We start from the raw sequence: 144,179 nt of genomic DNA, 5'->3' as shown, positions 1-144,179 counted from the left end.
GTAAGAAACAAGTGAAAGGGAAAGTGTCAACAAATTTTTAATAAAATTTAAAAGACAAATGCACAGAATTGCAGTAGGTGTATTAAGTCCACGTGGAATTTAAAGTGACTTTTGTGGTTTATAATCCTTTTAAGATTCAATCTGGAAAATTGCTCTGGAACAATGAAAACATGAAATCAAATCATAAAGCAGACTAACGGATAAAGACTATAGCACAAATGGACATATTTTATCCTGTCTGTTCACGATGAGAGCATATTTCTATTTCTTTTATGAGCACAAAGAAGGGCCTACATTAATTTGCCTCACAATAGTCATGACTTCTCTTGCAATATCCTAAGTAATTTTAAAGCTCTAATCTGATCATATTTTTTTTAATGTTCACAGTTGCTTACTGGTTCAATTCATGTATATATACCAAAAAAAAAAAAGTCAAAACCACAGAGGTACTGATGGTCATACAGCCATGGATGTCACAAAGCAGCTGCTTCGAGGATTAGATCTTAAGTGCAGTTTTTAGCACATTTGCATTTTACTTTAAAATGATCATGTTTGTATGTGAATATTGCTGATAATCAGTGTCTGCCAGGCACAGACTAGATAGACAAGATCAGAAACCACATCTTCTCACTGAGGTTTATTCCCTCACTATCTCTGTGCAACTTTTCAGAGCACATTGAAATTCTCTGCTGCAGTCGCCATGTGACTGGGTTTTAATGTACGGCTGCATGTCCCAAGGGCAGAGCAAATTATGCTCCCTGAACCCTTTATCTGTAGGCAGCAATACAACAGGGCAATGTAAAATAGAAGACAGATTTATTTAGACATAAACAATGTAAAAAATATTATTCGATACAAGAAACATAAAATCCAATATCCCAATAAATCTAGCTGGCAAGCCTTACCTTATTGCTAAATGATTGCACAAAAGAACAAACTTTCTTTAATGTTTCCAGGTTGACAAATGCAATATGTTCTGTCTACAGCCTCCTAACTTTGTCAGGAGCTATAAAGTCCTTCCCTCTTGGGTGCCAATATTTCCGAGGAGGTTTACAGGATTTCAGAATCTACCCTGTTGCAGCTTTTGGAAGGCCCTGGCCTTGTATTTATCCCCTGATATTTATGGAAAACAGTGGGCACTACTGGAGTGTAATGTTATAGAGTTGCTTCTGTTTTGTCTTAAAATTATAATCAGTTATAAACATGATCTGGGCCAGCACATCTCAGACCTTAATGTGCTTATATATCACCTGAGAATCTTGTTAGAACGCAGACTCTGAGTCAGTTGTTCTGGGTGAGACCTGGGAGTCTTTATTTTGAACAAGAGGTAGCCAGTGCTGCCTATCTCTGGGCATATCTGGTGTTGCAAGAATCTAGATGACCCCATTTCCAAAGGAGAAAAACCTGACCCAAACTGGACTTAGAAGCTTAAGTTTGCACAGATCCTTAGGACTGTTGTGCCGGAAGGTCTATGACCCGCTTCCTGTGTGCGGGCCTGGGTCGGGCCTAGGGGCACCGGTGAGGGTGCACGGCGCCGTCCTTTCCCTTGGCGCTGGCGGCGTGTAGGGAGCCTGGGCCGGAAGGGGAGGGCTGGCGGAGCTCGCTGCGGGGGCCGGAAGTCCACTTCCTCAGCCCAGCCCGCCGTCCTGCCAAGCCCTGCAGACGCCTGCGTTTCTTCTGGTTCTCTCATGTGCTACCTACCTCCTCCCGACATTCCACGTTCCCCAGACTTCATTGTTCAGTTCAGTTCAGTCCAGTCATTCGGTCGTGTCCTACCCTTTGCGACCCCATGGACCGCAGCACGCCAGGCCTCCCTGTCCATCACCAACTCCTGGAGTTCACCCAGACTCATGTGCATCGAGTCAGTGATGGGCTTTATTGTAAATCTCTGCATTCCAGAGCCCTAGTCAGGAATGACTCACTGTTCCCTGCTGATGGACGCAAGTATTATCCTGTAGGTGAGGTGGAGCCCTGGAAAGTTTCTAGCAGGGAAACGGCCCTGGAAGAGCTAGAGTTTGGTCTGAGCTGTTGACTATCTCATCAGCAGCGCCTAGGGCAGTGTCCGGCATAAGACTTCAGTAAGCGTTGCTGAATGAAGGAACGAATGCATGAATGACGGTTTGCATTTTGGGCTGGCTTACTACTTGAAGGGCCAAGAGTGGCTTAGGGGATGTGAGAGTTGGGGAGGATGGCTGACCACTCACCTGTTCCGAGTCCCTACACTAAGCCCTGAGGCTGACCTCATTGTTTCCTTTTATGAAATCCTTCCCATAATCAGCGAGCGATAAGTACAAACTGGTTTCTGTCTGGGTTTGAACCCAGAGCGCTCTCACCCCAGCGCCTTTGTATTCAGCCCGCTGCTCTTTCAGAAGACGTTATACATGTGTTGCCTGTAACTGTGCGATGCAGAGCAAGTGCGTTTCCAATGAAACTATAAAATGGCAACAGAAAATGGGGCAAAATGATTAAATTCTCAGGAGGCTTAGGAGCCGATCAGATCTGGTTTCAAATTTGCTTCTTTCACTTAATCGTGAACTTGGGCAAATTAGTTACCCTCTCTGTGTCTGATTTCGCTTCCATAAATGGCAGTAACAAGGCCTGCTCCGCAGAACTCTGTAAGACAAACGTAATACAACGGAGGAAGGGTGTAGCAGGTTATTTAACACATCCACAGCGCTCAGAACACGGAAATTCTATTATTTACCTTTATTGTTGTTAACAAATGTGCTTACATTTTACTTGGAAAGATACAGACTGAATAATTAAGGACAATTCTTTTTAATTAGGATGTTGTGAATAAGCTAGAAATTTCTCAGAATAAAATGCCGGATGGTTTATTGCTGATGACTTAATTATAATCTTGCCTAAGGACCATGGCCTGAAAATGCTTTCTAGCCACACAATTCTATTTTTTCCATGTTTTCTCAGCTAAATAAAGAGGTCAGTCATAGTATTGACCTACTTCATAAGTTTTTTGAAGAATGTCAAACTTGAGTGTCTTAAATAGTTTGAAAAATGCAAGTAACATATACATTCTTAATTATCTTTTCTTCTGAGGTCCAATCCAAAACTACTTTGGTAAGCCACTGACTAAACAGTCTTTCTCTATCAGGCACTTGTCAATTGGAAGAACGGAAATGCCCCCAAGTAGTGTTGGAATATATTTTGGTGAGTTTCCATGGCAACGTATAGACTGCTTTAGTATGCCTTAACTCCATAAGACTCAGTTCTGTTACAGTCAAGATAATCAATCACAGTATTAGACCACCTTGAAGTATAAGTCAAGCCAATTTCCATTTTTATTGAGTATATCATACTTTAATAATTTCTCTTCATAGTACACCTTTCACCTTATGTGAAAACACAAATAACTTGCTTCATCTTCAACTGCCATCTCACCACTTATGCACAACCACATCTCATGGATAAATATTGCTTAAACATTTCTTTTTCTTGGAAATATTTCCTTGATGACACTTGCCAGGACAAAATTTTGGAATTCTGTTAAGTTCCTCAGTGTATTTTTATGCAAGACCAAATGAAAACCTGGCTTTAGTATTAGAACTCTTGCAAGAAAAGTGGATGATCTTTTGATGAGAGTTGCATAATATTTTCTTTGAACACAATTTTCTGTTAACCTGATTGATAATTTCTACTCAGAAATCTAGTTACAGAGAGAGATATCGAGGACAATGAAGTCATTAACATATTAACAATGCACTTTCCTGGCTGAGAGGAAGGTGCAATTAAGTTGTTCGGATTAATCTCATGACAAAAAGGAAGGCTGTTCAGAGTAATGGGGGCCTGCGGGCTGAGGCCTCAAGTAGAAAAGAACAATTATGTTCAAACCACTGTTTAACTTCCAGGAAAATCTTTCCATCGTTCAGTGAATCATGTCTTTAGGGTACCTGTCAGTTGCGTATCTGCCCACCTTGGACAAATACTAAAGTCCTGTGGGCAACTTTAAACATATTTGCCTGTAGTTTGTATACCAGCTTTTACTCCTTCCCTCTCCCCTGAAAGCTCATAAATAATAGTTGAGGGATTTTTCTCCTCTTATCCTTCTTTAAGAAAAAGACCTGCTAATTTTGAGAACTGTGATAATTTTCCTGATATTTATATAACAAGATGAAAAAAATATTTGTCAGACTCCCAAAACTCCCTGGGAGTGTGGGGTTAGCATATGTAAACTATTATATATAGAATGGATACACAGCAAGGTCCCTACTGTACAGGAAACTGTGTTCAATACCCTGTGATAAACCATAACGGAAAGAGTATGAAAAAAGAATATATATTTATATGCATAACGGAGGCACTTTGCTCCACGGCAGAACTTAATGTTGTAAATTAACTATGTTGCTGTTGTTGCTTGGTTGCTAAGTTGTGCCTGACTCCCTGCACCCCATGAGCCCGCCAGGCTCCTCCGTCCATGGGATTTCCAGGCAAGATTACTGGAGCCGGTTGCCACTTCCTGCTCCAGGGGATCTTCCTGACCCAGGGATCAAACTCGCATCTCCTGCTTGACAGGTGGATTCTTTACCACTGAACCATCAGGGAAGCCTGTAAATTAACTATACTTCAGTGAAAAAAAAAAAAAAAGTTGACAGAATTCCAGAGAAAATGCTTTTGCCAGGCATCTGAGTGAGGCAAGAGAGTAGAGACTGCTTTGGTATCGCCCAGGTTCCTTCGGTTGGAGTCTTACTGACTTACTAGTGACTTAAGTAGAAAGGGAGTCAATGGGGAGCTGAGAGAATGCGGGGGAAACGCATTAGAAAGGAAAGGAAGGAGAGCCCCTCACGGGCGATTTCTCGGGTTTGCAGCTCCAGAGGAGGCGCTCCAGCCGCCTGAGACACCGGAGGAGGGTGGCTGAAGGGCCGGCCGAGCTCTGAGGCTCTCCGCCCAGGGCCCCCAGGGCGCCATGATGGACGGCTGGCCTGAACTGGCCTGCAGTGGGTGCGGGAAGGGAGACAGAGGCACTATTACTACAAGAGAGGGCCACGGAGAATAAGGAGTCAGAACGGGCGTGGAGGACTCTAGAGCTAGTCCCGGGCTCCATGCAGGAGGGAGTGTGTCCCGGAAGGAAGGCGGGCTTTGGGAGTGAGAGCTAGAGGAGAATCTCAGAAAAAGCTGACCAAGCAGGGCGGGGGCTGTGCAGGGCGTGGGATGGCCCCAGCTGTGAGTATGGTTCTCTCCTCAGGGCCCACGGGTCTTCAGGAAACCCCCCCGAATCATCACATACTGGGTGGGTTTGCAGAAGTCAGAAAGAAGTGGCTCTGTGACGGTTTGGTGCAGCAAGCAGAGTATAAACATCCAACGAGGATTCCGAAGGGAAATTCAGAGGATTCCTAGAGAGATACAGTTGGGACTGTGTGGATTCTGCGAATATGGTGATAAGGCGTTAGGTGAGTTACAATTGCCTTCCAGTAACAAGGAGAAAGACCCTGAATTTGGGGAGAGTTTAGGTGATTATGTTTCTTTCCTTGTAATTGTTTCCAGGTAGGAAGAGGTCCAGAGTGATCCAAGTGAGTCCCGATCCAGAACCAATATCCAGGGACTCAGGGCCTAAACAGTGTTCACACAGTAACAGTCGTATTAACATCAAGGACACGTCTGAACGAATGTAAGCAGGATCTGACGTTAGGATGGGGTCTCCTGGGGTTCACTCTGGTAGTAGATGGGTGTTGTGTGTTTGTTACTGACGTGGGTCCTTGGATCCTTTAATCTGTATAAACTGATGAGGAATCAGGCGAGGCTTTACTGGGACTCGTGCTGTAACACGAGGGAGCAAACACACGGGGTCTCCCTTGCCCCTCCCCGGGGAAGGCCGCCGGGTCCCCGAATGGGCTGACGGCGGGAGAACGGCAGGGCCGCCCTCTTGGCGGTGCTGTGTGCAGGGGTCTACCCTGCTTTCTGGCATTCTGTGTCTTATTTTAGTGTCTCACAGTTTCTTTTTATTCTGTTGCTCACGTAGGCATTTGTTTAGGTAGGAGTGCTCCAGTGAAGGGTCCCAGCTCCCAGCTCCCAGCCTGTCTCGTGTCCAAACCGCTACCTTTGTGAACACAAGTTTTGGGGACCCTTCTACGCACCTCCTGTCCAGCCGTCGCCGCCACGCCCCTCCATCCTCACTTAGAAGGGCGGTGGTGGCCCTGAGTTATTACACCCTAAACAGGAGTCTGCCTGGCCCCACTGTATTTGTATGGAGTATATGCACTTTCCTCTGGGCAGAACTTGGGAGACTCGACAAAGCACCCACTGCGGGGGCTACCTGCTTTTCCAGTGGGCACTTGATGAATCACGAGCAGGGGCTACTGAAGGAACCTCTTGGCTCTAGTCTTCTGGAAACCATAGGAGATAACTTTCCACCTTGGCAGGTTTTGGACACTAAGATCCAACTCTTGGACTGTAGATGCTTCTCTGTTTGCGTTACTTCATTATACCAAAGCATTCTGCTAACAGTGTGTTAAGGCATGTCTCTTTAAAGTTAATTAAATTAGAGTATATTCTGAAATCCCCTTGTGATTCCCTCAATTAAATGGATGTCACAAAAATAAATGAAAATTCCTGGTCTGGGGCATTCACTTGCATGAACCAAACAAATGAGTCAAGTCTCTTTGTAGTTCTAATATTCTAATAAATTTGTGTCAATATTTAGCTTCTATTTTATTTGAGGTATATTAGTCTTGGCATTTAGAAAATGAATGTTGAATAGTTATATTGGTTATACGGGATGAAGAGAAAAGCATGCTGACAATGATAAGATCTTTTGAGACTTGTAAACACTATTTTAGTGACCTAAAAATAGATTTCAGAACTTAAAAAAAAGGTTTTCATTCAGCCATGAAACACCTATCAGTGTTTACCTAGGCACAAGTTTTTCCAGAGCTAAGAGCCATTAAATGATGCCTGATTATAACAAATGGTTCTCTAAGTTTAAACAAATAGTCTTTTCAGAGCAGTCAACCATATCTCTATGTGAGACCTGAAGCTGTGTGTAACAGCTGTTTCATATTCTTAAAAGCACCGAAACCTGCAGGACACCATGTGCCCATATAATACACCGTCTCTCTACGGAGCTGCGGCCTGCCAAGGGAGAGCACTAGTCACTGCGTGTCTGAAAGCCCGGGTGACTTGTTCATAGAGGCAGCAAGGTTTGCACAAGGACGGGCTCTGGCTCTTATTCCACGTAGCCACCAGATTCTCAGCCTAGCTCGGAGGAAAAGTCCTGGTCCCGTGCTGGACCAGTTTACGTGCTGCAGCTGACAAACTAACAACCTGGCGCTCCTTCAAATCTGTGTTTCTTTTCTCATACTTTGAATATTGTCTTGGGGTACAGCTGACGAACAAAGGAAGCCACAGTTCCAGGAGAACAGTGAAGGGACAGCCATCCATGTATCCACTCTCCCCCAGACTCCTCTCTCATCCGGGCTACCACAAACACTGAGCAGAGTTCCATGTCCCGTACAGCAGGCCCTTGCTGGTTATCCACCTTAAATACAGCAGCGTGTCCTCTCCACCCCCACAGCCCTAACTACCCCTCCCCCACCCTCCCCCGGAAGCCTTGGCTCGCCGCCTAAGGCTGTGAGCCTGTCTCTGCCCCGCGAGTAGGTTCACGTGTACCGTTTCTCTCTAGACTCCGCACATACGGGGCGTCGTGCAACATTCCTCCTTCTCTGTCTGACCCACCTCGCTCAGCGTGATTCTCTCTAGTCCATCCACATTGGCGCACATGGCATCTTTCATTCTCTTTAATGGCCGTGTGATATCCCACTGTATATACTTACCACGTGTTCTTTATTCATTCCTGTGTCAACGGACATCTAGGTTGCCTCGTCGTCTTGACTACTGTACACAGCGCTGCACTGAATATTGGCCATGTGTCCTTTCAGATCATGTTTTCTCTAGATACAAGCCTAGGAGTGGGACTTCAGGGTCGTATGGTACCTGTTTTTTGTGTTTTAAGGAACCTCCATACTGTTCTCCATAGTGGCTGCACCAAGCTACATTCCCAGCAACAGAGTAGGAGGCCTCCCTTATTTCCACACCCTCTCCAGCATTTATTGTTTGCGGATTTTTTGATGATAGCCATTCTGGCTGGTATGAGATGACATCTCATTGTAGTTTTGATCAAATCTGTATTTCTTACATATCATTTTCCTCTTTGTTTGAAGATTACTGGGGGAAAGGTGGACAAGGTTGGGCTGGGGGCAGACTCAGCTCTTCCTCAGTCTCCCTAGGCAATTCAATCCCTGCCCAAACTTACACACCCAACTCTGCAAAAGGACACCTATCTTGTATTAAAGTCAACTTTGCACCATCTGCTGTTACTCAGGCATTCTCTTGGATATAGCCTTGAAGCTAAAACAGGTAGAACCCAATAAGACATGAAGAGAAAACAGTGTTTTTTTTCCCCTCAAGTTCCCTTAAACCCTTTGTATGCATTAGTTCTTTCCCTATCAGTGGATGAAATCTTGGCTTTTATGTTCGCTTGAAGACAATGTTTTAAAAGTTCTCCAGGAACTTCTAGTCAAAGCACAATATCAGTAATTAAAATGTTTATTCCAGTATAGTAGTCAAAGCTGAAAACTTCAATCAAATGGAAAGCTTCTCTTCCTCTGTATATTGGGCTCCTTCCAGCTGAATGCCGATGGTGGTAAAATGCATGCCTGATCAGTCTCTTTATTCTCTGACTTATTCTTATTTTAAAGCTTTCCAATTCAGTCAGCCTGGCTCTGACTTCTGCTCTGGGGGTGGGGTTAGACAAAAACACGAGGCGGTAGCGAAGGTCTGTGCTGCTGCTGTTCTGATAAGATGTTGTGTGGTCTCTGGGCTTCCTTCATGCTCAGAGCTGACTTTTCCCCTGCTGGGTGCTTCTGAATGCTTTTCTGATATTTACATACTGAAAATATCCAACTGCCTATTCATTTAATTTGGGGATGAGTCTCTTCCTACTTGCATCTCATGATTCCTGGTCATTTTCACATAGTTAATCTCCACTCTTGGGACTCTCATCCATCCTCCAAGCTGTCTTTTTAGGCAAAATCCAAGAAGTTCCCAAAGCAGCCTTCTTATATGTGTCATACCAAGGCACACTTGGGTAAGCTTCGCTTCAGCACCCTGACGGCCTGTTCTTCACGTGGGCCGCATGGGCAAGGCTTGATCACAGTCTTATCCAAGTTTTGGCTGAATGCCCTGTGGTTCCCAGAAAAAGGGGAGATAAACAGTCATGTGAAGACCCGTCCAACTCATTTCTTCATCTGCCTTCCTATCTTGTGAGAAACTTCCATGAGACTGTTTCTCATCCTGATTTCAGCCAAGCCTGGTGCTTTCTACCCACTTCTCTTCTCCCTCCTTCAATTCAGCTGCTCAGTCATGTCTGACTCTTCGCAGCATGCCAGGCCTCCCTGTCCATCACCAACTCCCGGAGCTTGCTCAAACTCATATCCATCAAGTCAGTGATGCCATCCAACATAGCATCCTCTGTCATCTCCTTCTTCTCCTGCCTTCAACCTTTCCCAGCATCAAGGTCTTTTCAAATGAGTCAGTTCTTTGCATCAGATGGCCAAAGTATTGGAGTTTCAGCTTCCACATTAGTCCTTCCAATGAATATTTAGGATTAATTTCCTTTAGGATGGGCTGGTTGGATCTCCTTGCAGTCCAAGGGACTCTCAAGAGTCTTCTCCAACACCACAGTTCAAAAGCATCAATTCTTCAGCACTCAGCTTTCTTTATAGTCCAACTCTCTTATCCATAGATGACTAATGGAAAAACCATAGCCTTGACTAGACAGACCTTTGCCGCAAAGTAATGTCTCTGCTTTTTAATATGCTGTGTAGGTTCATCATAGCTTTTCTTCCAAGGAGTAAGTGTCTTTTAATTTCATGGCTGCAGTCACCATCTGCAGTGATTTTGGAGCCCAAGAGAATAAGGTCTCTCACTGTTTCCATTGTTTCCCCATCGATTTGATATGAAGTCATGGAACCAGATGCCATGATCTTAGTTTTTGAATGTTGAGTTTTAAGCCAGCCTTTTCACTCTCCTGTGTTAGTCCATAACACTGATTGGCTATGGTTCAGCGTTGGCTCCTTAGCATTAGACGCCACTACCTACACCACCCTTCTTGTTTGGTATCATCTCCCACCTGTCCTGCGGGAGAGAGGAATGGAGAACCGACACCATGGTGGCCCTGACTTTGCTGTGCAATCAGAATCTATATACCTGAGTCCACTGGGGCTCACTGTCACATTACCAGCCAAATCTTCAGAAGTGTGGAAGCCAATCTAGCAGTTTCCATGGTTACCCTAGGGCTCCTGCCCACCTGCCACTACCCGGAGACTGCTTAACTGCTGGACAGTAACAAGCCAGCCACACTCTCTCATCTTTATACTTTTCCAGTCTCTGTTCCTGGCAAACCTCAGGATATAAGTTAAACTTTTAAGTAGTTTTCCTGAAGTTCTTTCTTGAGGTAGAGGAGCGGTGCAGCCCAGCATGACTGAATACGAGGCCCTAGGGCTCCAACGACTCTCCCACCACAGCAGCCCTTCCCCAGCATCTTCACCAGACTTGCTCATATCCCCACATGCGTGCCTGTCTGCAACACTGGTCGGCCTTCTTTACACCCAGGCTTAGTGCTTTATTTTGGACACAGCTTGAAACCTGCAGCCTGTTGCTTTAGTCTCAGTTTTTGAAGCATCAGTTTAAACGAAGACAGAAAGACTTCTGAGCAAAGTCTTTGGCATTGACATCAACCCTCCATAGCATATTCAAATTATTCCTTGTAATAACCAAATAACCTTCCTGAAAGAAATTTTGCTTAAATGCAAAATCATGTTTGCCCATTTTGTTGCATTATTGCTAATGATTTACCACCCTTTACAGATTTCAACTCTTAGATAATATCCTAACTGGCCACCGCTTAATCTGGCTCTGGCATCAGCCATTGGAAAGGTTAAATTCTAGGATCCATGTTCTGTTCTAGGCCACCACACAGGCAGATTAATTTAGAGAGTGTTGAATGTCTGCTGTTCACTTTGCAGTTGCTTGTGAAGGCAAGGGTTAACTTCTAAGCACATTAATCTCAATCACAAAGTTGTTGAATTTATAACCCTCTTGCTTGCCATAATTAAATAACTGCAGAACCCGAAAATACACAAGCTTTTTAAGAGCTCGAAGCCCTGGGAGCTTTCATATACCTTATTTGTCTCTAGTTAAATGTAGCTACAGCAAAGCCTCTGAGGTATGACCGTCTCTGGGGAAAAAGTCGTGAAATAGCTACTTTGATTTCAGCACCTCTAGGATCCCCTTTTGTTGCCTTCTCTCCCCTCAGGAGCCCCTGACGTTCTTTTTCTTAATTGAGGTATAATTGACGTATAACATTATATTACTTTTAGGTGTACCACATAATGATTATTTATATATACATACACACACACACACACACACACACATATATATACACATAGCTAAAACCACCACAGTGTCTCGTTACTGTCCATCACCATACAGTTATAAAAACTATTTTTTCTCTTGTGATGAGGACATTTAAGATTCGCTGTCTGAGCAACTTGAAAGTAAGGCGGTGCAGTGTAATGACTGCAGTCGCCGTGCTGTGTGCTGCGTCCTCAGGACCTTTGCTTTATCATCCGTTTACACGTCCTGCCCCCCTCACCCTCTTCTCCTGCCCGCTAACATCTTCAGTCCCCTGGCAACCGCCGTTCTGTTTTCTGTGTCTGTGCATTTTGTTTTGATTGTAAATTTGTTTTGTTTCTTAGATTCTGCACATGAATGAAATTATACGGTATTTGCCTTTCTCTGTCTGACTTATTTCACTTAGCATGATACCCTCAGGGTACACCCGTGTTGTCGCAAATGGCAAGATTTCATTCTCCGTTTGTAGATGAGCAATATTCCGCTGTGTGTGTGCACACCACGTCTTATCCATGCATTCATCCGGCAGTTGACACTTGAATTGTTTCTGTATCTTGACTTTCATAAATAATCTACAATGAACATGGAGGTGCACATATCTTTTTAGATTAGCATTTTCGTTTTCTTTGGATAAATATCCAGAAGTAGGAAATGCTGGATCATATGGTAGTTCTAGTTTTAATTTTTTGAGGAAACTTCATACTGTTTTCCATAGTAGCTGCAGCGATTTGCATTCCTATCAACTCTGCACGAGAGTTCCCTTTTCTCCACCTCCTCTACAACACTTTCATGTGTTTCCTTTTTGGTAATCGCCATCCTGACAGGGGTGAGGTGGTATTTCATTGTGGTTTTGATTTGCATTTCCCCGATGATTAGTGATGTTGAGCATCTTTTCATGTGCCAATTAGCCATTTGTGCCTAACACTCATGTAGTTTCGCTAAAACATACCCTCTAAGGGCTGAGCCATGGCTCAGAGCCACACAGTCTCCCCGCTTCCCACTAAGACTCACTCCTGTCTTGTTCTGACAGGTGCCCGCCTTGAGTTGATAAAGAGGGTCCTGGCCTTCTGTACTTACTTTCCTCACTTCTCCTACCAAGTGGGAAATTCTTGCTTCTCCATATATATTCTTTTGGACTTTTATAAGAATACAGGGAAAGAGGGCAGGGAGTGGGACAGGCAAAAGATGGTAATAGCTCATAATAACATTGTAATGCTCACTCCCCATGTATTCAAAGAAATTAGACCCCAATGGCAAAATTTTCAAACATTGCAAGAGAATGCAAGAAGCGCAACCTAAAGCTATGAATCTTCATATTAAGACAAGAAATGTATATTTATGCCAAGTTCTGTTTCTGCTTAAGGCTTTGCTGGAAAGCTCTTTGAGATCTTTTAACTTATTAATATTTATTTATACTATTATTCTTATAATAAGATCGACACTAACTGCTGAGCACCTCTGAATTACCAGGTGCTATACTTGGTATTTAACAAAAATTAGCCTCTGTAAACTGATAGTTGGTTTCTAGTGTATTCTCTCCTTCTTCAATAGTAATGAAGTTTCAGACAAGCACAGACACCACCTTGAGAATATTTCTCAGCCTACCTTAAGCAAGGTAGGTGGCCATGAAACTAAGTTCTTTTTTTATAAGAATGTGAGCAGTGCAATGTGGAATTTCTGCATCACTTAAATAAAATATTCTTATCCTTTGTTGTCTCACTCTTGCCCTTTTCCTGCTGGATGACATACAGATGTGTCCATAAATGAGCTTGGCCACACATATGGAACAAGAACCCAGGGAATGCAGAAGCAGCACAATGAAAATTATCTGGGCTCCTGACTCTCTGTGTTGGACAGAAATATCTAGTTATTTTGGACCAACTAGACTTTTAACAGAGATAGAAACAAACTCATCTTGTTTGAACTCCTATAATTTTTATCACACTCTTAAGCATGTTAGCCTAAGCATAATTCTGCTTAAACATATTAATTCCCATATATCTGTATCATTATTTCTATTCTACAATAAGGAAATTAAAATTAAGAGGTTAAGAAAAAGTATGAGTATAAAAGTACACAATCAGTTCAGTTCAGTCACTCAGTCGTGTCCGACTCTTTGCGACCCCATGAACTGCATCACGCCAGGCCTCCCTGCCCATCACCACCTCCTGGAGTCCATCCATGTCCATTGAGTTGGTGATGCCATCTAACCACCTCATCCTCTGTCGCCCCTTCTCCTCCTACCCTCAATCTTTTCCAGCATCAGGGTCTTTTCCAATGAGTCAGCTCTTCGCATCATGTGGCCAAAGTATTAGAGTTTCACCTTCAACATCAGTCCTTCCAATGAACACCCAGGGCTGATCTCCTTTAGGATGGACTGGTTGGATCTCCTTGCAGTCCAAGGGACTCTCAAGAGTCTTTTCCAACACCACAGTTCAAAAGCATCAATTCTTCAGCGCTCAGCTTTCTTTATAGTTCAACTCTCACATCCATACATGACCACTGGAAAAACCATAGCCTTGACTAGACAGACCTTTGTTGACAAAGAAACGTCTCTGCTTTTTAATATGCTGTCTAGGTTGGTCATAACTTTCCTTCCAAGGAGTAAGCGTCTTTTAATTTCATGGCTGCAATCACCATCTTCAGTGATTTTAGAGCCCAGAAAAATAAAGTCAGCCTCTGTTTCCACTGTTTCCCCATCTATTTCCCATGAAGTGATGGGACTGAATGCCATGATCTTAGTTTTCTGAACGTTGAGCTTTAAGCCAACTTTTTCACTGTCCTCTTTCACCTTCATCAAGAGGCTCTTTAGTTCTTCTTCAGTTTCTGCCATAAGGATGGTGTCATCTGCATATCTGAGATTATTATATTTCTCCCAGCAATCTTGATTCCAGCCTGTGCTTCCTCCAGCCCAGTGTTTCTCATGATGTACTCTGCATATAAGTTAAATAAGGGTGACAATATACAGCCTTGACATACTCCTTTTCCTATTTGGAACCAGTCATTGTTCCATGTCCAGTTCTAGCTGTTCCTTCCTGACCTGCATACAGGTTTCTCAAGAGGCAGGTCAGGTGGTCTGGTATTCCCATGTCTTTCAGAATTTTCCACAGTTTATTGTGATCCACACAGTCAAAGGCTTTGGCATAGGCAATAAAGCAGAAATAGATGTTTTTCTGGAACTCTCTTGCTTTTTCCATGATCCAGCGGATGTTGGCAATTTGATCTCTGGTTCCTCTGCCTTTTCTAAAACCAGCTTGAACATCTGGAAGTTCACGGTTCACCTATTGCTGAAACCTGGCTTGGAGAATTTTGAGCATTACTTTACTAGCGTGTGAGATGAGTGCAATTGTGCGGTAGTTTGAGCATTCTTTGGCATTGCCTTTCTTTGGGATTGGAATGAAAACTGACCTTTTCCAGTCCTGTGGCCACTGCTGAGTTTTCCAAATTTGCTGGCATATTGAGCACAGCACTTTCACAGCATCATCCTTCAGGATTTGAAATAGCTCAACTGGAATTCCATCACCTCCACTAGCTTTGCTTGTAGTAATGCTTCCTAAGGCCCACTTGACTTCACATTCCAGGATGAGTGATCACACCACCGTGATTATCTGGGTCATGAAGATCTTTTGTACAGTTCTGCATATTCTTGCCACCTATTCTTAATGTCTTCTGCTTCTGTTAGGTCCATACCATTTCTGTCCTTTATTGTGCCTATCTGCGCAAGAAATGTTCCCTTGGTATCTGTAATTTTCTTGAAGAGATCTCTAGTCTTTCCCATTCTGTTGTTTTTCTCTATTTCTTTGCATTGATCATTGAGGAAGGCTTTCTTATGTCTCCTTGCTATTCTTTGGAACTCTGCATTCAACTGGGTATATCTTTCTTTTTCTCCTTTGCTTTTCACTTCTTTTCACAGCTATTTGTAAGACCTCCTCAGACAGCCATTTTGCTTTTTTTGCATTTCTTTTTCTTGAGGATGGTCTTGCTCACTGTCTCCTGTACAATATCACAAACCTCTGTCCATAGTTCTTCAGGCAGTCTATCAGATCTAGTCCCTTAAATCTATTTCTCACTTCCACTGTATAATCATAAGCAATTTGATTTAGGTTGTACCTGAATGGTCTAGTGGTTTTCCCTACCTGTTTTTTAGTTTTTTTTTCCCCCAACCAATTACATTAGAAAAGTCTTTAAATACATATTGGGAAACTACCAAGTTCATGGTTTAGAGTAAAGATTTTCAAAGTGTTATTTGTTACATAAAGCCTTGAATTTTTGTCATTGGCAGCATACAGTGTAAATTGTTCTTCTTGAAGTGACAGGCTCATTTTGTTCATTTTGGAGATCATATCCGCCAAACACTCAAGTCTGAATAATGAAGGTCTGTCAGTCATTCTTTCAAGTAAAAATGATGTTCTGTGTAAAACGCTGGTTAGCTCAGCTCACCGTCAGTGACAGAAGCGCTTTTCCTCGAGACAGCATCATGCTTCTCTGTGCAGCAGAAGCACTTTCCAGATGCACTTGGCATTTTGTTGCACAGCATAAGAAAATGATATATATGCAAGGATTAATATTTAATAAATTAACATTTTTATTACCTCATCAAGGACGTTATTAAGTGAAAGTGGCATTTGAATTTCATTTTTAGAATGTGGGTACATGGTGGTGAAGAATATACTGACTCAGACAAGAACAGCTTGGTGCCCTGCTTTGAATCTTGCTGCATTGCCAGCAGTTTTACCCACCGTTGCTTTTGCACATCTGTAGAAATTTCATCATGGTGAAAAATCCAAACAATGTTTTGGTGTCATTACAAAAATAACGCTGAAAAGCTCTTGGGGAACTTCAGGGGTCTGTGGACCTCACTTGGAGAGTCTCTGCGGTAAACAAGCATAGAAACAAAATGCAGCAGACAGAGGAATCTCAGAATGATTAAAATACTTAAGTTGCGAAATGCACATATATTCCACTAAATGCTTCTAAAGATCCTTTTCTCCTTCCACCCCAAGCTCTCATATTGCTGCTACTTTGGAGCCTTCCTCTCCAACCTCCCGAAGTCTCCCTCTCCGGTAACTGCCCGTGATCCTTTAATCCTTCTCTATCTACCTCTTACCTACTTAGACTCATCCTAAAGGCTCAAAATAACTGGTTCAGAAATGTGAGGAGAAAGAAGAAACAGATCACTGGAAAGCTATAATCCTCTGTTTATTGGAAAGGCAGTTGTAAAAGTTGAAAGTTCATATGCTGATTTTTGTTGCCACATTTAAAGTCTTTTTGAGAAGCTGGTGGTTATACGTTGTGTTAAATACTGACTGTTTATACTCAGCATGATCTCCATCCATCCAAAGTCTTCCCTTTATTAAAATGCCTGGAAGTCTGGACAACACAATGCTTAAGCTCCCTCGCTGCCTCCTTTAGATTCTGCCAATAAAAGGCATCTTGCATAAAATTTGGAAGGTGAAAGAGGAGACAGCCATTATTCTCCCCCCTGAGAGGCTGTAAAGTGGATATGAACTTTACAGATGCTTCTGGGTGAGCTCTTGTGAATTTTCTATCTGGATACTTCATGGGGCTGTAATCACCAGTCACTTACTGTCATACCCGGATTTCCAAATTTCCTTAAAGCCATCAGTGTGTTTCCATGAGCCCTGTAGTTCTCCCAGAAATGTTGTAAGTTTGTGATTCCCTTTATATTAAATCATGCCTTCTTCTGTAAACTGAAGAGGTAAGTGCTTCCCTGGCAGAAACTTGACTGATAAAGCAGGGTTTGGTTTCTGAGTTCCCAGATGCAGAACCCCAAAGACAGGAATCTTGGATTAGTTCTCTGACTTCCTTAGATTAGAAAGCAGTTAAGACTTCATTGCCCATGAAAAATGGAATACCAGTAGTCTATAGAAATCAGTGGTAAAATAATTATCTGTAGTTTTCTGGAATGAAGTGCTTTTTGCAGAAAATGCTTCAAGAGACTGCTGTTACAATAGGATGTTTAGAGGGAATAAGGACTGATGATTAATCCATGCCAACAATTTTATCTTCTTAATTCTTTGAATTTCTTCTTATACAAATTCTCTTTAATGAAGACCACTGTTGGGTCCTTACTTCAGTTAACCAGTAAGGTGAACTCTTTTTAGAGCTCTTCGCAGTCACTCAAACTAAACCATGAATCTAGACTAGCTATGGTACTATTGGTACCACGGTCAGTTGGTACTGTGGTAATTACACACGTGCTAATACACTTGCCTGCACTCAGAATGACCTTTCTCCATCTCGTATCTAAAACCGTTAATTAGTTCCTATTCCCAGTAATGTTTTTCAGGTTTCTGAGATCCTCCCAGGATCTGCTGGGCTCCGACCCTCGTTATAAATGACCAGTGGAGCTGGGCCAGGAAGAGAATCTGGATCCCTGGTAAAGGTGCATCATCAGTACCTTTAGGCTGGGGAGGAAGGGCAACTCAGTGGGACTTAGTAGCTGGTGGGTCTCAGAGTCACTGGAATCCACCCAGTGTCCCCAAATGTCCTCATTTTTTGCTCCTTCTCAATCAATCCCCAAACTTTTACATAAGACCCCTGGCAGGTCTGTGAATTCTATTTGGGTTATAATTGTGCAACCTACAGAATAAAAAATATTTATACACTAGCCACACGGCTATGAGATATTTTTAGGGCCGTCTTAGATCTCTGGTTCTCTGTGCCTTGAACTGAGAATCTGAAGTCCTACCCTTTTATTTAGAAGAAACTAGTCCTTCAGTTCAGCTCAGTTCAGTTCAGTCACTTAGTCGTGTCCGACTCTTTGCAACCCCACAGACTGCAGCATGCCAGGCCTCCCTGTCCATCACCAACTCCCAGAGTTTACCCAAACCCATGTCCATTGAGTCAGTGATGCCATCCAACCATCTCATCCTCTGTCATCCCCTTCTCCTCCTGCCCCCAATCTTTCCCAACATCAGGGTCTTTTCAAATGAGTCAGCTCTTCGCATCAGGTGGCCAAGTACTGGAGTTTCAGCTTCAGCATCAGTCCTTCCAATGAATATTGAAGACTGATCTCCTTTAGGATGGACTGGTTGGATCTCCTTACAGTCCAGCCCATATCCTTTATTCCTTCTAAAAATCATCTTGTAGCAGTTAGTAGTCTCTTGAAGGTTTTTTCTTCAAAACAAACACTTCATTCCAGAAAACTATAGTTATTTTGCCACTGCTTTCTGTGAACTACTGGTATTCCATTTTTCACTGGCTCATCCACCCCTTTCCAGAGTCCTGAGTAGAGTCCAGAGGACAATTCCATCGTGAAATTATTGAAAAGTATATTAGTAAGGGAAGCACCAGCATCCTTGAACATCTCAAGGATGTTTGTCCCTTTTCAGATTAGACATGAAAGTGTAATAATAACAAAAGGATTACTGGGAATTGCAGAGGCCGTTGACACAGCACTTAGCCGCCAGAGAAATAACAAGATCATTGTGCTGGACAGCAGGCCAAAGTTCTAACCTGAAGGACTTTATCCACAGAGATCTTTGGCAGTGACTTTTGATCATAGTGTCCCTGGGACCAAAATGGATTGCCAGGCTAATAAATCCTTAGTTCATTTGCAAAATGTAAAAAAATTAAATCTAGTTGACCAGGTATCTGATTTAAATATTCACAGTAGAGAGTCATGGACTTAGTCCTCAGACCTAAGCTAGTTTACAAGGTCCCTTAAAAGAAGAGGAGGCTGGGGCCTTTGAGGAAGAACCCAGTGCAATTGTAACAAAAACATAAAATTGTAAAATTTTCTGCTAACTTTTCCCAAAAGGAAATGCATTCATTTATCAGGGTGATTATATACTCTGGAGAAAGGAAGATCTCCAGATATTGCAGAATTTTGGACACTGGCTCTGAAATGACCCCTGAATTTTAGGTTCCAGCAGTGAGTGTGGGGACTTAGGAATGCTGATAATGAATGGAAGTGGAGCTTGAGGTTTTCTCCCGAGAGCTCAGAGGGTCTGTAAACCCAGCCTTGTGGTTATTTCCCAAGTTTCCAAAAGCATATTTGGCAACTGGTCAAACTCTCACTTCCTGGCTGTTCACTCGAGGGTGATTATGATGGGAAGGGCCAAGAGGAAGCCCCTGGAACTGTCCCCTTTCTAAAAGTAGTAAATTAATAGTGCTACAACCCTGGGGAACCTTTAGAGATTAATATGATCACCAAAGGCTTGAAAGATGCAGGGGTGATGATTCCTATCGCATTCCAATAAATCTCTCCTGTTTGTGCAGAAGAAAGATGAAGTTTGGAGAAAAACAGTACATTATCATAAACTTAATCAGGTTGTGACACTAATTACAACTCCTGCCTCAAACGTTCTATCTTCTCTGGAGCAAATTAACACATCCTCTGGCATCCAGTTATGCCGCTACTGATCTGGCAAAGGCTTTCTTCTCTGCACCAGTGCACGAAGGCCACTCGCGGCAAATGGAAATTCTGTATTAAGCCTCTGACAAAGCCAGATAAGAGAATTACAGTGCAACCGTCGGGGTTTTCGAGCGAAACATGCTCTCTTCGACAGACAATTCCTCTTTTGAGAAATAGCTCTTGGAATAAGTCTGGATCCAAGTAAAGACTGAATGACACAGCATTCACGCAACGGCACGGCTTGAGCTGCCGGTCACGAGCTGGAAGTTGCTGAGTTCACTGAGCCACAGTGGGCATAGGGCGGCATCGCTCCAGAATCGAGTGGAAGTTTATGAACGAGACCACGCTCCCCGAGGCTCGAAGACGGAAAAGCTGTGTGAGCAGCTGGCTCAGCTTCTTGTGGCTTCTCCTCCGGCGTCTTTGTTAGCTCTGCCTTGACCCACACGTGCAGTCCTTGATGGCATTGCCCCGAGATCATCCGGCTGATAAACGCCCACAACTGGGCCTAATTTTGAGAGGATTCTGCAAGGCCTACTGGCACAATCCAGAACTGGGGTGGTGCTACATTTTCACCTTAATGTTCAGGGGCAGCCTGGAGAAGTAGGATGAAAAGGGTCTACCGTGGCTGTTAGAAGGAGCCACCAAAAGGGTGAGATAGAGGTCCTCGTATTCAGTTCAGTCAGTTCAGTCGCTCAGTCGTGTCTGACTCTGTGACCCCATTGACTGCAGCACGCCAGGCCTCCCTGTCCATCACCAACTCCTGGAGCTTACTCAAACTCATGTCCACTGAGTGGGTGATGCCATCCAGCCATCTCATCCTCTGTTGCTCCCTTCTCCTCCCGCCTTCAATCTTTCCCAGCATCAGGGTCTTTTCCAGTGAGTCAGCTCTTCCCATCAGGTGGCATCCGCATACTAGTCTTCGCATCAGCTCTTTGCATCCACATATCAGTCTTCCTGAAGCCCAGATAAAGCACGATACTTTACACATCGGAGGTTGCAACTTCAGTATTACCACCCACTCACCCCTGCCCTCACGGCACCTCACTCTGCCGCCTACTTCATTCGTACTCACTAAACGCTCTCCCCTCCAGGACTTGGTCCAAGACGACACTTTCCTCTCAGTGACCTTTTCTACGCTGCCCACAGTGCCGCCAAGGCATTGAAGCCCTTTCAGATTCTCTGTTATCATTACTCTCTTCCTGTGTCTTATCACCCCATGCAATTTCTTCTATCTGTTCCTCCCAGTTTACACCAACATCCCCTAAAACAGGGGCCCCACATTCACATGCTCAAAGAGGTGAAGCAGATGACTTAAATGAATGCTGAAGGTCTACCAGTTGCATATTAAATGCATTGGGTTATTTTCACTTCTCTAGTGGGACACTGTCTCCTCTATTTTTCTTAAAATGGAATCGTTTCGACCACAAAAAATTTTCCCTAGTGTTTTTTTCAAGCTCGTTGGTAAATGGGCACTAAGACTCACCCTTAGTGTCAGGAAGAAAGAGGGACTGGTGAAGACCACGGCAAACTGGAAAGCTCACACCCTGATGAGACGAGGAGGCTGCCGTTCAGGGCCAGGGGGTCGGACCAACCAGGAAGGCGGACTAGCAGTGCCCGGCGTCACGATCTTACTCTAGAAACTGCAAAGTGAGGTTTTTACACTAAGTCTCACCATTTCAAGTTTAGTCTCAGAGCTGCTACAGCAGTTTGCCGGAGTGGGCCTGCAGGCAGCAATTTGCAAGCTCTGCCCTCCGGTACAGTGAATTCCCTGAGGGCGTGGGAGAAATCTATGGACATAGCCCAGCACAGTGACTGGCCTGCAACACCTTCTCATTTAAGTTTTGGTTAGCTTGACTTAGATGTAAACAATCTAATACAGTTGTGTATTGGCTAATTCTGTAGATAGAAATCCTTAAAGAGATCTTTTTCTTTAAGTTTTATTGGAGTATAGCTGATTTACAGTGTGGCATTAGTTTCAGCTGTTCAGCAAGTGGCTCGGTCACACACACACCTACTCTCTCAGAGTCTTCTCCCATGCAGGCCACTAGCGCTGAGTGGAGCTCCCTGTGCTCCGTGGGACGTTGTTATAAGCTCTGTCTTTCATATACACTAGTGTGTGTACGTCAGCACCAATCTCCCAGTTTATCCCTCCCCCAACCCCCAGAAACCACAACTTTGTTCCTGTATCTGTAGCTCTGTTCCTGTTGTGTAGAGAAGTTCATCTGTATCCTGTTTTTAGATTCCACACATAAGAATGTCATATGACATTTGTCTGTCTCTCTCTGACTTACTTCACTGGGTATGACGATCTCTGGTCCATCCACGCAGCGAATGGCGTTACCGCATTCTTTCTCGTGGCTCAGCAGCGTTCCACTGTGCATGTGCCACATCTTTGTCCATCACCTGCCAGTGGGCATTTGGGTTGTCTCCACATCTCAGCTATCCTGAACAGCACTGCTGTGAACATAGACGTGCATGTATCTTTTTGACTTACAGTTCTTGTCTGGATATACACCCAGAAGTGGGATTAGACCAGATGGTAATTCTATTTTTAGTTTCCTGAGGAACCACCATACTATTTTCCATAATGGCTGTACCAACTTCCGTTCTCCACCAATGGTGTGGAAGGGTGCCTGCCCTTTTTTCCACACCCTCTCCAACATTTTGCTATTTGTAGACTTTTTAATAATTGCCATTCTGACAATTGTGTGAAATGGTACCTCATTGTGGTTTTGATTTGCATTTGTGGAACAACAGACTGGTTCCAAATAGGAAAAGGAGTACGTCAAGGCTGTATATTGTCACCCTGCGTATTTAACTTATATGCAGAGTACATCATGAGAAACGCTGGGCTGGAAGAAGCACAAGCTGGAATCAAGATTGCTGGGAGAAATATCAATAACCTCAGATATGCAGATGACACCACCCTTATGGCAGAAAGTGAAGACGAACTAAAGAGCCTCTTGATGAAAGTGAAAGAGGAGAGTGAAAAAGTTGGCTTAAAGCTCAACATTCAGAAAACTAAGATCATGGCATCTGGTCCCATCACTTCATGGTGAATAGATGGGGAAACAGTGGAAACAGTGTCAGACTTTATTTTGGGGGGCTCCAAAATTACTGCAGATGATGACTGCAGCCATGAAATTAAAAGACACTTACTCCTTGGAAGGAAAGTTATGACCAACCTAGATCGCATATTCAAAAGCAGAGACATTACTTTGCCAACAAAGGTTCGTCTAGTCAAGGCTATGGTTTTTCCTGTGGTCATGTATGGATGTGAGAGCTGGACTGTGAAGAAGGCTGAGCGCCGAAGAATTGATGCTTTTGAACTGTGGTGTTGGAGAAGACTCTTGAGAGTCCCTTGGACTGCAAGGAGATCCACCCAGTCCATTCTGAAGGAGATCAGCCCTGGGATTTCTTTGGAAAGACTGATGCTAAAGCTGAAACTCCAGTACTTTGGCCACCTCATGCGAAGAGATGACTCATTGGAAAACACTCTGATGCTGGGAGGGATTGGGGGCAGGAGGAGAAGGGGATGACAGAGGATGAGATGGCTGGATGGCACCACTGACTCGATGGGCGTGAGTCTGAGTGAACTCCAGGAGTTGGTGATGGACAGGGAGGCCTGGCGTGCTGCGATTCATGGGGTCGCAAAGAGTCAGACACGACAGAGCGACTGAACTGAACTGAATAATTAATGACATTGAGCATCTTTTCATGTGCCTATTGGCCACCTGTATCTCTTCTTTGGAGAAATGTCTAGTAAGGTCTTCTGCCCATTTTTAGATTGGAATTTTTTCTATTGTTGCTGAGTTGTATGATCTGTCTGTATATTTTGGAAATTAAGCCTTTGTTAGTTGTGTCATTTGCAAATACTTTCTCCCATTCTATGGGTTTGTTTTCTTTATGGTTTCCTGTGCAAAAACTCATAAGTTTGATTAGGGCCCAGTTATCTATTTATTTTTTATTTCTATTGCCTTGGGAGACTGACCTAAGAAAACATGGATATGATTTATGTCAGATTTATTGCCTACGCTTGAGATTTTTTCCCCAACTCTTTTCATAGACAAGCAGAGCCTATCATATCACTTGTACATAATAGATGTTCAAACATGATTTGAGTTGTTGGAGGGAGATACGTCAAGTGTTCATGAAGAGTTTAGTTTGTTTCTCTTATTAGATATGTGGCAACATATCACCTAAGACTTAAAGGTAGAGAACATTAAGACATGATTTTAATAAGGAAATTGGGTCAAAAGAGATTATCAATGTTGCCCTCAGAGGTTCAGTGGAGCAGCTCACTTTCTGAGCACGAATAGGGGTGTGGGAGAACCCTGAGTGTCTGGGCGTTTGGTAACACAGTAAACCTGGCTTGCTTGATATCTGTGGCTCAGGGTCACAGCAAGGCCCAGGGCTCTGCTTGGGCAATACCGAGCAGGTGTGGGGCTGTCCCTGCTGGAGGCCACTCTCAGGAAGGCTCCTCCGATATCTGTGGCTCAGGGTCACAGCAAGGCCCAGGGCTCTGCTTGGGCAACACCAAGCAACTGTTGGACTGTCCCTGCTGGAGGCCACTCTCAGAAAGGCTCCTCCCCTACGGGGGCCACCTTAAACATCACTGAAATGTCCACTCTGAAAAAGAAGCATAGTATGTGAAAGAAAGCTTTGAATAAAAGGCTAAAGAAACAGACTTGCTTTTTGAATTTTGCAACTTGAGAAAAAATGTTCAAAGTTATAAATGTTTTCAAAGATTAAGAACTGCAAAATAGTTGTTTTTACAAATATTAGTAAGCAGTGCATTTATAAGGGAAACCAAATAAATAGTAACTGCATATCTACTCATGTATACTACTGCTATAAAATGTAACTTTAAAAAAATGAAGACAAGAACTATTTTATATAAACTTAAAAAATGACTGATAATTTGTTGAGTAAATATTGACTTGCGTCCAACTTGCTTAGAAAAAAGATCAATTGTGAATGTTTCCTGTTAAATTATCATGCCATAATTTAAGTGATGTATTTGTCTTGTCTAGTATATAATTAAAACATTTTTTGGCAAACATTTGCCACATATGTTAAATAATGCACTTTAAATTTATGATAATGATAATATTTAATTATGCTTATATAAAACTCATATGAATTTGAATAGCATTTAGAATATGGATAAGTTAGCAAGCAAAACTTTTCTTTCAAAATGCCCTTCAGTTCAGTTCAGTTCAGTCACTCAGCCGTGTCTGACTCTTTGCGACCCCATGAATTGCAGCATGCCAGTCCTCCCTGTCCATCACCAACTCCTGGAGTTCACTCAGACTCAGCCCATCGAGTCAGTGGTGCCATCCAGCCATCTCATCCTCTGTCATCCCCTTCTCCTCCTGCCCCCAATCCCTCCCAGCATCAGAGTGTTTTCCAATGAGTCATCTCTTCGCATGAGGTGGCCAAAGTACTGGAGTTTCAGCTTCAGCATCATTCCCTCCAAAGAAATCCCAGGGCTGATCTCCTTCAGAATGGACTGGGTGGATCTCCTTGCAGTCCAAGGGACTCTCAAGAGTCTTTTCCAACACCACAGTTCAAAAGCATCAATTCTTCGGCGCTCAGCCTTCTTCACAGTCCAGCTCTCACATCCATACATGACCACAGGAAAAACCATAGCCTTGACTAGACGAACCTTTGTTGGCAAAGTAATGTCTCTGCTTTAATTAGATAGGGCTTTTAGATAGGATTTTGCTTTTATTTTTTTGAGATAATCAGCCACCTACACTTCCCAACCCACTGTCCTAATTTTATACTGGATAAACAAGAAAATATTCGATTGTTGTATAGAACTAGGTAATAGTTCCTAGTATATGAACTTAGATCAAAGTATTTAACACCTCACAGTAGTGATGCTATCTTATAAATCAGACCACATATTTTTAAAAGCTTCACTCACTAGTGTTTACTGAGTGCCTCTCGTGTGTTGGACACTGTGTGCATTGAGAATATCTCAGTGACCAGACAGAAACGTCAGTCCACGTGGAGCTGAAATTCTGCACCATTGCAACACTAATGGCCCAATTTTGTATTCTTTTGCATGTTAGATATTCTGAAATAAATAATAATTATAATACTAATTTACTTTTATAAAATATAGTCTTTGACTTTTCAAAGTACTTTCAGATATAATGCAAGTTAATTTTTACACTCCCTTGGCCTTGAAATAAGCTTGGCAGAGGTTACCACCTCCGTGTTACAGATGGGGAGACTGGATGATAGGTCTCACAGCCACTGTCAGAGGGCTCGTCTCGCGTCTCTGCAAAGTGCACAGCGGTGTGAGCACAAGAATAAGGCAGAGTCAGAGGCTGAACGGGGTAGAAGAACTTCAGCATCAACACCAGGGAGAGAGGAAGCTGACTGGAAGGACGTTAAGGATGCCAGAGTGGCTGCAGTTGGTAACCGCGGCAGCCACTGGCTGTTCATAAAGGCTCACGCTTGTTTCTCATCCTTCCTGGCACATGGCAAGATTGCACTTCAGCCTTGAACTCAGGTTGTTGCTGTTGTTGTTAGTCCCTGAGTCGCATCTGACTCTTTGTGACCCCATGAACTGAAGCCCACCGGGCTCCTCTGTCCATGGAATTTTCCAGGCAAGAATAGTGGAGTGGGTTGTCATTCAGGGATGGGGAAGATCCCCTGGAGAAGGGAATGGCAACCCACTCCAGTATTCTTGCCTGGAGAATCCCCATGGACACAGGAGCCTGGCGGGCTACAGTCCATGGGGTCACAAGAGCCAGACATGACTTAGTGCTAAACCACCTCCACCACAAAGTTATATCAAGCCATCGATGTTTGAGATTTGTTGTTTATGTTTTGCTTTGCTTCATCTCGTTTCATGTTGGTTGTTACTGCAACATGACCTGGTCTATCCTGGCTGGTAGAAAGCACGGGCTTATACTGATATTGGTTTGTCAGATTATGTCATTTCTCTTTCTACAGCTGTCTCAGCAGCTCAAGTATAGGCGTGAAAACCAGGGAGTGAATTCATCCAGGGTTGAGGTTTTGTCAGGTGGCTACAAAACTGTGGACTATGATATCTAAGCTTAATTAGGAGGGGGTCAAGCTGGAGAAGGCCCATGAGTGAAGAGAACGTAGAGGGGTCAACTTCTGCTATTTTACAATATGGATGATCAATTATAGAGAAAGTAAATGAATAGTCAGTCTTCAAAAACAGGAGCTGTGATTGAAGCGTAGGATGGTGTAATCAGAGATTTGGACGTGGCGAGGTTTCAGGTCATGACAGGGTACAGGATGCTAACACGGCACCGGCTGACAGCGGGAGAGAAGATGTTTGAACAGACAGCAGCCACAGGCCCAGGAGGCTGAGCGCTGGGCAGGCTGGCCGTGGACGTTTGAGTGCTGTAGGACAGCCGCAGGGGCTGGGGAGGGAGACAAGGGAGCTAGTCAGGGTGAGGATTCGTCCAGTGGTCCCTGGTCACGCGCTTCAGAGACCGAAGCTTTCCTTTATCAGACACGAGAGCCAGAGTAATGGGCTGCACACGCTACTTGCGGTGTTGATCTACACAACGTGTGGAGGAGGAGACACAGCCTCCACTCGAGACGCTTGCAGGCCCAGGGCTTTCATAGGGTGATAGCCAAACGTCTGTGCAGGGGCAAAGACTGAAGGAAGGCCGCTTGAAGAAGTTGAGGACGTAGGTTATGATTTGGCCATGGAAAAGGAGCTGTAAAGCGTTGAAGGAGAGTTTGGTGGCAGAGGAACAGGGGATTGGAGCAGGCATACCAGCAAAGCACTGACGGAACGAAAGTGAGAGTCACTCAGTCGTGTCTGACTCTTTGCAACCCCGTGGACTATACAGTCCATGGAATTCTCCAGGCCAGAAAACTCCAGGGGATCTTCCCAACCCAGGGATCAAACACAGGCGTCCTGCATTGCAGGAGGATTCTTACCACCTGGGTCACAAGGGAGGCCCGTTAGAACCAGAGTTAGAGGCTAAAGCATAACTAGAAGGTGTCCTCAGAGCAGGCGATGGCACCCGCTCCAGTGCTCTTGCCTGGAGAATCCCAGGGATGGGGGAGCCTGGTGGGCTGCAGTCCATGAGGTTGCTAAGAGTCGGACACGACTGAGAGACTTCACTTTCACTTTTCACTTTCATGCATTGGAGAAGGAAATGGCAACCCACTCCAGTGTTCTTGCCTGGAGAATCCCAGGGACGCGGGAGCCTTGTGGGCTGCCGTCTATGGGGTCGCACAGAGTCGGACACGACTGAAGCTACTCAACAGCAGCAGCAGCAGCAGAAGGTGTCCTTGGGCAAGGAAAATAGGCATTTCAGCCTGGGAGGACTTAGGTAGCTGTGATATTGTGATTTATAATAAGAAATATACCTAGTATTTAGTCTTTCTCCCTGGTGGCTCAGATGGTAAAGAATCTGCCTGCAATGCGGGAGACTGGGGTTCTATCCCTAGGTCAGGAAGATTCCCTGAAGAAGAGAATGGCTACCCACTCCAGTATTCTTGCCTGGAGAACTCCACGGACAGAGGAGCTGGAAAGCCACAGTCCATGGGGCCACAAAGGGTTGGACACAACGGAACGACTTTCGCTCACTTTCACGTTTCCTGCTTCTCGCCTAGAGCTTCTAAAACTCTTGCAACTTGAGAACAGCAAAAGAATCTTTTGTTATGTTAATGACGTAACAAAATTAATGTGACTTTTAGGAAGCACCTAAGGATGAGGGCTGATTTACCAGGAAACAATGTGTGATTAAAAGGTTGGAACTTGCAGTCCCAACCTTAACTTCCTGGATGGGAGAGAGGGGTTGGAGGTTGAATCAGTTGCCAATGATCAATATTTTAATCAACCCTGCCTGTGTAATGAAATCTCTATAAAAAGAGACTTGGGTTGGGAGAGCTTCCAGGGGGCCTAGAGAGGGCATGCAGACTCTGCAGCCCTCCCAAAATCCCTCGCATCTCTTCCACTGGATGTTCATCTGTGTTCTTTATCATATCCTTACTGAACTGATGAGCGTAGGTGCGTTTCCCTGAGTTCTGTGAGCCTCTCAAACAAATGATCGAACCTGAGAAGAGAGTGAACAGAAACTCTGATGTGTGGCCGTGTCCAAATACAGATGACAACCTGAGCTTGGGAATAGAAGCGAGTCACATCTTACAAGACCGAGCCCTTAACCTGTAGAATCTGATGCTATCTCTGGGAAGATGGTGTCAGCATGGAGTTGAATTCTTGGACGCGCTGCTGGTGTCTGAGAATTGCTTGCAATTATGTGGGAGCCCTCCCCCTTTGCTGTAGCCAAACTTGCAGGAAACACTCAGAACTAAGTCTTTAGATCGTTTTGTACTGGTTATATCATAGAATCCAGAGTTTTCAGAACAATCAGGTAGGAAGTGATTCATCCAAAACCTCCTCCTTCTGAGACGAGTAACCCAAGGTCCCACAACCTGCCCCGCATGGCGTCTGTGAGCTGTCACAGAGCTGAGCCTACAGCTCAGTCTTCTGACCCCTGTACTTGCTCTGCTGCAGGCGTTCAGCCTCCTAGAAGAGCAACGGTAGGCACTGCCGCATAGCAGTAGCCCACTTTCACAGCTAATGCTCTCAGAGGACACACAAAGAGCATCCGGCTCATTCTTCCGACAGCGCCGTGAGATGCAGACACTAGCATTATCCCCATTCTAGCTTCACGCTTCACAGGTGGAAAATAAAGACTGGAGAAGTTAAGTAACCAAGGCACACAGCTGCAGAGTGGCAGCCTGGGGTTTGAACCTCCATCCTTCCCACCAGTGGCCTCCCCCTTGACCAAGAACACACTTTATCACTCGCTGTTACACGTGTTACATGTTTCCCATCCCAGCCTTTTTAACAGCATTAGCAGAACGGTTTCCCTTGCTGTACATACCGTCCCATGCGCCGGCCCCTGCCCTGTGCAGACAGCTACCTGTGTGCAGGAGCAGATACCCGTGTGTGAGATTAGCTCTTCCCCATCACCCCCAGCCATCCTTCTGTTCCTAAAGCTCCTCACCTCTGGGGAATGAAGCCAGAAAGGAGAAGGGTTAAAATGCAAGGGTGAGGCACTGGGGTTTTACATTTTATTTTGATTTCTGAAATGATCGTTATTACCTAAAAGTGATACCTGTCTCCTCTTCTAGAGGACACTTTCTGTCTCTTGTCAGAAAGTAGCTGAATGGCTTCATAGCTGCTTAATCTGCGGGATTCTCCGGCAGCCTAATTCGATAGAGTTGGGGGAGCCACACCGAGTCACCTCTGGGGTAAGCTGGGGCACGTGGGTCGGTCTCACACATCCCATGGGCCTCGTGTTTCCCCGGGTCTGGGCAGAGATGGCTCTGGCTAGCGGCAGGGAAGGCAGGTGTGTTCCGCTCCGGGGCACAGGGTGCATTCATTAGGCCACAGCGTGTGAGTTCCTCCCGTGTCCCAGGCGTGTGCGAGGTGCCCAGGAAATCACGCTTACCTGACAAACCAGTGGGTAAATGGACACTTGCAGTTGCACGTCGTGATACCTACGCGGCGACACATCCGGGCGCCAGGAAACCTGGAGGAGGGGCTTGGAGGTCCCTGCCAGGCTGCTCCCAATGGATGTCGCGGGGCTGTCATGACGCAGAAGCAGCTATTTCCCTTCAGAGAGGCGGAACGGCAGTGCCATCAGGGGGTGTGGCCGGTTTTGGTCACACACTGATCCCTCAGCGACGTCTGCGTGCAGACCAGGGTGCCTGCAGAGCGCGCTGGGGGAAGCTCGGTGAGGCCGCTTCTGCGTCCTTGCCCCAGGCTTGTGAACGGAGTTCCCCGCTTTTGTTCCCCGCCACTGACACAGTGCGGGGTTGCCTCCAGGTTGGTTTAATGACGTGCTGTTTTGCTACTGTGAGCACTCCCTACTTGAGGTGAACGAGAGGAATGGCTGAACAATTGCAGATCCGGCCTGTTGCAAAGGTCACGGCACTACGGCACACTGTTTTAATTCCTGAATGTTTCAGGCGTTGTAAGTCCTTTCGAGGCTCCATTCTACTGACAAGCGCTGAAAGGGGGCTGGGAAAGGGCACCGATTATTTCATCTGCTTGTAAACATGACGGTGAGAGGAGGAGATGGTGCCCAGTCTATCCAGCCTTCTGCAGCCTTCACTGGGAGGCCTGTTTTGCACACACCTTCCTGTAAGAAAGCTAACAGGGGTGACCTTGCGGGGTTTACCACAGAGATAAAGACGAAACCAGGCTTACTAAATGAGTGAGCTTTGAACTTTCTCTTCTTCTTATATATTTTCCTACTTCTCGTCTACCATCTACTCAGTGACCGTTTACTCTCAGGAAGCTTTCACCTAGGACACTCGTAACTAACATTGGCCCAGAGTCAGCACTTGACAAGATGCTCGCGGCAGACACTTGATGATCTTATCCAACCTCCTTCTCTGCCCAGCTCTCTCCCGCTGTAGAGGCTGAACACCAAGTACTTGCTTAGCCTTCCCGGTGTAGATGTGGCTGTGCCATTTAGTTCTCAGCTCAGTTCAGTTCAGTCGCTCAGTCGTGTCTGACTCTTTGTGACCCCATGAACCGCAGCACGCCAGGCCTCCCTGTCCATCACCAACTCCCGGAGTCCACCCAAACCCATGTCCATTGAGTGGGTGATGCCATCCAACCATCTCATCCTCTGTCGTCCCTTTCTCCTCCTGCCCTCAATCTTTCCCAGCATCAGGGTCTTTTCAAATGAGTCAGCTCTTTACATCAGGTGGCCAAAGTACTGGAGTTTCAGCTTCAGCATCAGTCCTTCCAATCCTTCTAGTCCTTAGTTCTAGAGACTATAAAATATAAGTGAAGTCTGCCGAGAGGGCTCTGAGAAGACAGGTACAGACAAAACTCACTCACACTTCTTGGGTCACTTGGGACCATCTAGAGACCCAGCAGTCAGGCTCTGAGCCTCAAGTGTAATGCCCACTTTGCTAAGGAAGTTGGAATGTTAAGATAAACGGGTCCTGAGACGCTGTGATATCATCAAGCTGCTATACCTGCCAATCCACCTGCAGATGTCTTGTTACAAGCACAAAATAAATTTCTTTTTGTTTCAAGTACTAGAATTTTAATTTCCTATTCCTTGTAGCTGAAAGTATTTCTAACTGATGATATGCTTTTATAGACAGTATCTGATTTGAGCTCCATGGTAAACCTGTAGTAGATTTTTAATACCCCCGTTTTACCAACGGAGAGAGAGAAATTAGTGCCAGTTGAGAGCACACTGGATGCAGGCCAGGACTTAAGTACGAGAAATCCTAAATTCTCTGAGCTTCTCCCACCGTTCGCCCATCCCCTAGCTGGGATAAAAATGCAAACTTTCATAGGAAAGAAAGACAGTCCAATACAGGGTTATCTGATCCGTCTACTAAGTGAATTCAGGTTCTTCTCTCACTCTTCAACAACCAAAGTATTAGACAGTGTGTCGTGCTTTTGCTGTCTCTAAGTGTCTTATTTGCATAATATTTTCCCTGCAAAGTTAAAATTAAATTAGAGCTAGGAATATGAAAAATGTCTCTGAGTGTACAAAACACAATGAACCTTGCTCATAACCAGAAAGATGGACAATATTATAAGTATAGCTTTTGAAATTGAAGGTAGTTTTTTTTTTCTTTCCCTTTTTATCTTAAAGGTGAACAGTCTCAAAATGAGCAGTGATCCTCCTACAGTGCACACAGTTGGAGGCCATCCCCAACCTTTTCTCCTTTACCATGTTGGCAGAGCAAGGTATCTGGGGTTCTATCCTTCTTCCAAATGCCTAAAGAAAGGGAACCTGTCCCCTCTGTAAGGCCACGGTCAACCAGTCACAGCAGCTCCATTCCCCTCGCCAGTGTGGGCCCAGGGTGGGAACGTGAGCTGGTAACAAGCCATGAGAAACGGTCTAGCAAACATGGTTTCCACCATGGACTTTAGACACTAACTCCGAGCTTGCCATGCCCAGTCATTTCAGTCGTGTCTGACTCTCTGCAGCCCCATGGCCTGTGGCCTTCCAGGCTCCTCTGTCCATAGGTTTCTCCAGGCAAGAAGACTGGAGTGGGTTGCCATGCCCTCCTCCAGGAGATCTTCCTGACCCAGGGATTGAGCTCACGTCTTTTATGTCTACTGTATCGGCAGGCGAGTTCTTTACCGTTGAGCCACTGGCAAAGCCCCACCTCCTAGCTTATGACAGGACGAATCCACTTCACTGTGAATGGCAGAGTGACAATGGAAAGAGCCTGGATCCTTCTTGATAATCTTGAGCCACTGAATTTAATCTTGGAGTATCCCTATCTTTTGTCTGTCTGGTCAAAGCTATGGTTTTTCCAGTAATCATGTGTGGATGTGAGAGTTGGACCATAAAGAAAGCCGACGGCCGAAGAATTGATGCTTTTGAACTGTGGTGTTGGGGAAGACTCTTGAGACCCCTTGGACTGCAAGGAGATCCAACCAGTCCATCCTAAAGCAAATCAGTCCTGAATATTCATTGGAAGGACTGACACTGAAGCTGAAACTGCAATACTTTGGCCACCTGATGGGAAGAGCTGACTCATTGGGAAAGACCCTGATGCTGGGAAAGATTGAAGGCAAGAGGAGAAGGGGATGACAGAGGATGAGATGGTTGGATGGCATCACCAACTTGATGGACGTGAGTTTGAATAAACTCCAGGAGTTGGTGATGGACAGGGAGGCCTAGTGTGCTGCCGTCCATGGGGTCTTAAACAGTCAGACATGACTGAGCGACGGAACTGAACTGATCCCTACATTTGGGCTTCTTGTTAAGCCAGAAAAAAATTTTTTGTTAATTATTTAAGTGAAGCTGAGTCAGCTAAAGGTATAGTAACTGCATAGTTTCCTGATCTCAGGGGGGATTTGGCCCTATTTGGAAGCATAGGAGTAGGAGTTTAGTTGCCATCTGGGGCCACTGGGTCCCAGGCAATATTGGGAGATTCCTCCTAGGCAAGGCCTGAAAACTTCCCTGCATCTTGTTTCTCTCCCAGGTGGCCTGAACATTCATGACTGTGTACACAAAATTCATAGTGTGACCCCCAGGCTGGAGACCTTTAACAAAGACAAATTGAAAAACCAAACCTAATTTATGTGAATTTGGATTTCTTAAAATAAGACTGTTAATGCTGTTAACTGAATTGAGTTATGTTGTGGAAAATGCTTTATGTGTGCACCAAGATCTAAACATGTATCTTTTTCAGAATGAAGAGTACTTTGGGGTTTTGCTCTCTGGAAAACAGTATTGTGCAGAATATAGGAGTCTGGTTTCTGAGTGCAGGCTGCCAGAATTCAACTTGCATATGTCTCACTAACCAAATGTGTGACATGGAGCAATTTACAACATGTCTCTGTGCTCCAATTTCCCCACCTGTAAAATGGATACAATAATAGCAATACATGAACTTCCAGATGTTCAAGCTGGTATTAGAAAAGGCAGAGGAACCAGAGATCAAATTGCCAACATCCGCTGGATCATTGAAAAAGCAAGAGAGTTCCAGAAAAACATCTCTGCTTTATTGACTATGCCAAAGTCTTTGACTGTGTGGATCACAATAAACTGTGGAAAATTCTGAAAGACATGGGACTACCAGACAACCTGACCTGCCTCTTGAGAAACCTATATGCAGGTCAGGAAGCAACAATTAGAACTGGACATGGAACAACAGACTGGTTCCAAATGGAAAAGGAGTACGTCAAGGCTGTATATTGTCACTCTGCTTATTTAACTTATATGCAGAGTACATCATGAGAAACACTGGGCTGGATGAAGCACAAGCTGGAATCAAGATTGCTGGGAGAAATATCAATAACCTCAGACATGCAGATGACACCACCCTTATGGCAGAAAGTGAAGAAGTTGGCTTAAAGCTCAACATTCAGAAAATGAAGATCATGGCATCCGGTCCCATCACTTCATGGCAAATAGATGTGGAAACAGTGGAAAAAGTGGCTGACTTTATTTTTCTGGGCTCCAAAATCACTGTAGATGGTGACCGCAGCCATTAAATTAAAAGACACTTACTCCTTGGAAGGAAAGTTATGACCAACCTGACAGCATATTAAAAAGCAGAGACATTACTTTGCCAACAAAGGTCTGTCTAGTCAAAGCTATGGTTTTTCCAGTGGTCATGTATGGATGTGAGAGTTGGACTATAAAGAAAGCTGAGTGCCAAAGAATTGAAGCTTTTAAACTGTGGTGTTGGAGAAGACTCTTGAGAGTCCCATGGACTGCAAAGAGATCCAACCAGTCCATCCTAAAGGAGATCAGTCCTGGATGTTCATTGGAAGGACTGATGCTAAAGCTGAAGCTCCAATATTAGGCCACCTGATGCAAGGAGCTGACTCATTTGAAAAGACCCTAATGCTGGGTAAGATTGAAGGGGAGGAGGAGATGGGGATGACAGAGGATGAGATGGTTGGATGGCATCACCAACTCGATGGACATGGGTTTGGGTGGACTCCGGGAGTTGGTGATGGACAGGGAGGTCTGGCGTGCTGTGGTCCATGGGGTTGCAAAGAGACACGACTGAGCGACTGAACTGAACTGAATAGTGCTTACCTGGTGGGATTCTTGTGAGGGTCCATCAGTCTTCATCATGTAATAGGCTCTAAGCAGTTGTTGGCTATTTTCATTATTTACTGACTGGATTGCAAGCATCCTCCGTCTACTTCTTCCCTTTCTTATTTTGGGTGATAAGTAATCCTTTTACTTGAATTTGGGAGAGTTTCCATGATTCTTTCTGGAAAATTTTGACTATAATATAATTTCCTAATTCCTTCAGAATGATAGAAAATAGTATCTTGAAAACTAGTTATACTACCTTCTAAGTTTTTGTAATGAATATTGTTACTACTAATGCCATCACTATACAAAAAATACTTTCAATCACAGAATCCTATGATCTGTAACCTGGTAAACAAATCCTGGGTTATCTTAGTGTTCAAGACTATGTACGTGATACTGATTTCAGTAAATAACTCCAGTAAACCTCCCTGTCTTTAGCTCACATTTCTCAGTGACTCAGTATTCTTATCGTAGCTATCATTCACTTGTATACTATAACTTTAAAACTTTCCCCCAAGTGCAGCCAGTTCAGTTCAGTTCAGTTCAGAGAAGACTCTTGAGAGTCCCTTGGACTGCAAGGAGATCCAACCAGTCCATTCTAAAGGAGATCAGCCCTGGGTGTTCATTGGAAGGACTGATGCTAAAGCTGAAACTCCAATACTTTGGCCACCTCATGCGAAGAGTTGACTCATTGGAAAAGATCCTGATGCTGGGAGGGATTGGGGGCAGGAGGAGAAGGGGATGACAGAGGATGAGATGGCTGGATGGCATCACTGACTCGATGGACATGAGTTTGAGTAAACTCTGGGAGTTGGTGATGGACAGGGAGGCCTGGTGTGCTGCGATCCATGGATTTGCAAAGAGTTGGACACGACTGAGCGACTGAACTGAACTGAACTGGCTGCACTTGGGGGGAGTTTTAAAGTTATAGTATACAAGTGAATGATAGCTACGATAAGAATACTGAGTCACTGAGAAATGTGAGCCAAGACCCTCACAAATGTTTCCTCAATGGGGTGTCTTTCCTCAGCAGTTTAGTATTTTATTCTTCTTTGCATATAACTTTACTATTTTTAGAGAATTATCTCTAAATATCCTGTGAGCAAAAGATTCTGGAAGGAAAGTTATTATACCTGATTTTTTTTTTTTTTTGCATTTGAACTGCAGAATTCTGTAGCAGAATAAATATTCTTGTTTGTTACAGGCACCTTATCTGCAGAAAACAGTACTCACACTTTCAGATAAGGCCACTGGATGTATCAGTGTTTAAGTCATAATTATGATGTAAAGATTAATCTCTGACTTTTTTGCTTAGATTTTTCTTTGATACAGCTTCACTTTACTTTTTCATAAGTTCTCTACCATAAATAAACATAACTACTGAAATCCTTTTCCTGCATAAAAGTCCTTTACTTATTTATTCACTCAAATTTTTGCTGCTTACTCTAGCAGGGACAGAAAGATAAAGAGAACATAGGCTATTTTCTATATTAATAAAATAATAATGAAAATGTTCATAATCAACCCTTAACAGTTAAAGTACACAAGTATGGCATGCTGCTGCTGCTGCTAAGTCGCTTCAGTCGTGTCCGACTCTGTGCGACCCCATAGACGGCAGCCCACCAGGCTTCCCCGTCCCTGGGATTCTCCAGGCAAGAACACTGGAGTGGGTTGCCATTTCCTCCTCCAATGCAGGAAAGTGAAAAGTGAAAGGGAAGTCGCTCAGTCATGCCCAACTCTTAGCAACCCCATGGACTGCAACCTACCAGGCTCCTCTGTCCATGGATTTTCCAGGCAAGAGTACTGGAGTGGGGTGCCATTGCCTTCTCCGAAGTATGGCATAGACAAATACTATTTAAATAAAATGAAAATGTTTTATTAAATCACTAGCTTTTACAAGAAGCATCTTTTTCTAAATGTTAAAATTATAACACAAAAGCTGCACTTTCTTGTATTTAACTGTTCCAAAGACAATATCTGGAGCTGATTGAAGAATGATTCCAAAAGAAATTCAGATCAAGAAGATACAATCGTGACAAGACTGAGAAGGTAAAAGTCCTGAAAATCATGCAATAGACACAATAACAGGGGAAGCTGAGTCACAAATCGAAAATATTTTTTAATGGCGGGTACAGAGCAAAATATGGCCACGTTTCCCCTTATAACAGAGGGGGAAAAGCTGAGAGAGCCTGAGAGACTCAGTAGATAACGAACAACATGAGATTATCTTTGAGAGATACAGAACATTAATTAAAGCCATCATCCTGTCAGCCAGGAAACCCTGGCTACAGGCGTAGCTTTGACTGTAGAGTTCTGGAAGCGAGCAGTCCCAGAGGCGCTGATCCTGGAGAAAGGAAGAAAGAATAAGACGGTGACGGGGCGATGATGATAGAGTAGAATGGCTGCCTTGCAGGGCGCGTCCTATGTAGCGGGCACTGTGCTCAGTGCGGACCTGTCACTTCATAGCCTCCTCTGAATGACCCCTAGAGACCGCGGAGGCCGAACCGCGGGGCGGAGAGGTGGCGCCGCTCGCACGCGGTCATCGTCAGATCGGGTCGCTCCTCTACCCTCTCCCACGGGACCTCATCCCGTCCCCATCCCTCCTCTGCACCGCACTGGCAGCTCTGCCCCTCTAGCGGGACACCCGTCCAGGCCCGGCAGAGTCAGTAAGGGCACATCTGTACAACCCCGCACCGCTCTGCGGACGCAGAAGCCTGACTCTGCCCGTGTAGCAAGCAGATAGATCCTGCTTCTGTTGCAGCACTATCCATGCGCTCGATTCTGCATGTGATACATTCCTTAGATCACGAGTCAGCTCCTCAAGTCAGCGATGTCGCCTGTAAATAGGGCTTCAAGCTGTTTGTTTAATGACTATTGAACAGGAAAGTAGTTTTACTCAGGTTGTTTCTGTTTAGCTTATTTCCATTTTTCATCTCAAAAGCGCCTTTCTGCAGTAAGGAGAGGCCTACCTGTATAGACAGAAAATGAGGGCCGGGGAGGTTAATTGAGTGCCCAGAGCCATGGAAGTGATTTACTAGCAGAGCAAGAAACACGATCCGATTCTGTCTCGTCCGAGCCGATCGTCGCCTTTCTCCGTGAGAAATGTCAGTCTCTGTCCGACCTGCTTCGTTTTTCAGTGCATGCACTTTCCTGGTCATAAATGTTTTCTTTCTAGGATGCCCAACCAAAAACACATTTCCTAGAAGAGCTTGACATGTCCTGTATAAGGAAGATAGCATTTGTTCTTGAATATTTTCCATTTGAATCCTAGCATCTCAATCTAACTGGATGGCATCAATAAGAATTGTTACTGATCAAGTTTCAGGCAAACAACTCCATTTAAAACATTTAATCACATTTTTTAAAAATTGCCTTAAGAAAAGGAACCGTATATAGATTTTAAAAATAAAGCTAATTTCATATATTGCATGTGGATAGTGGTAACATACCATTAAATGTAAGACATTATTTGGCTTTCTACTAAAGACTGGATAAAAAAAATGGGGAATATGTATTCCTGGTTTAAAAAAGTCAGCTCTATGAGACATAAAAATTCATATGTAAATAGCAATAGAAAAAATGCATCCTTTTCATAAGTGGTTAGTAATATCCTATCTTAATGCAGTCAGTAGTGATCAAGATGATCCAAAGTAATTTTCTAAAAAAGAAAAATTGGTAATTGAGCCTAAAATTTTATTAAAAGTAACAACGATGAAATATAATACATTTAGTATTCCTTTTCCCCTCGTACTAGTGAACTAAAATTTACATATAGAATAAAAATGACATGTCTCCTATAGTTTATTGATTGCTTTTCTGCCAGTCACTTTTTTTTCATCTAAATGAACTTCTGCAACAAATGGTATCCTGTATAAATGGAATTTTACCTTTTCATCAAATGAAAGCGATTTAATTTTCTGCCTCAGAGAGAGTCCAATGCAAGGTAGGGCCAGCATAATTAATATGTACATTTATAACTCCAACATCACAATATTTTGATTTTGCTTTACATCATACACTTTGCCAGCTGGTGGGCAGCTTCTGTTTTAGCTTTGTGGATTACATTAGTAACGGAGAAAAGCGCTATCATACACACTGTGATACACTAATGAACCCAACGTTCTGGTGTCGTTTGAGGAGATGATAACACATCTGCTCGATGGTCTTTGACTTGCTTTGTTGTAACTCCTCACACTCCAGGTGCAGTGGGACTTACAATTATTTATAGCACGCTGGGGCTTAGGCAGCAGCGGCAGAACAGAAGCCCAAGGTGGGTGTCCAGGAAAGGAGAAGGACTTAGGGAGGACTCATGAGGAAGACAGACACCAAGGGGTGAGTCAGACCAGATGATGCGACAGAGCGCTCACGGTCAGGACAAGTCGGGGGACAGGCGACGAGAAAGCAGGAGGCAGCCTGCAGAGAACACCTGAGTCTTTCCCAGGGTCAAACAAGGTTAAGGGAAGAGGCAGTTTCCTACTTCAGTTTCAGGACTCCATGTTCTCAGGGGAGCTCATTCTTCAACACGGCGCATATGAATCCCCTGAGGGTCTTTTACGATGCAGATTCTGATTCAGGAGCTCTGAGATGAGACCTAGGGTTTCCATTTCTGGCAAACTTCTGGATGATACTGATGCTGCTGGTACAGGGATCGTGTGTTATGCAGCAGAGTCTCAGGCCAACTCAGAAAGAGGCAAAGCAGGTAACTAGAAAGCTAGCTGGAGTGGGGAGCAGAGGACCAGGGGGCAGTATAGCTCCTAGCCAAGGCAGTCCGCGAATTTACTGTGTTTCAGCTGAAAAAGCACACTCTGATGGTGGCTGCTTGTTGTACAATTTGAATTGCCCTCCAAAAAGATACTGTCAAAATCCTAACCCCTATCAACTCAGAATGTGACTGTATTTGGAAATAGGGTCTTTACCACGGTTATCAAGTTCAAATGAGGTCATTTGGATGAGATCTAATCCAATATGACTAGTGTCCTGATAAAAACGGAAAATCCAGACACAAGATAGACATGCATGGTGTGCAACAAACACAGAGAAGGCGGCCGTGTGGCAGGAGCAGTCCGTCTGTCAGCCAGCAAGCACCGAGGCTGCCAGCAAACACCAGAAGCAGGCCAGGCGGGGTCCTTCCCCAGGGCCGTCACAGGGCACGGCCCTGCCAGAGCCGTAAATCCAGACCTCTCGCCCCCAGAGCTTCGAGACAGAAAGTCTCTATTGTTTTAGGTCACCTGGTTTTTGATATTTTGTTACAGCAGCCTAATACATGGCTAACTAATAAGAATATTGACTTGCCACATTTTTAAAAAATTGAAGTGTAATTGACACATGATACTGTGTTAGCTTCAAGTGCCCGATATAGTGATTCAGTATCTTTGTACATTACAGTTATCACAAGTCTAGTTACCACGTGTCACCTTATAAATTTAGTTAGTATTAATAACCTCATTCCCTGTGCACTGAACTACATCCCCATGAGCTGTGTGCTTTCTAACCTCTCAGTCTCCCTCACGCCTGCCACTCATCCGGTCCCTCTCCACACTGGCAGCCCCCAGACTGTCCTTTGTGTCTATGATTCTGTTTTTGTTTTATGTTTATTTATTTGTTTTTCAGATTCCACATATAAGCGAAATTGTACAGTATTTGTTCTTCTCTGATCCGTTTCATCTAGCATAATACCCTGTGGTCTATTTGTTCTTCTCTGATCCATCTCATCTAGCATAATACCCTGTAGGTCTATCGATGTTCGCACAAATGGCAATATTTCATTCTTGTTACGGTTGAGTAATATTCCGTCGTGTATACATACCACTTCTTTATCCATTATGGGCTCACAGGCTGTTCCCATACCTTGGTTGTAAATAATGCTGAAGTGAACATGGGAGTGAATGCATCTCTCAAATAAGTGATTCTGTTTTCTCCAGAGAAATACTGGAGTGTGGAGGCTCTACTTTCAGTTTTTGAGGAACCCGCATGCAGTTCTCCATACTGGCTGTAAAATTCGTGTTCTCACTGACAGTACACAAGGGTTCCGCTTTCTCCGTATCCTCACCAACACTCGTTACTTCTTGTCTTTTTGATGCAGCTTTTCTGATAGGTGTGGACGGTGTCTCTTTGATTCGCCTTCCCCTAATGACTAGTGACATGGAGCACCTTTTCATGTGCTGTTAGCCATCTGTATTGACAGCATACTTTACATCTCTTTTGTTTCGGTATCCATGAAAACTACTTATTGTGGACATGTAGCACTTCTGTCTTTTACCCTTCCTATCTTCATAAGTGTTTGACCTACTACCTTTACTGTATATTTGCCTTTACCAATGAGAGCTTTCCTTTTGTAATTTTCATATTTAGTTGTGGTCTTTCCTTTTCTACTAATAGAAATCCCTTTAAAATCTATTATAAAGCTGCTTAGTGGTAATAAACTCCTTTAACTTTTGCTTAAAGTCTGTAAAAACTTTATCTTTCCTTCAAATTTAAAGGATAGCCTTGCTTTTGAATTGAGGTGTTGGAGAAGACTCTTGAGAGTCCCTTGGGCTGCAAGAAGATCCAACCAGTCCATCCTAAAGGAGATCATTCCTGGGTGTTCATTGGAAGGACTGATGCTGAAGCTGAAACTCCAATACTTTGGCCACCTGATGGGAAGAACTGACTCACTGGAAAAGACCCTGATGCTGGGAGGGACTGGGGGCAGGAGGAGAAGGGGACGACAGAGGATGAGATGGTTGGATGGCATCACCAACTTGATGGACATGGGTTTGAGTAAACTCCGGGAGTTGGTGATGGACAGGGCGGCCTGGCGTGCTGCGGTCCATGGGGTCGCAAAGGGTAGGACACGACCGAGTGACTGGACTGAATTGTCAGGTAGAGTGTTCTTGATTGTAGGCTTTCTTCCCTTCATCACTTTGAATGTATCACGCCACTCCTGCAAAGTTTCTTCTAAAAGTTAGGTGGTACTCATATGGGCATTCCTTTGCATGTAACTCAGTGGTTTTCTCTTGCAGTTTTTAAGATTCCCTATTTTATCTTTAATTTTTGCCATTTTAATCGTAATGTATCTTGGCATGGACCTGTTTGGATTCGTCTGGTTTGAGACTGTGCTTCCTGGATATCTGTTCCCTTCCACAAGTTAGGAAAGTTTTCAACCATTATTTCTTCAAGTAAGGTTTCTGTCCCCACCCCTTCTGGGGCCTCTGTAACGTGAATCGATGTTGTCCTAGAGGTCCCCTATACAGTCCTCCTTTCTGTAACTGTTTCCCTCTTTTTCTGTTCAGCCTGGGTGATTTCCCGCAGGAATCTGTGCACATCTGTTCCTCTGCATCAACTGATCTACCATAGATTTCTTCTAGTGTTTTTCTTCTTCTTCCAGCTATTGTGTTCCTCAGCTCTCTTTGGCTCTTCTTTACACTTGGTCACTCTGCTGAAATCCTGCTGTTCACCCATCCTTCCAAGCTCACTGTGCACCTTTACAATCACCGCCCTGAGCTCCTCCTGGTAGACTGCTTACTTCCACTTTGCTTAGCTCTTCTTCTGGGGTTTGGTTTTGTTCCTTCATTTGGAACATATCCCTGTCTTCCCATTCTTCCCAATTCTCTGCTTTTCTTTTGATGTCTGAGATGGTTTGGTCATCTTTTCACATCTTAGAGAAGCAGCCTTCTGTAGGGATATTCAGTGGGGCCGATCAGCAGACTCCCGTCGGTCACCAGCTGGACTCGCTCTGGGAGGGCTCACCCTGTGGCTCATTGGGCCCCTCCATTGAGTCAGAGCCAATGCCTGCGGGGGCTCCTGCAGGCGGACATGCCCTGGCCTGAGTTCCGGCCAGGTGGTAACAGGCTGCGGGGCCTGGTGGTGCTCAGGGCTGGTGGCCGGCCCTGGTGGGAAGGTCAGGGCTGGCAGAGGAGCAGGGAAGTCCCAGGACAGGTGCTGCCCGCTGGCAGGCAGCAATCCCCTGATGCTAGGAGGCCAGAGGGAGGATCCCAATGGAGCTCGCCAGCACCAGGGGCCTCCTGGTGGACCGAGCTCCCCAAGAGGCTCTCACCAACGTCTGTGTCCCCAGAGTGAGTCCTCGCTGCCTCCCGCCTTGCCTGATGCTCTCCAAGACCAGCAAGTGGGTTTGACCCTGGCTTCTTCCAAATTACTGCCCCTGTGCTGGGACTCGGAGCACGTGAGATGTTGTGTGCGTCGTTTAAGAAGAGAGTCTCTGTTTCCTGCAGATGTTGAGCTCTTCTGTACGCAGGCCACCAGCGAAAGCCCCACCGGCCTTCAGAATCAGTCTAGCCTGCAAGACCCCCGGGCAAGGGAGACGAGGGTGGGCCGGGACCGCCTCCCCTTCAGGAGCATCTCTGCACTTACGATGCTCTGACGCTCTTCCCGTTGATGGGCCACCTGCCTAGGGGCACAGGTCTTGTCTATACCACCTCTCTGCCTTTCCTTCTCATCACTGGGAGTCCTCATGTCTTCAGTCGTGGGAAAACCCTTTCTGATAGTCTTCAGCCCGTTTTCATAGGTAGTTGCTAAGAAAACTGTTTTAAACAGTTGTAATTATAGTGTGTCTGTGGGGGGAGGTGAATTCAGGGTCTTCTTACTCTGCTGTCTTGACCACATTTTGACTTGACATATTTTTTAACAAATATTCAATGAGAGGAAAACTAGACATAGAAATATTTAGTTCGTTGCCCAAGGTATATAACTACTTCATAGAAAGAAGGCTTAGAAACTAGGTCTACTCATTGTTAGTCAATGCCTTTCCTCTTCAGGAGGATTCTTCCCAAGAGCACACACAGATGAACTCATCAATAAAGCAATACAGGTTTCCCAAACCTATATTCTGCAGAACCTTTTCCAGGGTTTATTAACTGGTGCTGCTGAGAGTTTATGGTTAAACTGCAAAACACCTTAAATTCAAATATGCATTGACTTAAAGATCTAGGTGAAAACTATCAAAACCCAAACCATTAGAAAAACTTACAAAATGTATTAACTGTGACAAGCCAGAGGTCCCCTGGTTTTTACAGTATAGGATACCTTTCCTCCCAACCCTGCTTAGCATCCTACAGAACACCACTTTAGAAAATGTAGGATGAGAGAGTGAAATTCATTCCAAATGCGAAAATCCATGCCAACATAACAGCTACTTTAAAATTTAATTGCGTCTCCCTCTAAGCTTTCCGGCAGACCGCCTGAGTTGCTGGTTGTTGTTTCCTCAAGGCAGGAAGGACGCTGCCCCCTGGGATGTATTTAAAGAGTGAATTTAAAGGTCTATCACACAAGTGAAGTAAGAGGTCAGTCAGAGTGACATGGGCAAAATGGAATCAAGCAAAACCGATAGGGTTTGCGAGGAAGAAATGAGAGCAGGAAAGTCTAATATTTAAGGCCTATCTATGAGGTTACAGTCTTGCTTCAGAAAAATCCAATGAGCATAAAGAAAGATTTTTGACACTTACTATCCTTACTATACTAGTGAAGAAAAACCACGGCCCAAGTACCCAGTGGGTGGCACTTTTCGGTATTATATTCTGTAACTGTTGTGCCTCCCAAGGCTACCGTGACCTTTGTGTGGGTACCGTGACACCACCGAGGGATGCCACTCACGGGGTGGATGTTGCAGACTTGTGTAATGATTAGAAGAGTTTGGCAGTAAGATTCCAACAAAATCAGCAATACGTTATGACAATTGCAAACAGAAGCAAAGTATCCTGAGGAAGGGGGACATTTTTCAAAGCTACCAATGAGTTACCTGAGTTAGCCGCACCCCTGGCGTCATTTCTCACAACCTGTCTCATTCAGAACCCCATTTCAGCCAGGAAAGCTGTGTCATCCCACCATTCGACATTGGGATGGCACAAGAATGCCATCAGAAAAAAACTGTGTGGCTCCATCCAACAACCCGGGCCGCGTGCCATCACCTTTAACCTGGGGAGCTAAGACTCCAGCTAGACAACAGGAGTGCGCCTCTCATTCAGGCACGTTCATGGACTCTCCAACAGTGTTCATCGCCCTGATAGGAAAAAGAAGCAGCTGTGCACGGAATTGAGTTTTGGATGCCATTTTCACACACAAGGACAATGCATTTTGAAATGTTAAAGGTGAGGATTTTAAAGACATGAACTCTATTACTCATTCAACACTGAAATTAAGTCACTACGCTTGAGACATCACCGTAACTGTTGGAGATAACAGGATCGAAACAAGTGCAGTTCCACCTCCTTGGAGCTTGTAGTCTAGTGGGGAAGACGGACTCCACGAGTGGTCACACAAATAACGACACAGCTACTGTAAAAACTGTGGGAACTGGAATTGCGGAGTGCTCTAAGCACCTGGGGCTTCCCTGGTGGCTTGCGGAGTGCTCTAAGCACCTGGGGCTTCCCTGGTGGCTCGGATGGCAGAGAATCTGCCCGCAATGCAGGAGACGCCCGTTCGACCCCTGGATCCGGAAGATCCCCTGGAGAAGGAAATGGCAACCACTCCAGCGTTCTTTCCTGGAGAGTCCCATGGACAGAGGAGCCTGGAGGGCTACAATCCGTGGGGTTGCAAGAGTCAACACGACTGAAGTGACTTAGCACACACAGGTGCTCAGCACTGAGGCCCCAGGACCCCTATTGAGATGAGCAGGTCAGGGAAGCCCTGAGTGAGGAAGTCCCCGTACACTGCGGTGTGACACCGAGCAGGAGTTAGACAGGAAAGGCCAGCAGAAGAACATCCAGGCGGAGGAGAGCTGTGTGGCTCCCCTCGGGCAGGGGCGCCCTGGGGTGTTGGAGAAACAGAGTGAGCTGGAAGGGCCGCGGAGTTGATGGGAGAGGACAGGATTGAGTGGAGGGGCAGGTAGATTAGATGGTGTAGGCTCCTCTGCAGTAGGCTGAAAGGATTACATGCTTTCAGGAGAGTGAAATGAAGCCTTTGAAGATTTTTAAGCAGGAAAGGGATACCAGGTGCTTAAAAGCCAGCTTTGGCTTCTGGGTGTGGGAAGATTGAAACAGGAAAGAACAGAGCTTGGAGACCAGTTGGCTATCGTATTTGTTCAAGTGAGAGGTGGTAGTTTCGTCTTGAAAGATGTCAGTAAAGATGGAGAGAGGTGGATAGGCTAGAGATACGTACTGGAGGTAGACTCTAAGGGAGTATAAGTGGATACAAAAGTTGTCATTTGTGCTAATAAAGGTACGTGGATGAAAATGAGATAATCCAAAAAAGTGTGTATTTACGTGGTGTTATATGCAATTTATAATAGATGCCATTTCATGTTTCCATGGTACCTGGACGTTTACTAAGCATTTTCTCAAAGATGAAAAATACTGAGCACCTGCTATGAGCCAGACACTGTTTTAGGCACTGAAGATACTGACCGCACGGCAGAAACACGGCCCAGGCCCTCATCGGGCCTGAAGATACCAATGGTGCGGCAGAGACACAGCCCAGGCCCTGGCAGAGACTGAAGACACCGACGGCGTGGCAGAGACACGGCCCGGGCCCTGGCAAAGCCTGCTTTCTGAAGATGGGGGCGACCAGTGCAGTAAGGGGAAAGGGCATAGCTGGCAGCACTAATGTTTATAAGCTGAGGTGAAGCAGAGTGGCGAGCTGGAGGAGGCAGGCCAGCCTCTGCTGGCCACTTGCCCTGCCAGGGAAGTCCTCCCTGGTGAGGCGACCTTCAGGGAGATAGCAAGCTGAAGTGAAGGAATTTCGGCTGCAGAGATGTGAGGAAAATGGTAGGAGATAAGGCTGGGGAGTCCAGCTGAGGTCCTGTAAGACGCTGTTCTCGGGGGATTTGTTCATTGGCACCTTCCTTGTGAAATGATTATAAAGTGGCTGGGTTTTTCTGTCAAAGATCCCCGATCTCTCAGAGCGGTCTACCTGATACAGTTAACTCTGTCTTCCCCCAGGATCGAGGCTGGAGAGCTGTGATTCCTGAGCCCTCCGTTACCACGCCCCCATCTTTGTAATCCGTCCTTTGTGAATAAACCCTCCTCAGATTATGCCAATGTGTGCCAACTGTCTATTTCCTGTTGGAACTCCAGTTGATACAAAGTTCAGTAAGTGTTTAAATAGAAAGTGAGACGGAATGATGGTCCAGATATGCATTTGGATCTATTTTTTTTATGGATAATAAACATTATTCCATAGACATTGATTCAGGGTCAGTAGGACTCTAGGGAGATATAAACACCAACCAATCTTTCCTCGAGGTCTTTAGTTTTTTCTATTAACTTTAAAGAAGAAACATTACCTTTAGATTTCTCCATAAAAACTCTTCAAATTTTGCTTTAGTTCCTGATTTAGAACATTGAACACACCAAGTCATTTTCATTTCTACACTGAAATTTTCAGCTTTTCCTTAAGTCTTCTCCCATGTAAGAATTGCTTCTGATATAAAGAAGCAATTTGCTGATGAAAAACTGTTCAACCTGACTGATAATCAAAGAAATGCATACACCAAATAATAAAATTAGCCAAAATATTTTAAAATTATAATATTTACAAATATTTAGTTATGATGCAAAGAAGCAGGGAATCTCATTACATGCTGATGTTAGAATACTTTGGCAATACATTTCTGCAGGATGATTTGGCAATGAAAAGCCCTCAGTTAAAACAAACCAGCAGGTTACTTCTAGGAATTTAATCACAGAAAATAATCAGAGATGTAGCCATAGATACTTGCTACAGTATTCTAATATCCAAAAAGAGGGGACCATAAATGTCTAATAATAATGAGAACAAGTTAAAATATGGTACATTCATATGATAGAAGTCTATGCATCTATTAAGAGAAAAAGAGTCTATTAATGCATGTATATGGAATCTAGAAAAATGGTACAGAAGAACCTATTTGCAGGGCAGGTTAGAGACACAGATGTAGAGAGTGGACTTGTGGACGCAGAGTGGGAAGCAGGGAGGGACGAAATGAGAACGTAGTGTTGCCACGTATTCAGCACCACGTGTGAAACAGACAGCTAGTGGGGAGCTGCTGCGTGGACGGGGCTCAGCTCGGCGCTCCGTGATGACCTGGGGGGCAGGGGGAGGGAGGGAGGGGACAGATGTGTACACGCGGCTGATGCTCAGTGTCGTACAGCAGAAACACTCAACACTGTAAAGCAACCATATTCCAGTTAAGAAAAGAAAAAGAGGAGACAAAGAATGGTCTCAATCCTGGTTCTGAATTGAGATCTAGTGGGAACCTTTCTAAAAAGGCCCACGTCTAGGTCTCTGGAAGGAAAGAACCGAATCAGTAGGTTGGGAGTAAGATCCAGGTAGCTCTATTTTTAAAATCCACACAGGCGATTCATTGTGTGAAGAACTTAAAGCCATTAAGTAGAGGGCAGCATCGAACAACGTGGGGATGTGTTCCGAGCGCGAAGATGAAGTGGAAAGCTTGTCACGACGCAGCAGAGCCTGCTGAATAAAACCGAGAGAGTGAGTTCTAACAATAGGTAGGTGCTGACCTCTGGGTGGGGGGACCGTAGATGATTTTTGTTTTCTTTCTATTCCTTTGTATACCATCTACATTCTCTGTCCCAAAATTGTATTCTTTTTCATTTTTGGAGAAAGAAAGCGTCTCTTCTTCGTTCTTTTTGTGTTTCATGCTTGCTCAAGCCTTTCACCTGCCTCATTCCTATCATTCAGTTCTTGCTATCCATTTTTAACCAGTTTTAGAAAGCTCCTGCTAGTTTCAGGGACATTTAAATCCTAATTCTAAAATGATGCATTTCTCGTTTGCTTGTTTTACAGCAAACCAAATGCTTTTATCTCCATGGCATATGAATTTTTATCTACTGGACACTCTTCAGTAGCATCACAAATGTGACTGAACCAGAAATACTTCCTTGCTTCCTTTTAAGAATATAGTATTCCCAAGGAAATAGTCACAGCCTCCTTGAATATACATTTAAGAAACTCGATAAAGAGCAAAGGAAATGTGAATATGATGAAGTATTTTCCTATAACATGCTATTAGCTTACACCCTGCCTTTCTGATGAAAGAAATACAAACATACAAAGTTGTCTGTTTCCATTATTTAATTCTGTCAGAATTATGCTATTTATTATTTGGGGTTAAAAAATTGGAAATGGAAAACAATCTTGTTCTGCAATCCCTTTAAGTGGGAAGTGCTTCTGTCTGATCCCCATTAGTTCTACTCAAACAAAATTTTATGGATGTAATACACGTCTATGCAAACATGTAAAAACCGTAATTGTTCTGATTGATTAATTCTGTTATATGAATATGGCTTTGTAGTCACCACAGAAGTCAAGAGACAGAACGTTCACTGCACAAGAGAAGGAACGCTGCCAGACGCCAACACTGCAGACCCTAAAGGTGACCACCATTCACACTGATACCACACATTCGTCCTAAATGTTTTTCAGTTTTGTATGAATGGAATTATATACTACTTGGTTTTTGTTTTTTTGTCCCTTAACGTAAACATCTGTGAGATTAATCCACGTTTTCACGTGCGTCAGCCCTCTGCTCTCTGTTACTACGGCATACTGTTTCTTTATATGAAAATACCACAATGCATTCATCCATTCCTCTGTTGATGGGCTTGTGAGTTGTCTCCAAGTTTGGACTATTATGACTGTGGATAATGGCAGTACCTTTTCCAATCCTGACATCTTTTTCTTATTTTTCTTGACTTATTGCCCAGCCTAGAACCTCTGAGACAGTGTCAAATAACAGTAGAGGTTGCACGTGTCCTGGTCTCATTCCCAACCTCCAGGCAGTGCTTTCTTTCTTTCACTATTTGTTCTGAAGCTAGCTACAGGCTTTTTAAATAGATGGTGTTGTTGCTGTTTATTCTAAGTCACGCCCGACTCTTTGGACTATGTAGGACTATGAACACAAAATAAATCTCAAGAGAAGATTTAAATAAAGAATGAAATAAGTGTGATAAAAGGGTTAACGAAAAAATTTCAGAAAATTACTGTTAGTTATACGTATTTAACTGGTTATTTGTTTACATTCAACAACTTGCGAAGCATTAGTCCTCTTATATTTGCTGTTGCTTAGGCACCAAGTCGTGTCCCTCTCTTCTGCAACCCCGTGGACGTGGCCCGCCAGGCTCCTCTGTCCATGGGATTTCCCAGGCGAGAATACTGCAGTGGCTTGCCATTCCCTTCTCCAGGGGATCTTCCCAAGCCAAGGATGGAACCCACGTCTCCTGCATTGCAGGTGGGTTCTTTATTGCTGAACCAACAGAGAAATCCTTCTAACAGAGTTGGTCAAATAAGGCGGTTTCCTTCTATTTCTGTTTTGATCTTTCTAATAGAGTTGGTCAAATAAGGCGGTTTCCTTCTATTTCTGTTTTGATCTTTCTAATAGAGTTGGTCAAATAAGGCGGTTTCCTTCTATTTCTGTTTTGATCTTTCTAATAGAGTTGGTCAAATAAGGCGGTTTCCTTCTATTTCTGTTTTGCTGAGAGGTTTTTTGTTTTTGTTTTTTTTGAATGGGTATTAAATTTCATCAAATGTTTAAACACTTCTATGAGATATGATGTTTTCTTCGTTCTTTTAATGCAATGAATTATACTGATTGTTTCTTGTATAACTAAGCCAAACGTACATCACTAACCATGCTGCATGTTTCTTTTTTGCGTATCACTGGATTGGCTTGCTAGCATTTTGTCTGGGATTATTTTACATCTATGTTCATGAAAGAGATTGACTATAATTTTTTTTCTGTAATATTCATATAGGCTTTTGTTCTCAAGATTATGGTGGCCTCAAAAAACAAGCTGACTGTTGTTTTCTGTTCTCTGGAAGTGTTTGTATAAGACTAATATTATTTTGTCCTTTAATGTTTAGGAGAATTCATTAATGGTGTCATTTTGGTCTGGAATTTTTTATGGGATGAGTTTTAAATAGAAATTTGATTACTTATATTTAGTGATCAGATCAGTCATTCAGTCATGTCCGACTCAGCAATATTTAGTGATAGACATATGTTATTTCTTCTTATATCATTTTTTGAAAAAGGTTGTGTTTTTTCAATCAACTTGCCTATTTTATTTGACTTTTCAGTTTGTTGGCAAAAAGTTAATACTATCCTGCTATGTTTTGTAACAGATGAAGAATTTATGTGATGTCATCATTTCTACAAGTGGTGTTAGGAATTCTCTTTCTCTCCCATCATTATTGTCAGGGGTTTATCTTTCTTATACTTTTAAAGGGACTAGTTTTTACATTTGTTTATTCTCATTATTGGATTTAATGCTATTTCATTGTTTTTTTGAACTTTTATATATTATTTTTTCCTTCTACTTTTGGTAATTCTACTGATGTTTTCTTTTCTTTACCTTTTGGGGCAAATGCTTAGATAATTGATTTTGTCTTTCCTTCTTTGAAATATATGCACTAAAAGCTATAAATTTCCCTTTTAATGTAAGTTGTCTTCTACAAGTTGTCTTCTACAAGATTTGATATATTCTATTTGACATATTTAGAATATATCTAGAATATATCTATATATTTAGAATATATTTAGAATTTATTTGATATATTCTATTTTTACACTTCAGTCCAAAATATATTATAACTTTTATTGATCTCTCCTCTTTAAACAACAGATTTTAGTTGTTTAAACTCCAAATTTGGGGGCATTTGGTGGCTTCCTACTTTTTAGATAGATTTTTAGCTTCATTTCGCTGTGGCCAGAGAATATGCTCACTATTATGTCATTTGAAATGTGTAGAGACATGTTTTATGGTCCAGTGTAGCTCAATCTGTAAATAATTCAAAAGCACTAGAATATTATTCATATTCTGAAGTTTTGGGTACAGTTTCCTAGATATACCAATAAGTTCCATTTTGTAAACCATGTTGTTAAATTATCTATATTCTAGCTGAAGTGTGCATGCCTCTTCCGTCTGTTACTGAGAGACGTAACTGAACCGCCCTCTGTGACTGTCTCTAGTTTGAGGTGATGACAAATAAAGTGACTTTGAACATTCATATACGGGTTTTGTGTGAACGTAAATTTTTATTTGTCTTGGGAAAATAAATAGGAGTAGGATTGCTAGGTCTTAGTTTAAATGGATGTTTAATCTTATAAGAAATAGAAACCCTTTTATTTCCCAAATTGACTGTACCACTTTCCATTCCCACCAGAAATATATGAACGCCAGCGACTTTTAGTACATCTTTGCAAGTATTTGGTTTTGTCTCTTTCTTTCATCATTACGACTAGAATGTGTAGCATCTCATTGTGACTTTAACTTACATTTTCACATCCTTAATAACTAAGGATGTTGAGTATTTTTCATGCACTCAATTGTCATGTGTATGTTGTTTTTGGTGAAGTCTCCTTTCAACTCTTTTGTTCATTTTTAATTGAATGATATGTTCTCTTATTATTGGGTGTTTTGAGAGATCTTTACATACTCTGGATTCAAGTCCTTTATCAGAAATATAATTTACAAATATTTCCCATCATTCTATAGCTTCTCTTTTTGTTCTCCTGAAAGTGTCTTTCAAAGAATAGGAGGTTTCAGTTTTGAGAAAGTCTAATATATCAATTTATTCCTTGATAGATTGAGCTTTTGCTACCATGGCTAAGGAATTTGTGCCTAACCTAAGTTCACAAAGACTTTCTTCTATTTTTTCCTGGTAATTTAAAAATTAAATTCCAGACCTTGTTTTTGAAAGATTGTAGATATAATTTGAGGCTCTGGGTGATGTCATCTTCCTCCTCGAGAGAATATACTTCAGCTTCTGTTAGGCAATTAGGTTAGAGCAGACTATTTTAATCTAATTGGGGTTTGAGATAACTCAAACCATGGTTTCGACTTTTGTGAGGGCAGGTATGTTCCCTCTTGCCCTAAAGTTTAAGCCTTCGTGGGCTTCCCTGATAGCTCAGTTGGTAAAGAATCCACCTGCAACGCAGGAGACCCCTATTCGATTCCTGGGTCAGGAAGATCCTCTGGAGAAGGGATAGGCTACCCACTCCAGTATTCTTGGGCTTCCCTTGTGGCTCAGTTGGTAAAGAATCTGCCCACTATGTGGGAGACCTGGGTTCAATCCCTGGGTTGGGAAGATCCACTGGAGAAGGGAAAGATTACCCACTCCAGTATTCTGGCCTGGACAATTCCATGGACTGTATAGTTCTTGGGGTCGCAAAGAGTCGGACACAACTGAGCAACTTTCACTTCCACTTGAAGCCTTCATAGGGGCTCATTGAAAGTATAGAGTTTTTATCAGCCCTCATCTCTGATGGGGCTTAAACTCAAATTTTTGTCTCATCAGCCTTGTGAACCTGCCAGAAATTCTGCTTAGTTTTTATTCGCTTCATCTGTTGTTGACAAATCAGCAAATGGCTCAGGAGAAACGTTCGACCAAATGTCAGGCTCCCCCTGGCTTCCCTTTTCTTCAGCATCGCAGCTCCTCAAGCACAAAGGGAAGGTTCTTGGAAGCCCCTGGATGGCTTCAGGTGTTTTCCTTATGCAGCTTTCATGATTTTAGTCAATGAGAGGTTTGGTCTGATATATAAGCTAGTCTGACATAATCAAAAGCAGAATTCCTCACCATCAGTTTTTCACACTGACAATTTTAGAAGCATCATATTAACTCAGTCTCAGAGATTAAGTTTCCTTTCTAGCAATTAGTCTATACTGGAAGCTAAGACATTATAAGTATATAGGTTCGCATAGATGTGGGAAATGACTTTCTTTCCCTATAGAAGCAGAGGTGAAGAAGAGGGATTCTCTCTCCAGTGTTTCCGGGAAAATGTGTTTTACCAGCTTAGAATGAAAGAAGCTGATGACTTAACCACCTGTGCAAACTTGATATAACAATTTCTTTGCCTAAGTAGCACCGAAACTTAACTCCTCCTTCATCCATTTTATGTTGATTGCCCCACCCGCTGTGCCCTCTAATGGGTTACCACAGCAAACATACGGGTCAAGTAATAGTTAGCATTCTATCCAGGACTTAATGGTGTGGTTCCCTAGGATGACCCAGGATGAAGGAAGTTATCTTCAAAGTCAGATGAGAGAAAGCATACATAGTCAACATTAAATCTTCGATAAGCAGCTCAAAAATAACTGAAATACAAGAAATACCAGATATAAATGTGTATGTGCCAGCTTTCAAAATTGAAAGTAAAATCCTTCTAAGGATCCTAAATGGAAAAGCTATAGAGCTTTTCAAGGGCTGCACCAACGGTTAGACCCAGTTGAGTGAGATTACAGGTAAAGCAAGCGAAGGTAAGCTTATACAAAATGTGTGTGTGTGTGTGTGTGTGTGTGCTCAGTCGCTCAGTTGTGTCTGACTCTTTTCGACCCCATGGACTGTAGCTCGCCAGGCTCCTCTGTCCATAGAACTTCCCGGGCAAGAATACTGGAGAGCTTGCCATTTCCTACTCCAGGGGATCTTCCCCACCCAGGGATTGAACCCAAATCTCCTGCATTACAGGCAGATTCTTTACCACTGTGCCACTGGGAAACCCTTTTATACAAAATACAGAACCAGAAGAAGAAGAAGGAGAAAATGGGGGACTCTTAAAAGAAATGTTTATGTTATAAGGATAAACGAGAGGTTTAGCTTAATAATAAGCAACTGGACTAAGATAAACAGCTAAAACAGACTTGTAAGGATGTTCTGAGCCTTCTAAACTGAGCATCTTTAAAAGATAGGTAGCAGATGTCATCTGTGTCCATTTGCTCCACACACAGAGGACAGAGTCTGTGGGGTTAATCCACAAAGGAAAGGTTAGATTTCCAGCTCTGCTGTTAATTCATGGAGTGACCTTGGGAAGATCACTTTCCCTAGGCTTCTGCAAAATGGCAGATTCTGAATGAATCATCTTTTAGGATCTTAGAGGCCTGTATGAGTATAACCCAACATTAATTATTGATATAAGGAAGTACTGGACTTATGTTTTCCCTGACATTTCACATTCAGTAAAATTTACTATCGTGGTATTCAGGCTGCTTTTTAAAAAATCAGAGAAGTATGGATTGTATAACTTTTCTTTCCTCTTAATCATCAGTCATTTAATGTATACAGATCAAACTGTAAATACAAGTACATACAATTTGCAGAGAACCTGGATTCATAAGCCTAATTGCCCATGGAAGTCATTACTTCAGACTCACACTGAGCTAAGTTTTGTGGATAATTTCACCCCCTGTGCAGTCACTTTTGGATAAGTAGATACTTACCTCCCTCAAGGAGAAAAGAGACTTTATCACCAGTTATGTTGAAACTAAAATTTCCTGTCAATTGTTTTAAAAGATACAGTGCTAACTCCATCCTTTACCTAGTATCACCTTAATTCTCTTTTTATTATTATATTTCTAGTTTGAAACAAAAATCTAAATAGTGAGGCTATTTTTTAAATTTTGTAATTGGGGTATAATTGCTTTACACTGTTGTATTAGCTTCTGCTATACAGCTATATGAATACATATATCCCTTCCCTCTAAACCTCCCTCCCAAGCCCCATCCCGCCCCTCTAAGCCATCACAGGGTGCTGACGTACAGCAGCTCCCCATTAGCTGTCTTAAATAGTGATGTTATAATAACTCAAAAGCAACCTATGAAACTGATCTTAGAAACTTTCATGCTTCTTTCACAGATGTTTTGGTAATTTATCTTATTTTTAAATTCCAACCCCCTCACTTAAAAGGCAGCTAACACTAGGGTATCCACCTGCAGTTATCTTAACATTTCACAAACGCAATTTAGTGACATTCAGAGGAGGCAGGAGCCTTTGAAGACAAGGCAGGCCAACCCTAACATCGCACAGTTAAGGGATCAGAAACTCCAGACATGGAAGTCATTATCCAAGAAAACACAGCCTTATTTCTAACAGAGTCCTATTCTCCTGTCTCTCTGCTAACTGCTCCTGGAGTCTAAGTTAATCAAATGTCCATGTAAGTGAAAACCATTTTACCAGTTGTTTAGACAGAGTCACAAAACAAGAAAAACTCAGTTCTTATTCTCAAAATCAGAAGTCCCAGGACCACCTATCCCACGTGTTTCTTGTTCGTCCGTGTCACTCAGGACCTGGTGAGTGCTCAGTCAGGGTATCAAGCAAAAGGGGACAAGATAAGCTGAGCAGGAGCGGGCTCCCCCGTTCCAGAGACGAGGGCAGGCAGCGTGGCAGCGTGAAGCTGAGTGGAGCGCTTTGGGGACACAAATGTGACATGATGCACTCTTCAGGGGGAGACAGGAAGCAATCAGAGGTCCGAGCATGTATGACCTTTACCATTAAAAGCCATCCAGCTTGCCCCAACGTTAAGTGGCATGTTTACTCCAGAGATTTTTTTTTCAAATTTTATATACAAAGAGCATTATTTTTTTAGTCAAATAGAAGCCTTGGATAACCCATTCAAGGGCAATCACTTCGTCTAATTTCACGAAGCCCACATCCTTCACTTTCTGATGGAAGAAAGGGTGGAGCGCATTGAGGCTGCGTTTCTAGCTTTTTGAGCAAACGTGGCAACAGCAGCACCCACAGGGTTTTCATCGGCGGCCTCACTAGAGCTCTCCCGCGTGTGACTGAGGCAAAAGGGAAGAGCTGGTGCGTGCATGCGCCCTTCAAGGTTCAGGGACAGGTTCAACACCTGGCATTGTAGATGTGCTCTGTTTTAAAAACACTTGGATCGGGTTTACTGGGTCCCAAGCCTTGTTCTAAGCAGTTCCCAGGACTGAACTCAGTGACTCCTGGAACAACCCTATCGGGTAGGTACTGTCCTTGCCTTGTGGTTGAGGAAACCGAGGTGTGAGGTTAAGGAACTCCCTCTAGGTCATCAGCTAGCGAATGGTAGAATCAAGACTTGAACCCAGGCAGTCTGGCCCTAGGATTTCTGGCAGCCTTCAAACACAACGTCACGCTCGCTCCTGGGTGTGAGGAATAGGACAGGGACCCAAAAGAAATAAGGACAGCCTCTTCCCTCCCCTTGACCTTCCCCGGGATTCTCCCGAGGAGTAACGGGGCTTGGCCCCAGCTCAGCCCTTCACTCCCGTACTCAGCATCTCTTTATCTGAAGCATCACTGTGCGCAGGTGAGGCATGAACTGTCTGTGGGAACCCCATGTTTCACAGACACTGCAGCATCTGCTGATGAGGGGGATTGTCCCCTTCCTTGCCTGGCAGTGGGCAAGGGACCTGGGCTCTCCATGGAGGGCCTGGATAAGACAGGCTGCCAAATGTGGGGAATGAACACTCAAGAGCTAAGCTGGCTAATATTAGGTCAGGCACGAGTGGAGGCTGGCTCCTTAAAGTGAGGGTCTGAGAGAGAAGTGCTAGCCCTCCCCTTCTTAGCACAGTCACGTGCTGAGCACTTTACCTGCAGTATCTCATTTAATCCTCCTAACAGAGGAGGTTAAAAACTATGTTCTGCCTTGAAGTAGACGTCTTAGAGTCTAGGAGGGTTAACTATTTTGTCCAAGACCTCGCACTTCTGTAAGCAGAGAAGAGGGGTCAGAATGCTCATCTGAGGCCCAGAGCAAGCCCGTCCTAGCCCGCCTTCCCGAGCCCCGTGTTAGGACAGCCGATGGGGCTGAGCTAAGGGCAGATGTGCTGTGGCCTCTGGTGCGATGGTACAGAACTCAGTGTCGGCTCCTTGCCAGGGCTAGTCAGGACCGGAAAGAAAGCAGGAAGCAGCTGATATGGCTCATAAGCTGTGGCTGAGTGCACAGGAGCCCAGAGGCCAGTGTTCAGGAGTGTGACCAAAGCCACAGTCCATGGCTAGGATTTCCGCCTCTACGACCGGCTGAACAGGCTTCTTGGAGACTGAAGTCTATTTTTTTAAATGCATTTGAGCTCTTCTTAGGCAGACCCTCCAAGGATTCCCTGGTGGCTTAGAGGGTAAAGAGTCTGCCTGGAATGAGGGAGACCCGGGTTCGATCCCTGGGTTGGGAAGATCCCCTGGAGAAGGAAATGGCAACCCACTCCAGTATTCTTGCCTGGAAAAATCCCACTGATGGAGGAGCCTGGCGGGCTAAAGGCCATGGGGTCGCAAAGAGTCGGACACGACTGAGCGGCTTCACTTCACTTGGGCAGACCCTGGGGGACCCCAGCAGGGCAGGCGCACTGCGTTGGGAAGCCGGGTAAACTGCGCTGAACGTGAATGGCCCCAGTACGTAATCGGGCACACTGCCGCCCCCTGCAGGGGCTTTTACCACTCGGACCACGTGCAGCAGAAGGGGCAAGTGGGGATGCAGTGATCTGGTCTTCAGGTTTGTGGAATAAAACTGTTCATTTCAGGCATCTGCATGGTTTTTCTACACCAGGTAGTTGCTCTGTAACTTGAGGATAGGCATTGGGTCTTGTCAGGCCCTCACTTCAGTGCTTTTTCTTATGGTAAGAGTGAAAATACGTGTCAGGTGAATGAATGAGTCCCACTGTGTTTTGCCTACATTGGACTTTAATTATGTAACCAGTAGCAAATCAGACTGGGGCTCCATAACATCAGCCATTCTGGTTCCTGCATTTTCTTCCATGTTTTGCAGAGATGGGAAGCTCTGAGTTCACATTTAATATTTGCTCAGTGGATGGATGGGGAAGCTCTGAGTTCACATTTACTATTTGCTCAGGGGATGGACAGGGTGCCTTTCTTAGTTGTGTTTATGTTGTTCATTATTCACAGTGAAACTCACGAGAGCATTTTGCAGTTCCTTGTCTGCTTTGTGGCACTGCGCTTAGGCACAGATATACAGTAAACAGAGCTCTTCTCTGGATTGCTTGAAACCAAACTGAATTTGAGATGCCAAGACTTATTAAAAGAGTTACTTTTGTTAACTATCTGATAAGCCAGAGGCCTTGTTCTTAGAGAAAAGTTCTCCAAAAATATTTTTTTGTCCCGAGGTCAACTTAATTTATGACAAGCCACTATATATGAGATGGCTTGTCTCATGCCATGAGCTGCTTCAGAGGCAGAATCCCCCCTGGAATGACAGCAAGCACACCCCAGCATCTCTCTTAGCCCCTCTGTAACTTACGAAGAAAATCCTCCCTCCAGCTGCATCAGCTCTTGCCCTGAATAAAACTGGATTTACTTCTAAGAGTTATAGAAAGTGAGCAAAGTTAACAAGTGTCTGCCATTAAAAGTTAATGCTGGAGAAAATGAATGCCCATACGAATGTCCAGTTTGTTGCCACAGTCTTTTCTAATTCTGGTCTTAAGTGGCCTAGTTCTCAGGTTCACATAGTAGGGGTAGAGCTCAGTAAATGCAGCCAGGAAGAAGGTTTTGCTCTGAGAGACTGTAGCAACTACTTCCTTAAAAAATTAACCGAATCTGTTTTCACAGATGTCTCAACTAACAAATTATTCACGAACTTCCTTCTAGCAAGTTAATGAAAAACTAAATGTTATAAATGTTCGCAAGATTTCCTAAACCTTATATAAATTCATGATACAGTGATTAATGAAGCCTCAGTCTAGCTTTATATATACAACCTATGATTGCCAAAGGTGGTTCTAAATTTTCCAACAGATTAAAAGCAAAGAAAGAGTAACACATAAAGCCAATATGTTTTCCTTAACGTGACTGCACAAGAACTATTATCAAAGTACTCATAGGGTGCCCCCCAAAAGATGTCATGGTTCGCTACTGAACCATGTTCAAGCAACTTTATTTTTTACCTTTTTTTTACATGAACTTCTATGACAAGAAATAGAGGGGTGGGATGGGGAGGGAGGGGACATATGTGTATCTACAGCTGATTCATGTTGATGTTTGGCAGAAACCAACACAATACTGTGAAACGATTATCTTTCAATTAAAAATAAATAAATTTTAAAAACAAACAAAAAAGCATATGTCTTTGTGCAGCTCTGATCCATGACATAAAAAAAGCCTGCCGGACTAAAACAAAGAAAACCTTATTATAAACACATAAAGTGTAGCTTTCAGTTAGGACAATTGAGTAACTAGGATTAGCAGTTTTATAGACCCATAAACCAACATGATAAATTAAGAGTTTGGTATTAACATATACACATGACTATATATATGACAGATAATCAACAAGGACCCACTCTACAGCCCAGGGAACTCTACTCAATATTCTGTAATAATCTGTATGGGAAAAGAATCTGAAAAAGAATGGCTCTATGTGTATGTATGACCGAATCACTCTGCTGTTCATCTGCAACTTATAAATCAGCTATACTCCAATCTAAAATAAAAATTGAGTTAAAAAACACAGTATGGCCTAAATTTTTGCCCACTGAAAATGTGGTTCTTGGGAGTAATCCGTGAGTGACTCATCTTGAGGCAATAACACAGCTGTCTTCCCTAGAGCTGAAGCTGCTCTCATCTCTAAACCCCTTGCTTATTTAACAAATGTGTATTTCAGTATCAGGCCCTGGCGGAACCGGGGGTACCATGCACAGGAGGGTGTGGCACGCACTCAGTCCAGGGAGCTCCGCGTCCAGGGACCCACTAACGCAGGCTGGCCTCCCCCAGACCGGCAGGGCTGCCTGTAGGGCCTGGCGGTGACTGCAGCATCAGCCCTGCGTAGGTTCCACAGGAGCCGTTTCATCCGTGTTACAGAAGGGAGGCGCACAGGCACGTTTGCCAAGTCACGCCGTCGGCTGTGATGGGAGGCGTACCTGTTTGGGCCTTGGCTGGAATCTGGTACAGTTACCCCTCTGGGATCCACCACATTGGGAGGAGTGCTTGAGACTATCCAAAGCTTTGGGTTTAGACCAGAATGGAGACAGTTCTTTCCGAAATACGGTAGTTGAGGAGAGGCTCTGAGATTTGGTGAGATGGAGATACAGGTCAAAGAGCTGGGAAGCAATCCTGAACTTTGAGAGTATAAACAGCAGACGATAACAGGACAGTGCAGGGCTGCCTGCCAAGAACAGGGCATCACAGCATTTACCGTAGGCCTGGCAATGCTCTAAGTCTTCCGTATGCACTGATTCCTTAGAACAAAAACCTGTGTGATGGCTTTCATCTCCACTGTGCTGATGAAGAAAGTAAGGCACAGAGGAGGCACAGGCTCCTTGACTCGGCACACCTACTAAATGACCATGATGGGATTTGGGGCCGGGCGACTTGACCCCCCGAAATTCATGACCTTAGCTGCGCGACCTCTCGTAAGAGTCAAAAGCTCGAGAAAGACATCTGTCTGCCACTCAGCGCTCTTTCTCTCCTTCACTGATTGTGATGTACACAATGACAACAGCCATTGATTTCCGTTTCCCCGCACTCTTGTGGGCTTTTATAGATGAATAAGCTTTTTTGTCTTCTTTCTCCTTGGAAAAGCTCACTGCCCTTATTTGGAGGGGGAAAAAACAAAGGTTGTTCCTACATTCCACTCACTCACTATTAGCTCTGCCCTAACTGCATATTTCTTGGTATTCTTTTCTAAGAATTAGCCTTTTTGACCTTCAAAATCAATAATGTCTTATCCTGAGCAGAGCTCAGAAAATCAAAACAGTAGGTGAATATGGGGCTGTCATTGTCTATGAAAAATGTCCTGACCTTACTGGCACCGTGGCCACACAAACAGAATTTGCCTGTGTGGAGAGCAAAGGACTTTGCTCTGAGATAAGAAGGCTAGAATTCTTTTGGCTTTTAAGAAGTGGAATTTGTAACATCACCAATAAGTTCAATGACAGATGAGTTCCAGGTAACCTGAGGTAAGAATGAATCTCTGTGTTTGAATTTGCTGGTTAGCCAGGTACGGGTCCATTCTAACAGCAGCCACCTAAATCTCATAGGCTGAAAGTCGTGAAAGAATGGCTCCCAAAAGAAAATTAAGGTACTACTGAAAAAAAAAATAAGAGTAGAGGTGGGAAGACAGAAACCAACAGCATGCCAATGTGGGAGCCCAGGCTCCACCCTTCAGCTGGAAAACAGGCCAGCTTCCCCAGCAGGACGGCGCTATGGAGTGTCCTAGAAAACCATAGGGGGAAACCAGACAGTATGGAGCAGGGATGAGAAGTGACATTTGTGAGCTCTCTAGTACCAGAAACAAGAGCCAGGGGTGGTTTACTCACCTCTGCAGCACTACTTGTGACTTTACCACAGTTTCCTTTGAAAGTTATCACATGAGATTGTATGTCATTCAGCCTGAATTACTATACTGATACCCTTAATTATGTTCAGGAAAAATCAACAGTCAGATAGGGTTTTAAAAATGAATATTTTATCAATTCAACAATGAATATGGAAATAGGAAAGTAATTATATTTTTAACTTCATATTGGTCCTATTTCACATTACCAGAAATTGTGTCTGGGTGGAAATTAGGTGAATTCCTGAGATTTGGTGACTCAGAAGTCCCATATTTTGATGTCCTCACAAGACTTCATGTTAACACTTGTGTCTACATGTTTAACTGTCCCTGTTGTCATGAGTCTGACTTGACCAGTTGCAAAATTTGAGTGTTAACACTGGATGAAGACTTGGAGAATTTACTGGTTAGAGACCAGAGACCCTGAAAGCTAGGGATAAAATTCAGGTCAGTCACATCAGGGGAAAAAGTTCTATGTAGACAAGCAAGCTTGAGTATCTAGTCGTATTTTGATGTCCTCACAAGACTTCATGTTAACACTTGTGTCTACATGTTTAACTGTCCCTGTTGTCATGAGTCTGACTTGACCAGTTGCAAAATTTGAGTGTTAACACTGGATGAAGACTTGGAGAATTTACTGGTTAGAGACCAGAGACCCTGAAAGCTAGGGATAAAATTCAGGTCAGTCACATCAGGGGAAAAAGTTCTATGTAGACAAGCAAGCTTGAGTATCTAGTCGTCATCTAAGATGAGGTCTATCGTGCTGGTCACATGTGAGACCGTCTTTGTTCTTATATAGTTTCTGGGTCCTTTTTCTTTGAGAAATGTAGGTTTCTTATCAAACCCTTTTGTTGACTTGTAACTTTACACTGAATAAAAGGAGAACTGATGGGCCCCCAACTGATGGGCCACGTGCACAATCGTGTAGGCTCTGTGGTTAGAAGTCAGTGAACAGAACACACCGCTACGGTCTGTGCCCATCCTTACGGCCTCTGGACTGGGGGCTGGGACAGCCCAAGGCAGCCTGTCTTCTGTGAGGAATACCTGGGCCTGGTGCATGTCCTTCACAGTTGAATCCAGTTAGCCTACCCACTCAGGCTGCTGCTGCTGCTGCTGCTAAGTTGCTTCAGTCATGTCCAACTCTGTGCAACCCCATAGACGGCAGCCCACCAAGCTCCGCTGTCCCTGGGACTTTCCAGGCAAGAACACTGGAGTGGGTTGCCATTGCCTTCTCTGATGCATGAGGTGAAAAGTGAAAGTGAAGTCGCTCAGTCGTGTCCGGCTAGTAGCGACCCCATGGACTGCAACCCACCAGGCTCCTCTGTCTAGGGGATTTTCCAGGCAAGAGTACTGGAGTGGGATGCCATTGCCTTCTCCAACCCGCTCAGGCTAACCCTCCACCAAGGGACTCTGTTTGCAAAGCTTTCAGTATTCTTGGAGCACGCTGACAACTGTGGTGTGCAGCGTCTGAGCAGTCAGCGCTGTGCTGCCCGAAGGCCCTCTTAAGCCCTGTCCAGGTTTTGCAGAAGTATGCAGCAGAACTCTACTTTTTCACCTCTATGAAATTTATCTTGTTACCATTATTCTTTATCCTTCACTGGTCTTGAAATAAGAACAGGGACTCTTAAATAGAACTCTTAAAAGAAACTAGTCTTCAAAACTTCATTCCTATATACTTGCTGTTTTGACTAATGACACAGCTGCTAATAAGATTAGTGACTTCCCTTCTGTTCATTTTCTAGCAGAATTAGTTGCTGCTTTTATACCCTCTGCTGCTAATTTTGCCGGCAAATCTCCGGAGGATTCTAGCCTAATTTTCTGCTAGTAGAAGCAGAACTGCCGTTCTAGGAGGTCACCTAACATTATTTAATTCCTTTAGGGGATCTCGAAGAATAAAACCTATAGCAGTAATTCAGACACAAGCATCAAATACAAATTATGACCAATTTTTCAGATAGGCAAATTGATTGCCTTGAACCAGATAATTACTATTTCCCATAATCCTTGTGCCATGGGGTTGTTGTAAGAAGTAAATTATGTGTGTATGTTTATATATTATTAATAATATCATATATAACTTATGTTACTTGGCAATATATTACATTACAACACATTATGTTGTATATTCAAATATAACCTAGCACTGTGCCTGACATATTGAAAGGTGATAAATTTTAAGGTTTTAAAAACAAGTTGGAACAATTTAAGGTTTATAAATATGTCTCTAAGCCATCCTTTGTTTATCTGGAATTTGAAACATGTAGTCTATGGATTATACAAGCAATTTCCAACTTCTTCTCTCCTATTGATTCCCTTTTCTTCATTTCTTATACTTTCGAAACACTGTCAGAGGAAGACTGGAAAAGATAGAGGTGGATCATTTCGCATTTCCCCAGACCAGCACTGTCAGTGGAATGAGCGGTGTCTTGACATGTATGTCTCCCGTCACGGGTAATGAACGCTGGGAACACACAAGGTCCAGAACGTCCCAGGACAGACATGCACGTCTCCCGTCACGGGTAATGAACGCTGGGAACACGCAAGGTCCAGAACATCCCAGGACAGACATGCACGTCTCCCGTCACGGGTAATGAATGCCGGGAACAAGCAAGGTCCAGAACATCCCAAGACAGTAGCTGGGAGGTTAGACTTGGTGTTCATTTCATCCAAAACCCAAGGAGAGTCCTGAGGAAGGAGGTGACTGGGAACGGGGGCTCAGAGTGAGATACCAAGAACCGTTCCAGTAAGAAGGAGAAATTTAAACTACAGAAGGGGATGAAAGACAAAACCAGAGGAAACAGGCTGGATTGAAGAGAATAGGATGCCTCGTGGGACTTCTGTGCTAAATTTAGATAAATGTCTCTCTAGAGGTGAGGGCCAATGATGATTTTCATACAGTGGGATTTCCCTCAAGGCATTAAAGGCGCTGATCAGTCGCTGGCAATACCCTCAACTTGATCATTGAGTAAGATACATTTGGGCTATTAACAAAACAGTAGATTTTTTTCTGAAGAGAAACACATATACAGATACAAACACACACACACATTCTTCTCCATTCATGAGCATGGAGACACAGCTAATTTATATTGAATGATGTGAGGATTGTGGCAGAAGGGTCATTAACAGGATAAAAGTTCAATAAGGTGATGGTGCAACTCACAAATCAACACTCCCATACGCCACAAAATGGTTTGTGATTGACATAATTGGCTAGGGTTGAAAGCACTGTACATTAACTAGCCTGTGGACTTAATTGTTTGGGAAGCCTTGTAACTGAAGAAAGCAGCAGTTAATGTGTTGGCTGGTTACACGGTTTTATTTAAATTTGTAATTATTGAGAATCGACTGCAGATTATGTGGAAAGATACAGGAAGCTTAAGTGGACACCACAACAAAGTAACATTAGCAACAGCATACCATGCTGTACACAATAGAAAGTAAAGAAATGGAGGGGACGGAGCAAAGCCCAGGAGAGTTTTGGCTGAAAATTAATGTTGATCACAGAGCAAGCTCCAAACCTGCACATTTTGATCAGCATGTTTTTCTGATACTGTTTTGCCTAAACCGTGCTTTAGTCATAATGTCATGACTCATAATGTATCAAAATCCACCGTAGTCTACTATATTTGCTAATAATAATAAATGCCAAACTTCAGAATCAATTCCCCTTTTCTCCTTAATACTGGGCTTCCTTCATAGCTCAACTGGTAAAGCATCCTCCTGCAATGAGGGAGACCTCGGTTCAATCCCTGGGTTGGGAAGATTTCCCCGGAGAAGTGAAAGGCTACCCACTCCAGTATTCTGGAGAATTCCATGGACTGTAGAGTCCATGGGGTCGCAAAGAGTTGACACCACTGAGCGACTTTCACTTCACTTTCTCCTTATTAAACTAGAGAGGATTCAAGATTATCCTGAGCCCAATGTCATTGCCCCTTCCTAAGATCTCACACACACTCTTGGGTGAGAGAGAGAAGTTGCCTAAGAAATGAGGCAAGTTTTTGTGCCGTGAAGGTAAAAACCGGGGGTAGGGAGGGGGAAGAGAGAAGAGGAAGGGCATCCCCTGCTTTGTCGGTGTGCAGGACTTGCCCTCGTTTTCTCCTAAGCGCTTGCTGCATCTCCTCAAATCCTCTGGTGCACATTTGTCATTTTTTTGACCAACCAGTACCTGAACCCCTTTCCTCTTTGGGGGCACCCCCAGGGTATAAACCAGGGTATAAACTCAACCTCCCCCTTGAAGAGGAAGACACCTAAGAGACGTTTTCCCAGTCTCCCCTGTGGTCACTGCACAGACACAAGACTTAAGCCTGTCCGGTCTGACCAGCCTGCCCCAGACACGATTCCAAAGGCGGTGACGAGTCGAATCCGGGGCTGCGAGGACGCAGTCTGGCAAGGCCACGAGCAGGGCAGCCGCGGGCTCTGCGGTCCCGTGGGCTCATCCCTGCTCCAGGGCCTGCGGCGCTGGGGGCAGCGCTGGCCGCCTGCGCCCACCGCAGCTGCAGGGCTGTGGCTCCGAAGAGTCCTGCGCGGCGTGCGGCTCCTTCCCCAGTGACGTGGCCTCCCAGCCTGATTCCCAAACTCTCCTGGAGGTTCTGTGATCTATCCAAAGCCTTTAATTAAATAACTTCCTGCTCAAACCAGCCAGCGTTATTTCTCTTGTGTGCGATCACAAATCAAACCCTGACTGAAACAAATGACCTGGGGAAACACTGTTCTGAGTTGCTTTCAGAAATAGTGGTAGAAAATGAGTCCGTGCTGATTACAGAAGGGAGATTAATTTTTTAAATAGATTAAGCTACGGTTATCTGAGCGTTACTAGTAACTGGTGCTGTGGTTTAGGTCTCACTACATACAGTTATTATTACTACAACTTCACAAATAGAAGAAACAAACTCAGAAAGATTTGCCTGACGTCGGTAAACAGGAGTCAGAATTCAAATTCAATGCTAATTCTTTATCCTACGGAAAGGAAACAAGCTAAGGAACAGTAGCACCTTAAATTAAAAAGTGCAGATTTAAATAGAGTTACATCAAAATAATCAGGACATATGGTTTATGGTGACCCCGTGTTCTTGTAGCAAATGTGAGCTATGGTGGGTGAAAAGAAAAGGCTTCTGAACCAGCTTAGTAATTGCTTGAGTAACTCTTACTTCACCCACACACAAAATGAAAAAACCAGAGTTCCCAGTCTTCCCCTGATCGTCTCCAGTTATCTCATCACAAACGGAAGGTAGTGAAGAGCGGTTAGTGCTGAGAGAGACAGAGGAATGTGTTAAGGAGATAATTGACCCCTGTGTAAAGCCAGCCAGCTAAGATTTTGATTGTCCAGAGTAGTGAAAATTGCCTAGGGTACCCTGTGGCTGTCAAAAAAAGACAGTGGTTGCTGCATAATTGACAGAAATAAAATTATCTCTTTGCTATTTGATCTTGCTTTTAACCATTGCTCTAAACGGAGTGTTAGTTTAAGGTTAAAAAATCTAAACAAAGAATGATGTGCTGTTTGTACAGAAAGCAATATAGTTAATGTAAAAAGCACAAAAGTAAAGGAATGAATATCTCTGCTGGCCTCCTGTGTCCAATTCTGAAAAAACCCTGGCCCCTGGCCTCTATGCTTAACCAACTGGCAGACCATGGACTCAAATGTGCTGAGTTGCTCAGTCGTGTCCGACTCTTTGTGACCCCATGGACAGCCCCCCAGGCCCCTCTGTCCATGGGATTCTCCAGGCAAGACCCTGGACTGCATGCCACGCCCCCCTCCAGCGGATCTTCCCGACCCTGCGGTCCCATCCAACAGGTGGGTTCTTTACCGCTGAGCCACCAGGGAAGCCCACGGGTTCAGATATTAACAGCAACACTGAGGGGACTTGGTGTCACGTTCTTCTCACCCTATTCCTTCCTCATTTCTCTGCTCTTTGTACCCCTTCCCACCCCGCCCCACCCCACAGGGAACCAGTTCTTTAACGTTAGGATTATAGTGCTGGCACTAGTACGAGTGAAAGTCGCTCAGTCGCGTCCGACTCTTTGCAGCCAAGCCGGAGCACTGGACCGGGAGCCTTGCCTTCCAGTATCCCTTCCAGGCCCGGGAGCCTTTCCGGACCTTCCCAACCCAGGGATCAAACCCGGGTCTCCCACATCGCAGGTGGATTCTTCACCAGCTGAGCCACAAGGGAAGCCTCAACGTTAGGATTATACTTCCTTCTTTTTGCACAAATAAGCAGATTTTCTCATGCCCTTCTTTCTTACAGGACAGGGAGCTTATTATACATGTGAAGTGTACAAATGGCACCCTACACCGTTATTCTTGCCTGGAAAATTCCAAGAGCAGAGAGCCTTCAGGGCTGCAGTCCATGCGGCTGTAAAAAGTCAGACACGATTAAGACTGGCCCAACGCAGCACAGCATGTGTGTGGAATGTGTGCTGATATACACACCTGGATGGGCATGCATGTATTGGTTGCTGTTGTTCACTAGCTCAGTCGTGTCCGACTCTTTGCAACCCCGTGGACTGCAGCACACCAGACGTCCCTGTCCATCACCATCTCCAGGAGCTTGCTCAGACTCATGGCCATTGAGTCAGTGATGCCATTAAAGCATCTCATCCTCTGTCATCCTGTTCTCCTCCTGCCTTCAATCTAACCCAGCATCAGGGTCATTTACAATCACATGGCTCTTTGCATCAGGTGGCCAAAGTACTGGATCTTGAACTTCAGCGTCAGTCCTTCCAATTGAATATTCAGGACTGATTTCCTTTGGGATTGACTGGTTGGTCTCCTTGCAGTCCAAGGGACTCTCAAGAGTCTTCTCCAACACCAAAACTCAAAAGCATCCATTCTTTGGTGCTCAGCCTTCTTTATGGTCCAACTCTCACATCCATACATGACTACTGGAAAAACCACAGCTTTGACTCTATGGACCTTTCTTGGCAAAATAATATCTCTGCTTTTTAAAACACTGTGTAGGTTTGTCCAATACTAAAATCAGATTGATTATATTCTTTGCAGGTGAAGATGGAGAGGCTCTATACAGTCAGCAAAAATAAGACTGGGAGCTGACTCTGGCTCAGGTTATGAACTCCTTATTGCCAAATTCAGACTTAAATTGAAGAAAGTAGGGAAAACCAGACTTCCCTTGTGGCTCAGCTGGTAAAGAATCCACCTGCAATGCAGGAGACCTGGGTTCGATCCCTAGGTTCAGAAGATCCCTTGGAGAAGGGAAAGGCTACCCACTCCAGTATTCTGGCCTGGAGAACCCCCTGGACTGTGGAGTCCATGGGCTCACAAAGAGTCAGACACGACTGAAAACCACTAGGCCATTCAGGCATGACCTAAATCAAATCCCTTACGAATATACGGTGGAAGTAACAAATATATTCAAGGGACTAGATCTGATAGACAGAGTGCCTGAAGAACTATGCTCAGAGGTTTCTAACATTGTACAGGAGGCAGTGATCAAGACCATCCCCAAGAAAAAGAAATGCAAAAAGGAAAATGGCTGTCTGAGGAAGCCTTACAAATAGCTGAGAAAAGACGAGAAGTGAAAGGCAAAGGAGAAAAGGAAAGATATATCCATCTGAATGCAAAGTTCCAAAGAATACCTAGGAGAGATAAGAAAGTTTTCCTCAGTGATCAATGCAAAGAAATAGAGGAAACAATAGAATGGGAGAGACTAGAGATCTCTTCAAGAAAATTAGAGATACCAAGGGAACATTTCATGCAAAGATGGGCTTGATAAAGGTCAGAAATGGTATGGACCTAACAGAAGCAGAAGATATTAAGAAGACGTAGCAACAATACACAGAAGAACTGTACAGAAAAGATCTTAATAACTATGATGGTGGGATCACTCACCTAGAGCCGGACATCCTGGAGTGTGAAGTCAAGTGGGCCTTAGGAAGCATCACTACGAACAGAGCTAGTGGAGGGGATAGAATTCCAGCTGAGCTGTTTCAAATCGTAAAAGACGATGCTGTGAAAGTGCTGCACTCAATATGCCAGCAGTGGCCACAGGACTGGAAAAGGTCAGTTTTCATTCCGATCCCAGAGAAAGGCAATGCCAAAGAATGCTCAAACTACTGCACAATTGCACTCATCTCACACACTACCAAAGTAATGTTCAAAATTCCCAAAGCTAGGCTTCAACAGTACATGAACTGAGAACTTCCAGATGTTCAAGCTGGATTTAGAAAAGGCAGAGGAACCAGAGATCAAATTGTCAACATCAGATGAATCATAGAAAAACAAGAGAGTTCCAGAAAAACATTTATTTCTGTTTCACTGACTACACCAAAACCTTGGACTGTGTGGATCACAACAAACTGTGGAAAATTCTTCAACAGATGAAGACCACCAGACCACCTGACCTGCCTCCTGAGAAATCTCTATGCAGGTCAGGAAGCAACAGTTAGAACTGAACATGGAACAACAGACTGGTTCCAAATAGGATAAGGAGTACGTCAAGACTGTATATTGTCACCCTGCTTATTTAACTTATATGCAGAGTACATCATGAGAAATGCCAGGCTGGGTGAAGCACAAGGTGGAATCAAGATTGCCGGGAGAAATATCAATAACCTCAGATATCCAGACTGCACCACCCTTATGGCAGAAAGTGAAGAAGAACTAAAGAGCCTCTTGATGAAAGTGAAAGAGGAGAGTGAAAAAGCTGGCTTAAAAACATTAAAAAAACTAAGATCATGGCATCCAGTCCCAGCACTTCATAGCAAATAGATGGGGAAACAGTGGAAACAGTGAGGAGAGGCTTTATTTTCTTGGACTCAAAAATCACTGCAGATGGTGACTGCAGCCATGAAATTAAAAAAAGGCTTGCTCCTTAGAAAAGCTATGACCAACCTAGACAGTATATGAAAAAGCAAAGACATTACTTTGCAACAAATGTCAGTCTAGTCAAGACTATGGTTTTTCCAGTAGTCATGTGTGGATGGGAGAAATGGACCATCAAGAAAGCTGGGTGCCAAAGAATTGGTGCTTTTGAACTGTGGGGTTAGAGAGGACTCTTGAGAGTCCCTTGGACAGCAAGGAGATCCAACCAGTTCATCCTAAAGGAGATCAGTCCTGAATATTCATTAGAAGAACTGATGCTGAAGCTGAAGTTCCAATACTGTGGCCACCTGATGGGAAAAACTGACTCATTAGAAAAGACTGTGATTCTGGGAAAGACTGAAGGTGGGAGGAGAAGGGGATGACAGAGGATGAGATGGTTGGATAGCATCACTGACTCAGTGGACATGAATTTGAGCAAGCTTCGGGAGTTGGTGATGGACAGAGAGGCCTGGTGTGCTGCAGTTCATGGGGTCACAAAGAGTAGAACACGACTGAGCAACTGAACTGAACTGAACAGAACGGAATTTCAGACTCTCTTGTTGACTATGAGGGCTACTCCATTTCTTCTAAAGGATTCCTGCCCACAGTAGTAGATAAAATGGTCATCTGAGTTAAATTCATCCATTCCAGTCCCTTTTAGTTCACTGAATCATAAAATGTCAATGTTCATTCTTGCCATCTCCTGTTTGACCACTTCTAATTTACCTTGACTCATGGACTTAAAAGTCCAGGTTCCTACGCAATATTACTCTTTATAGCATCAGACTTCCATCACCAGTCACATCCACAACTGGGAGTTGCTTTTGCTTTGGCTCCGTCTCTTCATTCTTTCTGGAGTTATTTCTCCACTCTTCTCCCGAGGCATATTGGGCACCTACCGACCTGAGGAGTTTATGTTTCCGTGTCATATCTTTTTGCCTTTTTATATAGCCAATTATATACATATATTATATGCATATGTAATAATATGCATCTGCTAATCCCAAACTCCTAATCCACCTCCCTACCCCCACCCATGGCAAGCACAAATCTGTTGCCTGTGTCTGTGCCTGTCCACCTGTATCATATTTTAGGTTCCACATATAAGTGATGTCAAATGGCATTTGTCTTTCTCTTTCCTACTGCTTCACCTAGTCTGGTCATGTCTAGATCCACCCCTGTTGCTGCAGATGGCAGTATTCCACCCCACTCTTTTAGGGCCCAGTGGTGTTCTGTTGTGTAAGTGTAACACATCTGCTTCATCCTCTCACCTGCCACCGAGCGCTGCACTTGCTCCATGTTTTGGCTGTGGTAAGTGCTGCCGCAGTGAAGACTGGGCTGCGTGTGTCCTTCTGAATTGAGTTTCCCCTGGATATGCGCCTAGAGGTAGGACTGCAGGACCATACAGAACTCTAGTTTTTGTGGAGTCTCCATGCTGTTTTCCATGGTGGTTGCACCAGTTTATATTCCCACCAACAGTGCAGGAGAGTTCCCTTTCCCCATACTTTCTCCAACATGTTTTACTTGGAGGCTTTTGATGATGGCCATTCTGACTGCTGTGAGGTGGTACCTCATTGTAATTTTTATTTGCATTTCTCTAATAATTAGCAATATTGAGTATCTTTTTATATGCCTGTTGGCCATCTGTCTTCTTTTTAGAAATTATTATTTAGGTCTTCAGTTCATTTTTTGATTGGGTTTTTTTGTTATTGAATTATATGAGCTGTTTGTATATTTTATAAATTAACCCCTTGCCAGTCACGTCATTTACAAATATTTTCTCCCAGCCCATAGTTTGCCTTTTCATTTTGTTTATGGTTTCCTTTGCTATAAAAATTTTTTTCAATTGGATTAGGTCCCATTTGTTTATTTCATAATTCTTATTTGTTAGTGTTTTTATTGTGCATGGGGTTTTAATTTTGTCATAGGTCTTTTCAGCATCCATATAGATACTCATGTGATTTTTTTTCTTTAGCACAGTTGAGATAGTATATGATATTCATGCTTTTCCTAATATTTAACAAATCTTGTGTTCCTTGAATAAATTCCACTTGGTTGTGGTGTATTTCTTAATGTGGATTCCACTTGCTAATATTTATTTAGTGTGTTTGCATCAATACCAAGAGGATGTTGGTTAGTAGTTTTCTTTTTTGTATTGTTCTTTGCCTTTCTTCTCTTCCTCTACTTTCTCTTTGTGTTTTTATTTTCTTTTACCTTATTCTCTTATTTATTTTCTTGCCTTTCTTATATGCCTATGAGATTTTTATGTCTTTTCTTCCCTTGGGCACCTTATATTCTTGTTATTTATCATATTTTTTGTCTTTTTAATCCATTTCTTTCCAGAATTCAATTAACTCTGTGTATTTCTTCAAGTTTTTATCCTTTTATGTTCCTTTATTTTTTTAAATTTCTGATTCAGAGGTTGTTTTTTTATACCTTCAAATGCTTTGATGAGTATATATGATTCTGTTTGGAGTGTTGACTTACAATTTTCTTCTGCTTCTCATGGGAGGTAGGTTGTTACTCAGTTGATATATATAAAAAAAAATTTCCTGATTGTTTTTGAAACAACTTTATATGAATTTGTTGACATTTCTTTTTATTTTTATGGTATTGTAGTGTTTTGTAAGGTTCCTGACTTAATGGATACATCTTTCAGGAATTTATAAGATCCATGTGTTTTTAGGGGTTATTGTGTTCATTTTTTTAGTAGCAGGGGGAAGAAATGTAAGCCACACAATGTTTTCTTTCTCTTTGACCTTATAGGACCCTAAAACTTCTATCTTTTCTTTCATTTTCTCTTCATGACCCAATTACAAAGGATGTTTGTCCTCTCCTTTCCTTCTCTGTCTTCTGAAGTAGTGTTTTGAACGACGCCCTTTAAATAACTGCTTCCACAGGGCGAGGACTGCCCTTTCCATGCTATCCTCTGCCTGGATACTGTGATAGCATTTTCACACGGAAGGCGATTTCAGACTTGAAGACGGTGGTTTGGGGTGAGCTCAGGCCTCTCTGCCAGCTTCCCTTTCTTACTTTGCTGGGTTTTCTCGGTTTGCCTTTACCCACTAGAGTCTTCCGGTCACACAGGCGTCAGCAAGTACAAGAGACCGCGCGCTGGGACGTGGTGATTTTTCTCTTTTAATTCACAGTCGTTTTTAAAGTCTTGGCATTCTCTGTCTTGAAGTTATCTTGAAGGCATGGTTCTATACAGATTTGGATATCCTGTCTTGTTGCTTGATCCTTTGAGGAAGAAATATCAGGAGGTGAGTAGCTAGGCAGCTGTCGCTGTCTTCAGCTACCCAGAAGGCCCCAGTAACAGCTATTTTGAAGTTCTTACCTGCTAACTTCAATTACATGGATCATCTGTTTGCCTTTGTTGATTTTGATTTTTGATTGTTGATTGTTCCTCTTGATTGCTAGTCATATGAACTTGCCTCCTCACATGTCTAGTAATCCTTGATTGCAGATAGGATGTTTTGTACAAAAGACCCAGAGAAGTTCCAATTACTATTTTCCATAAGAAAAAAGTTTTCTGTGTCTTCTTGCTGTGGATGAATTGTGTCCTCCCAAAATTCTTATACTGAAGCTCTAACTCCCAATGTGACCATATTTGGACATGGGACCGTCAAGGAAGTAATTAAGATTCAATGAAATCCCGTGAGTAGGACCCTCATCTGTCAGGATCAGTGGCCGTGCTTACCACCTGCACCCCTCACCGTTCTCACACACGGAGGACAGGCCAGGAGAGGGCACAGCTAAAAGGCCACCGTCAGCAAACCAGGAAAAGACTCAAACAGAAACAGATCAGCTGAAACCTCGATCTTGGCTTTCCCAGGCTCCAGAGCTGAGACAAATAAAGTTTGCAGTGTTTAAACCAACCAGTAGTATGTTGTAACGGCAGCCCAAGCTGACTGAAGTGTGTGTTAGTCGCTCAGTCGTATCCAACTCTTTGCAACCCCATGGACTGTAGGTCACCAGGCTCCTCTGTCCATGGAATTTTCCAGCCAAGAATACTGAAGTGGGTTGCCATTCCCTTCTCCAGGGAATCTTCCCAACCCCGGGGATCAAATCCGGGTCTCCTGCATTGCAGGCAGATTCTTTACTGTCTGAACAATCAGGAAAGCCCAATATTTATTTATATTTATTTGTAGGATCTAGTTCCCTGACTGGGATTTGAACCCAGGTCCCCTGCATTGGGTGCACAGAGTATTAGCCACTGGACTGCCAGGGCAGTCCAGCCCCCAGGCTGACTAATACACCACTACTGGGCAGAAGAATGCGGGCTAATCACTTAAATCCAACCAGGAACTGGACTGGCATAAAGTTTTAGTAAGATTCAGTTTATTTCTGGCTTAATCACTGTCCTTGTTCATAACTATCCCATAACTATTTTCATTTCAGGCATGGTGATTCTTTGCCTTTTCATTACTGAAAGCCTGCAAAGACACATTTCTGCCCTTCAGAAGTTTTAAGCTTACTTTTTGGCTTCCCGTCCCATGCAACTTCAAGATTTGACAAATGTCCAAAGTGGGAGACTGGCCATGTATTTGAGACAGATCTCTTCTTAATGAGAATTTGCTTCTAGGCTCTGTGAGACCGTGGGAGATTTCAATACAATGCGGAGATTCAGGCATTCATTTGAGGCTCTTCAAGTTTCCAGTGCTCCTGCTGCTGCTAAGTCGCTTCAGTCGTGTCCAACTCTGTGCGACCCCATAGACGGCACCCAACAGGCTCCTCTGTCCCTGGGATTCTCCAGGCAAGAATACTAGAGTGGGTTGCCATTTCCTTCTCCAATGCATGAAAGTGAAAAGTTAAAGTGAAGTCACTCAGTCATGTCCCACTTTTAGCGACCCCATGGACTGCAGCCTACCAGTGCTGCAGAAGATTATAAAAGCTTTGCTGGTTTCTCTTCTTCCAGCAAAGTCCCTGCACATGTGTCCAACCCAGGTATCATTCCATCTCTAAGACTGACAAACGCCCCAAGAGAAAAATACCAACCATTTGAGGTAATCTCAGAGTTGTTCCCTCTCTAGAAGTTTGACTCCTTTGGTCTTCATTGCTTTCACAGCTCTCTAATGATTTGAAAATGACTTCTGTAATATTGTGTTATTCAAGTAAGAGTAGTGGCCTATCAGGTCCTGCTCAGAAGCAGAAGCCCTCCTCCACATATTTTGCATCTTTACAACTCTGGCCTTCCAGGAAAATCTAACAGAAGTGGAAGGAGATAAAGCTGGTAGAGTAGAAGCACATAGAGATTACCACCCTCCACAAGCACATCAAAAATCATCTAAATATGGAGCAAGTCTCACCAAGAACAAACTGGAGACTGGCAGAAAGGCTCTTCCCGAACCAAGGCTGTAAAACAAGATCCACACAGAGTCAGGAAGGGAAGGAGGAGACGCGATCAGGTAGGGACCCGCACGTCCAACAGGGGGCACAGGAGAAGAGAGGGTATCACAGACTTACCCATCCTTCCTGGGGGGAAGTCCCAGCCACGTGTTAGGCGCCCCGGCGCTGGGGATCCAACACCAGGATTCAGGTCTTCGCATTTGGTTTGAAAACCAATGGAGCTTCCCAGAGGCTAAAAGGAGCCGAGACTCAGATGGAGAAGAGAACCGAGCATGCTTGATTGCTCCCGAAACAAGGCGGACAAGTAAACTGGAAACAGCCCGGGGGCCCTGGCCGGTCCCGTGACCGCCACGCGTAAAGCCTGGCCTGAGCCGGGTGCCCGCTCCAGGTCCTCTTGCAGTGGCTCCACTCTGCACCAGGGTGGAGGCTGGCTGCCGGTGCCAAGGAGCGCACACGCGTGGAGCCGGGCCAGCCCGGAGCAGCCCTGCGGCCGAGCAAGAGGAAGGCGGCCGTCGCCCTGAGGCCTGGAGCTTGGGGTGCGCGAGACCCCCCAGCGGATCCCCGGCCCCCACTCACCCCTGCGCCAGCCACTCACCTGACCCTGCTCTCCGCCAGGGTGAAGAGGCCACTGCCTGTCGAGGGGTATGCATGCAACAGGAAGAAGCCGAGTCAGCTGAGCGCCGGCTCGGCCTCAGAGCGGAGCGGGGCGTCTGTCACCAGAAAGGGCGCAGAGGCGCTGGGCGGGCCACTGCGCGGGCTCCCACCGGCTGGCGGGACCATCCCAGCGCACGCCAAGCACACGTTAGACTCGCGCCGGGCACCACTGGAGACCCTCTTGCTCTGGTATTCTCGCCATTAGAGCAAAGTGCCCGTGGGGGTGGGGAGGGCACACACTGGGAGGGAACAGAGCCTGCTCTGACCCGACCCTCGGGCGGTCTGCTCCAGCGCCCTGGACCTCAGGCCCGCCCGGACGGGGGCAGCGACCCCTGAGCAGGAGAAGCCCCTGCTCACACAGGGCCTGGCTCCGCCCGCCATCTGCAGCCCTGCGCACCAGGGTGACAGCTGCCAAACACCCGGGGCGAGGAGGCGACCCTGCTCGCCTTGGCTCCAGCTCTCCACCAAAGCCACTTGGCATACCTGGTGCCATAGGGACGCTCCCCACCAAGCGCACCCCTGTGAAACTTGGATCCATAGCTGCATCGCCTAATTTCAGAGAGACAGAAAGCTAAACAAAATGGAAAGACAGAGGAATTTGTTTCAGATGAAAGAAGAAAAGAAGAAAAGCCTAATGAAACAGATAATTTACCAGATAAATATCTCCTAACATTACTAACAAAACTGCTAACTGACCTTGGGGAAAGAACAGATAAACATAAGAATTTTAACAAGGAACTAGAAAATATAAAAACCGAAGTGGTCAGAACTGAAGAATACAACAAACGAGAAATATGATTGGAGGGAACTGACAGCAGATGAGACGACAGAGAGGGATGCACGGGTGATCTAGAAGACAAAGTAATGGAAACTGTGGAATCAGAACAAGAAGAAGAAACACAAACTTAAAGAGATAAGGATGCTTTGGGACTTCCCTGATGCTCCAGTAAAGACCTGACCTTCCAACGAAGGAGGTGCAAGTTCAATCCGTGTTTGGTTAAATACATGTGGGCTAAGATCCCACATGTCTCGCAGCCAAAAAACCAAAACAAAAAACAGAAACCATATTGTAACAAGCTCACTAAAGACTTTAAAAATGGTCCACATTAAAAAAATTTTTTTTTAATTAATATATTTTAAGGAACCTCTAGGACAACATCAGGCGTCCAACATTCACATTATACGGGTCCCAGAAGAATAGAGAGAATCAGGTCAAAAAGTATTTGATCAAATTTTGGTTGAAATACTCCCTGAAGCTGAAGAAGGAAACAGATTTTCAGCCACAGAGAGCACAGAGACTGTTAAAGATGATGAACCCAAAGAAATCCATACCAAGATATATAATAATTAAAATGGCCAAGTTTAAAGACAGAATTTTAAACAGCAAGAGAAAAACAAAGCATCACAAACAAGGGAGCCGCACACAGCAATCGGCTGCCTTCTCTGCAGAAACCCTGTAGGCTAGAAGGGAGTCGAGTGATATATTTACACTGCAGCCGAATGGAAAACAGTATGTAAGTTCCTCAGAAATTAGTAATAAAACTACCACACGATCCAACGATTCCGCTCCCAGGTAGATATACAGTGAAAGTGAAGACACTGGTTTGAAAGCTACCTGTACCCAACATCACAGCGGGTTTACTTTTTAACAACGGCCAAGATACAGGAAACAACCTCAGCGACTATCAACAGATGACAGATAAAGAATGTGTGTTCTACACACACACGCAGACACACACAGACACACACACACACACACAGACACACACACAGCGCAATGTTACTTGGCTGTTAAAAAGAAGGACGTTTAGCCACTTGCAGCAACTTGGATGAGTTTGGAGGATATCATGCTTAGCAAGATAATTCAGAAAAAGACAAATACTGTTTAGTATCACTTATACGTAGAATCTAAAATATATAACAAAACAGAAACACACTCACAGATATAGCAAACACACCAGTAGTTACCAGTAGGAAGAGGGTGGGGTAAGAGCAAGACAGGAGTCGGGGATCGAGAGGTAGGAGCTACTGAGTATAAAACAAATGAACCGTGAGACTACACTGGGCAGCACAGGGAGGAGAGCCAGGAGTTTATAATGACCTTAAATGGAGGAAAGTCTATAAAAACACTGAATCCGTATGTTGTACACCTGAAACTTATAAAATATATAAACCACCCGTACTTTAATTTTTTAAAGAAGAAGCTAACAGAATGAAATGCATGTTTAGTGGAGTGGGTGGCTAAGTAAATAAAGAAGTAGAGCCGATTTTACCTGCTTCCTGATCTTCACTAGTTCAAGTTTACCACTCTCTTGAGGAAGACAGTGTTACTCTGGCAGCACAGCAAAAATACTATGGTCAAGATTCAGAAATATATAGGAATATGTAGCCAAGGAAATATTTCTGAAGCGTGAATCAATCAGACCTGGACAGTGTAGCTTCCTGCTCTCCGCCTTTGCTTTTGCCAGGTTCTGATTTCACGTTCTCCTCTGTAGCCCCGACAAGGTGTGTCACAGGTGAGATACTTGCTCACTGGTCGGCCGTCTGTCTTCCCAACTAGACTCTGGAGGGCAGAGGTCTTGTCCTGCGTGATACTTCACTCAGGATCCAGCACAGTGCCTGACCCTCAGCATCCACTCAAACCATTTGTTTAAATGAGTGAGTGAATAAATGATTGTCTCAAAGTCCTTTCATAGTCTGGCTCGTTAGCAGATTAAGCTGGTTAAATGCATAAGACAGAAGTAAAACAAGACTGTGGAAGTTATTGCCAATAACCAACATTCATACATGGTATTACTTTTAGAAACATGAGCAATCAATCGTTGTTTAGATGCTGAGTTGTGTCTAACTCTTTTTCGACCCATGGACTGTAGCCCTCCAGGCTCCTCTGGCCCTGGATTTCCCAGGAAGAATACTGGAGTGGATTGCCATTTCCTTCTCCAGGGGATCATCCCAGACCAGAGAGTGAACCTGCATCTCCTGCAGCTTCTGCATTGGCAGGAAGATTCTTTACCACTGAGCCACGAGGGAAGCCCAAGCAATCAATAATTTATATCTAAAAGAAACAGAATCTCAAGGATATATTCTATTTTACAGTCCAAAATAATAATTATTTATGAGATTACATTGCCCTAAAAACCCTCAAAAAAAATAAAATCTTACCCATCAGGTAAGAAGAACTTTGCATAAAATGTACCACAAGCAAAACTTCAAAGTATAGATAACCTTGGAAATATTTTCAACTTCCTGGACTAACTATAATGATCGGCCATTTGGAACTTGGCACAGGAACTTCATCAACAGTTATCTTTACACATACCAACACCAACAAGATTGGCATTACAAATCCAACCAAGGGCAATTTTGAGGAAACTAAACTTAACTTTATATATTATTTATTTCATTTTTTTCCTTTGAAGAATATCTTTTCACAAGAGCTTTAGGTAAAAGCAATATAATTTTCTTTAAAAGTGCAAGGTTATAGGATACAATCAATTATTACTAAAAATCTGGATAAAAATCAATTTTAGAATGTCCTTGGGTGAAAAAGTAATACTAAAAATATTATAATGTGTGAACATACACATTTTATTTATGTGTTGTTGAAAATGTTCAACAGCAGGATAATTGGCCATAGGGGATGATTCATGTTAAATACTCCAAAAACTCTACTCTGTTACTATTTAATTTTCTAAATCAACACAAATGAAGCAATTGTGAGAAGAACCAGAGTAAAGCATGTGGGCTTTGAATTCAAATCTTTGCTCTAGTGTTACCAGTAATGTAACTGACTTTTCTGAACCTCATCGTCTGAATTTAAAATGAAAGTTATTGAGAGACCTCAGAGGAGTCATCTGCAGTCCAGGAGGATAATGAGGGTTAACTAGTAGATAAAGGTCAGTTTTCATTTCGATCCCAAAGAAGGGCAATACCAAAGAATGTTCAAACTACCGCACAACAACACTCACTTCACACACTAGCAAAGCAATGCCCCAAATTCTCCAAGTCAGGCTTCAACACTGTGTGAACTGAGAACCCCCAGATGTTCAAACTGGATTCAGAAAAGGCAGAAGAACCGGAGATCAAACTGCCAACATCTGTTGGATCATCGAAAAAGCAAGAGAGTTCCAAAAGAACATCTACTTCTGCTTTATTGACTATGCCAAAGCCTTTGACTCTGTGGATCACAACAAACTGGAAAATTCTTAAAAAGAAGGGAATACCAGACCACCTTACCCATCTCCTGAGAAACCTGATGCAGGTCAAGGAGCAACAGTTAGAACCAGACATGGAATAACAGACTGGTTCCAAATTGGGAAAGGAATACTTCAAGGCTGTATATTTTCACCCTGCTTATTTAACTTATATGCAGAGCACATCATGCCAAATGCCAGGCTGGATGAAGCATAAGCTGAAATCAAGATTGCCGGGAGAAATATCAGTAACCTCAGATATGCAGATAACATCACCCTTAAGGCAGAAAGTGAAGAAGAACCAAAGAGCCTCTTGATGAAAGTGAAAGAGGAGAGTGAAAAAGTTGGCTTAAAACCCAACATTCAAAAAACTAAGATCGTGACATCCGGTGCCATCACTTCATGGCAAATAAATGGGGAAACAGTGGAAGCAATGATTGACTTTATTTACCTTGGGCTCCAAAATCACTGCAGATGGTGACTGCAGCCATGAAACTAAAAGACATTGCTCCTTGCTTCCAAAGCTATGACCAACCTAGACAGCATATCAAAAAGCAGAGACATCACTTTGCCCACAAAGGTCTATCTAGTCAAAGCTATGGTTTTTCCAGTAGTCGTGTATGGATGTGAGAGTTGGACCATAAAGAAAGCTGAGCACTGAAGAACTGAGGCTTTTGAACTGTGGTGTTGGAGAAGACTCTTGAGAGTCTCTTGGACTGCAAGGAGATCCAACCAGTACATCCTAAAGGGGATCAGTCCTGGGTGTTCATTGGAAGGACTGATGCTGAAGCTGAAACTCCAATACTTTGGTCTCCTGATGCAAAGAGCCAACTCCTTGGAAAAGACCCTGAAGCTGGGAAAGATTGAAGGTGGAAGGAGAAGGGGACGACAGAGGATAAGATGGTTGGATGGCATCACCGACTTGATGGACATGAGTTTGAGCAGGCTCTGGGAGATGGTGAAGGACAGGGAACCTGGCGTGCTGCAGTCCATGGGGTTGCAAAGAGTTGGTCATGACTGAACAACTGAACAATGACAAGTAGAAAAAGCAGAAATTGATCTAAGAAAGAGGAGGGACTGTGAAGATCAACCACAGCGTAGGGAGAGAAAACTGCAGGATGAGGTGAGAAGGAGGCAGAACAATGACAGGATTTTCGTTCCTGTAACCATAGGGTGGGGATCTAGGGAGCAAAGGACTCTGGCAAGGTAGGAACAAAGGTCTCTGTCAAAACGACATAATTATGCCCTACATGAGGTTGCCCTGATGATAGGATCTGTGCTTTAACATAATAACATTACAAAGAAAACCATTCCTTGTAATTGAATAAATGTTTCCTTAAGAATTATCTGGGAGGTAGTTTGAAAGGGGATTAGGTGACAGCCAAAACTTCCTGTTACAACAGAGAATATGATTGTGCAGGAAAGGGTCACCTCCTGCCTGACCTCGGAGAGCATCTGCTATGGAGGACCTGCTGCTCCTCGGAGCTGACTTGGGTGAGTCAGAGGTGATCATCAGTCGGGTACAGTTACACATCTGCACTGCACTGCTTAGTCTAATCAGACTGCTGCTGGGAAGGGAACCGCCGGAATCAGGAGCCCTAGGCCTGGGAATGGCCCATGCCCACCCCCCTGGTGCCTGCTTGCAGAGGCTGGTGTACCCAGGCCTGCCCGGAGGGCTCTCCCAGCCTTTCCAACCTTCTTGGAGGACGGCACCTGCCGGGAGGAGGCAGGGCAGAATGATCCCCAGGGATGATAGTGCCAGCCGCATAGGAGGTTCTGAGAAGTAACTGAGAAAACTTATTATAAAAGTGCTTATCACGTTAGAGCAGAATGAGTGTTAGTTTCTTTACAACCTCTTTCAGCGTTTGCCGTCGGTTACACACTGACTTTTGGGTTCCCTGATATCTCAGTGGTAAAGAACCTGCTTACCAATGCAGGAGGCCTGGGTTCAATCTCTGGGTCGGGAAGATCTGCTGGAAAGGGAAATGGCAACCCCCTCCAGTATCCGTGCCTGGGAAATCCCACGGACAGAGGAGGCTGGCATCTACAGTCCATGAGGTCGCAAAGAGTCAGACATGTTTGAGCGTGCACACACACACACTCACTTTTATTGGAAGTATTAAAGTTGTTTTCGTGTTTTATTTTATGGCTTATTTTATGCTTTTATTTTATGTTTTATTTCATGTTTTATTTTAAACCTTAGCCCACCCCCAGGCCCATATAATGTATTTGTGTTTATATATGGTACCAAAACCAGACAAGTCAACATATTTGCCTGATAAACTAGTTTCAAGTTTAAACTGTTTACTCAAAATCCAATTTATGTGAATGGATAAAGAAGCTGTGGTACATATATACAATGAAATATACTCAGCCTTAAAAACGAACAAATGTGAGTCAGTTCTACTGGGGTGAGGAAACCAGAGCCTCTTATATAGAGTGAATTAAGTCAGAAAGAGAAAAACAAATATCATATATTAATGCATACATGTGGAATGCAGAAAAAATGGCGCTGATGAACCTATTTGCAGAGCAGGAATAGAGATGCAAGCACGGAGCACAGACTTGGGGAAACAACAGGGGAAGGAGAAGGCGGGGCTGTTAGAGAGGGCAGTGTTGAAACACACCCACTACCGTGAGCAGTGCAGCCGGCCAGCGGGAAGGCGCTTTATGACACACGGAGCCCGTGTTCTGTGACAACGGGGAGAGCTGGGAAGGGGTGCAGGGTGGGACGGCGGTTCAAGAAGGAGGCGTGCGATATCTATCGTTGATTCATGTTGTTGTACAGCAGAAACTCAACAAGGGTTGCTTGTTATGGTTTCTGACAACACAACATTGTAAAGCAATTGTCCTTCAATTAAACATTTTTTAATTATCCTTTTAAAAAATTCAATCTAATTTTGGGGGTCTGCTACTGCTACTGCTAAGTCACTTCAGTCGTGTCCGACTCTGTGTGACCCCATAGACGGCAGCCCACCAGGCTCCCCCGTCCCTAGGATTCTCCAGGCAAGAACACTGGAGTGGGTTGCCATTTCCTTCTCCAATGCATGAAAGTGAAAAGTGAAAGGGACGTCGCTCAGTCATGTCCGACTCTTAGCGACCCCATGGACTGCAGCCCACCAGGCTCCTCCGTCCATGGGATTTTCCAGGCAAGAGTGCTGGAGTGGGGTGCCACTGCCTTCTCCCATCAAGAGCACTGGAGTGGGTGCCACTGCCTTCTCCCTTTGGGGGCCTAGACTTTTCAAATAAAAGCATTAAAGTAGTACAGTGATTTTTAGAATAAAGGAAACAGAAAGCTCTGTACGAGTTTTCCTTTCCCTCTCCACCCCAGACAGCGAGAATGTGTCTTGCTAGTCTGTGTGTACAAAGTCTTCAGTTCCTCAGGACTCATGTGCTGTCATGGTTGTTGTTGAATGAGGAATAAATAGAGGAAGGAAAACCTACTGAGACATGATGTCTGCCATGGGGATTTCAGATGGAGGGCCCCAGAGATCTTTACTTTTAGAAACCATTCTTATTTTTTCAGCTTACAGAAACCATACAAAACTATGTGCTTATGGAATCTCATGGAAACCAAGGTGTTTTTTTCAGAGGGATCTGGCAGGATTAAAGAGATAATGAGAAAGGGACTAGAGAAAAAGCCTTATGATGAACTCAGTGTACCATGTTTATCGGATCATTTTAAATGGCTATTATCTTTAAAATAAAAGATTGCATTTTATTATACCAACAGAAAATGTCATTAACCATGCAAGCATTGAACTGTTTCTGGTCTCAGGATTTCATAATAAAATTAGCTTTCCATTAACAAATAAAGTATTATGTCAGACAGGGAAAGATAAATACTACGTGATATTACTTATATGTGGAATCTTTAAAAATATTAAAAATGAATCTGTATACAGCAGATTCACTGACAGAGAAAACAAACTCATGGTTATCAAGGAGAGGGGGGAAGAGGCAAGTCAGCAGTATGGGATTAACAGATGCAAATTACTACACATAAAACAGATAAGCAAGAAGAACTTAATGCATAGCACAGGGAATTGCATTCAATATTTTAGATAACCTATAGTAGAACATAATCTGCAAAAACCTGAATCACTTCGCTGTACACCTGAAACTATCACAATAGTGTAAATTAACTTCGTGTGTGTGTGTGTTAGTTGCTCAGGCGTGTAGGGCCCTTTGTGACCCCATGGACTGTAACCCGCCAGGCTCCTCTGTCCGTGGAATTCTCTAGGCAATAATACTGGAGTGGGTTGCCATTCCCTTCTCCAGGGGATCTTCCTGACCAGATCGAAACCAGTTCTCCCTCATGGCAAGCAGATTCTTTATTGTCTGAGCCACGAGGGAAGCCCCATAAATCAACTATACTTCAATTAAAAAAAAATTTTTTTTTAATCATTCTAAGGCTATATTTTTACAAAACCTATTTCGGTTGCTCACTAAAAATCAAGAAAAGGGACAAGGCTGAATCTTGTGGACTGCACAGCAAAGGATTTGTGGGGCTGAATGGCTGCTGTCTCTAATAATCTACAGCTTTTCAGACAAAGAAATACAGAATCACTGGGAAGAATTGTTGCTTGCTGTTTCCCTCAGTTAGAACTTAGTAGTAAGTACCAGAAATAAGTATCAAACTGGCCTAAGAAGAAAAAGGGAGAGCAAGAAACAGCAAGGGAGAGGGGAGACAGGAAACCCAAAGGAATCTGTAGGTTTAATGACCAGAGCAGCGCGGGGGCAGCTCTCAGTTCAGGCGTGGTGTGTGCTTGGTCGAGACGATACTGTTCGGACTCACTTTTCCTTCATGTTTTAAGTCAAGTTTTCTCTGTGTTGGCTTGACTCTCAGACAGGCTCTTTCCATCTTCTGCCCCTTATAAGCTCTGTGGAGACTTATATACTCCCAGCTTCCAATCAAACAAAAACAAAAAAAAAAGGAAGAAGGAGGGAGGGAGGGAGAAAAAGGAGCTTCCTGTTGTCCCAACAGAAATCCACAAATTGAGTCTTAGTGGTCTGGCTAGGGTCATGTGACCAGTGACAGCCAGGACACAGAAGCCTCTTTTGGGACAGTTTTGGGTCGTATCATTCATCACCCCAGGAGCGATCTGAACATCCAGGAGGGGTACGTGGGCCAGCGAAGTCTTACCAAACCTGACCTTATTTATTTACAATCACTGTAGCCATGTGTTTCTTCTAAGTCCAGGCCCACCTCCCTACCATTCATGTTTCAATTCTGCTTTTGGACAAATCGTTCCGAAGTAGACAGTCAGCTTGTTTTATGCCAGTGACACACACCTAGCTTTATCTCTTTCTTACGCTTATCGCAACATAGCTTGCTATATATTATAATTTGGCTCTGCAGGGAACACCATGATAATTTGACTTGTTGCAGGAAAGGAAAATGTCTGTCGATAACATCACCGGGAAGATGTGTTAGTTTGCTTTCAGGGACGAGTCTCATTCCTCCATGCCTGGGTCTTAATTGGATTTTAAGTTTGCTCTTGCTGAAGGACAGATGTGGGAAACGTGGGTGCGTAGTACAAGCTTGTCTTTCTGTTATCAACAGACAAAAGGAATAAAGTCCTTGTTTATTTAGTGAACTTGTCAGCTTGAGGGCATACTTCATGATTCATGGCTCAGGTGGCAAGGGTCAGTAAAGTGGCCGCATCACGGAGGAAAAGGAGCTTGTTTCCCAGCCGTGCTGAGTGCTGTCTCCAGGAGCGTCTCAAGGAAGGACTTCAGCGCCGTGTAGCACGGCAGAAGAATGTGGCTTTGGAATTAGAACTGAAGTTAAGTCCTGGTCCTACATTTGTAGGCCCTGGATAATTTACTTAACTGCCATTTAAGCCTCCATTTCTTCACCTATAATGCGAGACTATCAACAACCATCCCACTGAACTGTCTTAGTTCATTCAGGCTGCTACAACACAATGCCATGGACAGGCGGCTCATCAACAACAGAGATTTATTTCTTACGGTTGCAGAGACTGACTGTCTAGGAGCACGATGGTTGGACGAGGGCCCTCTTCCACGTCTCAGACTTCCTTGTATTCCCACATGGAGGAAGGAAAGAAGGAGCTCTGGACCCTCTTTTATAAGAGGACTGATCTCATTTAGGAGGGCGCCACCCTCCTGACCCAATCACCTCTCACACGCCAGACCAATAAAAAAGGTAGGAATTTCCACATTTGACTTTTGGAGGGACACAGACTTTCAGACAGTAGCACTAACTTACAGGGCCAGTTTGAGGTTCAAATGGAATAAAGGACTTATATTACACTTATTTATCATTTATTCCTGTGTCTCTTCTATAAGTGAAACACCCACAGGCTGAGTCTTGTTCAACTTTGTGAGTTTCAGAGCCTAACTGTGCCTGGAAGTCAAAGTATACTCAACCAATGTTGCATAAACAGATAAATCTATAGACAAATGATCAAATAGAAGAATCAATGAATGAATGATAGCCATGGGATACAGAGAGATAGAAAAACATTGTTCAGCACTGGCTCAGAAAAGTTCTGTGATTAAACAATATTTTAACAACATCTCGAAGCTTAGTTAGAATCCCTATCTTTGATGCTGTATGTTGTTTTTCTCCTGGGCTTCTCCTAGTAGAAAATAAGGCTACATATCAAGATTTGGGAAGAATAGCAAATCTCTCAGTGAAGAAACAGCCAAGAAAATTATTGCTCTCCTAGCTCAAAGAGAAACATTAATTAAAAGCAAGACATGGGCAAGAAGTAAAATGGAGAGCTTGTAAGATAATTAACACTTAGTAATCCTCTAAATTTTATAGGATGGCTGTCTTATTGCAGATACCCTTGGTTATTTACAGTATTTCTAAAGAAAACCTTTGAAATGCCTGGAGGTGACTTTTTTCCTTTTTATAAACATTCTTTCCAACCCCATTCGGAGTCTCTCCACAAATTTATCTGATAGAGCATATACAGTCAGTAAGTTTAGGAAAATGGGAATGGATTTAGGTAAACCCGAGACTGTTCTGCTTATTTACAATGATGGCAACTGGGGTGGGGAGGGGCTTTGCTATGAAAAAATATTCCATATGTGTGATTGTGTGGTCTCCAGAATTATGTACTCTAAAGTTTATATTTCATCTTCATTTACTCTCTTTGTTTAATCATTTGCAGTAAGGAAAAATGCTCTCTGATTCCTATTTTACAATCATGGCAAACACTGCTTCATATATATATATAATTGTATATAAGTGTTTGAATGGGTGACTAAATATTGCCAAGGGAGGGGGGGGCTGCAGGATGACTTTGAGAGAGGTACTCTGTTGTATTCTTCTCCTGATTACGCATGTCTGTGTTCCATTATGGCACCCCACTCCAGTATTCTTGCCTGGAAACTCCCATGGACGGAGGAGCCTGGTGGGCTGCAGTCCATGGGGTCGCTAAGAGTCGGACACGACTGAGCGACTTCCCTTTCACTTTTCACTTTCATGCATTGGAGAAGGAAATGGCAACCCGCTCCAGTGTTCTTGCCTGGAGCATCCCAGGGACGGGGGAGCCTGGTGGGCTGCTGTCTATGGGGTCGCTAAGAGTCAGACACGACTGAGCGACTTCACTTTCACCTTTCACTTTCATGCACTGGAGAAGGAAATGGCAACCCACTCCCGTGTTCTTGCCTGGAGAATCCCATGGATGGCTGAGCCTGGGGGGCTGCCGTCTATGGGGTCGCACAGAGTCGGACACGACTGAGCGACTCAGCAGCAGCAGCAGCAGGATTCCATTACTCGCAGCTGTAACTCCACAGACTGTGTCATAGACACATTCTCACACGTTCATCCAGCCACAAGTACAGCATGAAACAGATTTCCACAAGAACCTCTGCAGTTTGTGTCAAGCAAAACAGTACATGAAACTAAAAAGAAGTCTCTCACCATGCTCGCATTTGGATTTTCTCTGAAAATCCAAGGTATGGTAAGGAGAGGATGTTTCTCAGCCCTGTGCCAAGGGTTTAGGATCTGGAGGCAGAGGGAGAATAGAGACTGATTCTCGGTTTCCCCCCACTGAAAACATTTTGTGTCAACTTCCCAGTGCAGAGTGCAAGGGAGAAACCACGGTTACCGCTGCAGTCTCTAAACTGGCAGCAGAGCTATCAGTAAGAGTCTACTGCGGGGCGAGAGATGGGTGTCTTCCCTGCTCCTTCCCATTCGTGAGCAGCATCACTGGCTCTGAGGGTTTGCTGGAGAGGACAAGCAGTAATTAACTCGTTACAGAAAGAAGCTCAGCAGTCCAATGCGAGTGGGCAAAGGACAGGAGCTGAGAGTTCACATGCACTCGAGAAGCAAGTGCTTTTAAACACTTGAAAGGGAACTGGACCTCTCTGACAAAGAAGAGACAAAACCATAGTGATGTACCATGTTCATATGGCAGACCGAGCAGAACTCAGACTCCTGTGGCTTATTGGGTGCACGAGGGCAAAAGTGCTGTTGTTGATGGGAATCAAAACTGATAAAAGTCTTTGGAACTATATTCTTGGAAATTAAATTCTTAAATTAAGTTAAATTAAACTATATTCTTTGGAAACTAAATTCTTGGAAATCTATTTGGAGCCATCTACCAAAATGTAAAATGAACACAGAAAGATTCGTAAGGCACACACATCTCTAGGACTCTTCTTGCAGATATATTCACACTCATGTGCAAGACCATATGTACAGTGCCAGGGATCTTCCTTTGTGATAGGATTTTCTCCCAATAAACCCACCAAAACCTGAAAATATTGTACCTTGAAGACTCATGTAATACACCTAATGTACTGAGCATCACAGCTCAACCTAACCCTAACTGTGCTCAGAACACTTACGTTAGCCTACAGGTGGACAGAATCATCTAACACGAAGCCTATTTTATGATAAACCACTGAAGATTGTGCCCTCGCTCCCGGGTTATTCACATTCGGTGCATAGATGCGTAATGTTGGCTCCATCTCCAAAACCACCCCTGTCTGTTCCTCACGTCCCTTCTGTCCTGACCATAGCATCGGTCATCATTAGCTATCACTGGCTGTCAGGGCTGCCTTCTGCGAGGCCACCATCTCCCACCTCTTGCCTTCCTGGAGGCATTTTTCTACACCAGGGCCACAATGGTTTTAAATGTAAGTCACAATGCAACTAAATTTAGATTTTCGACCTTTAGACTCCTTTAGACTCGGTAGGGCCTGGGTCCTTCCAGCTCTTCCAAGCTCATCTCCCGCCTCAGCCTGCTGCCCTGTGCTCTCGATTCAGATCTTACGTCTCACGACGCATCCGGCTCTTTGCAGACTGGTGCCGTTTGGATTCACGGCATCTTCTCCCGAGAAGCTTCTTTCACGGGTTGTTCGCACGGTCATCCTCGTGACACCCTCAGGGAGACTTATCCTACTTTTTCTAAAGGCATTCCTTCCCCACTTTTTCTCTGTTATGAAATACATTTTATGTCCTTCATACTCATATCTTGATTATTGGTCCTCTCCTTTGTTTTCCAACTCCATGCGGTAGGAGCCTTGCCCAACATCTCCTGCACCTGGACTAGTCTCTATTCCTTAAAAACTGCTCATTAGATATTGATGACTAAACCAGTGAATGATTTTTTTAGTATCATCTTGTTTAAAGCACTCCAACATCAACGTCTTCATGTACTTTCAAATATATAAAATTGGAATGAAAATCTGTAAGGTTAGATTTGTCTGTCTTCTATTTCCCTATCACACTTGCTAGGAAGTTTCTCGAGTAGCTTATAGGATCAAGACATGATGACCTGGCTAGCCTTTCCATTGGCTAAATAATACATGAACATAACTCAAAGATGAAGACACACCAGAATGTACGAGATTTTCACAACAGTGAGATTCATGGCCTTTAAAAATATGTAGAACAAGATGAAACAAATGTTTTCACTAGATGTTCAGGTGCTCGTTTCTAAAAATAACATACATAACCACAAATCAATGTTTAAAGCCAGATGGTTAATGAAGGCCAGCCAGGAAACTCCCATAATTCACAGTAATGAGGATGGTAATGAGCTCCCATTATAAACCAAACTGCAGCGCAACACACTATATCTATTTCAAATAACAGTAATTTGATTGTTTCGTATTTTTCAAAGCTCCAAAGCTTAATTTATGGGGAAAAATGTTAGAAAGGCTGATTGATGGAACTAATCATGCCTAATTAGTCAAGTGGAAGGTGGCCTAGATTTTATTAACAAGACCTGTTTGAATGTCGGATATCATCAGAAAGGAAACCATATTCAAATTCAAATGAAAGTAAAGATCTTTCAAAACGTGAAGGAAGTCCCGATACTGTAGTTGAAAAGAAATGTTTTGTTCCTCAACTCTGTGATGTCTTTACTTTCCAAATAGGGCTCTAGGATAGGTAGGTTCTGTTGATCAGAATGCTTTAGGGACTTGGCCACGATACAAAAATGCCAGAGATTAAATGTTATTTTAGAGTCAGAAACAAACGTGTACTCTCACACTTAAAGTTCACCTTGATCTCAGACCCGTAGTCGGAAAAGGCGTTCTTAGTTTCCTAGAGTGACGGGCAGGAGCATGCTGCTCGTGCACACTGTTTAATACGATTTCACTGACAGGTTTCCCTTGAGTGACGTGTCCTGCCGGGCCAGCTTCTTGTGAGAGGATGGGATGCTCAGGGTCACGAACTGAGAAAGCAAGAACTTCAATACCTGTAATCATTTCCATCTAATGTGAAGTTGGCTGCTCACACATATATGTCTGGAATACAAGCCATCACAATTGATGTGTCTAGTTGATGCTCTGTATTTACATGCTAGTAAAGTCATGCTCAAAATTCTCCAAGCCAGGCTTCAGCAATATGTGAACTGTGAACTGCCTGATGTTCAAGCTGGTTTTAGAAAAGGCAGAGGAACCAGAGATCAAATTGCCAACATCCGCTGGATCATGGAAAAAGCAAGAGAGTTCCAGAAAAGCATCTATTTCTGCTTTATTGACTATGCCAAAGCCTTTGACTGTGTAGATCACAATAAACTGTGGAAAATTCTGAAAGAGATAGGAATACCAGATCACCTGATCTGCCTCTTGAGAAATTTGTATGCAGGTCAGGAAGCAACAGTTAGAACTGGACATGAAACAACAGACTGGTTCCAAATAGGAAAAGGAGTTCGGCAAGGCTGTATATTGTCACCCTGTTTATTTAATTTATATGCAGAGTACATCATGAGAAACGCTGGACTGGAAGAAACACAAGCTGGAATCAAGATTGCCGGGAGAAATATCAATAACCTCAGATATGCAGATGATACCACCCTTAGGGCAGAAAGTGGAGAGGAACTAAAAAGCCTCTTGATGAAAGTGAAAGTGGAGAGTGAAAAAGTTGGCTTAAAGCTCAACATTCAGAAAATGAAGATCATGGCATCTGGTCCCATCACTTCATGGGAAATAGATGGGGAAACAGTGGAAACAGTGTCAGACTTTCTTTTTCTGGGCTCCAAAATCACTACAGATGGTGACTGCAGCCATGAAATTAAAAGACGCTTACTCCTTGGAAGGAAAGTTATGACCAACCTAGATAGCATATTCAAAAGCAGAGACATTACCTTGCCAACAAAGGTTCGTCTAGTCAAGGCTATGGTTTTTCCTGTGGTCATGTATGGATGTGAGAGTTGGACTGTGAAGAAGGCTGAGCGCCGGAGAATTGATGCTTTTGAACTGTGGTGTTGGAGAGGACTCTTGAGAGTCCCTTGGACTGCAAGGAGGTCCAATCAGTCCATTCTGAAGGAGATCAGCCCTGGGATTTCTTTGGAAGGAATGATGCTAAAGCTGAAACTCCAGTACTTTGGCCACCTCATGCAAAGAGTTGACTCATTGGAAAAGACTCTGATGCTGGGAGGGATTCGGGGCAAGAGGAGAAGGGGACGACAGAGGATGAGATGGCTGGATGGCATCACTGACTCGATGGACGTGAGTCTGGGTGAACTCCGGGAGTTGGTGATGGACAGGGAGGCCTGGTGTGCTTCGATTCATGGGGTCGCAAAGAGTCGGACACGACTGAGCGACTGATCTGATCTAATTTTTTATGTTATTTTTATTAAACTATTATTGGATCCTCAGGAATTCTAAGCCACAGTTTTTCTTAAAATGTTACAAGATTTGTAGACAGACATGCTTGGACAAACTCTGATCTTTTTTAATATTTCTGAATCCATCTCAGTTATATTTACTGAGTATTGGAGTTTTGTTTTTTGATCTGGGAGCAAAAGGACAAAACTGAAGGTGTGAGTACTATATTGAAAACTGAAGAATTATGTAAATTTAGCGATTCTTCCACTCCACTCTCCATATGCTGATTCAGTTCAGCTTAGTCTCTCAGTCGTGTCTGACTCTTTGCGACCCCATGAACTGCAGCACGCCAGGCCTCCCTGTCCATCACCAACTCCTTGAGTTTACTCAAACTCATGTCCATGGAGTTGGTGATACCATCCAACCATCTCATCCTCTGTCATTCCCTTCTCCCACCTTCAGTCTTTCCCAGCATCAGGGTCTTTTCCAATGAGTCAGTTCTTCGCATCAGGTGGCCAAAGGATTGAAGTTTCAGCTTCAGCATCAGTCCTTCCAATGAACACCCAGTACTGATCTCCTTCAGGACAGATTGGTTGGATCTCCTTGCAGTTCAAGGGACTCCCAAGAGTCTTTTCCAACACCACAGTTCAAAAGCATCAATTCTTTGGTGCTCAGCTTTCTTTATGGTCCAACTCTCACGTGCATACATGACCACTGGAAAAACCATAGCCTTGGCTAGACGGACCTTTGTTGGCAAAGTAATGTCTCTACTTTTTAATATGCTGTCTAGGTTGGTCATAACTTTTCTCCCAAAGAGTAAGCATCTTTTAATTTCATGGCTGCAGTCACTACCTGCAGTGATTTTGGAGCCCAAAAAGATAAAGTCTGTCGGTGTTTCCATTGTTTCCCCACCTATTTACCACGAAGTGATGGGACCAGATGCCATGATCTTAGCTTTCTGAATGTTGAGCTTTAAGCCAACTTTTTCCACTCTCCTCTTTCTCTTTCATTAAGAGGCTCTTTAGTTCTTTGCTTTCTGCCATAAGGGTGGTATATGCTGGTATGCCATATGCTGGTAGCCAGGCCTTAACCATCCAGGGAAGAGATGAAAGGTCTCTGGAAATCCTATACCAACTCAACAGGAAGTTCCAAAGATGCTGACATCAAAGTTATTAAGTAAATAGCACAACCAGATCACCCTAAATGAAATTCATAATCATAGGGCCTGTTAATGCACTCACAGTGGCCAGTGAACTGTTTAAAATACTACAAAGTATGAAAAGATCATATATGTCAAACATGAGCAGACAATATATATGCATACATAATTATTTATAAAATATTCAAACATATGAGAAGACAATAATACTATAAAGTATGGGAAGACAAATGTCCTCATATATTGGAAGTCAGCATATAATTTGAAAGACAGAAGTGAAGTGAAGTGAAGTCAGTTGCTCAGTCGTGTCCAACTCTTTGCGACCCCATGGACAGTAGCCTATTAGGCTCCTCCGTCCGTGGGATTTTCCAGGCAAGAGTGCCAGAGTGGATTGCCATTTCCTTCTCCAGGGGATCTTCCTGACCCAGGAATCAAACCCGGGTTTCCCACGTTGCAGGCAGACGCTTTACTGTCTGAGCCACCAGGGAAGCCATGACAGACAGAGTCCAAAACAAACAGATTTAAAGCAACTTGGAGACAACAGACTATGCAGGAAAGAGAAAACCTGAAAAATGAGAACAAAACAGCATTAGTATCTACAGAGAGATGAGTGATCCCGCAACCAAAACCAAGAACAGGATACTAGAGAAATAGTCTGCTAAGAAGAGCATTTACAAATGAAAAATATTATAGCTAAAGATGAAAACTCAGAGTTTTCAGAAGACTAGAGAGAAAATTCAGATAATTGTTGAGGAGTGAGCAGTCAAATGGTGATGAAACCAATAAAAAAATGAAGCAAATGAGAACAATTTTAACTCTGGGTAAAACACAAAGTTGTTCAAGAAAGGAATGATGCTCATTATTTACTACATGTCTCAGCTAAAAATAAATTCTAAAAATAGAATTTACATAGTCATAATAATGTGTGAATATACAATAGTAATTTAACCAAAATTACTGTATAAATCTACTGGAAGAAAAGGAAATGGAAAGACTATGTGCACATGTAGAGAGGGGAGGAGAGAGAGAGGGAGATGTGAGTCTGAACTTCACAGTGAGAAGCCCGTGAACATTGTCAGAGACGGGAAGATCAGGAATCAGCAAGAATGCTCCTGAGAGTCACGAAGCTCTGACCACATAATGAGATGAAAGTGATTAATTCTGGGGGGCACAGAAAGTTGACAAGGACTGGAGCAACGCTGTATTTCATAGCAAATCTTGTCAACTACGGGAATCTTTAGATGTTGTATATGATCAACCTCAATAAACATGAAACCTAAAAGGGAAGACGGAAGGCGGAGGAGAAGAGGGCAACAGAGGATGAGACAGTCAGATGGCATGGCCGATGCAATGACTGTGAACTCAGGCAAACTCCGGGAGACGGTGAGGGACAGGGAAGTCTGGCGTGCGGCAGTCTGTGGGGTCACGAAGAGTCAGACACGACTTGGCGACTAAACAACAAACAGAAAAGGGGGAGGGGGCAAGGGCGGAGGCAGTGACGGGCCTCGGGAGCAACACACACAGGGGAACGCGGTCGGGGTGAGCGACGCCCAGCGCATCTCTGTGTCTCCAGCCTGGTCGCGCTGGGAAGCGAGGAGTGCAATGACCACATGGAGAGTGGAGGCATGTGACGCAGTAGGGGTCATCAGTGGACTGAAGCGTTCTTGGCCTCCAGACATGCCTCGTTCGTCAATTCTAGACTCTGCCTCTACATGGAGGGGTGACCTTGGACAAGTCAGCTAAACTCTGCAAGCGCTGACAGCCCAGCTGTTGCTCATTCATTTTGTACTCTTCTCCACATGTAGCAGAGGGATTTCTGCAGAATAAGCGCCCAGATGCTTCTTTATAGATTGTTCGGACTGCTATTTTCTTTGGGTAAATATTCCCTATATTTAAACAAATACATAAAATACATTTTTGTAGAATGATCTGTTTGGAAACTGATAAGACGTGGAGATAGTGCCAAGTAATCATCATCTCATGAAGCTTTTTACATAATAACCCAAATATAGCCAAAACGCTTTTTAAATTTATCTGTAATCACCTTCAAAAGCCAAAATACTTTTAAAAAAATGTGTTACTAATAGTATAGACATCCATGCTTTTTACTGAAAACTTTGAAAAATACAGAAACATATACAGAATCGTTAATCCTGCCACTTAAAAATAATCATAAAAGTTTGGGTATATAATCCAGGTTTTTAAAATCTATATATCCATATACAAGTTTTAAAAATTTGGAAACACTCTCTATGTTTTATAACCTGATTTTTTCAATTAATATTTTATAAACATTTCCCCTCACCATTAAAATATTATTGTCATTATCATTTTAATGGCTTCATAGCGTTCAACAGATGTACAGCAATTTATTGCCAGGTTTATCTAACGTTTTCCATACTTTGTTTTTATAAATAACACTGTAATGAGTAACCTTGTACATGAATTTTGTGCACATTTATTACAGTGGGGGTAGAATTTTAATTCCTAGAAGTTATTTTAATTTCTAGAGGTAGAATTTCTGGGAAAAAATGAGAATATGTTTTTTTAAAACTCATTACTACCTAGTTTCTCTTCAGCTGACACTGTAACCAGCAGTCCACATTTCATATTTTTGAATGCACTCAAAATTGACAAACCCTGACTTTTGAAAGTAGACTCCTCACCAGGCATCATGCTTCCTCCCATAGATTATAATCTCTTTGAGCTTGGAGACCACTTTGCAAAAGTTCATCTTTTATTATATCCTCTGAAACTTCAAGAAAAAGTAGTTTTGTATTAATACCCAGTAAATAAGGTCAGTCATTAAACTGGGTGGTGCTGTTTGAGTCATAGCAATATGGCTATGAAGCAACAACGCTGATTGTGTGTATTGCCAACAGGCTTTGAAGCACAGCTATACCCTCATTCACGAGCACAGAGAACCCCTGTCACAGAAGACAAATGGCAGATACGTGGGGTTTATCTATTTTCTCTGATGGCTTCTTCAAACTGATGGTTATTTTCTCAGATTATCCAGAGGTGACACTCATTAAAAGAAATCCCCAAAGAATAGAGCCCGCAGATGGTGACAGAAGTGCGTGCCGGTTAGCGCCATTTCAGACACTAATGAGACAAAATTGAAGTAAATACATAAACAGATGAATAAAGTAAACCTCAGTGAACAGCCTCAGGGAAAAATAAGGATGAATTTTGCTGTTGTTGTAAGTTCTCCTTTATTGAAAAACAGCCCAACTGGATTCTAAAAGTAGCTTGCAAGAAGAGCTTCCTTCAACTGCTGTCTAAAAGTGCTATTCAAAAATTGTTCTCAACACAGAGAGGGGTATTCACAGCGTTGGCATGTCGGCAGGACAAACTACACTTGAGTGACACCTTTCCAGCCCAGGGAGGAGGTAGTTGGAAGTCAGACACAGCTGCTACAGATGACCTACATCAGGTCTCCGTGTAAAAGGCCAGTTATCTCCCCAGACTCACTGGAAATGGGGCCCTGCTCCCTAGAAACCTGTGCAGCCTCTGAAATGCCCTGGAGTTTCACCTTGGCGGCCTCTCTGACTAAGGGCATCATTAGTGACTCAGCAGGGGTGCTCCCTCTCAGCAGGGAAGCACAGAGACCTTCTTCCATCTCTGGTAACTCCTGCCTTTCATCCAACACGACTGCCTCCCGGGTCAAGCCTGCCTGGGGACTATTGGAGCGCACCTGGGTGGAAAGGAGGCAGCGGCTGCTTCCGTGCCTTCTGCGCCGGCAGAGTAATGCAGCCTGCACATCCTGAACCGTCTCCAAGACCAACATGCAGTTCAGTTCAGTCGCTCAGTCGTGTCTGACTCTTTGCAACCCCGTGGACAGCAGCACGCCAGGCTTCCCTGTCCATCACCAACTCCCAGAGTTTACTCAAACTCATGTCCATTGAGTTGGTGATGCTATTCAACCATCTCATCTTCTGTCGTCCCCTTCTCCTCCCGCCTTCAGTCAGGGGTTGAAGACCCCTGACACCTTCCCAGCATCAGGGTCTTTTCAAATGAGTCAGTTCTTCACATCAGGTGGCCAAAGGATTGGAGTTTCAGCATCAGTCCTTCCAATGAACATTCAGGACTGATTTCCTTTAGGATGGACTGGTTGGATCTCCTTGTAATCCAAAGGACTCTCAAGAGTCTTCTTCAACACCACAGTTCAAAAGCACCAATTCTTTGGCTCTCAGCTTTGAATTCGGCACTCAAACATGCAGAGATAGGCTTAAAGGATGTTTCCCATACCATCTTTAAACCTCTGTGGCTAGAGTTGAGATCTCTGAATTAAGTAAAATTCGGTCCCACCATCAAAATTGTGAAGAGGACAAAGTTTTCACTCAGTTATAAAAAAACCCAAGAGAGCCTCAGTATTTATTCCAGCTCAGGTGCCACACTGGGTGTGTTCCCACTTCCTAGCTCATTTAAATCTGACAGTATTCCAGGGAGGTTTGCTACCTACTCCCACTTTAACAAATGAAGGAAAGGACCTAAAAGACGGGACGCAATATATCCAAAGTTAACCAGTTAGTAAATGACAAACCCAAAATGTAAGCTTCTGTCTTATTAATTCTTAAACCTCTTTTAATGGTTTCTCCCCATTTCTATTTCTTTCTTGGTGCTCCCTCTTTTCTGAGCTCTTCAATTCAAACTGATTTTCAACCTGCTGTCATGTTAGAAGGAATTTAATGATATCATTTTAACATATAGGTAATATATATTAATTATAATTCATAATTAATATATGATAATTATATTTAATAATTTATAATGTTTATTTATATTTAATTTAATTATTTAATAATTTAATTTAATAAAATAATTATAATTAATAATTGATATATATTAATATATGGGTAATATAATTTTTAGTTTTGGTGGCATTTGAGTAGGAAGAAACCATAGGATGAAATTTCAGTGATGAAATGCTAGGTAAGTGACAGTTTGATACAGGATGTATTTTAAGACTATAGTCTTGGGAAAAGAGGCTGGAGTTTCTAGTGGGACACTTTAAAGTCTCAACTCTATCAGATCCTGTAGTCAGGGACTATGTGTTTTTGTCCATCTCCGTTACAGTGACATGGACAAAACGTGCTTGAAAAATATCTTCTGAGGAGAATGATGAAAAACTGTTGGGGTTTCAAGGAAAAAAATACACTTGAAGGAGACGATAGCAGAATAAGAATGCTTTTGTATGAATGTCAGGATAATCTGCATCTTTTTCCAGCCTCTCAAAGTTATCACTATAAACATAGAACTATGTCTATCCCTTTCAACCCTTAACTCACTGACATGAACACTCAGCATAATTGAGTAATGAAAATAAGACATTTTTCTTGTCACTAGTTAAAGAAAATGTGTTCTATAGTCTTCTTTGAGTATATGTTTTGATAATGCTGAGAGAAATTGTGAGTTAGAAGGAAAAGAAAAACCATTTTTTCCCTGAGTTTATATAGAAAAATTGGTAGCTCAGAACTTGTGTTGAATAGGTGATTGACAAGTCTCCAGGGCAGGTATTCAGCACCCACAAAAGGGAACACTTGAGACCCGCGCCGGCTGAGAGCGCCTGGTTATCACCCTCAACAATCAAAACAAGCCTCCACTGAGCTCCTAGCGTGCATAAAAATACAATCCAGGCAGAGGAAAAATAAACGGAGGAGATCTTAGAGTCTATTTTGGGTGGCAGACTATGCCTGTTCACCCACCTACACGTTAAAAGTGATCAAAGCAAAGTGAATGTCTCTCATAAATGACCTCATTTTATCCTGCATCTCCGTGATATTACATAATTATCCTCACTCATGAAGATTGATCTGTTATATTCTTTCACCTTTTAACTTTCTTTCCCAGTATGGAAATAAAACTAGGGTTTATCATTTTAGGTAATTTTAGGCTTAGAGAAGAGTTGAAAAATAGTACAGATTTCCCACTATTCATTCAACTTCCCTCGATGTTGACACCTTACATAACCAAAGAGGTGGTGGTGGTGCTGCTGGTTTAGTCGCTCAGTCGTGTCTGAGTCTTTTGCATCCCCATGGACTGTAGCCTGCCAGGCTCCTCCAGCAATGGGATTTCCCAGCAGAAATACAGGAGTGGGTTGCCATTTCCCTCTCCCGGGGATCTTCCTGACCCAGGGATCAAACCCATGTCTCCTGCAAGTTCATTACCACTGAGTCACCCAGGAAGCCCAAATGAAGAGATAGAGAGTACTGATCTCTAAACTAAGAAATTACCATCGGTACAATGCTGTGAAACAAGAACTTCTGTTCAGACTGCCTCAGTTCTTCTGCAGCGTCCTTTTCTCTGTGTCCCGAGGTCTAGCTCATGCTTCTCAGGCATCCCTCGCTCCAGTCTCTGACAGTTCCTTCGCCTGTTATTGTCTCTCATTAAATTTAGGCTTTTGACAAGCACTGGTCAGTTACTTTGCAGACTCTCCCTCAGTTTGGGTTTGTTTCATGCTTTCTCACGCTTTGAGTTTATGCATTATTAGAAGGAACATCACAGAGGTGGGGTGCCCCTCACCGCTGTGTCACACCAGGGGTAGCTAATCTGGATGTGTCTTCTTTTGCCGAGATTTATCTTGGTTAAGGTTATTTATTAAAGTTATTTTAATAACCTTAAGGTTATTTTCCCCTTTATAATTAACAAGTATTTTATATAATAAAATATATTTTTAAATTATTCAAACGTCCTATTTATTCTTAAATTTCACCCACTAAGCAACTCACTTTTGAAGAAAAGGCACGTGGAGAACTCTACAAGTGAAATCAAAAGCCAGACTAGACTGGTGGCCCTTACGATCATCCTAGAGGAGCTTAGAAATGCTAACCACTGAGCATATGAAACAAAGCACCCTCAAAAAGGCATAAAGAGTAAAGAATTTGCCATTAATACCCCCCCAAAAAAACAAAAAACTTCTCTTTTCAATAATTCAAGGACAGAGCTAAAATGAAGAGATAAAATGTGAAGAGAAATAGGAGGAATTCCAGACAGATTCCGTAGTTTTCGGAGGTGCATTCTTATTTGTATTTCTTAACTCATTTTCAGTAAGTTACATGGTTCACAGATGAAATAAAAATCATATTTCCAGTATTCCTTAGATCAAATTCATAAAGAGCCATGGACTTTGGAGTTTCTGAGTCTTAAACTTTGAAAGACTATTGAATGCTTTTCGTTGAAAATTATTTTATTAATTTTCCTTCAGCATTCTTATAACATTTCAAAATCTTTATTCAAGTTACATTGTAAAATATGCCTTCTAAATTATTTCTATATCAACTTTCCTAGTCGTAAGACACAAAAAAACTCTTGAATCCTGTCTTTGTAGAATTGATTTGACCCTCCAATAGCCCCAACAGCATTAACTCTAGCATATACAAAGGAACATTGCTATTATATGGTTTATCATACCAAAAAAAAAAAAAGCAGTTTGAAGCTAATTGATGTAAAATACAAAAATACCTGTATTATTAAAGAAACAATTGTGTATTGTTTTTTTCTGATTCAATAGTAACATCAATGGCCAATATATATTTAGTACTTTTTATGTGCCAGTGACTAATCCAGTTACATGGATTATCTCATTTAATTGTCACTTCATGAGATGTCAAAAATTATGAAGAACTTGAGATTTTACCCTATTCGGAAATTAACAAAACAGCCTCCCATAGTTTAATAGATGCTGGTGGAAGACATAAGACTCTTGGGTCAGAGACAAAGGACTTTATTACCCCCAGAAATAGCAAAACCCAGAGTACCAGCGTTTCCCTGGGCCAGTTCTCCAAGCCCCAGTCCCACAGGACACCATGAAGAACACACAGTGGGTTGCATCATGGAAGAGGAGCCCTGAAGTTAGGAGACCTGAGTCTTTTAAAACAGACAGCAGGCTATTTTTGATCCAAAGGGAGGGACTGTCACTGTTTTTTAAGAGTATTTACTGTACAGACATCCTGGAACCGTTTGTCTAGAACAAAGAAAGGCATTCTGTGCCTATACTTTGGGGACATGTAGAAATGCAGGATGTTCAGGAATTATCTCACAGCATGATGAAAAATTAAAAAGCAGAAACATTACTTTGCCAACAAAGGTCCATCTAGTCAAAGCTATGGTTTTTCCAGGAGTCATGTATGGGTAGAAAAGTTAGACCATAAAGAAAGCTGAGTGCAGAAGAACTGATGCTTTTGAACTGAGGTATTGGAGAAGACTCTTGAGAGTCTCTTAGACTGCAAGGAGATCCAACCAGTCCATCCTAAAGGAAATCAGTTCAAATATTCATTGGAAGGACTGATGTTGAAGCTGAAGCTCCAATACTTTGTCCACCTGTTGTGAAGAACCGACTCATTGGAAAAGACCCTGATGCTGGGAAAGATTGAAGGCAGGAGCAGAAGGGGTTGACAGAGGATGAGATGGTTGGGTGGCATCCCCGACTCGATGGACATGAGTTTAAGTAAACTCTGGGAGTTGATGATGGACAGGGAGGCCTGGTGTGCTGCAGTCCTTGGGGTCACAGAGTCGGACACGACTGAGCGACTGAACTGAACTGAGCAGATGATGCAGGTGCTACCGTTATTCTGCTCACATGTGAAGAACCTGAAGCTTAGAAAGGACTGCGTGAATTTAAGGAACCATTCAAAGAGTGGGTTGGGTGTAAAGATGCACCCAAGGTAAATTTTCTGGAGGTGTTTTGAAAAATAAATTGTGCTTCCTCTCTGTGATGTCACTCTTAAAAAGTAAATCTTAACTTCCAAATACAACTTCACACCTACTTTGCTTGAGAAAGTATGTCACAATAGAAAAAAACTGGAGCCCTGAAGTCAGGTTGCGTCAAGCTGGAATTTTAGCTCAATAGTTACTAACCCCTCTGAGACTGTTTCCTCCTCTGTGAAATAGGAATGCCTTGTAGAGTCATCGTGGCAATTAAATGAAGTCATGGTGTGAGGTTCCCAGGACCGAATCCTGGCACACACTAAGTGTTCAACAACAGAGAGCAATAACGGTGCCTCATGAGATGGGTGTGAGCAAAGTCCTCTTAACTTCTGTTGCTCTCAGAATGGGGAGAATCCAGCAATCAAAGCAGGAGACGCAAACAGCGGCCTCCTTGGTAGGGCACGCAGCCTGTTGCCTGCACAGGTTGCCTTGGAGACACCGCTTTCCAGTGGACATTCATGACTGACATGCTGGCCCCAGCCTAGGCTCCAGACAGGCATGCGCGGTGACCTTGGACAGCCCCGGGCACACAGTGGGCAGAGTCCGCATTGGCGAAGTCATCCTGTCCGTCCACACCGAGCTGCAGGACAGGAGCCGGTGATCGCGGCCCTCCGCGGGGCCAACCTCAGGTTACCTGGCTGCCGAAAGAGCCCCGTCTCCGAGAGCCAGGGATTTACTAAGTTTAATGCGGACGAACTAGAAAACGTGGTGACCACAAAGCAGCTCATCCCAGATGGCTGTGGGGTCAAACTCCCCCTGACCGTGGCCTCTGGACAAACGACAGCCCTGCACTCGTGACAGCCTCCGGGCTGACCTTCCTTAATTATGCCCACCAAGGCATCTTACTTCCTGTCCAAAAAAAAACCAGAAGATTTTTAAGTCCTGTTTTTCCATGTAAAAGCTTTTTCAGGCACTGGAGATGTGTCATATTGAATGCAACTTTTTTTGTTGAAAGATTAATTTTAAACATGGGGTGAAAACTCTTTAAGCTGTCAAAGCATTAGCTTTCAGCATTAGAATGAATGTTGTTCTTGTAAAAGGTCTCCTAATATTTCTTTAATGACTCAGAGCAGGAAAGCTTGTCATTTTCCCTAAACCAATGTGAATAAAATACTGATGTATGGTGGAAGGCAGAGTTGGGAGGAGCTCAATAATCTACATTTTCCATAATGTGTGCCCCATTGATCAGCTCACATGGCCCCGTGACTACACAGGGAGCTGGGCTGTGCCAGAGCCAGCTCTGTTGATCTTTTATCCATCCACGTGCAGAGGTATTGGAAGATGAAATTGCGTTTTACATTCACTTAGAAGTTATGCCACAGCCATTAGATAAAAGCAAGAATAATTGCCTGCTCAGTGTGCAGGCTGCTACAGAGGAGGAAACACACTCGTCAAACAGTGGTGTTTTCAGCTTTGGCAGATGGAACATCACATTCTTTGGTGAGTTCCTCCACCCTGTAAAATTTAATGATTTCCCCTCCCTGCGAATTGCTGAACAAATCATTGTCCACAATAGCTTGATGTCGATTTGCTTTCGAAAGCCTCTCAACTTTAACTAATAGTTGCAATCCAAATTAACAATAACCAAGGAAGTATGGAAATTATGGGTGCATTCTGGTAGTTCACTTCAAACTAAGCTTGTTATCTGCATGAAATACAACCATGCCTCCATGAATAATTCTCAAAAATGTTGAATTTAAAATGAGCGCTGGGTAGGATAAACAGTAGTTGAATAATACTTAAACTCCACCATCTGGTATTCCAGTATTTTAATGTGAGCTGAATTCCTTTTATTAGGTGTTTATTTGTGATTCTTTCAGTATGGATTCTTTTCTTATGCAGAGCAAGCTCCACAAATTGGAGAGTAGTAAGAGTTATGATACAGGACAATTTTTTTTATAGTAATTCTCTTAAAGAGAAACACAATCTCAAAATCTCAACCATTTCCCAAAAGGTAAACTAAAAGAAATTTGCCTTAATTCAGAGCCCTTATTAGTAAGACTCCTTAAGGTTGGTGAGTGTAGAGGGAGGGAGAGAGTTGTTCAGGTACTAGAAAAAAAAAAAAAAACAGCATATGGTAAAGAATTAATGATGAGAAACAAAGATGCAAAATGACTAGTAGTAGGAGACACAGGGCAGGAAAAAAAAAATGACAAAAATGTAGTAATAATCTTTGGGGGAAAAATAAGAAAATAAGATAAAGAATTTTTGAAAAATCGGAATGGGTATCATCAAAGGAAGATTTAATGGGCTTATTTTTCTGGAAAAAAAAATCAATCAATGTTATTGCCCCAAAATGTTATACTAAACTATTCCAGTGACTTGAGGTGAAATTCGCAAGAGAATATTTTTTCTCCTTTCTGATGTGAGAAATACAATAAAAAGGTACAGAGGACGCAGAAAACCATAATAATGACATTTACACGGCTCCTTACTGTGTACCAGACACGTTCACACGCACAATCCCCTTTGACAGACACAAAGCTGCACAAGCTGGGTAAGAGCAGCTCTCATCACCTCTACATTTCACCACTCGCTCACCTGAGGAGCGACAGTCTCTTGAAGTCAGTTTTATTTTTCAAAACCGTCAACTTTGTTCATATTTCTAATTAGCATGAACCAAAGTGGGATATTCTGGGTGTGTTCCAAGTAGTATCATGGTCTGCTTGAAATGTGCCTTCCTTCTAACCCCAAGTTCAGTTCTCACTTACTGACACGGCCCCACCTACGGAAGCCTGACTGTGCGCCAGCCGAAGAAACCTCTGTGCAGTAGTCCCTTAACTGCTCTAAGCAACGTCTCCCAACCTGACAAGGAGAGAGCACTTCAAGTCTGACAAAGCTCTTTTGCATCCAGGATCTCACTCAGGGTTCACAGAACTGTGTGAGGCAAACATTGCTCTTTTCTAACCTAGAGGAAATTTAAATTCCAGTTGGCAATTGTCCGCCCTGCAGCACGCTGACAATGAATGCTAGAGGTAGGCCTCCACTCACGGTCTTCAGCTGTGGGACCCGGGGTTGGGTCGGTTGCTCTCTAAGGTCTCTTCCACTTCTATCTTCCCTCCGTTCAAAGACTGCCTGGGAGAATCTATCGTTATCTACACATCAATAGCTTTTTACTGGTGAATTGTATAATGTCTGGAATAAAAATAAAGAAAAGTCTAGATATGAAAGTACTTCCTGACACCTCCTGTTTCATGTGGTAGGAAGAATAAAAGATGAACCAAAACCTTTCTCCACCCTCAGAGTGCATGCTCTGGTTTGGGGCATAATATATAAATATCCACTGCCAAAGGCTCCACAACTGCTCTGAGAGTCAGGCTGGGCAGGTGACCTTCAATCTTAAGCCACAAGATTGGCTTAAACACTCAGAGACTAAAGCAGTGAAGCAGAAGAATAGTAACCCAGAGAGATCTTACCTGCTGTCTACACTATCAGCATATCTCTTCTCCAGAAAGATGCTGAATGTATCTTCTTATAAATGATAACGATAATAATAATATTGTCATCTTTCTTATCATTCATGGTCAGTATAGCAAATTTGGAAAACTCAGCAGTGGCCACAGGACTGGAAAAGGTCAGTTTTCATTCCAATCCCAAAGAAAGGCAATGCCAAAGAATGCTCAAACTACCACACAATTCCACTCATCTCACACGCTAGTAAAGTAATGCTGAAAATTCTCCAAGCCAGGCTTCAGCAGTACGTGAACTGTGAACTTCCTGATGTTCAAGCTGGTTTTAGAAAAGGCAGAGGAACCAGAGATCAAATTGCCAACATCCACTGGATCATGGAAAAAGCAAGAGAGTTCCAGAAAAACATCTATTTCTGCTTTATTGACTATGCCAAAGCCTTTGACTGTGTAGATCACAATAAACTGTGGAAAATTCTGAAAGAGATGGGAATACCAGACCACCTGACCTGCCTCTTAAAAACCCGTATGCAGGTCAGGAAGCAACAGTTAGAACTGGACATGGAACAAACACACTGGTTCCAAATAGGAAAAGGAGTACATCAAGGCTGTATATTGTCACTCTACTTATTTAACTTATATGCAGAGTACATCATGAGAAATGCTGGGCTAGAGGAAGCACAAGCTGGCATCAAGATTGCCGGGAGAAATATCAGTAACCTCAGATATGCAGATGACACCACCCTTAGGGCAGAAAGTGAAGAGGAACTAAAAAGTCTCTTGATGAAAGTGAAAGAAGATAGTGAAAAAGTTGACTTAAAGCTCAACATTCAGAAAACGAATATCATGGCATCCGGTCCCATCACTTCATGGGAAATAGATGGGGAAACAGTGGAAACAGTGTCAGACTTTATTTTGGGGGGCTCCAAAATCATTGCAGATGGTGATTGCAGCCATGAAATTAAAAGACACTTACTCCTTGGAAGGAAAGTTATGACCAACCTAGATAGCATATTCAAAAGCAGAGACATTATTTTGCCAACAAAGGTCCGTCTAGTCAAGGCTATGGGTTTCCCAGTGGTCATGTATGGATGTGAGAGTTGGACAGTGAAGAAGGCTGAGCACCGAAGAATTGATGCTTTTGAACTGTGATGTTGGAGAAGACTCTTGAGAGTCCCTTGGACTGCAAGGAGATCCAACCAGTCCATCCTAAAGGAGATGAGCCCTGGGATTTCTTTGGAAGGAATGATGCTAAAGCTGAAACTCCAGTACTTTGGCCACTTCATGTAAAGAGTTGACTCATTGGAAAAGACTCTGATGCTGGGAGGGATTGAGGGCAGGAGGAGAAGGGGACGACAGAGGATGAGATGGCTGGATGGCATGACCAACTCAATGGACATGAGTCTGAGTGAACTCCGGGAGTTGGTGATGGACAGGGAGGCCTGGCGTGCTGCGATTCATGGGGTCGCAAAGAGTCGGACACGACTGAGAGACTGAACTGAACTGATAGCCCTTCTAGCAAAATTAAGTTAGGCAAAATTCATTGAATACCTGAAATGTGATGCGCATGTATTCAAATCCAGAAAGAATCACAAATACAGGAGAATATGTAGACTTCAGGCATTAGCTATGCTTCCCGGGGGTGAGGGTAGGAGGAAGGGATAATCAGAAGTTTGAGATCAACATTGTGCACTGCTATATTTAACGTGGATAACCAACAAGGACCCACTGCATAGCACAAGGAACTCTGCTCAGCGTCACGTGACAGTCTGTACGGGAAAGGGTTAGGGGGAGAATTGATACACGTGTATGAATGGCGAGTCACTGTGCTGGGAACCTGAAACCAGCACCGCGTTGTTAATAAGCTATACTCCAACATAAAAGTTAAAAAATAAAAACCAAATTAAAAGACACCTTTGTCTTCAAAGTAATCTCTTCTTCTGTTTTGTTGAGTCTTTATCAAGATCTGCCAAAAAGTCATTCAAGTGACCCGTTCAAATTTTCCTTCCTCTTAAGTTTTAAAAGTACTAAAGTGAATCATTGGAATGAATAAAAGGCAAAGAGCAGAATGGAAAAAAAAAAAAAAAAAAAACAGAAACAAAAGATCAAGGCTGTTAGTCTCTAAATAAGTGAGATCTGACAAAATTCTCTACGACCCACAACGTGTGGTGTACTAAGTTGTACCTTGTGAGGCGTTTCCTCGTAGCCAGACGATCTGCCCACTCCTGCTGAACTTGTAACAGTGCACACGGGGAGCATTTTCTCCACGGAACGAGTAGGCGGGACGTCAGAGCAGGTCCTGGAAGACGCTGAGCACTGAGCGCTGGGTAGCGGACTGCCCTGACAGCAGACAGTAAGTAACGCGTGTGCGTCAGTTCCGAACACGCTTCATTTACATCGCAGCCCTGCATCGAACATCAGGCAACAGGGTAAGACGAAGGAGGCCCCAAGAAGGAGGAGATTACAGTAGTGGAGCTTGCAATGCAATTTCATTTCAAAACCATCTTTCATATAAACTGGTATCCAAAGTGCTTTACCAAGTAAAAGAGTACAAGAAAGTGGACAGCGTGAGGTATAAATTACAGAAAACAGTGGTGCGAGGATATTATATGTGGAGCAAACGAAAGCATTCCAGCATAAAGCCAAGCGCAGGGGGCAGAGCGTGAGGAGCTGCCCCAAGGTGTGCAATTCTAGAGGAGGCGTCAGAAACGTGAACGCTGGTGAGAAAGCCACTTTCCTCCCCCACTTGGGTTTTTAAAATGAAGCATTAATACTTACCATTCTCTTTTCCTAATACCATTCTCTCTTTGTGGAATGCTTTAAGCTGTGGGTTTTGTACAGCTGAATTTGTGGATGCTTAGCTTGACTACTGCAATAAACCAGAAAGAAGGAGGGGTTCTGTGTGAAGAATCAAAGAACCCCCAAAATGGGCTGATTGTCCAGAAGTGGCGAAGCTACAGGTGGCAGAAACCCTCTCCCAGACGCTTATACTTCATGGCTCCTATCTGTTCTTCCAAATAAATCCGAGCATGTCCACTGGAAAACACTAACTACCGTAACTCAAATCACATGTCTGTGCCTGACTGCATAGCATCTGCTCGTCATCCTAGTTTTTGAGAAATTAAAAGGAATTTTGGTTATCACCAACAGATGAATCTTCAGAGGAACCCAGCCTGAACTTTCTTTCCTCTGGGTCTTTGCCCTCTGCTTATTCTTGTCCGTTTAGAAAGCTTTTCACCCTTTCTCCAAGGATTCATTTTGTTTTTCGTGGCCTAACTTCAGGGACAGCTCTTTCAGGGCGCTGCCTCTGATCTTTCATTCCTGTCTTCTCCAAGCGACCCTGACATTTCACCTGATTTCTCTCTTTCCGTTGTTTACCCTTCAGTGAGTTAGCAGGTACGAGCTGCTGCTCATTTGGTACAAGTTTGTAAAGACGTAGGCCCAGAATCAGGTCTGTTACCTGGCAAGGCATGATGACCCTAACCCCACGGGTTAAAAGGTTGCCAAATCACAGACTTGGCAAGAAAGAACCAGCAACTTCTCAACAGTCACAGAAAGGTTCATCCCTAGGATTCTAGGATAACATGTTTCTCCTCCTGGAATGAAGGGATGTTTACCTTCCTGCAGGTCTCTGATTGTCAGCGAGACAGTGACCTTTTAAAGCTGTTTGCTCAGTGACCTTGTGGACTCTCCATCCAGACTTGGCTTCAGCTTTGGGCAGAGCCTCCCAGTGGCCCTGGGGCAGAGGGGTGGGGCTGACCTTGGCTTCCTCAGCCTTTGCAAGCTCAGCACTTCTCAGGCGCTGAAAGGCTGGACCTTTCTCCTTCTGCGTATTGCTTGTTCTTATCTCTTTTTTAATTTTAAAAACAATGTAACAGCTTTCAAGAACATTTGAAAAAAATAATGGGAAAAACAATAATCCCAGTCCGGGACTGCATAGTGAAGACAGTCGGTGAGTTCTGTCTCTGTAATCTGTGTGTTTAGTAAAGGAGTTCAAGTTTCCTAACTTGTTTTCTTAAAACCATGGTGTGTGCATACACACACACACACACACACACGCTCTCAATCTTTTTTCTGTTAAGAACTCTCTGTTCCTCATTCTCTTGGTTTCTTGGACACGGAAATGAGCAGCACAGGACGTGTCCTCCCCCCAAGCCTTTGTCCACGAGTGTATAGAGTTTCAGAGTTGCGTCATGGTGTGTATACAGCTTTCTACGCTCCCTCTGACATTTACTTAAAAGCATTAAGCACGAAGTCAGTGCTGCTGCACAGCCTTTGCGATTCAGGGTAGAGCGTTTGGGTGTCTAACAGACCTGGGGGCATATCTTACCTCTGTCATTTAGTAATTGCATTACCTGAGGTGATTAACCTCTCTGGGAATCACTTTGCCCCTAAAATAGGGTTGACCGTATCTGCCTTGTATTGTCAGGAGTAAGAAATGTGTTCTGGGATGCAAAGTCTTAATGCTAGACCTCTATTAAATGTCCAATACATTTTGACTAAAAATAACCTTCAGAAGATAGAAATGTTTAAGTGGCATGGTATCCCATCAAATAGAAAATGAATGTTATTTTTGAACTACAGCGACTTTAACACATGATCAGATTCTTATTGTGTACCCATAGTCTCTTTAAATTCCAATTTCACATTTGGTAACATAAACGGATATCAAATCATTGTGTTGTACATCTTAAACTTGCACAAAATTTTATGGCAAATATAGATCAGTGAAGCTGGAAAAGTAATTCCAGTTTCAGCCACTTGAGTGTGATGCTCAGCCCTTGCCCGAGTGCAGTGGCCTCTCTAGCGACAGCTCTTTCATGTGGGAATGAGTTAATTTCCGCATCCCTCTGCGCCCCTTCCCTCCTTCATGCTGGGTACACACGGCTCCTAACAGACATTTTCGCCTGCTGGCATTTAGGTTTACACTGAGAATATTCATGGGCTCATCCCTAGGTGTTTTCATGTGATATGAAGTAGTTTCAGAATGTTTGCATAACAGAGAAATAAGCGGTTAAGCACCCAGTAGATGAACAGAGAGGCTTTTCAGAGATCAAACATGTGTTAATGAGGAAGTTGTCAAACTTCACAGGTTCTGTTTGAATCCTCCTGCTATTTGTGAAACCGGGGAAACAGGAAGAATGAATTTGACTGATCACTGTAGAAAGGGGGGCTCTGGTCGGAAAGTTATTTCTTTTTAATTACTGACGCTCTGTAAATAAATAAAGAGCCCTGACTTATATGTAAATTTTTCATATTAATATCTATAAATACGGTTGGTCTTTGTCGTAATTAAACAATGAGCAGTGAACTTTACCAGGTTAGGCCTTGTTTTGTTTTTCAGAGAGGAGTGTTATGGTTGGGGTGATACATTAGGCAAAGATCTTAACTGTCATCTCCAGAATCCACTTTTGCAAATTTGAGTAAAAAGGAGCTGGTGAGAGGATATTAGACAGTTCACAGGATGTCTGGTGGGGCCACAGGATCCAACTAGAAATCTGAGCATCCATGAACAGTAGCCAATCGCTCCTTGTCTGAGCAGAAATACCAGACACTAGCACTCGGCACTTGAGATGCTCAGAACAGGAGTCCAGACTCCCCAGCCCCCAGAGCTGGGTCCTCCCACCTGCTGGCTTGCTGGAAGACGGACGTTCCTCGGTGCACCTGGCTCCTCACCACCTCCCTCCAGCTCTGTCTCCGAGGATAGCTGGGCCAGAGGAAGCTAGGTCATGCCTGCCCCCTAATGCGGGGAGTCTGGGATTGCAGGCTTGCAGGTTTCATCTGGGGAAGGTGAGACATATAATGCAGGAAATTATCGTAATATGAAGGAAGTACTTAAACGCGGCAGGGAGCTCAAGTGATGAGTATGCATCACAGGCCCGGTCATTTGCGTGTTCTGTATGTACTGACTGCAGATTTCTGTCCCTGGGGAGAAATTCCCCGCTGCCAAGTATTTTTCAGCTCTCTGGAGATGGACTCCACATTCCTCAGATCCCAGGATGGTTCAGACCCTTTGCTGCCACAAACAGAACGTGCCATTCGTGAAACACGCACCCTGCTTCCTCCGTTCCTTCCCTCACTGGGGTGCTCAGTGTTCATGTAGGATATTGTGGTGATGAAGATAAAACTGATTTTAAAAAGTGTGTGTGTGGACGTATTGGACATCACATGCTGCCATGTAGTGACTTATGACCTCCCCTCTGGTTTATGGTGTATCCAGTGGGTGGATAACTATGGTTGGATAGTGAAAGTCACTCAGTCATGTCCGACTCTTTGTGACCCCATGGACTCTGCAGTCCATAGAATTCTCCAACCAGAATACTGGAGTGGGTAGCCATTCCCTTCAACCCAGGGATCGAACCCAGGGATCGAACCCAGGTCTCCCACTTTGCAAGCAGATTCTTTACCAGCTGAGCCACAAGGGAAGCCCATGGTTGGATAATATAATATATATCCAGTTATATGTAATTGTAGCAAAAGAAACAGGAGTAAATTGTTTCTTAGAAATGTGATGGCATAAGAGGGAAACAGGGTGGATAAGTAAGACAAGTAAAAACTGTCTTATAATACAAAAAATGTATAATTCCATCTTTATTAGGCAAGTGGTCCTCAGGCAGAATGCTAATCAGTCACTCTAATTGGATAAATAGTAACTGATATGGTCAATGTTTCCAAATAATAACTATAGAGTAGTTATATGGGAGGAAAACAAATCTGTCCTTCAGTGATATATTTAGAAACTTTATCAATCTTTGACATTTGTAGCTAAGAAGGATTCAATCTGTTTTGTTAAGTTTAATTGTAGGCCAAATAATTTGTGTATGTAGAGAATTCGTGAAGACATGTCAATATGATATGAACAACAAGAGATGAAGAACTGATTTTACTGATGATGACTTTCTCACTGAACCATCTGTATGCCCTGAAAATGCTCTAATACTGTTTAATATATTTTATAATGTCTTTTAAAATTATAAATATAGTATGTTTATTAGAGAAAATTTAGAAATATAGATAAGCAAAAAAGGGGGGGAAATCCAGAAAACTTCTCATCTTGTGATCTTATTTGCTTTGTTTTTGTTGAGTCACTAAAGTTGTATCTGACTCTCTGCGACCCCATGGATTGCAGCACGCCAGGCCTCTCTGTCCATCACCAACTCCCGGAGTTTACTCAAACATGCATTGAGTTGGTGATACCATCCAACCATCTCATCCTCTGTCGCCTCCTTCTCCTCCTGCCCCCAATCTTTCCCAGCATCAGGGTCTTTTCCAATGAGTCAGCTCTTCGCATCAGGTGACCAAAGTATTGGAGTTTCAGCTTCAGCATCAGTCCTTACAATGAACACCCAGGACTGATCTCCTTTAGAATGGACTGGTTGGATCTCCTTGCAGTCCAAGGGACTCTCAAGAGTCTTCTACAACACCACAGTTCAAAAGCATCAATTCTTCAGTGCTCAGCCTTCTTTATCGTCCAACTCTCATATCTGTACACGACTACTGGAAAAACCATAGCTTTGACTAGACCAGCCTTTGTGGGCAAAGTGATGTCTCTGCTTTTTAATATGCTGTCTAGGTGTCATAGTTTTTCTTCCAAGGAGCAAGCATCTTTGAATTTCATGGCTACAGAGACCATCCACAGTGATTTTTGAGCCCAAGAAAAGAAAGTCTGTCACTGTTTCCACTTTTTCCCCATCTATTTGCCATGAAGTGACTGAACCGGATGCCATGTCTTCGTTTTCTAAATGCTGAGTTTTAAGCCCTCTTTTCCACTCTCCTCTTTCACTTCATCAACAGGCTCTTTAGTTCCTCTTCAGTTTCTGCCATTAGAGTGTGTCATCTGCATATCTGAGGTTGTTGATATCTGCTTAGGCTAAGCGTGGGTGACTTAAACTACAAATGTTTTCTCGTCGTTCTGGAAGCTGACAGCCCAGATCACGGCGCTGGCCAGTGCAGCTCCTGGCGAGATCTCTCTTCCTGACTTGCGGAAGGCTGCCTTCTCTCCGTGTCCTCACGAGGTGAGCAGACCCCAGATCACGGTGCTGGCCAGTGCAGCTCCTGGCGAGATCTCTCTTCCTGACTTGCGGAAGCCTGCCTTCTCTCCGTGTCCTCACGAGGTGAGCAGAGAGAGAGAACCAGCAAGCTCCCTGCTGTCTCCTCTTACCACCCCAGAGGCCTGCCCTGTGACCTCATCTAACTTTAAATTACCTCCCACAGGCCTCATCTCCAAATATTTTCACACTGATACATAAGGTGGGGGGACACATCACAGTTCAGAATATAACTCCTGTTGAATATTTAAATTCTGGGTTTTTTTTCCATAAGAACAAGAAAGTTTGAGGAAAATGAAAATGATTGGTAAGTCTCTGCTTGTCATTTAATACTATTCTGAGAGTATCTCCCCTTTTGTGTCATTATATAATTAAATATATAAAAATATTTCAAATATCTTCAAATGTTATTTTGTAGCATTAGGGTTAATAGTAACATAAAATTCTACTTTATGTATATATTCTAATTAGTTTCTCAATTCACCTAACAGACATTTATTTTTTATAATCTGAAAATATTTTAAATACTGCTATAAAGAATATTCTTATAATCATTTCTATGTTGTATGCCTATAATTATTCTGGGTAGTATAATTTCTGGGGTAAAGGTTTCTAATGCTTTGTCAAATTTCACTTGAGAAGGTTTATTCCAAATATATTCTCCACTAATAATATAAGGAAAGCCTGTTTTTGATGTTTTCATCTTTAACCGGTATTAACACAGGGAATCATCATTTTAAAGATTTTACCAGAGATATGACAGTGTTGTTTTCATTTTTTATTTTCTTATAAAAGGTTTTAATCAACCTTTTCTCGTAGAGGTTGTATCATTAGAAAGATCTTCTCTACTTCAAACTTAGTTTCACAAGTATTTTAATGTTACACTTTAAAAATGTTATTGTGTGTATGTTTTCATTTTAAATACATCTTGAATTCATTTGAGTTTAAAATACTTTTTTGAATTATTAGCATGTTGTCCCAGTGTTTTCTGAAATTGAGTACAATTATGCATAAAATTTTGTTATGTCCTACAGAAAGGAAAAATTCTAATTAGTGATATATAAAATTAGGCCTCACTTTAAAGGGTCCTTCACTATAAAATAGTCCTTTTATGGGTTAGACTCTGAGGATCAAGTTATTATGAAGGTCATATGGATTGACACTAGCCCACTGTTGGTAATGTCATTTTTAAAACATTATGTGAATATGACCTATGATAACTCCCTGAAGAGCAATCCTGAAAATTAAATCCCCACATACACTATTTGGCTCCAGCATGGGAGGTTGTGCATAATTTTCTCTGTAAGCCTACCTCATTCTAATCTTAAAATCAGCAATACAAGACTACAAGCATAATTAGTTTTGATGTCAAATTAATCTTTGTTATTTCTTAACATTTACAGCAAGGATATTGTTGCTATTATAATTCTTTAAACAAAAATAGCTATCTAATAAAATATTTAAGTGCTTTTTCCAGTTCACTTAGAATTTCAAACTGCCACTAGATGGGGTCATTAAGTCTTACCAAACTGGGTCCAATATAATGTAATGATCTTGAAGCAAAAGATGTGTAATGTTTTAGCACTCCAATGCAGGTAATTACTAACTCATCTCCAGATAACCATGATTTTAGCTGAATTGGAATGAATGCCAAATTTATTTCTTTTATAAAAAGTTATGCTAGTAAATGTTACAAGTTGGCTTTAAAATCTTTCATCTTAAGATGAACATACAAAAACCACTAACATGGTTATATATATATTCACAATAACCAGCTGGAAAACTTTATACATGAGATAATCCCATTCACAATAGGTACAAAGACTATAAAGTCCTCAGGAATAACGCTAAGGACAGATATGCGAGGCCTTTACACAGAAAAGTATCAAGCATTATTAAACAGCATTGAAAAGTCCTTAAAAATGATGAGATATACAATGTTCATGGACGGAAAAACTAAATAAGATAAAGATGTCAGCTTCCACAGATTGCTCTACGTATTATCAATATATTACAGTTTCAATCAAAATACTAATACAGTTGCTTGTGTAAGTTAAGAAACTGACACAAAATCTGCATATTATAATACATGACTCGATACATAGTCTGTTCCATTTGAAAGAGAACCCATGGGAGTAACTTGCCTTACGTGACCAGTGGAACAAAGTGGAAATCCAATTGTAACAAACCCACGGTGGCGTCCAGGAATCAAAGGAGAGCAAATTCATACTGGAGAATAGTAAATCTAAATAAAATAAAAATCTTATTTTACATGAGTGAGATAAATTCCAGGACAACTAAGAACCTAGGATAAGGAAGATTCTTTTTTAAATAAGATACAAAAAGCACAAGACAAAATGTGATAAGTTTTCCCAAATTAACTTCTGTGCATTGAAAGATAACACAAAGAAAAAGGAAAGGAAAGCCCTGAACTGAGATATTTGCAACATTGCATACACAAATGCATATATTCTTCCTACAGGTAAAGTTTTTAAAAATAAACAATCCTACCTGCTTATTTAACTTATATGCAGAGTACATCATGAGAAACGCTGGACTGGAAGAAACACAAGCTGGAATCAAGATTGCTGGGAGAAATATCAATAACCTCACATATGCAGATGACACCAACCTTATGGCAGAAGGTGAAGAGGAACTCAAAAGCCTCTTGATGAAAGTGAAAGTGGAGAGTGAAAAAGTTGGCTTAAAGCTCAACATTCAGAAAACAAAGATCATGGCATCCGGTCCCATCACTTCATGGCAAATAGATGGGGAAACAGTGGAAACAGTGTCAGACTTTATTTTTGGGGGCTCCAAAGTCACCGCAGATGGAAATTAAAAGACCGCTTGCTCCTTGGAAGGAAAGTTATGACCAACCTAGATAGCATATTCAAAAGCAGAGACATTACTTTGCCAACAAAGGTCTGTGTAGTCAAGGCTATGGTTTTTCCTGTGGTCATGTATGGATGTGAGAGTTGGACTGTGAAGAAGGCTGAGCACCGAAGAATTGATGCTTTTGAAGTGTGGTGTTGGAGAAGACTCTTGAGAGTCCCTTGGACTGCAAGGAGATCCACCCAGTCCATTCTGAAGGAGATCAGCCCTGGGATTTCTTTGGAAGGAATGATGCTAAAGCTGAAACTCCAGTACTTTGGCCACCTGATGTGAAGAGCCAACTCATTGGAAAAGACTCTGATGCTGGGAGGGACTGGGGGCAGGAGGAGAAGGGGACGACAGAGGATGAGATGGCTGGATGGAATCACTAAGTTGATGGACGTGAGTCTGAGTGAACTCCGGGAGTTGGTGATGGACAGGGAGGCCTGGCCTGCTGCGATTCATGGGGTTGCAGAGTCGGACACGACTGAGTGACTGAACTGAACTGAACTGATGTAAGTATGACAATTTACAGAGTAGGAAACCTGAATGGCCAATTAACTTAGGAAAAGATGTTTAAATTCACTGTTATTGTGGTTTCGTTGCTAAGTTGTGTCCAACTGTTTGTGACTCCATGGACTGTAGCCTGCCAGGCTCTTCTGTCCATGAGATTTCTCAGACAAAATGCTAGAGTGGGTTGTCATTACCTTATCCAGGGGATCTCTCCAACCCAGGGATCAAACCTGGGTCACTGTTGTTAAGGAAATGCAATTAAAACTACAGAAAGTCGCTTGTCAAACTGGTGAAAGTTTAAAAAGCTGTTAGCTTTGTGATAATGTGTAGAAACTGTACCTCCTATGCATTCAGTTTACATCCTAGTAGGATGTAACTTGGTCATTATTTTCTAGGACAACTTGTGAATATCAAGTAAATGTCAAGATTCTCATCTTCTACTACCCAGCAATTTCACTTCAAAATGAATATTATAAAAGCAACGTATTTCATAAAAACAAAAATTTGGAAAAAACTAAACGTACTATTGGAAGGTGAATGGATAAATAGTGTGGTTTTTATTGTGCTACACTGTTTAACAGTTCACATGAATTTAGCAATGTGACAAGCAAGCAGTTGTTTGTGGATAGTTATTTATTTATAAAACTATAAAGAAATTCAGAGCAATAAATATTAAGCTCATGATCATGTTATTTCTGGGGAGGGTGGAAAGGGAGACACAAGAAATGTCCACTGTTTCATTTCATTTATAAAAAAAATTAAAACAAATAGGGAAAATGTTGAGATTTGATAAGATGGGTAACAAATACATCGGTATTATTCACTTATATATTTAAAATATATCATAATATAAACAAAGCATTTTCCTTCAACATTCAAGTTTTATTTTTAAGGGAATAAGAGTATTCTGACCTGTCAGTTCAGCTATCTTACAGTTAGAGTTGCTTTTCAATGCCAGCTTATTTTTGGGGTGGTAGTGATGCAGTATGAGCACTCTAAGCCCCCTGATGGGGGGCGGTTTGGGGGCGGGATCAAACCCATGCCCGTGCCGTGAAAGTCCACATTCTTAATCACTGGACCTCCAGGAAAGTCCTTATTTGTTTTTTGCTTTTTAATGATTACTTCCAGCGTTTTCTCACAAGAACTAAAATTTTCTTTCATTTTGGTCTTCCTTTTTGAGAGGCAGTAACATATCTTTCTATCTCTAGAGGCATGCAACCTATTAAAATTTTGTTTCCAGAGCCCTGAAATATCACTGGAAGCTTTTTACCCAGTATATTTTCTGTTATCTGCTTGGTTATCAGAGCCACTCATCTTGCACCTACTTTAGCCCAATCAAAAAGAGAGCCAAGATAAAGAAATTATAATTGTATAACATCTGTTCTGTATATCTGTTCTGCTGACCAGATTCCTCCATCTCACGCTTCATTCTCTTTCACACCACTACCTGCCATTTTAATGTAGTAAATTTTGAACCCCATTTACAAATAATCTTATTAAATTATACACTGAGTAAGTAGAAAAAAATCTTAACCACAGTTCTTCAGGAACTTGGATCAGATGGCAAGAGCTACTTCTCTCACGTTGTCATCAGTCTTCACCAAACAAAATTAATTTGCAAAAGGCATTTTTCAGAATTTTTTAATCGGTGGAAAATTGCTTGACAACGTTGTGTGGGTTTCTGCCGTGCAGCAATGCACACCAGGCACGATCCTCTGCGTCCCGCAGGCTTTGAGCTGTGTCTCTTCATCGTCATTGGTTTCCGGGCACTTTTTCTTTCCTCTTTGATTTCTTCGGTGGCCTCTTGGCTATTTAGAAATGTATTGTTACCCTCCAGGTGTTTGTGTTTTTTATAGTTTTTTTCTCCCTATAATTGATATCTAATCTTACAGCTTTATAGTCAGAAAAACTGCTTAGTACAACTTCAATTTTCTTAAATTTGCCAAGGCTTGATTTATGACCCAAGATGTGATCTATCCTGAGAATGTTCCTTGTGCTCTTAAGAAAATAGAGTGTTTCTGGATGGAATGTCCTAGATAACAATTAGGCCTGCTTCCTCCAGTGTGTCATTTAAAGTTTGTGTTTCCTTATTAATTTTCTGTCTGGATGATGCGTTCATCGGTGTCAGTGGGAGTATTAAAGTCTCCTGCGTTGTGGTCAGTGTCCCTTTTTACAGTTGTTAGCATTTGCCTTGTGTATTGAGGTCCTTCTATGTTGAGTTCATATATATTTATATTTATATCTTCCTCTTGGATTGATCTCTTGATTGCTAGGTAGTGTTCTTCCTAGTCTTTTGTGATGGTCTTTATTTTAAGTCTGTTTCATCCGATATGAGTGTTGCTACTCCTGCTTCCTAATTTCCATGTGTGTGGAATAACTTTTTCCAGCTCCTCACTTTCAGTCAGTATGTGTCCCTAGGTCTGAAGTGGGTCTCTGGTAGACAGCATATATAGAGGTCTTGTTTTTGTGTACATTCAGCCAGTCTGCATTTTTTGGTTGGAGCATTTAATAACTTACATTTAAAGGTAATTATTGATATGTCAGACTTTATTTTGGGGGGCTCCAAAATCACTGCAGATGGTGATTGCAGCCATGGAATTAAAAGATGCTTACTCCTTGGAAGGAAAGCTATGACAAACCTAGACAGCACATTAAAAAGCAGAGACGTTACTTTGCTGACAAAGGTCCGTCTAGTCAAGGCTATGGTTTTTCCAGTGGTCATGTACAGATGTGAGAGTTGGACTGTGAAGAAAGCTGAGTGCCGAAGAATTGATGTTTTTGAACTGTGGTGTTGGAGAAGACTCTTGAGAGTCCCTTGGACTGCAAGGAGACCAAACCAGTCCATCCTAAAGGAGATCAGTCCTGGGTGTTCATTGGAAGGACTGATGCTAAAGCTGAAACTCCAGCACTTTGGCCACCTCATGTGAAGAGTTGACTCATTGGAAAAGACTCTGACGCTGGGAGAGATTGGGGGCAGGAGGAGAAGGGGACGACAGAGGATGAGATGGTTGGATGGCATCACCGACTCAATGGACATGAGTTTGAGTGAACTCTGGGAGTTGGTGTTGGACAGGGAGGCCTGGCGTGCTGCAATTCATGGGGTCGCAAAGAGTCGGACACAACTGAGAGACTGAACTGAACTGAAGGATCAACAACCTCAGATATGCAGATGATACCACTCTAATGGCAGAAAGTGGAGAGGAACTAAAGATCCTCTTGATGAAGGTGAAAGAGGAGAGGGAAAAAGCTGGTTTAAAACTCAACATTCAAAAAACTAAGATCATGGCATCCCATCCCATGACTTCATATCAAATAGATGGGGAAACAGTGGAAACAGTGATATAATTTCTATTCTTGGGCTCCAAAATCACTACAGATGGTGATTGCAGCCATGAAATTCAAAGATGCTTGCTCCTTGGAAGAAAAGATATGATAAACCTAGACAGCACATTAAAAAGCAGAGACATTACTTTGCCGACAAAAGTCAATCCAGTCAAAGCTATGGTTTTTCCAGTTGTCCTGTATGGATGTGAGAGTTGGACTATAAAGAAAGCTGAGTGCCAAAGAACTGATGCTTTTGAACTGTGGTGTTGGAGAAGACTCTTGAGAGTCCCTTGGACTGCAAGGAGACCCAACCAGTCCATCCTAAAGGAAATCAGCCCTAAATATTCATTGGAAGGACTGATGCTGAAGCTGAAACTCCAATGCTTTGGCCACCTGATGTGAAGAGCCAACTCATTGGAAAAGACCCTGATGCTGGGAAAGATTGAGGGTAGGCAAAGAACGGGGCAGCAGAAGATGAGATGGTTGGATGGCATGAGTTTGAGCAAACTCCGGGAGATAGTAAAGGACAGGGAAGCCTGCTGTGCTGCAGCTCATGGTGCTGTAAAGAGTCAGACATGACTTACAGTGACTGAACAATGACAACACGATCTTACTACCATTTGCTTTTTGATTTGGGGGTTTTTTTGTAGGTCTTTTCTCTTGTGTTTCCTGTCTAGAGCAGTTCCTTTAACATTTGTTGTAGAGCTGGTTTGGTGGTGCTGAATTCTCTTAACTTTTGCTTATCTGTGAAGCTTTTGATTTCTCTGTCAAATCTGAATGAGATCCTTGCTGTAGAGAGTAATCTTGGTTATAAGTTTTTTCCTTTCATCACTTTCAGTATATCCTGCTCCTGCCTTCTGGCCTGCAGAGCTTCTGCTGAAAGATCAGCGGTTAACCTAATGGGGAGTCCTTTGTGTGTTATTTGTTGCTTTTCCTTTGCTGCTTTTAATATTTTTTCCTTGTGTTTAATATTTGTTAGTTTGATTAATGTGTGTCTTGGCATGTTTCTTTTTGGGTTTATCCTGTATGGGACTCTCTGGGCTTCCTGGACTTGGGTGGCTATTTCCTTTCCCATGTTAGAGACAGTTTCATGTGTAATCTCCTCAAATATTTTCTCATACCCTTTCTTTTTCATTTAAGTTCAAGCACATTCTGAAAGATCTACATTTTTTTACTCCCATCCCCACATTTTGTGTTTTTGACGTGACATTTTACATCTTCACGTTTATCCCTTCACTGTTTATCGTAGTTATAGTTGCCGCTACAATTTTTGCATTTTAATTTTCATACCAGCTTATTTTAGTGATTGAGCCTAGCCTTTACTATTTATTTGCTTTTCCTGGTGGAATTTTCACTTTCCTATAGATTTTTCCTTCTTGTTATAGCCTTTTCTTTTCCACTTATAAAAGACCCTTTACCATTTCTTTTAGGGTAGGTTTAGTATCGATGACCTCTTTTAGTTTTTGCTTGCTTGAGAAGTTCTGAATCATCTTTCAGTTCTCAATTGTAATCCTGCTGAGTAGAGTATCCTAAACTGTATGTTCTTCCCGTTAGCACTTTGAATATGTCATGACAGTCCCTTTACTCTTGCAAAGTTTCTGCAGAAAAATTAGCTGATAGCCTTATGGGAGGTCCCTTGTATATGACTTTTTGTTTTTCTCTTGCTGCCTTTAGAATTCTCTTTAACTCTTGTCATTTTAACTGTAACATATCTTGCTGTGGGTGTGTTTGTGTTCACCTTGTTTGGGATCCTCTGTGCTTCTTGTACTTGGAGATATATCTTTATCTGTATATAAGTGTATATATCTTTACAGGCTTCCTTGGTGGTTCAGATGGTAAAACATTTGCCTGCAGTGCACGAGACCCAGGTTTGATTGCTGGGTCAGTAAGATCCTCTGGAGAAGGGAATGGCTACCAACTTGGTATTCTTGGAGAATTCCATGGATACAGGAGCCAGGCAGGTTTTTATATATATGTGTATATACATCTGTGTGTGTGTGTGTGTCTCTGTGTGTGTGTCTCTGTGTGTGTGTCTGTGTGTGTGTGTGTCTCTGTGTGTGTCTCTGTGTGTGTGTGTCTGTGTGTGTGTGTATCTCTGTGTGTGTGTGTGTGTGTGTGTGTATCTGTGTGTGTGTGTGTGTGATTCTTCGGATTTGGGGAGTTTCAGCCATAGTTCGGCAAATGCATGTTTGATAACCTTCTCCCTCTCTTCTTCTAGGATTTCTATAATGCAAAGATTCATGTGTTTGCTATTATCCCATAGATTGCTTTGAATGTAACTATTTTTTAATTTGTTTTTCTTTTGCTATTCTGATTCAGTGATTTTCATTATTCTGTCTTCCAGATCACACGCATTCTTCTGTGTCACTTGCCCTGCCTGCGTGCTTAGTCATATCTGACGCTTCACAAGACTTTGCACTGTAGCCCACCAGGCTCCTCTGTCCATGGGATTTTTCAGGCAAGAATCCTGGAGCGGGTTGCCCTTTCCTTCTCTACGGGATCTTTCCAACCCAGGGATCGAGCCCACATCTTCTGTGTCTCCTGCGTTGCAGGCAGGTTCTTTACCTGCTGAGCCATCAGGGAAGCCTCAGTCAGCTATTAATACCTTCTAGTTTGTTTTTGTTTCAGCGTGTACTTTTATTTTATTTATTGTATTCTTAGCTCTGACTGCTTCTTTTGTCTTAGTTCTGAAGCTAGTTCTTTATATCTCTTTCCCTGATACCATTCTCACTGTGTTCACCTGTCTCTCCTGTAATTTACTTAGCATCCTTATGACTAATGCTTTGAATTCTTTATGTAGTAAACTGTGCATTTCTGTTTCATTATTCATTTTTTTCAAGAGTTTTCTGTTGAGCTTTCAATTGAGATCAGTTCCTGCATCTTCTCATTTTGCTTAACTTTCTCTGTCTTTCTGAATTTAGGTAAAACAGTTACCTGTTGCGGTCTTGAGGGCGTCTCTTTATCTGGGAATATCCTTGTACCCTTCTCACTCCCCAGTGCCTTTGGTGGGAGACCTGGATTTGACTTGAAAATAAGTCATGTCTTTGGTCAGGGCTTACTGGCATCTGTCGTCTTGGTAGGAGGCGAGGCTGGTGATGGGCTAGGGCTGAAGCCAAGTGTGGATCAGGGTTTGTCCGCTGCTCGGTGGTCATGACTGCTATACCGGGGGTAGGGTCTGATCCCAACTTGATGGAACAGAATCTCTGAGGGTCAGGTTCGGCCCAACTCTGTTCCTTTTGTTAGGTAGTTGGAATAGGAAAAAGAAGTCCAGAATGGCAGTGGCTAAAAGTTAAGGAAGGGAAAAGCCTGCGAAAATAGAGCAAACAAGGACCAGAGTGAGGACTTCAGGTAAACAGCACTCCTGGCCCAGTCTACACAGGGCAGGCCCGGGGTGGGGGTGGGAGCGGTGGTAACCTAAAAAGAGGAGCCAAAGTTGGGCCGGGGCCTCTTTCTTCTCTTCGCATCTTTTGGGTCAGCATGCCCTCAAACCTCAAGGATGTATTTTCCTTTATTTTTGAAATAAAACTGAGCTGTAACACTGGTCCATCGCTTCAAATTTTTGTCATGATGAGACAGAACCGAGGAAATTACACACTCCCCCGACACTTTCAAATGCATGCTCTCCCCTCCCCCAGTGCCCTTGCCCCTGAGGAAGCGTTATTGGAGCGAAAAGGGTGTGTACCGCTCTTGGCTGATTAAGGGGTGAGGGCTGTCGTGGGCCAACAGCAGACAGAGGTCCAGACTGGCTCCAGTGTTTCACTCGTGCAAGTGCCAGCAGTGGCTGCCCCTGCCCTGCTCACACACGGCGGCGTGAGGTTGAAGTCTCCTTTGCTGCTCACGAAGGATCACTTCCCCAGCTTGTCTCTGCTGCCCCTGCGCTGAGGGACAGGGGCCCTGCACGGGCTCCCAGCGTGTACGTGGTATGGACTGCCTGCAGAGAGGGCAGCCATCTGCCCTCCCTGCATCAGCTCCAGCAGTGGCTGCCCCCATCCCGTCGATGCCTTCCCAGGTCTCAGCCACCTCTGCGTCCCCTGGCCAAGCTCCCCCCAAGATGCTATAGCCCTCAGCCCAGTGCTGAGCTGTGATGTGAAGTAGGCAGGGCTGGAGCACTTGCCCAGCTTAGGAGGGGCATGTGCTGGGGCTGGTACAGGACGCCGGCAGCCCTGAAGCAGTCCACAGTCTGCCCTGTATGCTCTGCCTCAAAGACAAGTCAGGGCAGAGTCCAGGCCTCCCCCAGCCCTCCTGTTATTCCCAGAACCCTCCCAAATACCTAGGGGAGGGTTCCAAATACTCATCTTCCCTCAGTGAAACCCCAGGAATCATGGGCCCACTCTTTGGCTCAAACCACTCCCTCTCTGGGCTGGATCTCCTGCTGTGTAATTTCACTTTCCTTCTAAGTACCCTCCTGGGGCAGATGTCCTGACGGGATCACCTCTCTTCCCTCCCCACCCTTTGCCTTGTGGATCTTTCCTACAGCCTTGTTTGTACAGGAGCGTTTCAGCCAGTTTCCAGTTTAGATTTCAGTGAGAATTGTTCCACAAGTAGATCTGTTTTTGAGGTGAGTTCCATGTCCTCCTACTCTGCCCTCTTGATCAATCTCCTTCAATTGGTCTTGATGAAGTTCAGTAATCATTTATTGAAAATTAAGACTCAAATTGTTCTTGCCCTTCCTGTCCTCTCCAATTCTTTCTGTCACAGGATTGAGGAAAACAATTAGCCCCCTCTAGAAGACTTCCCTTGTGGCTCAGACGGTAAAGCGTCTGCCTACAATGCAGGAGACCCGGGTTCGATCCCTAGGTCAGGAAGGTCCTCTGGAGAAGGCAATGGCAATCCACTCCAGTACTCTTGCCTGGAAAATCCCATGGATGGAGGAGCATGGTATGCTACAGTCCATGGGGTCGCAAAGAGTTGGACACGACTGAACGACTTCACTTGGTCTTGATCTAGAGACGTAAAGAAAGGGAAGTTAGGGAGCAATATGTCAAACTCCATTTAGCGCTCTTCCCCAAGTTCTATTAGAACCTTCCCTTGTCTTGTGCCCTTATGCAGTGCTTGGCTGCAGGGTGCTTCTCGACGTTCCCTCAGATGTGTAGTTGTGTTGTTTTCTCTTCCTGGAACAGTACAGACTGTCCCTGTTCCTGTCCACAGTGCGTTCCTGGAAACCTTTCCATATAAGGCTCTGTGCTAACACAGATCCCTCTCCCTCATAAGATTGGCATCGTTACTGAGGGTCATAGTCCTAAAGGGCTTCCCAGGTGCTGCAAGTGGTAAAGAACCGGCCTGCCAATGCAGGAGATGTAAGAGACTCAGGTTTGACTCTGGGTCGGGAAGATCCCCTGGAGAAGGAGATGGCACCCCACTCCAGTATTCTTGCCTGGAGAAGCCCATGGGCAGAGGAGCCTGGTGGGCTATAGTCCATGGGGTTGCACAGAGTAGGACACGACTGAGTGACTAACACACTTCAGAATAGATTCAGCAGAACTTGGATAGAGACAGGACATGGTAGATTAAAAGTACCTTCAAAATCTTTGTTACTCCTTCCATTAAGAGACTCCGGCCTCTCCTTGAATCTCAAAAGTCTTAGTGCCTTGCTTGATCAATGTGGCAGAGGTGTCTTACTGAGACTCGTGAGGCCAGCTCATAAAAAGTCTTGCAGTTTCCTCCTGGGTCTCCTGGAACAATCCTTTTTGGTACTCAGTGTCTGGGCTGTGATGAAACCCAAGAAACCCTGCAAAGAGATTCACATGGAGAGGAACAAAGGCAACCCCCGCCCCCCGCAACAACCAACAACCCAGCTAAGCTTTCAGCCACCAGCCCGCGCCAGCAGCGTGACTGAATGTTCAGCACGACCGGACTGCCCTGAGCCACGCCAGTTGACACCAGGTGGAGCAGAGAAAAGCTGACACTCTTAGGTCTTACCCGTGTTGCAGATTTGAGAGCCATTCATAAAGTAATGATAAATTATTGTTGTCTTATTAAATTATTTATTGAGGTATGGTTGATTTACAATATTGTGTTAGTTTCAGGTATACAGAAAAATGATTTAGTTATATATTTTTTGTCCTTTTTCATTAAAGGTTAGTTGAATATAATTCCCTGTGCTATACTTTGTAAGTCTAATCAGTGTTCTGAAGAGGTCATTTTTATGAGAATGTGTAATCCCAAAAATAAATCTCAAGGGAGAATTCTTTTATTTCAGATAAAGCAATATATATTATCTATAAACAAGTGATATATCTATTTAAAGTGTTGGCTAGAATTATGCTATATGTAGATTGCATTTAAACACTTTATTTAGTCTTACAATGTAGCATATGAAGACCTCTTTTTTCTCTAAAAGTAGGTAAACTCCTAAGCAAATTGTCACTTTAATCAATAAATTTGGAGATAAACTATTGCTGGAAAAGCATGAGCCTACTAGCTTGGTAGAAGTACAATTTTACACTTACTTTTAGGTCACTGCTGCTAAGTCACTTCAGTCGTGTCTGACTCTGCAACCCCAGAGACAGCAGCCCACCAGGGTCCCCCATCCCTGGGATTCTCCAGGCAAGAACACTGGAGTGGGTTGCCATTTCCTTCTCCACTTTTAGGTCACACTGTTAAATAATTTTGAATACATAACTTTTATCAACTCATTCCTTTTGCATTCCATCCATTTCATAAGGGAGGATTATGGCAACTATTTGAAAAAGATTTCAGTAAATAGACTCTGAAGTTGAAATTTGAATTATTTATGCTTAATCTTTTCATGCATCAAAAAGTTGTAAAGACATAACTCATGGCATTTCTTTAGTGACTCAAGAGTGTGTATTTTTACAGCACTTAACTTTTCATGCAATGGCTTTCGTCTTTTCCTAAGTAGCTCAAAATAGAAAAAATACCGGAATCCCTTTTGTCTGCTATCCAGCCAACTGTAAGTGTTCCTTATACGCAAGGTGCCTGGCAAGTCTTCAGGAGGAAAGGAGAAATGAAGGGGGAGAGGCAAGGAGGGCTCCCTTGGAGACCCGCTTCGGCATCTCATTAGGAGACAACATGAGACTGCTCCGCTCAGCCTCTGCTGTGATTTACAAAATGCAAACACAAACTTGTATGTGTAGCACGATATGTCCTAGACTGGGGAGATGTCATTCCAGCAGGGAAGGCATGGTTTGAATTACAAGCACGCCTCTTCTCCCACCACCATTAATGTTGCCTTGGGCAGCCACACCAGTCTCATGGCATGACTTTAACTAGCCATCTCCCATTAGCTAGGTCCTCCTGCTGAAGATATGATGGAAAAAGGAACACCATCTGCCATTCTGCAACACCGATGAGCATAGCACTGGGCAGAGTTTGTCTTTAACTTACTAAATTATAAAGTTTGGGCTTATATGTAACATTTATATTTTCTGACCCTGGAACAGGGTCTTTTCCAGTGAGTCAGTTCTTTGCATCAGGTGACCAAAGTATTGGAGTTTCAGCTTCAGCATCAGTTCTTCCAATGAACACCCAAGACTGATTTCCATTAGGGTGGACTGGTTGGATCTCCTTGCAGTCCAAGGGACTCTCAAGAGTCTTCTCCAACACCACAGTTCAAAAGCATCAATTCTTCAGCACTCAGCCTTCTTTATAGTCCAACTCTCACATCCATACATGACTGCTGGAAAAACCACAGCCTTGACTAGACAGATCTTTGTCAACAAAATGATGACTTTGATTTTTAATAAGCTGTCTGCGAGTTACCACAAATACCATGCACTTGACTAAGCATGTTTTTATTATTGTGCTCAATTTATTACAACAGCCTTGCATGGTAGTATTGTTCTGCCCATTTTGAAGATAGGGAAATCTAGGTTAAATAACTTTGTAAGGAGTGAATCCAGAATTTCAACTCCATCAGTCACCAAAGCTCCTTCTCTTTCGACAACCCCCACACTTATATTCAAAACCAGTATGTTTACTGAAATGTTTTTGAGTGGCCTCTACTGTAAGTGGTATTTGGTGGGGATTACATGTGAGCTCCCAAATTTATTTAGAGAGAACATCTCATCGAAGTTTTCCTGTGGAAATCCAAGCCTTAGAACTTATTTCTTCTTTATCAAAATCAACGTTATGGTGTTATGATTTATGTAAGACTATTCAAGATGCCTGAATTTGAAGACTCTAGAAGAAAGTGTTGGATCTCAGAATTTCAGGACGGGATTGATCCATTCATTCTACACGGACTGTGTAAGCACTGACTTTGACCTTAGAATATGGCAGTACTGAAACACAGACAGCCGTGACCTTAACGAGCCCACAGTGGCGCCTCTCCTTTCGAGTCCAGTGAGACCGAGTACAGTGAGGTTATGCGGGTGGGGAACGCGTGCTAAAGAGAACAATGATGGCGCTCACTGGGAGGCCCTGAACTGCTGGGTCTGCACGTGGCCGAGCTGCTAGATTCAGCCCCAGACTATCTTGGAGCAGGTAAAAGTACTGACCTCTCCCAGGACTGACCCTTAGGCTCCCTCTTTCAAAACAAATGTCAAAATATCTTTCTATTATGAATTCCCAGACAGAGATGGAAGCTCACTGATGCACATTAAATTCCATCAAAGGATTAAAAAGGAGAAAAAATGTAAGAGAAGTTTTGGGCATGGTTGGGTACCGTTAAATATGGTTAACACATCTTAATTCCGCGTGCAAACCCTCTTGATGTTGAATAACAAGGAGAAATTAAGATGTGGCATAGTGCAGCATGCTTTGCCAGAGGCTGTTTAACCCGTAACCTGTGACATGGACTTTCTCATCTAGCACTTCTTTTTGAAGCCTTTCTCTGCTGTACCCCCACAGAACTATAATGCGTCACGCTAGTTATTCCTCCTGCTCTGTGCTTCCAATCACATGTCTCCTTCACGTTAAGGAAGTAGGCTTCCCCTGGAGGAAAGAAGCTGCTGACAACAGTGAAGTGAAGTGAAGACCGTTCCAATGGAAGTGCCTCGGCACCATTGCGGGGCTCCCAATGCGGCTGTTTCTGGCGATCAGTTAGGAACTGGCAGATGTTAAATTGACATATGTTGGGAAATAGCTTTCAGAGACTCATGTTTCAAAACCTATAAAGAAAAAACAGATGATACCACTTTTTTTTTTTTGGCTTAAACTGGGTATCTAGAAAATTACACCAGATGTGTTAAGATGTTTCTCTTTAGAAACATTTTCTGTTTCCTGAGAAGGAATGAGCAAAAGCAGAAGTGAGATATGTGCTCCTCAAAGTGAGCTTTGGTCTTCTTTTATAAATTTTAAATTTCAATTGTGATTAAAATATTTGAACAGAATTAACAGGGGGGAAAAAACCAATAAATTCAATATTTTTATAATTGATATAGATTTTATAAGCTGATGAATTATTCAATTCTTCATATAGATTGGTCAGTGGGGGAATCTAAATAGAATCCTAAGGGAAAACACTTCACGGAGAAACCTGAAATATGAAAAACAATTGAATGAGATAACTTATTCGGCTCAATAGTAACTGAAATGTTAATGTCACCTCCCTGACGTTTTTATCTTAAATGATTCGTTCTCACATAGGAAAGGTATTAACACAGAAAAGCATGCTTAGGAGGCTGGGTTCTCACTGCACAGATTCCAGTTTGACAAGGACATGGATTGTTTCTGCCTGTCTTGTCAGTCTTCTCCTTCAGGTGACAGCAAGTGTGACATATATTTGAGGAACCATCCTTTTTCCAAACTCTGTGTAGCTGCTCTCCACAACTGGGCTGGCTGGTCTCCAGGCTGAGTAGTGATCTTCAATTGGCCAATCAGTGGGTTCTAATCTCATAGCTGCAACGACTAACTTAGTGTTGGGCACATGGCTCGAGTTAGGCCAGTGAGACACACTCTTGGAACGCTTGGGGGTGCGTGTGTGTGTGTGTGTGTGTGCGCGTGTGCTAGGCCGCTCAGTCGTGTCCGACTCTTTGCGACCCCATGGACTGTGTAGCTCACCAGGCTCCTCCGTCCATGCAATTTTCCAGGCAAGAATATGGAGTGGGTTGTCACTTCCCTCTTCAGGGGATCTTCCTGATCCAGGGATCGAACCCACATCCCTGGGACACATGGCGGGTCATGAAAAAAAAGGGACTTCTCCTCCTTTTGGAATTCAACTTGTTGGATAAAACCATTGATCTCCTAAAAGACATTTCACCACCATGAAAGCAGGGTCTATTTAAGAATTAAGCAAAAACAGAGGAAAGCAGGGGGTGGAGGGGCAGAGACTGAGAGACTGTGTCCTGATGGTATCTTTTTAGCCTGCGCACCTAACCTGTTCTTAAACTTCTCAGTTAACTAAGCTAATTCCCCCTCTTTAACACCGCTGTTTCATTCACTTGCCATCAAGAGAGCATGGCAGCTACATGAGAAACTGCCTTAGACTGAGGGGATTCAGACCGTCCCTTGGAAGAAGTAGTTCTGGGCATGGACTTGAAGGAAACCAGACTGGAGTGAGCAGAGGTGGAGAGAAGCGCCTTGCTGAGTGCGGCGGCACTGGGGTCACTCTGAGATGGGAAGTTGTTTCAGGGTCACCGTCTCCGGTTCCACGAAGAACTCCAGGTTGGATCTCAGTCCCAGTTACCCCATGTAGACTCCAAACAGCCCTGCTGATGGCTCGGCATTTCGTGAGGTGGGGTGTGCTCTGCTAAAGAAAGCAGGTGTGCTTCCGTGTGAGCAGACACACAGCCTGGAGCCTGCGTGAACAGCCTGTGCACAGCAGTGATGGAGACCCGGACAGAGGGACCAGGCTATGCGGCTTCGGAGCCCGCACCCACGATCTGAGAATCCTGCCCCACGGGGGGAACTTCTCTGCGAGCATAGTGGTTGCTCAGGAAGAACTGGAAATCTAAACTAGCTACAAAAAGGTCACCTCTGAGGATGGTGGCTTTGTAACATTTTTGAACAGAGGAAGAAAGGTATGTTATATCAGACCACATATACAGAACACGCACACACACTCATACAAACATATACAGATAAAAGAAAACAAAGATCACAAAATAGGACTTATCTTTGCTGCTGCTTATGAAGTCTGAAGTTTTTTATTCTGTCATTCTACATTCTATTTCTTTTTCTATTTTTGAGTGCTAGTTGGGCCCACTAAATTGATCTCATAGCCCACTTTCCAACTAACAGTTTTAAAAACACTGACCTAAAAGAGCTGTTGGAAAGGACCAGCCAGTGTCACTCTAGGTGACCACAGCAATGTGACGGCTGCAGCAGGTGACCATGGCAACCGCATCTCCTGGCCAGGAATTGTAGCCTCCTGTTTATTGTTATTTACTTTTGTGTAGGCCATGTAGTCATGAGATTCGACATTTAAAAACTGTGAAAGAACACGCAGTGAAAACTGTCTTTCCCACTCCTGCCTCTCAGCCACCCAGCTTCCCACCTCAAGGGCAATCAACGTTACTACTTTCTTCTGTCATCATCCAGAGATATCCTCTGCATATACAAGTATCAGACATTATTTTCCCCTTATTTTACATATAGAATAGCGTAATTACAACATTGTTCTATACCTTTCTTATCTCCCCATAGCATATCTTGGTAATTATTCCACCAATAAAAAAAGTAATATTTCACCGTACCTTACGCCATTATTTACTGAACCAGACACCTGCTGACTACATATTTAGATTGTTTCCAATGTTTTCCTCTTACAGACACTAATGTATTGAATAACTGACTCATCGTTTGCTGACGCATCTTTTTCCACATATGAGAATACCGATACTAATATCCTTAGAAATAGAATTGCTTACTTAAAGGGTACATATATTTGTAATTCTGATATTGTCAAACTGCCTTCCAGAAACTGCTGTTCTAGTTTGTACTAGTTTTATACTCGCATGTTCTTAAAAGTAGTGTTAATAAGTTTCCCAGCGTTTGCCAATGATTGGAGGGAAATTGACATCTCAACATGGTTTTCATTCCATGTTTATTATGAAAAAGACTGAGCATTTCTGTATGTGCGTAAGAGCCAGTGGTGTGTTTCCTGCCGCCCTTTTTTCACATCCTTCGCATCTACTTTGAAGAGCAACCATCAGCTGCCAAGTAAAGTGAGCTCAGGTACTGGGCTTAGCAGGTCTAAATAGCAAGTAACTGTGTGCATATTTAACAAAAGTTATACCCTTGCAGAGCACTGTGCCACGTACTATGGGGTGGAAGAAAATGTATCCTAATTATCATTAATCTATGTGGAGGCAACCTAATTATTTCAACTGCTTTCACAGCTGACATACCCTCAAAGTCCAAGCAACCTCTAGTTCCATGTCAATTTAGATTGTAGATGAAATAACCTGCAATCCAAATCCCAAACATACTGCACTGCGTGATGCCGATTCGAAGATGAATAAGACAGAGCTTCGAGGGGAAAAATCAAGCAACAAAATTAAAGTTGTCTATTGCCCCTGGTACAACGGAGGATAAAGTTGGAAGTGGCCAGGAGTGCTGGGGTGAAAACTTCACTCAAGGAGTCATGACGGATCAGCTCTCAGAACCTCTCCTGAGGGGGCTCCTTGGCTACAAAACCCTCTCCACCTCACCATCCTTGCTTGAGTTCTTGAAACTTACCGATTTTCTCACCGTGGATCCTAACTCCGCTCATTCCTTCAGATTGCTTGCCCCCTTTGCTTTGCACTGGTCACTTTTCGTCCTTCTAAGTTGTAACCATCTGAAAGGCAAGAACTAGGTCTTACTTATACCCAAGTCTGTGCAAAATAGGCTTTCAGTAGATATTCTTGAATGGATGAAAGAAAGAGTGAACGGATGAGTTCATTCCTTCCAAAACGTCTGGTCTCGTGGCATTTATCCTACTCACCACATTATTGATCAGCCAGAGTCAGTCTCTTCAGGTACAACACTCCACAGATGTCAAAGCCGGGCCTGAGCTCCACTCAAGCCACCGAGGGGCTTGCTCCCTGCACGGGTGTCTACAGAACAACCCTGACTAAGTCATATTATCAGGACCCTAGATTATCAAATGAAATGGCTTTATCTGGGTAAAGGAGGTATTTTAGTTTTTATAATGTCTCAGAGTTATTTAATTCACAGTTTTGGAAGACTGCTAAATAATAAAAATGCTTAGTAAACTGCCAGTTTAGATATATGGTTATGTATGCGTGTGTGTGTGTAATCAGTCACTCAGTCGTGTTCAGCTCTTTGTGACCCCATGGACCATAGCCCACCAGGCTCCTCTGCCCATGGATTTCCCAGGCAAGAATACTGGAGTGGGCTGCCATTTCCTACTCCAGGGGATCTTCCCAACCCAGGGATCGAACCCGGGTCTCCTGCACTGAAGGCAGATTCTTTACTGACTGAGCTACAAAGGAAGCCCAATTATACAATTATATTTTAGTACATTGCAAAAATATCTCTTCTGCCCATGTTTTGAGACTAGGAAGAAGAAAACTACTTTCTTACAGAAGAAAGCTAGTTTCTCTGAGTTTTTTCCCTCTTCTCTGTAAAAATACCTTTTAGTTGTGTGATCCAAGTTATGACTTGGCAACTAAGGCTTCCATCAGGAATTAACAAACAGAAATCTTTATCTTTTGGCTATTTCTGAGTCAACGGGAGCTAAAAATTCAAAATGTCCTTTTTTCCCATGTTTCTCATTATAGTTAGATTTTGCCATCAGTGTTGTTAATGGCAATGTGAGATAAGAAATCTCTTATATGGAAATTTTTAAAGCTTTATTTCCTTGCTTCTTTGTTTTCCTATTTATTTATTATTTTGGCTAAAGTAAGTTTGCCTCACTTCCAACAATGAAGTTACTTTTCAGACTTTCACTTGTTACTTATTTGAGACTATAAAGGGTCCAGGAACCATGCTGAAACTCATAAATATTACACCAGTGCTCAGACCTGCCAGGCCAGCTACCATATATAACCCTCATGTTGTACCCAGTAGGTCAACCCACAGACCTCAAATGACAGCTATATGGTCTGTTCTAAGTGCCCCGTGTGGCAAGGAAAAGTCTAGGTATGCTAGATATATGGCCATTGATTCTCTTCTGTACTCAGGATGTCTTCACATTAATAAAGCAAGCCAACAGCAAATATTTCAACATTCTTTGACTGCACTTCAAAGTTTGGAAGGGAAACTTTTGTTTAAAAAAAATACTCATTCTGGTGAAACTCAAAATAGCCTGAAACCATAAACTTTGGGGAAATTTGGGCTCTTATTTTAGGTTAAAAATGCTCCCAGATGAAAGAGAATTTGGGGTTATAAAAACACCTCATTTATCTCTGTGACATTTATAGAGTATTTTTATTAGATATAATTTCATTTCTGTTAATGTAGGTTCTCAACTCCATCAAATGCTTAATGCAATAAAACTTTTAAGGCCATATTTATTATCAGAGGTATGCAAACCATTTTTGATGGTAATATTTTTAAAAGCTTCCCTAAAGTCACGATGAGAGATGCTCTCTGCTTGACAATACTAAAAACTGATATACTCTTACATCTGCAGTCCCATATCCAATTAAAATAAAACGAATTATGACATTAAATCTTGAAGGCAATAAGACACCGGGGATGTTCATAAATCCCAGGGTTGGAGCGTCAGTTTTACGTGAGGACATGTTTAGTTGAAACATTTGCATCATAAGCACAAGGAATAGAGAGGAGGAATGGCTCTAATTTGGTTTCAATCATGCAGCTTCTCCTTTTCCAAGAGTATTCGGTACTAGAAAAAGTACTTTCAAAGGGTTTATACTTAAAACTGTGGCAAAGGCAATGCTTTGTGTTCACCCGATCTATTTGGTTCTCTCTCCTGAACATGGCAGAACATAGCATCTTACAGCTCCTTGTGGTCAGCTGTGGCCATGCAGCCCATGCTGGCCACCAGCCCGTAACTGGGGTGGACGGTGCCTCTGACACAGCACTCAAGGCCACCTGTTGAGATGACAAAACCACAAGAGGGGAACTGCCTGAGTCACAACACAGCAGATAGTATTATTCTTGCATTATGAACAGGAAATAAACTTTTGTCGTGTTTATGGGGATTTCAGGATTAATTTGCCACTGCAAGATAACCTAGCCTGTTCTAAGTGTCCTAATCAGAGAAACAAATTTTTGGTATAAATAGTGGAAAAAATTATTTGATTGGGACTTAATCTTAAAAAGAAAAATTATGGAAATCAGTTTATTTTCTCCTAATGGTTAATAAAGTATAAATTATAATGTTATATTGGGCTTCTCTGGTGGCTCAGACAGTAAAGAATCCGCCTGCAATGAGGGAGACCTGGGTTTGATCCCTGGGAAGATCCCCTGGAGAAGGGAAAGCTATCCACTCTAGTCTTCTTGCCTAGAGAATCCCATGGACAGAGGAGTCTGGCAGGCTACAGTCCGTGGGGCCGCAAAGGGTCAGATATGACTGAGCAAGTTTTACACACACAGTGTTATAGCACTAATCGTGCTTAGAATAGAGAATGGATCAAATGTTGGGTTACTGCCATTTTTCCCTTACAGCACTCATATGTGGCTGCTAGTCTTCAAAATCTACTCTAAGGATGGAGTATGTCCCTTTATAATCTTTTAAGCTTATTAAATTGATATATAATACACATCCTAAGGATTTCTCTTAGGTAAAAATGTGAAATTTAACCATTGGAGGAATGTTTTATTTTTTAAAAGTTAACAAATGTTTAAAGTAAGTTCTTGGAAAATTCTTTTGGAAGTTTTATAAAACTTGGTACATAAGTATTTTACATATTTTTTAAAAAGAATGGGTATTATCATTTTTATTTAACTTCAGGGTATTTCTTAATTCTAATTAATTTTAATTGAGTTACAAATAAATTGGAATTTATTTCAGGCTGCTCAGCTAAAAACAGTGAAAAGCAACCTCTTGTTTAGCTACAAATCAGCCCAGAACGCAGGGTCTGACAGGTTAGATTTCACCCCATGATCCCACACAGGGGGTATGATACAGAATGAGAAAAGCAATGACAGCAAATGGCATAGAGACGTGAAAGCTTAATACACAGAGATTATAATATATAATCAATACATTAACCAAGTATCTCTACAGACAGCACTAAAAACCCGTAATGATAGAGTCCTTGTTTATATGTGTTTCACGTTTCATAAAAAAGTTCTAGCCTACCTGGCGGCATATTTTGGATGCTAATACTTTGACAAACATTCTTTGGCAAGTGGAATTATTCTGTCATTTTCATGATTTCATTTCCCCAAAGGAAAGTTGTTTTTTTAAACATTCTTCATTCTTAGATAAACCTCATGACGAACACAAAGATTTTATCCTTCATTGCTGCTGCTCCTGCTGCGTCACATGAGTTGTGTCCGACTCTGTGCGACCCCATAGACGGCAGCCCTCCAGGCTCCCCCGTCCCTGGGATTCTCAGGCAAGAACACTGGAGTGGGTTGCCATTTCCTTCTCCAATGAGTGAAAGGTGAAACGGAAGTCGCTCAGTTGTGTCCGACTCTTAGCGACCCCATGGACTGCAGCCTACCAGGCTCCTCCGTCCATGGGATTTTCCAGGCAAGAGTACTGGAGTGGGGTGCCATTGCCTTCTCAATTATCCTTCATTAGTTATACATAAATCTTGTATTTCTGGTGCATTTCACTTCCTTTAAAGGATTCCAGAAGTTTGTGAAATAAGAAAATGCCTTATACAATTTTAGTATATTTTGATTTTTAATTCAAATGGATTGGAAAGTATCCTCTATTTTCCAAAGCAGTATAATTAGCAAATGCAAAAGGATTTATTGTACAAATTTCATGCAAATGTTGATTAGATCATTTGACCCATTAAACTCAATTTTAATTTCACATAAAAATTTTAGAAGTTTGTATATTTTGCTAATTTGTTATGAACATTAATGAGTTACAATTAAACTAAGTAAGTAAGTGAAGTTGCTCAGTCGTGTCCAACTCTTTGTGGCCCTGTGGACTGTACTCGGGATTCTCCAGGCAAGAATAGTGGAGTGGGTTACCTTTCCTTCTCCAGGGGATCTTCCCAACCCAGGGATTGAACCCAGGTCTCCCACATTGGAGGCAGACGTTAATTTAATATATTGAGTATGTATTACATTAACATAATTTAAAACTCAATAACTTTAGAAGGTATGCAAAATGTAACAGTCAACCTTCCGTCCATATTCCTCATCTGCCAAGAGTCTGCTGTCCTCTGTAGGCAACTACTGTTCCTAGATTTTATGAGTCATTCCAGTGTGCTGTATATGCATTGTTGCTCTTTTATTTAGTCGCTCAAATCAGCCTGACTATTTCGCAACCCCATGGACGGTACCCTGCCAGCTTCCTCTGTCCATGGGTTTCTCCAGGCAAGAATACTGGAGTGGGTTACCATTTCCTTCTATGGAAGATCTTCCCAACCCAGGGATCCAATTCGAGTCTCCTGCGTCTCCTGCTTTGGCAGGTGGATTCTTTACCACTGTACCACTACGTGCACTGAAGCAGATACGAATACAAACCAACCAAAGTTTTCACTTCTTGGTTGACTTGTCTTCTCTGCAGCAGTGAGCAAGCCTCAGTAGCCTCAGTGGTCCTTTGGCGTCTTTCCTGGTTTTCCCCTCTCTCTCTGGCTACTCTTTTGTTCTCACCTGCAGGCATGGCTTCCTTTGCATGTCTATTACAAACCACTTCTGTGTTCACATGCTGTATTCTTCTCCAGTGAAGATTATCTGTACCCATTTGGGTGTAAATGAAAGTATTGGCATCAAAGTAATTTGTGGACTAAGAAAGCCTTTTCAGAAGAGCTGAGTCTGCAGGATAAGGAGGATTTAGCTAGAAAAGAAAAAGAATCCCTGGGTCAGGAAGATCCCCTGGAGGAGGAAATGGCAACCCACTTACAGTGTTCTTGCCTGAAGAATCCCCTCTTGCTAGACAGAGGAGCCTGGCAGGCTACAGTCCTTGGGGTTTCCAAAGAGTCGGACATGTGCAAAGATATTTCTAGATGGAGGGAAGAGCATATAGAAAGAAATACAGATAAAAGAGGGACAAAATTTGCAAATAGTGATCAGCTCAATGTCTAACAATAAATATTTGTTGTGAATATTGATTGAAAGGATGAATATCATAAAAGGCATTTTTAACAGAAAATGAGGAATTATTTTGCTAAATCATCCATGCAAATTATACAACCTGAATGAAATTAAACAGAACTGATAAGAACTGGATCTGTGAGAAAATTGAATGGATAAAAGGGAAACCACTTGAATGTTCTAACTGGTGAACTAGTGTCTCAATCTGCTGGTCACTGTCAACATAGCACCCTGCTTTAGGTCACCTCGGTGTGTGGGGAGCTTGTCACAGCTTTGCAGAGTCTATGAGCCTCTCTCCATATGCTATAGAAGATTTTGCAGCAGAACCTTAAAGTATACTTCACCAGACGGGAAGACCTTCATTGTTAATTGTACCGCTTTTTAAGTCTATCAACCGTAAGGGCATGTCAAAGTCCAGTTGCTTTCTTTCAGCTGAGAGAATAGAACAGTCTCCCAAAGTTACAAATTCATGTCCAAAAGCCAAAATGAAAAGAAGCCATTCTGCATCTCTGCCTCTGTGAGGACAGTATTTTGACTGCGTGAAGGTGAAGTGAAGGTGAAAGTTTCTCAGTCGTGTCTGACTCTTTGCAACGCCATGGTCTATAAAGTCCATGGGATTCTCCAGGCCAGAATACTGGAGTGGGCAGCCTTTCCCTTCTCCAGGGGATCTTCCCAACCCAGGGATCGAACCCAGGTCTCCTGCATTGCAGGCAGATTCTTTACCAGCTGAGCCACAAGGGAAGCCCAAGAATTCTGGAGTGGGCAGCCTATCCCTTCTCCAGCGGATCTTCCCAACCAGGGCTCGAACTGGTCATGGGAATTTTGTCTTTAACTGAATACTTCCAGTTGTTTAATCTTTTTTAAAAAACTTAATTTATTTAATTGGGGGATAATTACAGTTTTGTGATGGCTTTAGTCATGCATCCAACCTGAATCAGCCACGGGCATATGGGTGTTCCCCATCCTGAACCCCACTCCCTCCTCTCTCCCCACCCGACCCCTCTGGGTTGTCCTGGATGGCTTTGGGCGCCCTGCTTCAGGCATCAAACTTGGACTGGCCATCTATTTCACATACGGCAATGTACATGTTTCAGTGCTGTTCCCTCAGATCCTCCCAGCCTCGCCTTCTCTGTTGTTTAATCTGGATTTTTTTAACTGATTCTCTCCATGTCTGTAAGATCCCTCTAGCTGCATCAGCAATGATTGAGAGCCTGAGGAGCAGGTCCCCGAGCAGAGTCAGCACTATGACCAAGTCCTATTGCTTCGTTTCTCTGGACCCTGTCATCCTCCTCTGTGCTAATATCACAGAACTGGTAAGAGAATCATATAAAATGAAATTGCTTCTTTAAATAGAATGCTGTCATAGAGTTGCTGTAGAAGTCTCCTAAACTTGGACTTACCTCTGTTTGGGTTAAATTTCTTCTTATTGCAATGAGAAAGAATTAACAATTTACATTGTTAATAACAAATAATAGATTGAACATTTCATACTGCCTTCATTCCCTGTGAATTCCATGTTCCCATAAGAAAAAGAAAATCATCAGATGGAAATGCCAGAGGTCTCAAGCCCATTTGGAAGTTTTTAGGAAGCTCTTTCATAACAAGTAGTATGACATGATTGCCAAGGTAAGGAGGGCTGGATTCTACATCCTACTTGTACTGTGTAACGCTGACAAGTCACAGCCTTTGCAGGGTATGTTTCTTTACCAGCAAAACAAGTCCATATGATCTCCAAGACCCCTTACAATTCCCCCAAAAAACCATGATTTTTCTCATGACAGCTGTCTTTAAATGTACAAATGATGTCATATATTGGAGGGCATAACAAAATAGAATTTTAATTTCTCAGTCTATCTATTTCAATGACTTAAAAAAGTGCAGTTTTTAATTAAAAAGGCAAAATCTTTAGTGGTGCTAATAAAGGACCAATAACGATTTCTCTTCTTCACGCAGATGTATTTAGAAGGATGCTAGCCACACGGAGGCTAATTTTGCACTGAGCCAGAGCCGATCCAGTGACTAGGCCTGAACGTCCAGCTCAGCGAGATTGCAAAGGGCATTGATAGGAGAGGAGGTGAGAGGGGATGAGGTCTCTGTATCAAGTAAATTATCGATTTGCATCTAAAAGCCAAGGTGTCTATTCAAAGGCCATGTTTTTGAAAAGGACAAATATTCCTTGGCTAGTTCAAAAGCTATGAAGCCATTTTGGGGTTTCTATTCAATAGACTGAAAGGGAAGAACCGAGAATTCTAAGTTCAGTTCAGTATCGAAATACTCCTGAGTGTCAGCTTGCTGCTAAATATATGCTAAATGCGTAATTTCTCAGTTATCATAGACATAGAGAAAACTGACTACGTTTCTCAGTTTTCCGTTAACTTTGAAAAATTAATTTGATTCGGCATCCGACGTTGTCAATACATAATTTTAAAGTAGTGAGATCAGGGCTTTTTAAGGGAAAGTCAGCTTAGAAATGTTGAATTTAACAACAACAAAAAATAAAACCCTTGATGTCCTCCATACAAAGATAATCTTAATAAATTCAGATAAATAAAAATTTAAAAATTAAAACCACTTTCAAACCCATCAGTCCATGAATATTTTCATGTGTGTTCCTATGTATTTTTTTCATATGTAGGTGGGGTTGCTTGTTTTAATTTGCTTTTCTCACCAACACTGCATGTTGAACACCCTCATACATCCCTGAATCTCACATGTATAAACACCCAGTTTCACGCTGGTGCTCTGAGGAGGCCCAGCGCTTTTCCTGAGGTTCCTCAGGGGTTTCCAGGGTTTGGACTGTGGCCAAGTGGACAGAGGGCCTCCACACCCTGACCCCATCCCGAATCCAACCTTCATCAATAGCAGGCTTTCAAACACATGCTTTACTTTAAAAAAAAAAAAAAAAAAAAGCTTTTCTGTTTAAAAGATTCTGCTGCTAAAAAGAAAAATTTTTAATCACTGCTGTCTATTTTTTTTTTCAGTTTTGTTTTATTTTTGGCTGCACTGGGTCTTCATCGCATCTTGCGGGGTTTCCCTAGTTGAGGTGAGCAGGGGCTACTCTGCCGAAGTGCATGGGCTTCTTATGAGGCAGCTTCTCTTGTTGCAGAGCACAGGCTCCGTGTGCACGGGCTGCAGGAGTTGCACCAGCTGGGGCTCAGTAGGCGTGGAACACAGGCTGAGTTGCCCCACGGTATGCGGGATCTTCCTGAACCGGGGATGGAACGTACCTCCCCGCTTTGGCAGGCAGATTCTTAGCCACTGGATCACCAGGGAGGCCCTGTATCCGTTTTAATGTCTATAATTGTGAGCATGTATGTATGTATCATGGGATTCCCTGGTGGCTTGGGTCGTAAAGAATCTGCCTGCAAAGCAGGAAATGTGAGTTCAATCCCTGGGTCCCTGGAGGAGGACATGGCCACCCACTCCAGTCTTTTTGCCTGGAGAAGTCCATGGATGGTTGAGTCTGGGAGGCCACAGTCCATGGGGTCACAAAGAGCCGGACGTGACTTAGTGACTAAGTAACAGCAGCATATGTATCATATTCCGATTAATAGGTTCCTTTTGACACAGTAGGTAAGAGTCACACTTCCTAGATCTGAACCCCAACTCTGTCACTATGAGCTGTAACAATGTGCTTGTCTTAAAGCACCTATAAAGTCTTTGACACTCCTGCCACAAATATACATATTAATCAAGAACCTGTATTAATCAGAATGCATTCAGCTTCAACGACAAATAATCCAATCCAAAATGATTTTTGCAAAAAGAAAAAAAAAAGGATTTATCTACTTCCATAGGTATTCATTGGAGAAGGAAATGGCCACCCACTCCAGTGTTCTTGCCTGGAGAATTCAAAGGACAGTGGAGCCTGGAAGGCTGCAATCCATGGGGTCACAAAGAGTTGGACACGACTGAGCAATTTTCACAATTTTCACGTGTAGGTGTTCATATTAGCTTCAGGAAAGGTGGGATCCAAGTGAAAGTGAAGTCACTCAGTCATGTCCGACTCTTTGCAACCCCATGGACTGTAGCCTACCAGGCTTCTCCATCCATGGGATTCTCCAGGCAAGAATACTGAAGTGGGTTGCCATTTCCTTCTCCAGGGGATCTTCCCGACCCAGGAATCGAACCAGGGTCTCCCACATTGGAGGCAGACGCTTTAACCTCTGAGCCACCAGGGAAGCCCCTGGTGGGATCCAGGGACTCATCAAATCTGTTTTTAACTCTTGACCACTCAGCCATCCTTTCTTTCATGATAACTTTATTTTCAAATTTACCTTCACATCAGGGCCCCTGAAATTTTCAGATTTATATTTAGAGGTTTCACATTATGATCAGAGTTCTTACTTGTAGCTCTACACTGTGACTCTGAGGATTAAACAGAAAATGAGTTTATTAAAAGACTACTTTGTAAGCTACAGAATTGTAAAGGCAAGAACCACACCTGTAGCCAAGCTTCCAACAAGAATGGTCTAAAGAAACCACCACGAAGCTGCCATGGGCTCTCCCAGCACCAGACGCTCTCTGTACACTGGTGTCAGAAGCTCAAATACTGATGGGAGCAAAGCCAGTCCCAGTCCAGAAACTCATCCGTGCAACCACTGCCACCCTCAAAGCCATTCATCTTAGTCATTATACTCGCCAGCCCAGCAGGACCCCCGCGCGTCCTTCCTTGAGCTGTTGACTTCCCAGTCAAAGCTTCACACGACAGAGTGAC

The 144,179-nt window shown here is 43.0% G+C and overlaps 5 long non-coding RNA genes across 5 annotated transcripts; 3 read left to right on the top strand and 2 right to left on the bottom strand.

Moving 5' to 3' along the window:
* Positions 1–73,059: 73,059 nt before the first annotated feature.
* LOC147370094 (uncharacterized) lies at positions 73,060–87,568 on the bottom strand. Its single transcript, XR_015168406.1, has 3 exons — positions 87,324–87,568; positions 74,489–74,606; positions 73,060–74,391 (listed from the first exon to the last, which is right to left on the bottom strand). It is a non-coding gene; the product is annotated as an uncharacterized LOC147370094 (long non-coding RNA).
* A 7,137-nt stretch (positions 87,569–94,705) lies between these two features.
* On the bottom strand, positions 94,706–110,398 carry LOC147370093 (uncharacterized). Its single transcript, XR_015168403.1, has 3 exons — positions 109,446–110,398; positions 108,852–109,072; positions 94,706–95,116 (listed from the first exon to the last, which is right to left on the bottom strand). It is a non-coding gene; the product is annotated as an uncharacterized LOC147370093 (long non-coding RNA).
* A 92-nt stretch (positions 110,399–110,490) lies between these two features.
* On the top strand, positions 110,491–118,769 carry LOC147370092 (uncharacterized). The gene is made up of 3 exons (XR_015168404.1): positions 110,491–110,619; positions 114,587–114,781; positions 117,250–118,769. It is a non-coding gene; the product is annotated as an uncharacterized LOC147370092 (long non-coding RNA).
* Positions 118,770–123,237: 4,468 nt separating this feature from the next.
* Positions 123,238–124,964, top strand: LOC147370091 (uncharacterized). Its single transcript, XR_015168402.1, has 2 exons — positions 123,238–123,380; positions 123,768–124,964. It is a non-coding gene; the product is annotated as an uncharacterized LOC147370091 (long non-coding RNA).
* A 15,516-nt stretch (positions 124,965–140,480) lies between these two features.
* On the top strand, positions 140,481–142,045 carry LOC147370090 (uncharacterized). Its single transcript, XR_015168405.1, has 2 exons — positions 140,481–140,775; positions 141,416–142,045. It is a non-coding gene; the product is annotated as an uncharacterized LOC147370090 (long non-coding RNA).
* Positions 142,046–144,179: the final 2,134 nt, after the last annotated feature.

This window comes from Bos grunniens, chromosome 7, assembly GCF_055505025.1.
Source record: "Bos grunniens cultivar Pamir isolate PY7600 chromosome 7, Bosgru_T2T1.0, whole genome shotgun sequence".
NCBI lineage: Eukaryota > Metazoa > Chordata > Mammalia > Artiodactyla > Bovidae > Bos > Bos grunniens.
This window is presented reverse-complemented; position numbering and strand designations above follow the sequence as displayed.